Here is a 141123-nt window from a genome sequence, read left to right on the forward strand (position 1 = left end):
GCCTGAGCCTGAGCCTTATGCCATGACTGTTTTAGGTTGTTAATGGTGAAAACAGGCCTCCAACCCTGTTTATTTTCAGTTTTTGTAGTATATCCTTAAAGGATTTTGCTGTTCTAGGTTCAGGGGGTGGGGTGAGTGAATTCTAGTTTATTGAAATATGGGTATGTGGCATGGTCATAAGGTGGGATATGCATGTAAAGATGAATAGAGCATTGATAGTTTAATGTTAGAAATGATTATGTTTGAGGTTCATATTTGCCATGTGCAAATCTAAGTCATTTGATTAACTTCACAAAGAGGGAATGGGAGGGAGTATATCCATTAAGTTAAACAAAGCATAGCTTCTTCCAAGATTTCTGATCGATTTTCCACTTTTAGTGTTCTGTTGCTTTGATTGGAATGATTGAGCGGTAATTAGTATGGCCCTTTTGGTATGTTAGCTTGCCGAGCGAGCACATGACTATTTAATGCTCTTGCTCAGGTCCTGGAAGAAACAACTGGTGATTGCAAAAGATGCTAGGCGGTTGGATGTATTGTGTCATCGGATTTTTTTGAGTCATAAGGTCCTTGTCTCCACAGAAAAGTACTTGGTATTGCATGAAATTGTTGACACAGTGTTGAAGAAATTGGAGGCTGAGGTTGGTCCTATATCTGGAGCTCCAAACATGGGTCGAGGAATTGTCAGTCGACTTGCTGTTGGTGCTGAAGTTCAGAAACTTTGTGCTCAGGCAATAGGTGCTATGGAATCTATGTTCTCTGGTGCATCTCATGCTAACTCACGAATTCAGCGTATGTTTCCATACCCTTTACGGTAGACCTCACATATGCAAATGGAATTGACTAATTGTGCATGTTTTCATTTTCAGGACCTTGTATGATACCATCGAACTTCATAAAGTTTGAAGCTATAACTCAAACATCTGTCACTGTATTTTTGGATTTGGATCAATGTCCTATGCTTGCGCAAGAGGTAACTTGCTTTAATATATGGCACCGAGTGGCTGTTACTGAATCCTACCCGGCACATCTGACTGGCATAATTCTTGCACCATCAAAAACATTACTTGTCACTGAACTTGCACCGGCTACAAGCTATATCTTTAAGGTTGTTGCTTTCAAGAACTCCAACGAGTTGGGATCATGGGAAGTCAGAATGAAAACAAGCTGTCAGAAGGAAGATCCAAGGGGTTCAGTGCCAGGTGTTGCTGGACTGGAACGAAGTAATGGGAGCCCAAAGACAAACAGTGATGGTCAGTCTGATCCTTCCTCAGAGGGTGTGGACTCAAACAATAATACTGCGGTGTATGCTGATCTAAACAAATCACCTGAAAGTGATTTTGAATATTGTGAGAATCCTGAGATCCTTGATTCAGATAAAGCATCTCATCACCCTGGTGAACGCATTGATAACTTGCAGAATATACAGATGGTTGCAGCTAGGGTAACAGAAGTCACTGAGCTGGAAGAAGCTCCTGGGCTCTCAGCGTCAGCTTTGGATGAGGAACCCAATCCAAGTATTCAAACAGCGCTGCTCAGGGAGTCCTCAAACTCAGTGGAGCACAATCAAAGAAGCGTAGTTCCTAGATCACAAGATGCATCAAATGCACCAGCTGGAAATGAGTTGGTGATCTTTCCACCTCGATACTCTGGCTCAGTGCCGCCCACTGCACCAAGAGGTTTGGAAAATGCCATGGAGAATGGTGCAAGGGGTTTCAAAGGAAAACCTGGTGATAACATTGTTCAAAATGGCTCTTCAAAGCCTGAAAGGGAACCGGGCAATTCGTCAAATAAAAGAACATCGGGTAAATTGGATGACATTGGTCACAAGGATGGGTGCCCGGAAGCATCTTATGAGTACTGTGTAAAGGTGCTCAGGTGGCTGGAGTGTGAGAGCTATATTGAGACAAACTTTAGGGTGAAGTTTTTGACATGGTTTAGCTTGCGAGCCACCCCTTATGAGAGGAAGATAGTTAGTGTCTACGTGGATACTCTTATTGATGACCCTGTCAGTCTTTCTGGCCAGCTTGTCGACAGCTTCTCGGAGACAATATACAGCAAAAAGCGGTCTTCCATGCCCTCTGGTTTCTGCATGGACCTTTGGCATTAAAGAGCTGGAAACTCCTACCATTCTCTTTGTAGGGAGCATATTTGGTCCCATTCTTTCATATCAGATCGTTGCATTGATTCTTCATTGGAAATTCATTGTAGTAGTTAAACTTATACAATCTTCATTGAAACTTCCTTCGCTATGACAGTAGGTTTAATTTACTGGTCAGCTCTCTTTACTTTTGCTCCATAGTTTATGGTACTATCATCTGTATCGTCCATGTTATTCTTAGAGCATCATGAGCTGTGAATTCGGTCAGCTTATGGCATTATAAGTTGTGGCGTGCGGGTGTAACCGTATGTGTTGCTAGCTACCCGAAGAAGGATGATCGTCAGCCTGAATCAGGAACACACCCGCCTGTGTGGGATGAAGCAGGCTTCGTATCGACGATGACGAATCCGAGCTAACCATGTGTTCAGTAGAATGATTGTGCTGTATCATGGGTGAATGCAAAGTGTTGCTAACTTTTGTGGGGAATGGGAGGAATGATACTTAAGATAATATTGGTTCTGCCTTAATATTTGTTGAGGGCTCTAGTTTTTTTCATTCTACTACTGTGTTTTGTTTTTCTGGTGGTGCCGTTTGAGCAGTTCTGTTGATGCGTTGCACCGATTTGAATTCCTTTGCAGCATGCAGTGACACTGTTACATGCCCAGTATATCTTTCCTTGCATGCAAGCATAGGAAGGCCATATTGTTTTGTTGACCATGAGCTGAAACTGGCAAGGCAGGCCTTCCTTTTCAGCTCAGCAAAGTATGGAGGAAAATACATGTGGTAGATTGAAACGGCAGACTGACTCTGCTCTTTTCAGCTCAGCAAAGGATGGAGAACAAAACATGTGGTAGATTGAAACGGTAGCGTCAGTTGCTCTTTCAGATGTGTGATTGTGACGCTTTTAGGACAAATGATTCATGATATCGTATTTTTTCAATCCATCTCGCAAGTGCTCGAGTTTCTTTTCAAACTCTAGAATGAGATATCTGATCATCATATTCTAGGTGTACATAACACAGGTTCGATCCAGGGTTCAGGCATACCATGCAGGAGGCAGGCAACCGATTTCGCTGCCTTATTATCGTCTAATCCGTTCGTCTCAAGGCTGAGGACAGTAGATCAATCAAACATCAAAACGAAGAAACAGAAATGCTTCGCAGGGACGAGCTGACTGAAGCTTGAAGCTATGGCTAGGCCGCCGCCGGAGAGGGAGACGCGGAGGAGGGTTTGTGGACGACGAAGGACATGCACTGGCACTGGCGCGAGCTGTCGAAGGCGATGAGGCGGATGTAGGCGTCCGGGTACTCCTTCCTGCACTCTTCCACCTCCCGGAGCACCTGGGACGCGTCGGTGCAGCCGAAGACGGGCAGCTTCCACAGCGTCCAGTACCGGCCGTCGTAGTATCCCGGCATCTGGCTGTTGCTCCGGTGGATCCGCCCGGCCTGCTCAGGCAGATGCAAATTAAGCAGTGCAACGATGAAATGGAATTCTGATGATCAAAGACAGCATGTGTATCTGCAGGTACCTTGTCGAACTCCAGGCAGGGAACCCATTCTTTGGACATGATGAAGTCGACCTCCTTGGCGATGGAGTCCTCCGTCAGGGGAGGCAGGTACGACAGCGCCTCGTACCTCGTGTTCGTGAAAGGGTTCCATGTCTAACACATCGTCTCGGTCATGCAAATGATCAAATATCAGTCACTGCTGCAACTACATGCATGATCAATCATCAATCCACGATGCAGACATGCCGGCAATTGAAAGGGTCTTTTCCAACAACCCGACTGATTCTCTTCTCAAAGGTCTCTCTTGCTTGCAGAGCTAGAAAATTTTGCTCAAGGAGGGCGACAAGGAGAGGCTTGATCCGGCTCTTGATCTCCTCGTGGCGTGCTGCAACAATCTCCAGACATCTTCGATGATGCTTTCTGATGTAATTGATCTGTGATGTGAGCAGCATGTGGGCTGTTGGTCTTTGTTTCTATTTTTTTACTCATGTTTTTGTGCCTTTTATTTTTCTTTCGGATGGTTTGCTGTATGATATTTGTACTCTGTTATTTTGCTTTCAATAGAAACAGAGATATTTCTTCTGTCAAAAAAAAAAAAAAGTTCAGTTTGGTCACCTTCATGCAGAAGTTCTGAAGCCATAGGATGCGGTTCTTGCCCTGCAAGAGCCTACATGCAGCCGCCTCCGGGGAAACTTCGCCGGCGGCTCCGGACGCGGCCCGGCGATGCCGGCGCCGGCGACCAAGCTGGCTGTCGTGTTGACGAACATGTTCTTGACAGAGAAAAAGAGACGAGCAGGGAGCGGTAGCAGCAGGCGAAGCTGGAGTGCTGATGCCACCTTTAAACAAGAGAGCAGTTTACCCATTGGTCGAGAGAAACAGTGGCATTTTTTTTTTTTAAGGATCAAGAGCACTTCTCTTCATTAAACATAGGAACTACAATCAGACTGCAAACACTGCAGCAAGAAAGAAGGGAGCTGGGAGGCCCACGATGAAGCTGTCCTATGCTGCGCTGCATGCTGAGCACAGAGATGAGCAGCCCAGTTAGCAGAACGCTTTACAAACATTAACGAAAATGAGGAGAAGATCAAGCTAAGCTCTTGGATATCTGCAAGGATCGGCGCGATCTCAGAACGGTTATAATTCTTGTTGTTCCACATATCGACCAGAACTTTGGAGTCAGTCTCGAGGATAACAGTAGCCCGAGCAGAGACAGAAAGCAGAAGGAGCCCCTCCCTGCATGCTTCCGCTTCCGCCACCAACGTTGAGAAAACAGCAGGAAGCCACCGAGAATAACCCCGCACACACCGACCTGCATCATCACGAACCACAACCCCTACTGCCCCACTGGAATCAATGGCATTAAAGGAAGCGTCAGTGTTGATTTTCAGGTAACCTACAGGCGGTGGGCACCACTCGGCAGTGTTCACATGTCGGCGAATTTCAGTTGACTGACAGGCAACATGGGACATGTTCATTGTAGTGTCTAGCGCGCATCTAACAGCTTTAAGAACAGGGATGGAGGACTTCCCATGACACCGATCATTCCTCGAGCACCAGATGGACCACATTCCGCACAAGATGATACATGTTGAATCCCTGCTACATATATTTGTGTTCAGGAGATCAGTCACCCAAGATACAGGGTGGAGATCAGGAAGCTTGACCTTGGTCATCACACGCAGCTGAGTCCAGAACACTTGCGCATGGCCGCATTCTGTCAAGGCATGAAAGGTAGTTTCAGCTTGAGCCCCGCACACTTCACAGTTGCTGAGTTGCTCAATATGTCTTCGGTGTAAATTTGCATGGGATGGGATGAGGTCGTTAATGACTCTCCACCAAAAAACACGCACTTTGGGTGGCACCTTCAGGCTCCATAGAATCTTCCACACTGGGTTAACATCAGCCACTGAAGATGATGCATGATGGTAATTTGCTCCATAGAAACAGTGGCAATTCTATGCGTCTGTAGTGTACGATGGGACCAGAGCAATGGTAATTTGCTCCTTTGGTGTCATCGCTGACATTTTTTTTCTTTCACTTTCCACTAGCGTGCTTGTTCAGAAGGCTTCCAACGGAAAAGGTTTAAGCACCCACGGTTTGCCAATTGCTATCGGCAAACATCTCCATTTGAAAAAATACAGAAAATGTTTGGCCTTGTCACTTGTTTATGGCTGTGATTGTTTTTGGCAATTGTTTGGAACCACTGGTGTTCACTGAACATAGAGCATGACATGAGTAATTCAGAAGAAAACATAGATGCGCACTAAAACAAATTTTGCGTACTTATATATGGGAAATTGTAACATGGCTGCTAACTCCTTAAATATCCTCATTGTTGATACAACTTTTTGTAAATTCCCAAGCTAAAGATTTTTGGCACTTCAGGTTCTGGTCATGGAATGATTCAGAGCTCTTGATCGAAGGCGTAGTGTTCTGTCATGGATGACAAATCACTCGCAGTAAGTAGAAGTGCACAACGCTACCGGATGAGAGCTGGAATTTTTTCTTAATTTACAGGTTGATTAATATCCGCGTCACATATTTCCAAAATGGCCTGACATAGTCCCCAAATTGCCGTGCTAAGGCACTATTTACAGAAGATTTATAGAACCACTGCAGGTTCCAGTGAAAGACACGATTAGATCCACCTCTGGTCCTTACGATGTTATATTGCAAATGATGCTCCCTTCACATTTCCATCGTTCAGAATGTCAACCAGATCATCATCCAAAGGCAAATCCTGCAATCACAGTAGAAAAGCATAAGCCCTAGTTGAAATCAAATACCAATGCCTGCGCCACAAACTTCACCATATTCCAGCTGCTGTCTAGGTGATGAGAACACCTAGTCACCTACTGAACATATGTTCATGCCTTCAACCAATAGTAGTGTGTTGGTGCATCTACGAGTTATCCTAGTGATTCTAAAAAAAGAGTAGAGAAAAAAAATGGTTTGACATCGAAAGATCACCACTTTAGTTTGTACAATCGAACTGCACTGCAAGCACATCGTTTACTTGTATTATTATATACCATTCCATCCACCTTAGTGTCTCAGGCTGTCAATTAGTAAATGTTTCAAGTTCCATAGGAGAAGAGGGTCTGATTAGCTTTACCTTTTCACTGGCTGAACGCTGGTGGACTTGAGCTGTGGAAGAAGAATCTTCCGACGTCGACGGTGTGACGAGGGCGTGCAGCCGGATCAGCTCAGGCAGCACGACGGTCTCCAGGTCCGGCCGGTCCCTGCGCCGCATCTCGCAGCACTTGAGCGCGAGCTCGGCGAACTCCCGGGCCTCCTGCACCGGCCAGCCGGTCACGTTGCTGTCCAGGAGCTGCGCGAACGTGCCTTCCTCCAGCGCGTCGGAGACGGTGTACGCGAGCCCCATGGCGTCCCTGGCGGTGATCATCTGGAGGTAGATGACGCCGAGCGCGTACACGTCGGACTTGGTGCAGACCAGCCCCGTCTTCTGGTACTCCGGGTCGATGTAGCAGAAGGTGCCTGCGGCGGCGGTCTCCCGGTACTGCGTCGTCATGGCGTCATCCAGCGACCGCGGGATGATGCGGGCGAGGCCGACGTCGCCGATCTTGGAGACGAAGTCGGCGTCGAGGAGGATGTTGCCAGGCTTGAGGTCGCGGTGCACGAACGCCTCGGGCTTCATCTTGTGCAGGTAGAGCAGGCCGCTGCCGATCTCCAAGGCGATCTTGAAGCGGAGCCGCCATGGCAGTGGCGGCGTGCCGGACCGGCAGAAGAGGCGGTCCTCCAGGCTGCCGTTCGGCATGTACTCGTACACCAGGCAGCCGTACTCCGGGCACGCGCCCACCAGGTGCACCATGTTCGGGTGCCGAATGTTATTCAGCAGCTCAACCTGACGATAAAAACTTTCCTGAATTATTCATCACAATTTCTTCAGAAATGTGAGTTGAAAGGGCTTTGAAATAGAACGTATACACCCTTTACATCACTGATGAATGCATTTTGTAAAGAACATCATAAAATATTATGATACCAAAATGACAAAAAATATCAGACAAGATTATGTAGCTGGGACTTTGGAAAGTAGGAACGCTAGTGGCAAACAGAATACACATTTGTCAAACAAAATCAGCTGTGAGCTTACCTCCTGTTGGAACTGCTTCAACCCCTGGGTTACATTAGAACGGAGGATCTTAATTGCCACAAGAGTACTGTCAAGTGTGGCTTTGTAGACCGGTCCATAGCCTCCTTCCCCGACCTTCAGCTCGTCCGAGAAACGGTCGGTTGCACTCGCGATATCATCCGGGGTGTATATTCTGCACTCGAGTCTAGTAGGGAGACACTCTAGCATCCTTTTCGTCTCGATCGGCCTTGGCAAGGCTTTACACTTGAGTTCAAGCTTGTAGATATCTTCTGGAGCAGATCCGCGTTTACTATCATTTCTAGGTGAGTAAAATTTTGGTGGCAAGCGTCTCAAGATCGGGTGAATGAAATCTTGGGAATCATGATTTTTAAACTCCTCTATGATCCCTTCTCTATGTTGAGTATCGGAAGATAAAGTGTCAAGTGTCAAGACTTTTTGCTTTGGGACATCGTCACCTGGTTCTGCCTCCGGTCTGTTTCTGTAGGGGATGTTGGTATATGAACTTTCAGGGTTTCTTGCCATCTCCTTGTGTTCCTGTTCAACATGTGCACATAAATTTTGTTGTCACAAGTTATGTCCCAATAGGTAACTGTCAACTGTGGTCCTAATAGAATGCTTCAGATTTACTTCAAGTTTGACATTGGAGACACAATCAGTTTTACAATTTAAATCAAAATCATGAAGCAAGCACATATCAATAATACCTCTGTGTAATTCCATGGAAGCATATCGCCGTTGTTTTGCTTCCGCTCAATCCTAAAGAGCCTTAGTTCAGCTTCATCATCTTCCTGAAAGTTATATGCTGTCGATAAGCCTTGCGTATATATGTGACAGTAATACTTCTGCAAGTGAATAAGACTTGAGAAACAACAAATAGCATGTGAAAATTATCAAAGCATACTGTTAGATGGTGACAAGTTGATGCAGTGTATTCTCCACTCGTGGTTGGTGATAACGGATCGTAGCCATTGTATCCAGGACGAAGTGTGCTATCATCAAAACTTGATTCATCAAAGCCCAAGTATTTTCTATGCGGAGCATGACGTGCATGCTCATTGTCCTTATTTGGCAAAAGCAATATATCTCTATAGCACCCAGGATATTCTGGATACAAATAATTTCCATGTTTATCAATATCACTTAAGAATTCACTTGGGCATGAAGATGCTGTTTGTAAGTGTGAATAATTGGCATGTCCTTGTTGATCTGGTGACATGAGGCTCCCATCTTCTGTTGATTCATCAGAAATGGCATCAATGGGCATAGCAGCATGTACTGGCATAGGCCTGAGCAGAGTTCAAATAGTGTGAAAAAAATAGAAAATAGCAGTATGTACAAAAAAAAATGCAGAAGAATTGCAACGTTGAACAGAACAAATAGTCTGAATAATTTACGAGTGTAGATTTAAATAAAGCTATCATATATGGACTTATTACAGATAGATGTGGCAGTGAAAACACACACTTGTCGATAGTAGTGAAAACGTGCACTGTGTTTACATGTGGTTGAAAATCTGCAATAATATGAGAGCTTGCATACAGCTAACAGATATGATCATTTCTGAGATAGGGATTTTCACACTCACCTTGAAGGATTATGTCCTTCATTGTGTAACTTGGGTGTTGGTTCACCTGCAAATCACATATGCACTTCATGAGCGTTCATGAAACAATCTACCAGAGATCAATATTATACATCCTAAGGCATAAGGGTGTCCGAGAAACACATACTTTTTACACCTGGCAATCGGTTCCCAGGTAGATCAGGTTTCAAATCTTCTTTGCCTGTATCATTTACATTTGTATGAGTGGCAGGCCTGAAAGAAGACAGCTTTCCTTTTGCTATCACATATACTGAACAGAAGTTCGGTGCGGATTTTGTAACAGATGTTGGTGCATCCAATTTCCTTATTGTTCTGCAATAGATAAAACAAATGATAAAATTCATCGAAGTATGGCAATATTGTGTGAAGCAAACAAACCATCAAATAATTTCAGAAAATGGAATTGTGCATAAAACTTGTTTAAAATTTGACACCGCACCTTGTAAAAGCATTCCTGGATGCTGCTCCCAGTACTAACTTGTCGATATTGTTGCTCACAACAAAATCTACAATAGCTTTCGACACATCTGTTCCGTCGAGAATAATTTCCCTGCATTGCAACTGTAGATATTAAAGTAAGTCAGAGAAAAAGGGGCGGCAGTGTGGCACTCAGTTGCTACATTTATCTAGATATCAACAGTAATTATCTGTCTCATCTCCCTGACAGAAAGAACATTAATTTTTGCGGTATTTTTCAAGCAGTTAATCGACATCTGCATTTACTTTCGTACCTCCACCATTCAATAAAACGATCGAAATCGTGTTTTCCACTAAAAGAAAAGGTAGGAGATGATGCATACCCCTCTCCTACTGCAGAAACATTGAAACGGAAGCAGCAGTTCTTTAGTCTGAAGATCTATCTGAGCATGAAAAGCAGCCGCGACATCTTCCTGCACGTGTGAGATGGAGAACTGCTTCCCGCCTGCGAATTCGCAATATTTAGCAACACAATGCAACACATCATCTGGTGGAACCAAATCAAGATTGCATTTTAAACATTTGGTCGACCAAAAAATTTAGGAGTAAACGGCACATTGCACACATCAATGTGGCATCCATCTCCCGCAAAATTAAATCAACATTAAATCGCATTACGCCGGAGATTTAATCAAGAAGTTATTAATTGATTGATTAGTTACCGGGGGTGTGGAGGGAGGTGGGCTTGCGGCGGACGTGGAGGAGGAAGAAGGAGCGGGCGCGGGAGAGGATGTGGTCGGCGGCCCACTTGAGCGCGTACTGGCTGCCCCTGTCTCCATCAACCGCCACGGCCGCCTTCCCCGCGCCGCGCTCCCTCGACGACAGCGGGGTGCAGAGCCTCACGGCGGCGTCGGCGGCGTCCTTGCGCTCGTCCCTCTTCCTCGCCGGCGACACGATGGGGTGGGTCTGGAACGTGGGGTACGACATCTCCGAGACGCGGCGGCTGCGGTGGGTGAGGAGGAGGACGAGGAGGAGGAGGGCATGGCGTCAATGGCGCCAATCAATGGCGTGGTGGTGGTGGGATAAGAGAGGAGGCGCGAAAACTGAGGACGCCGCGAGTTTGGCGGGGAACCTGCTGCATCTGCATGCCACTCCCTTCTCCTTATTTGTCCTTGAAATGCCAACCCAAAGCTTTGGAAGGCCCAAAAATCTTATTATTTTTCGGAGTAGCAGTATTCTCCAAAAAAACAGTAATAAAATATTAATATCGTAGCATCGCTTTGGACCATTCCTTCTTGTCACGTTTTCTTCTTTTCTTTAGTCGCGGTCTATGGCTCACTCGGACAAAAAAATTACCTTTCCTAGTATAAATTCTCTGCCGTTGAATCTTGTAATCGGATGACCCGGTATCATCTTCAACCTCCGAATAGCCCCTACCTCCCGCCGTCTGCGCTCACCTGCTCCCCCACCTCTCGCCCTCCTCCGACCGTCCCCGACATCGTCCCCGTCGCTGAGTCCACCTCTGCCGCCCCCGCCGCGCTAACTCATCGACTCAGACGCCCCTGCCTCGACCTTGCCCACTGGTTATCTCCTGCAGCCCACGGCTGGCGTCTCCCACCGCCTCGCCACCCCACCATCTCTCCTGCCACCACCGCCTGGCCTACCTCCCTCCTTCGAACCCCTTTTCTAAGCCCGTCAAACATAAAAGCTCCGGCAACCCCGGCAACCCTAACGTCGGCACGTTCACATGGTCGAGTGAGAGAATCACACGATTCGAGTGAGAAATCACCCGATCAAGTGCTAGCAATCCCTTTTTTATTTTGTCTCTCGATCAACGCGAGCATGATCAGAGAAAGTGAGAAAGACTGGAATGTAACTTCGCATGCTTTGTCTCGGTCGTTAATTCTTTTTATTTGATACTAACCTATTTGTTAATTTTTTATTTATCTTATGATTTATTTTTATATATGTCCCTAATATGAATCTCAACACAAATGTTTTAGTGAAATTTTCAACCATCAATGTAAGCATGACCAAAGGAAATAAGAAAGATAGAGAATACAATTTCACATATTTTATCTCGACCATCTATCATTTTTATCTAATATTTATTTATCTATTGATTCTCTCGTATATTTTATGATTTTTTTCTTATGTATCTCTTCAATATAAATTTTAACGCAAATGCTTTATTAAATTTTTCATTTTCTCATAAAGATCGATCGATCAACTCCTACACCCGTGCGCCTTCCATGTCACTTCAGAGAAAGCGGCAATACCCACCGTGGGAGCTTGATTCCGCTGTTGTCTCGCAATTGGAAGTGAGAAGCCCTAGGTAAAAGTTCAAATCAACAAATATAATGGGAGAAAATATAGTGTTCCATGTCGCAACAGGAAAAAACTCAACAAATAAGCACCATATACGAGGATATAAGTTCATGGAGTTCAGATGAGCTGAGCTAAGGCCAATACTAATGCATTTTCATTTTTGCCATTTGCTAGTGTGCTGGAGCCCACATTTCATAGGCTTGTAGCTTTGCAAACCTTGCCTATGGCATGGACTCACCGTATGCAAGATTTTGCAAGCAGATGTGGCAATATATGCAAGCACGAGAGTGAACCAAACAGGCAACACTAGCCGAATGGCCTGAAAAAACTACTTTTTTTACCAACACAATTGCTAAAGAAAACTTAAAAACATCAAATAAAACAAAAGATTGCTGAAAAAAATCTTTTTCCCTCTCTTCCCACACACGCGCATACATACATGTTGCTTTTTCATTTAAGTTTGTAGGCCTGTTGATGCAATATATAGAATAGCATCTGATATCAACTCCGGGGAACTGAAAATCAAAATCCCATTTGGACTGATTGGCATCTGCCTGGCAACTACAGTTGTTAGTACGTTGCTGGCAAACGGTGTCTCTCCGTCCGATGCAGTGCTCAGTTTTTGTCAATCAATCCTGTAACTAGAGATTGTTTCGTAGAATATGTGAATAGAATCCTAACCATATTGGCACCTACTCACGAGTTATTGTAATCTCAGGATCTGCTGTGATCCTTTTCTGGTACTATAAGTTGTATCTCCTCTATATATATTAGCAACTGCATGTGTAGAATAAATTTAAAACATAATAATCTTATAAAATAAAAGAATATAACATAATAAAAGAGATAATACAACAAAAACAACCTTTATAGTAGATGGCAGTGGAGGCAACGTGTGGCTAGTGACACACACTCTCCATAAAGCCAAGGCTATAGACGAAGTGCGGTAAGCGCCACCCACTCTAAAGAAACCCAACACCGTATATGAAGTGCGGGAGGTGACACACTCTTTAGAGAAACTCGACGGTGAATATACGAAAGGTAAATATTAGACATCTATATATGAAAGACAAATAATGAGAGATTGAATGTATTTTCGAAATATATAGAAGATAAATATTTGATGTTTATGTATATGAGAAGCTAAGTTAAAAATGTACCTTGATATATGTGCGATGAGTGATTGAAAAAGTTGTTATTTTGATTTATTGATTTGTGGGATTACATAAGCATGTATATGTATTGCAATTATGATCATGACTAACTAAAATTGTAAAGAAAATAAAGTTGACAGTTTTGTCTCTGAGTCTATGAAAATTGTATACGCCGGACAGTTTGGTGCTAGACAATTTATACACACTGGACGGTCTAGTGCTGGACAATTTGTACACGCCGGATGATCCGGCACTCAGGAAGACTTCATACCGAAGCATTTCAACTCGGAAGCATAAGTTGAAGTACACGCCAGATGGTCCGGTGATGGGCAGCAGTACACGCTAGACTATTTTTTCTAGAGAGGTTGCAAAGCTGGTCCGGTGAAGATGTACACGTCGGATGGTTCGACGACAGTGTGAAGTGAATGCTGGACTAATATTTCTAGAAAAGATGCAAAATGACTGAACTGAGGAGTTGAACACGTCGGATGATCTAGCGCTTAGAGGTGTGAATGCTGGATCATCCCGCGTACATGATTTTTCTGTGTTGTGTTTTCAATTGGTGATTTTGATTTTGGCTAATCTATAATGGTGTTAGATATGCATGTTTGCTTGTTCTATATTGTGTAGGTGATGGATGTAACTTGGCGACCGACGGTGAGATGATCGAGGCTAAGCGAGGTGATTGGTGTCGGACGATCGAGGAGACCAGGCGGAGTCGAGGGTGATCCTAACTGTGCACGTGGAAGTCAAGCAAAATGTTTGAAGGTGGATAAAGACGGTATGTTGATAAAGTCAAGAGAAGGGGATGCTGGTGCAAGTGACAAGGCAACCTAAGGAATCGGAAGCGGGAGAGACTTGCCGACGGTCAAGATCGCAAGACGGAGTACACACGTCGACATCAGAGCGCTTGTGTAAGGTGTAAGCAAGTGGTGTTAAGTCACGCTTTGAGAAGCATGCAAGATGGTTTAGACCTTAAAACCGTGGAAGGATGAAGTGCACGTGGTATCATCGTGAAGGTTGCATCGAGGCAAAGGTAAGTTATAAAGAAGCCACGACCGTTCGATGGACGGAGCGAAAAATGAACTGAAATACCCCAGTGGTAGGTAGGAGACCATTAGAAGAAAAGGGTGTTTTGGGACAAGGAAATTTAAGGGTTAAGCTACCTCTCTATACCTATAAATAGAGGTGTATATCTATGAGGATAGATTGAGCCAGCCACATGAATTTTGTAGGATCGAGAATGGCGATTAGAGGGGGGTGAATAGGCGTCTTAACAAATTTCTTGCAAAATTGATGGCCTTCTCCTATTTGAATCACCCGACGCACCTCAAAACTCAAGCGGAAGCAAAAATCGTGAGAAATTTTAACAATAGTAAATCGAGGTAACATGACTCCACGGATGGTATATAAACCTTATGTTCTATTTAAGATCAATCCATATGTCTTAGCATTCGAAAGATCACAAGTAGTAAAGAAACAAGAAAAGATGAACATCAAGAAACGAAACTCTCTAAGTTAATTATCTAGAGGCAAGGGAATTCAAGACCCTATCACATTAGTGTGTGTATGTGAATTTTATGCCTCTAGCAATAAGAAGAATGACCTCACAAGGTGCTAAAATTTCAGCCCAAAAACAAAAACGAAAAACAAAATCGGAAAGAAAAAGCTTACACATAAGGCAAGGGAACTAAGAGAGGAAAACTAGAAGGAGAAAAATTTAAGCATATGAAACAATAAACTTTATTTCTCAAAGAGTTTAGCCCTATTTTAGGTAGATTACAAAGATTTTCCTTTCAAAATTCTCACCTATTACATAGGCTAAGCACTTATCCTCCTCTCCACTAAAACCCTAGCACTATACTCTCATATGGGTGACACAAGAGGCTCAAATGGCTAGTTCAACCTTTCTCATAACCCTACCTCTCTATTTATAAGCCTAAAAAATTTGACCCTTAAGTTTCATAGCTTCTTCCTAAAATACGCTTATTTTGTAGTACACTTCTACCTACCACTGGGGTAATTTAGTCCATTTTCTTCTCAATTTATCGGACGTCCGTGACGCCTTTACGACTTAGCTTCACATCGACTCAAGCTTCATGATCGTACCACGTACTCCTCCAGTCCTCTCATGGTTTTGAGGCCAAACTGTAAAATCTTAACATGCTTCTTAAAGCGTGACTAGCCGCCATTTGCTTCCGCCTGAAGCTAGCGCTCCGATGATGATGCGTGTTATCCGTCTTGCGATCTTAACCACCGGCAAGTCTCTCCCACTCCTGATCCCTCGGGCCACCTTGTCACTTGCACCAGCATCCCTTTCGCTTGATTTTGTCAACACGCCATTTTCATCTTCCGTTTCATGTTTTGCTTGACCTTCATGTGTACAGCTAGGATAAACCCTTGACTCCGCTCGGCCCTCATTGATCATCCGAAATCAAGCACCCGCTTAGCCCCGATCATCCGTCGTCGACCGTTAAGTTTCATCCATCACTTGCACACCTTGAAATAAGAAAACATATTTCTTCACACTCTAAAATATCTCCATGTTAGCATTTAAATAAAAAAACTTCAACTCAGAGCACATCCTGCAGAAAATGTGAACACCGGATGTTTCGACGTGTTCTACTCCAGAACATCGGACCATCCGTTGAGTGTAACACTATCTATTCAAGAAAAACTTTGCTCTCTGCAAAAAAGGTCCAGCGAAAGCTTCTGGTGATCTCATGTCACATCACAGAACAATCTGGTGTGTGCCAATCCATCGAACCACCTTTCTGCAACCTCTCTGCAACAAAAGGTCTCGGTGTTCACAATCTCAGCATCGAACTATCCGGCATACATAATCAAACTTGACACCAAAAATTTCCTCTCTGTAGAAAATACTCTGACGCTCTCAAAGTCCATCAACAGACCATCCAGTGTTTGCTTTCATTTCTGCTTTAGTACTAAAAATGCTCCGGTGATACCCTCTGGTGTAGTCACCACACTCACCAGACCTTCTGGTGCATTGATCTCCAATTTCGCCCGAAAAATTGCTCCCTGTAAGAAATAGTCCAGCGATACACTATCCACACCAGAACATCCGATGTTCACACCGTAACTTCTGGTGTGTGTAATTTTTCTGCGTACAGAGAAGAATTCACCAATACCAAATACCGCCAACTCGAGTTAGACATGAACAAGAACAATCATCCACAAACATATGCTAACTAAGTTCAAGATACATCAATTGTTGCCAATACCTCATCACATGCAAACCAAAACACTTCTCCACTTGATTTCTCAAGTTTATATGCTAGGATTTTAGAGGAAAGGAGAGATGATATCTTAGCATTTGTAATAGGTGAGAGCTTTTTATGAGAAAAATACCTTATAATCTGCCTAAAAGAGGGCTAACCTTTGCAACAAATGAAGTGTTTGTTTCTTCTGATGTTGTTGCGAGTTTTCTATTAGCTCATTTGCTTTGTTGCGAGTTTTTTTTCTTTTTAGTTGTGATTTTTGTTTTGGTTTTTGAGCTGAAATTTTCTCATCTCGGAAAGTTGTTCTTCTTATTGTTTGAGGCATAAAATTCACATATAAATGTATACAAGTGAGTCTTAAATTATGTTGCCTATAAATCATGAACTTGAAGAATCTCTTGTTCCGGTGATCTTTTTGTTGAATCAAAGGTTTCTTTCTTCAAGTTGCTATCTTTTGTGGTGACGACTTGTGGAATAAGTATCAATGAAACCTAGGGTTCGTGTACATCTATGAGAGCCATGATCTTCCTTAGAAATTTTCATAACAACTTGTTTCTCTCTGGTTCTTGCTTTCGCTCTTAGTTTTGAGGTGCGTTGGGTAACTAAAATAGGAGAAGACCATCAATTTGGGAAGAAATTTATGAAGCGCCTATTCATCCTCATGTAGTTTCCATTCTTAGTCCTATAATTGGTACCAAAGCTGGTTTGATAACTTGTTGACCTTTACCGGTTTTGTGATCCGTAGGCGACAACGAAGAGACATGTGAAGATCTAAGGGTGGAAACGGATTGGATACAAATAGACTAGTCCACATTGCTATCCATATTTTAAAATAAATACTAATACAAATCCAAATATTCTCGAATGTGAATACGAATTAGATAGTTTGAATCCGAAGCCGCATTCGAATATATACTCGATGGGGTTATATGCAAATATTCTACACCTTTAACAACAAGAATTTTTATTTTGGTACGCAAAAAATTCGTTCACATTTGCAATTACTTGAATTACACAAAATTTAGAAATTTCATTCAAAATTCATGTTGGAATTTTAAAATTTTGGTCAAATTTGACTAAAATTTGATTTGACTAGAATATATAAATTTCATTCACCTCTGAAATTTCTAAAATATTAGTGCCATAACCTTAAGAGTATGCCACTTTTGTGTGGCAACAACAGTGCCATAACCTTAACTAATAACTCAGTTCAACACTCTAGAACTAAACATTTAGATGTGGGATTTTACTTCTTAAGAGATCAAAATGAGAAGAGAAATATTAACTTGAGATACATAGATACTCAACACCAGTTAGCCGATATATTTATCAAGCCTCTAAATGCAGCCAAATTTGCCCATCTGAGGGGGGTGGGGAGAGCTTGGAGTGTGTCATCCATATGATATTGTGTGAGGAGGAGTTGCCATTGTACATACTATTTCTTGTTTTTGTTGCATTTGGATTGCATTGCATTGTGTAAGATAATCATAGTAGTTGAACTTTGATTTGTATGTCTTTAACAATTTTCAATTGTTAGACTTGAATTTAGACTAATTTGAGTAGTTGTGTGGTGTAAGCTTTTAAACTTAGGCTCATCTTGATGCTTTGACATGAAATATTTCAAGCAATCTATATTTTTTAAAGATGCAATTTAGCAGTTTTATGAATCATGTAGACTATGAAATACTACAGTCTTGATCACCATGTTCGTAGTTACTTTGACTTAGTTAATACTTGTGTTAAGGCTAGTTTGCTAAATATCTTGCTCTAGACTTCTTGATTCAAGACTGTGGATTAAGGAATATTGCACTATATTTTCTATTTTTGTTAAACGTTTAGCTCATGATAGAACCTTAGGAGAATATGTGTTTCTTGTCTCACAAAGACACTACTTGACTTGATCTTATAAAAACTTGATAATATATGCAATTTAAATAATATTAAGCAATCAAGTTTCTTAAACTCAAATGAGATACAATACGGTTGTTTTGAAATCTTGAGGTGTTTGCCATATCGAGTCGTGCGACATTTCACTTGGATAAGAGACAACTTGAGGTTAAAAAGAATAATAAAGAAATGTGTCTAAATACTCAATTTTGTTTTAATTATTTGATCTAACTAAGTCTTTGTTTCATATGTGAGCGTTTGTAAAGTCTACTATCATGAATACTTGTATGTCTAGTTCAAGATTAAAGTTTGTTTGTTCTTAATGCTTATATTGCCTCAGTATTAGTGGATACTTGTGGTGGTCACTTTTAACATGATTCGGCTATGTGAACTTAAATGCGTCAATAATTTTTCAGGATTAGCTTGTAAAGCTTCATGATCTTATGTCACTGTCTCTTTTTAAGCCTCTATACGATTGTGAACTCCGAATTCTACTTTTCATAGCCCTTTGATATTTCTAGCTTTTGTAAATATTTTATAGTATACTTGTAAAAACTTATTAGGTTTGCATGTTCATGCATTACATGATATGATTGTCCTTGATGTTTGCATTATCAAAAGGCAAGAAAATATGCACTAAGCTTTTGAAAAACATATGCACAAAGAACAATCTTGCATAATGAAAAATGTGCATTCATTAAGGGAGAGTTTTTGTTTTTGGCTTTTCTTTGCTTCATTTTGAGCTTAAGCAATTTTTCCTATGCCAAATGATATATTTTATTTTTTCTTGAGTTTTTAGTCACTTAGATGAGCTCCTCTTGGTGAATTTTTTTAAATCAAAACTTTTTTTACTTTGAGAGTTGCCAACGCACTCATCAAGGGAGAGATTAAGAAACTAAGTTGAAATATGCTTTAGTTTATATGTGATGAGTGATTGACATGGTTGTTATTTTGGTTTGTTGATTTGTGAGATTGCATAAGCATGTATATGTGTTGCAATTATGATTATGGCTAACCAAAGTTGCAAAAAAAAAAAATAGAGTTGAAAGTATTATCTCTGAGTCCAGAAAAATTGCATATGCTGGATGGTCCGGTGCTCAGGAAGACCTCACGTCAGAGCATTTTAACTCAGAAGCATAAGTTGAAGTACACACCGGATGATCCGACAATGGGTAGCAGTACACGTTGGACTATTTTATTAGAGATGTTGCAAAGCTGGTCCAGTGAAGATGTACATATCGGATGATCCGATGATGGTGTGAAGTGAATACCGGACTATTATTTCTAGAGAAGATGCAAGATGGCCGAACTGAGAAGTTAAACACGACAGATGATCCAACACTCAAAGGTGTGAATACCAGATCGGATCTGTCACAACTCATGCATTATATATGGATCAGTTAGGCAGGCATATTAAGATTTGCTTTTATATATATAAGCAAATCATTGCGTTAACTAATCCCTCAACGAACTGCGCGTCCGGCCGGCCAAATTAGAAAAGTTAGCAACCATGCAATGCAAGTCACTTTATTTTAAAAACGTAAACGAAGGAGTTGATGAGCACCAACCTAAATTACTACATGTTTGCATTATTGCCCTTCACTTGGATCAAATTTAATCAAATCCACCAACCACACACAGGAAATAGTTAAACAACTGAAAACGAGTGGCTGCATGCATGCATGTGTCGTTCACTTGTTCTCCTTTGGTCGTTCACTGATGCTGACCGGTGGTTCAATCGATCAGGTAAAAAAGGTTAGGCCTTTTCTGGCAGCTAGTAGATAGTTTTGCCTTTCTTTCTATCTGCAAGCAAAGTCAAAGTATCAAACCACAGGTGCACATCATGCAATGTAAATAAATATATGCAAACAAATATTACTACTTTGTCTTCCAACACAATCTTTTATGCATCCACAGTTCATTACTTAAGTGAACAAAAAGAATAAAGATGTTCTATATAGTCAACCTTTGTGTTCTCCTTTTTCTACATAAGCACCCAAACTTCTGGGTTTGAATATGCCTGCCTATCTGATCATCCGAGAAAGTCCTGGTACATCATCATCTTTTACTTGGCCTTTGGCTCCATGCCTCCATGCAATGCCCATGCACCTATAGTAATAGTTTTATCAATCTATCTGCCTTGGAATTCAACTCAATCATCAGCTGCTTTTGAGAATTCAGATTGTCCATGAGAGAGAGAAAACAGAGATTGCTAGGTGATAACTGAAGGACCTTGACTGCCCGTGATTTCTTTGATTCGTTCGCAGGCTGCCATCCGTCGTCAAGGTTCGGCGTTGAAGATGATGCATACATGCAGCACCTAGCTACGTTGCTTCAACTGAATGTAATCTTATAATGTTGACACGATAGCATCCAGCGTGTGCACGTACTCGCCAAATCTTTCAGTGCTTCTTGACTATTTTCTCCTTCCTGCCCGGCCGTGTGATGACGAATGGATGATGCAATGCATGCATGCATGCACCGACTCTGTTTTCATATGATGGATTTTTTTTTGGGGTGAGGTATGTATGATGGAATCTTTTAATATTCCTAACGGCAGGGTGTGTTCTTGAAGAGTTTTTATGGAATTTGATTTGACATTGCAGCGGCTTGTGTTAAGCTGTCTGAATACTTGCTTGTTCGTTAAAATGGAATGCTGATGCAGAGTCTTATTCGGTTATCTTCCATTGCAGCCGGTCGAGCCATCGAGGCCATGCATGGGATCGGATTGGAGATGTTACCGGCTTGTTTGTTACGGTTTTTTCTGATCTAATTTTTTTTAAAGTGATTTTATAGGAAAGTGATTATGTGACTAAAAGTTATTTTCTAATGATTTTTTAGAATAAATTCTACGGAAAAGTGATTCTGTGAAGAAAATGAATTAGTAGAAGCTGATTTTTTCAGTTCCTAACGTCTAAATTTATTTCAGAGAATCACTACTACAAAATCACTCTAAGGGTTAAAGACTGCAAACTACTCTTTGGTCTTATTGATTTTACTCTAATAATTGATCTAAAAGCTCTGTCTCAAACAAATCCTATACATTAGAAACATCCTGTAATTTGGCTTCCCTTCTCACTTGCAACTCTACTTTGTGCCCTCGTCAATTCAAAGTCCAGTTTCGCCTAACACTGTTGCATGCAAACTCTAACTAATCAAGCTTGTTGTAAACGTGGACTGTATATGTCTACTTTTTGACGCATGCGAGAGAGAGAACATATATAGTCCACGTTTAGAACAAACATATATGCCTGCTCGGAGACTTCGTTTTGGATTCCAAGTTTCCAACCGAAGCATCCGACTGGTCACAAGTTGTGCTGTCGAGGCTTAGCTTGTCTCTCTCAGAGAAGAGGAGGAATGGAGACTCGATCCACCGGTTACTACCTTACTGACATCTGACAGCAACGTCGCAACGAACTGACCTACAACACGCACAAGTTCATATGTATACTTTTATTTTCTAGCCAAATCAAAGGACTTTATAGCTTAATTTTTTCCCCTGTTTCTAGGTGATTGATTTTCTCTCTCTCTCGTTTCAATCACGTGACATGTGTGTGTGACTTTTGATCCCAAAATAATCCCTTGGCTTACTTCTTCAGAACACCTGTTTATGTCCCTCCGTGACATGCGAGCTGATAGGAGAATAGCAGGAAATCTAACAACAATTTATTCCTCGGCGTATTTCGCAAAATTTCTCTTCTGCTCGCGTGCACTCCGAGTGAACAAGTGTTGCGTAGGGTCTATATAAATTTTTTTCTCAAAACTTCTAAGGCAATTTTTTTTGTTAATTTTTTCTCAAAACTTTTGAACTTAACTTTCTCGTGCAAATTTTTTTCTTAATTTTTTTTGAACTAAACTTTTCTTATTTATTTTTTTTCTAAAAATAGAAAAATAGGGAGAGAAAAGTTTCCAAAAAAGAAAAAAATGAGAGGCTGTCAGAAGGTTCGTGAGGAGGCGTGCTGACGCGCTCGCGCTAAATAGCAGGGCTCGGCATTTCGACTCCCCGGCTGGGCGGGCTTATAAGCAAGGGTGCGGATGCGCTGCAGTTGTTGGATCAGGATCCAACGGCCAGGATTAATCGAACGTCGTCAACACCTTAATCCGAGCCATCCATCTGGTGTAGAACACGGGTGTCCCTGTTTCGCCAGTGGACAGGGCTCGGACCAGACAACAACAGAGCGAGACTTGGGACCCGCCGGACACAACCAGGAGAAGAGAAACTCAACGCGGGGAAAGGAACAGCAGGGAGGAGTTAGCGACGGATTAAAGTTTCCCTGAAATTTTGAGAATTTTGAAAGAAATAAAATATCTAATTTTAAATTTTTCTTTCACAGATATATGGAACTCACAAGGCATATGATGAAATTTTGATGAAAATTCATGAATTTCGATCTTCTCGCTGGTGAATAAAAATAATTATAAAATAAAATTGAAATCCCTGTTAGCAACTAAGTACTCAACATAAACAGAGTTAGTGCCCGTCGTACTAACAGCAGGTGTCCCTGTCCTCCGCTTGTGAAGACACCGCCAAGCTGCCATGCCAAGCCAACGAGCCTTTCCATCCACCAACTCACTCTGCATCTTTCTTCTTCTCTCCTCCTACATGCATGCACACACCTCCGATTCCTACCCCCATCGCCTCATGCTCCAATCCCCTCTCTCTCTTCTGTTTCTCCACAGACATTCGTATGCTATAAATGCATCGTATCATGCCATATTCATGAGAGACTTTAGGCGCGTGTTTGAGCTTCTCGCCAGGGAAGAGAGCCGGCTAAATTTGGCAATGAATTAACCAGCAGCCAGCCATTACTGAGTGCAGTTATTCCTTCAGTTGACCGTTTCCATTTTGCGAGGAGATAGAGAGAAGAGCAGACAAGCCCAGCGTGCCGGTTCTTGGCATTTGGGAGTCGATTATTGATCCTGGTTGGCTGCATCGCGGCGAGGTGGCTCGGATTAATGGCTTCCATTTGATCGAGATAGTCATGAGGGATTGATCTATGCGTTGCGTTTGCGCCGGCGGAGCTCGCGAAGGAGGAGTGGTTGGTTGGTTCTTGCAATGAGCGACGTCTCCGGCAGCTTCGTGGTGGCCGTGGCCGTGGCCGCCATGTCGCTGGCCGTGGCGGCGGCTGCGTCGGCGGCGGCGCATGACTACGGGGAGGCGCTGCACAAGAGCCTGCTCTACTTCGAGGCGCAGCGGTCGGGGCGGCTGCCGTACAACCAGCGCGTGCGGTGGCGCGGCCACTCGGGCCTCACCGACGGCCTTGAGCAGGGCGTGGACCTGGTGGGCGGGTACTACGACGCCGGCGACCACGTCAAGTTCGGCCTCCCAATGGCGTTCACCGTTACCATGCTGTCGTGGGGCGTCATCGAGTACGGCGGCGGCGTCGCGGCAACTGGGGAGCTCGCGCACGCGCTGCAGGCCATCAAGTGGGGCACCGACTACTTCATCAAGGCGCACACGAGCCCGAACGAGCTCTGGACGCAGGTCGGCGACGGCGACTCGGACCACTACTGCTGGCAGCGGCCGGAGGACATGACCACGTCGCGGCGCGCGTACAAGGTGGACGCCGAGAACCCGGGGTCGGAGGTCGCCGCCGAGACCGCCGCGGCCATGGCGGCCGCCTCCGTCGTGTTCCGGCGCGCCGGCGACGCGCACTACGCGCACCTGCTCCTCCACCACGCGCAGCAGCTGTTCGAGTTCGCGGACACGTACCGGGGCCGCTACGACGCGAGCGTGGAGTCGGTGAGGAGCTACTACCCGTCATCGAGCGGGTACCAGGACGAGCTCCTGTGGGCGGCGCTCTGGCTGCACCGCGCCACCGGCCGCCGCGACTACCTCGACTACGCGCTCGCCAACGCCGATGCCTTCGGCGGCACCGGATGGGCCGTCTCCGAGTTCAGCTGGGACATCAAGTACTCCGGACTCCAGGTCCTCGCATCCGAGGTACGCACTGCATCTGTACTACATTAATCGAGCTGGGATATGCCTTCTAACTTCGGCTCGTTCGAAACACGGGAATTTTTTTCTCAAATCCTACATTAATCGAACCGTTTCCTGCGAAACTCCTTCAAACTTGATGTGGAATTCGCGCGTTCCAAATATATCTTTCCATACCTTTCCTGATTGTGCCATCATCTTGTTCTCTTGTCACATTGCTTTTTTTTCCTCTTGTCATTGTTAAAATCGAACAATTTTTTTCCACCGTTGATCGGGGTGTAGATTGATGACATTCATGGCATGAAATCTGAATCAACGGTAGGTAGATAGTGTGCATGGTGAGTTAACATTCTCTTGTGGTTGTCCCAATCTGATGTGGATAGATGTTTAACTGCAGAGTACCACCAGTTCTAAACTAGCATGAAGGGCAAGCCTGTTTGGTGCACCCTTTCCTTTTGCTTAGTCTAGCTTACAAGCATAGCCCTGCCTTGCTTGTGTTTGAATTTGATGGATGCACCACATCCAACAACTCCATCTTGTAGAGGAATGCATAGAGCCGTATATGCTTTTCGAGAATACGCAGGACAACTGCATATACATATGCGCTGATTTGGCGCATCTTTTTTTCTTCTGAATTTGAGGCAAATCGCATAACACCCACAAAAACCATGTACATTGGCAAATCTAGTTGTTTAAGTAGATGATGGTACTTAACAGAGCTAATTATCGAGTCTCACTTGTTTATGGAGCAAGCTGGTCTTTCCTCTACCTGTTCTTTTGTCCACTGCTAACCATTTCTAACATTTTTCTCTCATGTGCTCTAGGTATGTAGCATTATTCTTCAAGAAACAGTCTGTTTTCCTAACCCTGTATATTATTTATAAGGTGTAGTAGACTGATGACATTATTGGGGTCTTGTAGAAATGGACTGCCTTCCTAATCCTAACTCCATTGACCACAGTTACCTCCAATGCTTAGAAAACAAGGCAGCGTGCCCATTTCTTTATGCATCCACAAGCCTTTCTCGTCTGCCACCATTCTTGGAATGTGCTGTTCTGAAGCAAGCAAATCAACTAACCCTGAGGATTCTAGCCATCTTGCTGGTGCAGTTGGAGAAGAGGAGTCAGTGTCATTTTAGAATTTGTTATAGAAAGCGTTATACAATTTGAGGACAACTGTTAAAAGTATTTGAGAGCATGAGACAGCTCTTCCTCATGAAGGCAAGTAGACAGCACTAGAGCCATTTTTAAGGTGAACAGAATCATACCCAAGGGGCATGCATTCAACCAACAGTAGTTACATGTTTGGGAAAAGTTGAAGTGGTTGGGTCTCAACCAGAGCCCTGACAGATTGAACCTAGGAAGGATCATTTGGCCAGGATTCTAATTTTTCTCAATTATGTACCTTTAACTTTGTCTAGTTACATATGAGCCTCTACAACTAGTTATTGTCGACAGTAAAATTTGGCCCATAACCATATAGAGAAGGTTTGTGTCATATATAGACACATCCACATGGCTGGCCAATGGGCAATTGGGCATGCAGTAGTTACTAATCTTTCTCCTGAAGTCAACAGCACTATAGAGTTTGGTGCAATTTTTGGCTAATATGAACTGACAATGAAACAAAACAATGCTATTTTTTTATGTGTTTCAGTCTAAGAAAAATTCATGACGCTTGATGTCTCACTGATAAAGAGAGGCCGGCTTGTGCATTGTACTTACTGCAAGTGGCATGCATTTTCTTGAATCACATAATCTTCGGATCGCATGCGAAATATTGCAACTAATCGAAATTCCTTAAAAAAAATCAATAACGCAAAATATGTTCGGTTTTTTTGGAAGGTGCAACATTGACTTTTTTCCCGAGAAGATTCTTCAAACGTTCAGAACTCATGACTTAACCCCTTTTGAAGTTTGTGGAATATGATTATATGAACAGTTTGAATAAGGTTTAATTCATCATCTACTACGTGATAATTAATTTGAGATGTGTATTTGACAGCTGCTTTTTTTTTCTTGAAATGAAATGAACAGCTTCTGGTTGAGGAGAAGCAGCAGCTACTGCGTCTGAGCGACGAGCAGCGCGCGGTGGTGGAGCAGTTGCGGTCCAATGCGGAGTACTACGTGTGCTCGTGCATGAACCGGAACCCCGGCGGCGCCGAGCACAACGCCGGCCGCACCCCGGCGGGGCTGCTCTTCATCCGCCCCTGGAATAACCTCCAGTACGTCTCCAGCGCCGCCTTCCTCCTCACTGTCTACTCCGACGTGCTCGCCGCCCTGGGTCAGCCCCTCCGCTGCGGCGGCATCGACGCCGGCGGCGAGGGCGGCTTCGCGGACGCCGGCGACGTGCTGGCGTTCGCCAAGTCCCAGGCCGACTACATCCTGGGCACCAATCCGATGCGGACCAGCTACCTCGTCGGCTACGGCGCGGCATACCCGCGGCAGGTCCACCACCGTGCGGCGTCGAGCGCGTCGTACCGGCACAACCGGGACTTCATCGGGTGCCTGCAGGGGTTCGACTCGTGGTACAGCGCGCGACGGGAGAACCCGCACGACCTCGTCGGCGCCGTCGTGGGGGGCCCCAACGCCGAGGACGTCTTCAACGACCACCGCGGCGCGTACATGCAGACGGAGGCCTGTACGTACAACACCGCGCCCATGGTCGGGGTCTTCTCCAAGTTCATGCAGCTCGAGGGGCAGCAGCCACGGCGGCCGTCGTCGTCGGCGACTTTGGCGCCAGAGGCGGATCTTTGATAGACGAATTCATTCCTTAAAAAAAACCTTCGATGAGACGGTGGAAAAATAAACATTGATGAAAGAAAATAGAAAAAAAAATGATCCTGGAGTGTTGATTAGGATGGATGTATGTATACATGATTCTTTTTGTTGATTCATAGAGTATTTGTTTCATGTTTTGCACATAGAAAGGAATCGAAAGGAAGAAAAATAAACTTTTAATTGAAGCAGCGATGTCGGGCTCATCTCGGTAAGCTAGTAGTTGCAGCAGATGTTAAAAACTGTGTGGTATCTAATTTAGCTTTCACCTTGTAATTGCATACGTGTTATATATATATGAAATTAATTTAGTATTATCGGTGTATAGAATAAGGAAGTCCCCTGCCAGAGGCAGTCCGCTTAAGGAAATGTCAGCTGATGGTAGATATTTTTTCAAAGACTGTGACCCTATTACGCGATTAGGCAAGGATCTCGTGACCAGCCTCCTGGTCGCGGAGGTATGTCTTACTGGTCACAGGGTAGATATTTTATCTTAACCTATCAAATCGCATTAAATATTATCTACTCAATTATTTTTCTTCTCTAAGCACCTCTCCAGCGAACAAAGTCTTGGTCGGCACAGATAGGCAGTGTCTCATCCCATAGCATTAAATGTTACGGGATGGTGTTACAGACAGGTGTGATGTCGCACGGTAGATGGGGCGACGTCACAGGCTGGCATGCGGTGTGGGGCGACGGGACAAAGCAGGCTTGTCGATCAGTGTAGGGTCTGCATACCTACCCTAGCTAGGGGTAATTGTTTTCATCAGAGTTAGACCGGTCACGTTATTGGCATAGTTTATTTGTATGTACATCACTCCTGCTATATAAATAGAGGAGGAATGGACTTGTAAGAAGAGAGGAACAAATATGTAAACAATTTCATATTATACATAAAAGAATACACATGTTATAGGGTTGTTATCACATGGGATGCCTCAACCTGGATAATCATATTGTTCTTGAGTTCATACACACACCGAACACGTCAATCACGCACCCATCGTCCGATATACCCTAGAAGTATTGTTAGGGATTAACTCTCGACAGTTGACGCGCCAGATAGAGGGTGCATTTTCGCGTTTTGGTAAGTGTTGATGACTTGATTGGGCTACCTATGACCGGATCTATGGCAACCGTTGAGTCCCACTCCGAGGACTCCGGTCGCCATGAGGTGTTTGTCATGGGGTACGACCGAGATGAGCCCGGTATGCTCCAAGCATGAGACACCAAATCGGAGTGGCACCGAACAGGGAGGCTCTCCGATACAACCCCAACAACTACAACATCGTCCAGAGGAACTCCCGCATAGAGCGCAATCTGTGGTAGTGTCACCTAGGACATCACACCATGTGGGCACTGGGGCTCCCCTCCTCGTGATATGTCACTGCTCCACGCTCAGTAGCTTGACTACGAGGCTATGACACCAGCACATAATCTGCAGACCGTGCAAATGCTTCTCAGCCACCCACCGGTAGCAGTACCGGAGGGTTCACCAATAGCCACCTGGCTGCGCGACCTCGCCCTCCTGGTCGAGATCGCCCAACGCCAAATCATGGCGGCAAACGCCACGTCCGTCGCAAGGATTGGTGAATGTCACGATCACCAAGACTCACAACAAGCCTCGCGGCAGGAAAGATCTCGTGCTCCCTCCAAGGCAGGAAATGTTTGGAGACCCCTGTCACCTTGGGATAGCCAACTCATTGACCTGCGTGACTCTCTTCATCAATGTGACCTCTGTGGCATGATCCAAGGTCAGAGGGCTGACAGAGAGCAGGGAGATCACGCTCGGCATGAGCTGGAAAAGGACAAGCAGCCCTACCACTCACCTTTCCCTCGTAGGGAGACATTAGATTCCTTCAACCTATCGTCCGGGCTACGAGACCGTCATCTCTCTCCCCGAGAACGTTCCGCCTCCCATCAGCGAGTGACCACCCCCTGTTATGGGATGAGGTGCAATGCCATATCCTCCTAGGCGAGAGGGGCGCTGGCCAGACAAGTTCTGGCCGATCCTAGCAGAAAAATATGATGGCTCAACCAATCCCAAGGAGTTTTTGCATATCTATATCACCATGGTGCAGGCTGCAGGTGGCCACGGGAAAGTCATAGCCAACTATTTCTCGACCGCCTAGACTGACTTAGCCCGGTCTTAGCTTATGAACCTCCCAGATGGTCAATTCACTCCTAGGAGGACTTGTGCGACCAGTTTGTTGCCAACTTTCAGGGGACCTATGCCTGACCAGGTGTCGAGGATGACCTATATCAGGTAAGGCAGCGACAGGGTGAGTCGTTACGAGACTTCATCCGGTGTTTCATCGAACGTCGGAATACCATTCCAAGGATAACGGGTGAGAGACCATAAGATGGTTGAAAAGCTGGTCACCAAGGAAGTCTGAAGCACTACCGAGCTCTTCGAGCTCGCCGATAAGTGCGCGTAGGCCGCTGAGGCCCAAGTGCGTCAGATCGACGCAAAGCCATAGCTGCCATCTGAACACCCGCCTCTTCCTAGGAGGGCAGCCGGAAGGAGAAAAAAAAAGAACAAACGCAAGCTAGGACCACCCAATGTCATGGCAGTCGAGCAGACTGGCCAACCGCGCTGGCACTTCGAGAAAAAGGATGGAAGGAAGGGCCGAGGCTACTGCCTGATACGACGTACCGACACCCACGATCTGACCGAATGCAAGGTCATGCGGAGCATCATCGACAAGGAACTTGGGGAGCGTGGGCCTAGTCACAATGACAATAGTGAGGATGAGGTTGACCCCGACCAGTCGGTGTTGGGTTTCTAACAGGCCAATTACATGGTCCACCATATCTTCAGGAGCACCGTAACATATTCCTTGAACAAGGAGTACAAGTCGGTGGTCCGTGAGGTGTGGGCCACCACTCTAGACCCAAGCCCGCGCCTGAAGTGGTCGGAGGTACCCTTGACTTTTAGCCAGGCTGACCACCCAGCGCAGGTCAAACGCCTTGGTCGCTACCCCATCGTGGTCGAGCCAACGGTGCACAACATCAGTCTGGGTCCCGTACTGGTCGATGGAGGGGGCTCCATCAACCTCCTCTTCGCCGACGCGTTGGACGCCCTGTAGATTCTAAGGAGCATGTTGAAGCACTCTCCTCCCATCTTCGGAATCACCCTAGCTCCTCAGCAAAACCATTGGCGCAAATTGAGTTGGCCGTCACTTTCATCTCGTCGAGTAACTTCAAGACCGAAAAAGTCATGTTCGATATGACAGACTTCGAGACTACTTACAATGCGATCCTGGGGCGACCAGCGATGGCCTAATTCATGGCCATTGCCCACTACACTTACCAGGTCATCAAGATTCATGGTCCGACGGGAGCCATCATTGTGACAAGAGGAGTCTCTACATGGTTGAGCTGACTCCCGAGTCGCAACCTGAGAACACCAGACCCAATGGTCGCTCGGTGAAGGTCCACGTTGTCGCTAGTCCAGACGATCGGCTCAAGGTCGTTTGCCTCGATGACTCTGACCCATCCAGGACAGTCTAGATTGGGGCCAGCCTGGACCCTAAATAGGAATTCATGCTCATCACTTTCGTCCAGACACATGCAGACGTCTTTTTGTGGAAGTAGTTCGATATGCCTAGAGTCCCTAGGGACATGATCGAGCACAAGTTATCGGTACGGCCTAACGCGCGACCAATAAAACAAAAGGTGCATCGGTTTGCACCCGACCGAAAAGAAGTACTTCGTGAGGAGATCGACAAGCTCCTAGAAACAGGCTTCATTCAAGAGGTGTAATACCCAGAGTGGCTGGCTAACCTAGTCATGGTCCAAAAACACAATGGTAAGTGGAGGATGTGCGTCGACTTCACCGACCTCAACAAGGCATGCCCGAAGGATCTCTCCCCTCTACCCCGAATCGACCAACTTGTTGACTCAACCACTGACAGCAATCTTCTAAGATTCTTATATGCCCATTCGGGGTACCACCAGATTAGCATGTATAGAGAAGATGAGGAGAAGATTGCTTTTGTAATGCCTTTTGGGGTCTTTTGCTATGTAAAAATACCTTTTGGTTTAAAAAGTGTTAGTTCCACTTACTAGTATTGTATTTAGCTCATTCTTTGACCACAACTCGGTAGAAACGTCGAGGCATATGTTGATGATGTGGTCATCAAGAGTAGGACCAAGGAACCTTCAAGAAACGTTCGACAACCTTCGAAAGTACCTCATGAAGCAGAACCCCGTGAAGTCCATGTTTGGAGTCCCATAAGGGAAATTGCTCGGGTTCCTCGTATCTAGTCGAGGAATTAAGGCAAACCCCAACAAGATCAAAGCCATCGACCAGATGAGAACCCTAACCAGGTTAAAGAAAATCCATAAACTAATAGGGTGTATGGTGACTTTGAGCAGGTTCATCTTGAGGCTAAGGGAGAAGGGGATGTCGCTCTTTAAGCTCCTAAAGAAAAGCGACCATTCTGGATCTCAAAAGATACATTTCGTCCCCTCCTGTACCAACCGCTCCTTGACCAGACGAGGAGCTCTTGCTCTATGCTGCAGGTACCCCACAGGTCATGAGTGCAGCCCTGGTTGTTAAATGAGAAGTTCTTTTAGCGACCAGTGTACTTCGTCAGTAAGGTCTTACACGACGCAAAGGCTCAGTATCCATATGTTCAGAAGCTACTGTATGCCATGTTGATGGCCTCTCGCAAGCTTATACACTACTTCTAGGCTCATAAAATCAACGAAATCTTCTCACTGCCAATTAAAGAAATTCTCCATAATAGGGATGCAGCAGGAAGAACAGCAAAGTGGACAGTAGAGCTCGGGGAGTTCGGTATTTAGTTCACACCCCGAACGGCTATCAAGTCTCAAGCACTGGTCAATTTTGTTGCTGAGTGGTCATCCTTTGAGCCTGAGTGGGAACAGTGACCAAAGGTAGATGGGCACTGGACCATGCACTTTGATGGGTCATTTACATTGTCGGGAGCGGGGGTTGGAGTGGTCCTGACCTCATCGATCGGTGACATCCTTAGGTATGTAGTACAATTATGTTTCCTAGCCACTAACAATATTACGGAATACGAGAGCCTCCTGTCCGGAATGCGAGCTGCTTCTACGCTTGGGATAAAACGCCTATTAGCGATAGGGGACTCGCTACTAGTCATGAACCAAGTGCAAAAGGAATTTCAGTTCTCTGATGCGACAATGATGGTATACCTCTTCAAAGTGAGAAACATGGAGTGATGCTTTATCGACTTTGAGGTCAGACATGTCCCCCACAAGGACAACTTCCTAGCCGATGAGCTGGTTTGTCTAGCTTCTTCTCGCGAAACTGTCCCAGTCAGAGTCTTTGAAGAAAGACTCATACGACCATCCAATGCGGTCTTGGGCCAAGGTGAAGGGGAGCACCAGAGGCAGCACCATTTGAGGCAACCCCTCCTTTGGTATCGTCGACCTCGGGTGGCCATCATGTGGTTGTCCTGCTTGATTCGGGTACGACCTGGATGTATCAGATCTTGGACTATCTTCAGAATCGAGCAGTCCTTAACGATGATGCATCAACAGAAAAGGTCACGTGACGAGCCCGCAGATACTCCCTGGTAAAGGGATGCCTTTAACGCTGAGGGAGTAACGACCTTTTACTGAAATGCATCACTTAGGAAGAGGGGAGCACATTGCTCTTTGATATCCACAGAGACATATATGGTAGTCACGCTTCATACCGCACTCTAGTTGGAAAAGTGTTCTGACAAGGATTTTATTGGCCAACGGCCCTCCAAGATGCTTGCGAGCTGGTGAAATGGTGCGAGTCATGTCAGACCAGATGCAAACCATACCACTATCTTAGCTTTTCGCTGTTTGGGGGCTCAATATCGTGGGACTGTTCCTTAAAGCCCCTAATGGTTTTGAATTCTTATTTGTGGCTGTCGTTAAATACACTAAGTAGATCAAAGCTGAGCTCATCACGAAGATCGCCACCACATCAGCGATCAAGTTCATATGTGGGTTGGTAGTACGGTTCGACAGTTCGAATTGCATAGTTATGAACAACGGGGCTCAGTTCACCATTAGCGCTTTCTGAGACTACTACGAAGAGATCGAGACCAAATTATGCTTCACGTTGGTGGCACGCCCCCAGAGCAATGGGCAGGTCGAAAGGGCAAATGAGATGATACTACAATGCGTCAAAATCCGAGTCTTTGATCGGCTTCAGAGCTACTCAAGACGTTAGGTGGACGAACTCCCCACAATGCTCTGGTCGCTACAAATGACCCCCAGCAGAGACACTGCCGAGACTGAAAGTGCCTAGAGGGGGGTGAATAGGCTTTTCTAAAAATTAAAACTAAAACAGCGGATTAAATCTGCCGGATACTCCGGTGAAGGTCGGATACTTCGGTCTGGTCCGGAGTCTCCGGTCTAGTCCGGAGTCTCCAGTCTATACAAAAATTCTAGAACAACTACGAATTAAAGCAAATAGCTAGAATCTAAGGTTGAAGCTAGGTCTACTGGATATCACAGAGTTAGAATAACACTTAACACTAGCAAGATGATCACTAGAGCAATTTGTATGATGAATCACAAATTTCACACAATAAAATAAATTGCACGAACGAACACAAGAGATTATCCCGGAGTTCGGCCACCTCACAAAGAAGTGCCTATGTCTCCGTTGAGGAGCTCACAAAGAGCCGGGTCTTTTCCAACCCTATCCTCTTCTAGCGACCACCAAGATCAAGCTAGAAATTCTTACTCAATTCGAAGATGTTTACAAACTTCCCGTGGCACTCCACAAGTTTGGGTGCTCTACGGGCGACGCCTTACCGTCTAGAAGCACAAAGCTTCAAGAGAAATGATCGCAGCGAATGCTCGATGAAGAACTCAATGCTCAAGTGGCTTGAACCCTCTCCAAACACAAACTCTCTAAATTTTTGCAAACTTTGCACTAGAGGTGGTTGGAGGGTCTTTGAATACTCTTAAAGTTCTCAAGAGGTCTAAAGTTCACCAGCAACAGCAATCACTAAATGCCATGGGGTGTGGGAGCATTTATAGCCCTCTCTCAAAAACTAGCCGTTACTGTTTTGTCAGAACTAACTGGAGTATCCGGTGAACACCGGAGTATCCGGCCCTAAATCCAAAAACGGCGTCAGATCGGTCACAGAACGTGTCAGAACTAGCCGTTACAGTTCTGTTAAATTACCGGAGTCTCCGGTGAACACCGGAGTCTCCGGTCCTGACAGGGCTTTCAAAAACATTAAGTCCAGAGACTAATCGGACCCTCCGGCCTCTCCAAGTACCGGAGTATCCGGTGCACACCGGAGACTCCGATCTTTTTTATCAAAAAGATTAAAAGCTAACCGAGACTCTCTGCCGGAGTCTCTCTCGGAGACTCCGGTTAAAACTTAATTTCTTACCGGAGTATCCGGTGAACACCGAAGACTCCGGTCCTTTTCAATTAAAATAAACACCTAACCGAGACTCTCTGGCGGAGTCTCCCTCGGAGACTCTGGTCTGTTAACCCATAAATTTACCGGAGTATTCGGTGTACACCGGAGACTCCGGTCTTTTTCCAATAAAAATAAACCGTAACCGAGACTCTCTGCCGGAGTCTCTCTCGGAGACTCTGGACTAAATACTGAGTACCGGAGTATCCGGTGAACACCGGAGTATCCGGACTCAGTGAATTTTTTGCAGAATTAACTCGGTGTCCGTGGGTGATTGTGTCTCTCAACTAGTTGGTTCTAAAGGATATCTTGAGCATTGAGACACTAACCAAGCAATCAAATGCAACCCTCTTAATAGAGCGGCTATCCTAGACTCAATTTCAAAGATAAAAGAATTTAAATCCTATTGAGTACTCTTCGTTGATTCTCCATTTGTTTCGACGGGCGTCAAACGTCACTTATCTTTTCAACTAATGCTTAAACCTGTTCATAACTTAGATAAGCATGTTAGTTCCTTAATCATTTTATCATCAATAAGCCAAAACCCACTTAGGGGGCCTAGATGCACTTTCAGAGACTCTGTTCTTTCTAGTCTATGGCACTGAAACAATGCTCCCCTCCGAGATCACCCTCTAGTCTCCTCGGGTGGCCGACTACTCGGATGGCGACCAGGTGGCTCGATGGGAGGATAATATAAAACTGATCAAAGAGTTCCACGATCATGATCTAATTCAAGCAGCTCGATACCAACAGAGCCTCAAGCGCTACCACAACCGTCGGGTGTGGGAGTGGACACTAGTTGTAGGCAACCTAGTCCTAAGAAAAGTTCAGAATAAGACGGGTCGGAATAAGCTCCCTCCAAAGTGGGAGGGACCCTACACAGTGGTCAAGGTTACTCGACCTGGTGCAGTCAAGCTATCCATGGAGGACAGCCATGAAATGCACAATTCATGAAACATCGACCAGTTGCACAAGTTCTATGTATAAGACTGCTCGAGAGCGAGTACGTGTTTTTTATTTTGCAAGATGTTCTGGGACGAGCGTGGAATAAGAGCTTGTAAGTTTTTCCAATTCAATAACTAGACTCTTTGTTTTGCAGGATTTCCCAGATGAGAGCGGTCTCTCGACAGATTGTGAGTGTTTTCGATTCAAGAGCATAATCACCTGAACGGTAGCTTTCCCGCCAACTAGGTGGTCGGGAGCTAGAGCAGTTTAGATATAGTCATTTTTCACTACTTTCCCGCACTGCTAGTTACTTTGCATGTTCATTTTTACGGTGAGTACCAAACCGTTGAGAAGGGATTCAAGTTGCCACTCACGCAGTTTCAAGGATATGGGCGGCCGGGGGTAACGACCTTAAAGCCATAAGTCCAAACTCGGGTCAAGCGCTGGTTGCCACTGAAGGACTTGTCGTGCCAAGGGTTATCCTAGTCGCCAGAAACCTAACTAGCGAGAGGTACGGAAGCCTTGCCCCCACCCCTAATTGTAACGGGCACTCAGAACCTACTCGCCACCACATAGAAATTTTACATAAAAGCATATCCTTACATTACAAAATAACTACTCGAGTATTACTCAGGGGTTGTTTCTAACATTTTCATTCAGTATCCCTAAGATCCGAAGATGCCCCTCAGCGGGTCAAACCAAACATTCCAAAGGAGGGAGCAAGCCACATACAAAAATGAGTCTACGAGAAAGCTGAGCTCCTCCGTAGTCCTCTGAATCCCGCCAAAGCCGACAACAACTACCGAAGCACGGTCCAGGTCGGGGATATGGTCACGAACATAGATAAGGGCAAGATAGGCACCGGTAACTCCAACCTCGAAAAAGTGGTCACCAAAAGTTTTGCGCAACCTCCACTCAAGATCATCAGCCTCCTCAGAGGCTGCTAAAAACCAATCGATGTGACCAGTCACAGTGTCTCCAGGAGTTGGGTGAACCTGAACGTCGGCGGACCGCAACAGCGAGTCGAAGGTTGTAAAAGCCTGGCTGAGGCAGTCGTAGAAGTATTCTTGTCACTAATATCTCTCTCTCTCTCTAGTCATTCGCTCTAGGTCTCTCCGCGCCGCGAGCAGCTCCCCCTAACAAGCTAACCAAGCAAACAGGTCGTGAACCTCACAGGGGTCAGCCAACTGGTTGAGCCTCGCTTGGCTGGCCTAGGACTACACGTGACTGAGTGAAGGTAAGACCAATGCACCTCGAAGGTCACTCTGCAAGATCTCTCGCTCGACCGTGAACCCAAGCTCGCACTCGGCCACCACTTCCTGACTACACTGGTCAATGAAGTGATGAGTAAACGTGGTCGGGGGCTCAGAGCGAGCAGGTTGCTTGGACGTCTCTGACCGCACTCCATCTACAGGTGTGGTAGAGGGCTCAAAGCTGGCAGGTGGTTCGGTCAATTCAGGGACCCTATGACCACAACAGTGACACATGCTCATCAGAGAAGTTGAAAGCCGCATTCATACAAGATACATGCGCAAATTACAATTCAAGGTTTACTCCTCTTCACCAGCTTCCTCGAAGGTCTCCACCCGAAGATGGACCCCACGTAATCTGCCAGCCCTTGGCACTCCTCTTCCAACCTCTCCGCTCCTATGGGGCCTGCTATCGCGATCCCCTCCTGGACGATCTCAAGGTTGAAGGCGGGGTCGCGACTGCGGTAGCACTTGAGGACGTACGCCACAGCAGCCTTCGCCGCATTGTCCACGTCCTTCGATGTCCTCTCCGCCAGAATGCCCGAGAGCTGGGCAAACCTTTCCATCAGGACGCGGATGGCGAAGGCCCAACCCTCAATAGTACTTTCTTCCTTCGGGTTGGGGGGGGGAGGGAGGGTCTAGCCCAACGCTCATCAGGGGCCTTCGAATATCCCTAAAGGCTTCCTCAAGAATACCATGAGTCCTTCGTTCCTTCTCCTTAAGCTCAGCATGTTCAGTAGTGAGCATGTCTTTTTCTCATTGGAGCTTGGTGTTTCCCTGTTGAAGTAGAAGTCGGGTTTTCTTCTACTCGGCCACCCACTTCTCCAACTCGGTGCACTGGTTGTCTATTGTCTCCTGCTCGGTAATTAGCTGGAGGATGGAGGCGGGGAAGTGGTCAACTAGGGAGAGCATGTCAGAGGCTGAAACAGGCTCCACGACCAGCTCTATGCACTCAGAAGTCACAACCAATGCTCCTGGCATCGAAACTACACCTGGCTGGGGGTCGGGAATGCCATGCTATGGCACCGGTGGATTAGGGATGACTAGGGCCGAAGGCGGGGTTAAGTGAAAGTGTTTTAGGCCTCCTATGTCAGTTTTGGATAATTGATGATAAACGATTGAGGGACTAATGAGTTTATTGAGGTTATGTATAGGTTTTAGTCCCATCGATAAAGTTAAAAGGTGTTGGCATCCCGTAAAAAGAAAAGAAAAGCGGCATGTAGTTACTCATAGGTTTAAATTCATTTTATTTTCAAATTTGAGTTGAGGAATATTGTATTATCAAGAGAGATGCGTGTTGATTGTCTTGAATGTGTCTCAGTGCTCAAAGTACCCTTTTAGACCTAAAAGTTGAGAGACGCAATTACTCACGAACACCATGATAGCTGCAAAAATTGTCTAAACCCGGAGTCTCCAGGTTATCCCTGATACTCCGGATTTTGGACAGTAGCCCAGAGTCTACGAGTTAGACTCCAAGTCGGACTCTCGGTTTGGGCTTGAGTGCCTAACCCGGAGTCTCCAGGTCAACCCGGATACTCCAAGTCAGTACAAAAAGTACTATAATAGCTAGTTTGGGGGGCTGGGTTTAAATACTCCTTTCACCCCCCCCCCCCTTCATTTGCTGCTGATCTAACTCGAGACAAACTCATTCATAGCTATTTAATAGCCCCTTTAACTCTTCTAGTGCTTTAAATCTTGCTAGATTTTTAGAGCTAAGTTGGGAGAGTTTGGAGCTCCTAGATGGTTAGGTATCGCTCGGAGAGCACCCAAGATTGTAGAGTGCCCCGAGAAGTTTGTGAAGGTTATTCTCGCCTCCGTATGGGAAGAGGAACTCTTGAGTAAGCCCAAGCTTGATCTTCATGGTCGCTTGGTGAGAACAAGGGTTGAAAGAGACTCGACTCTTTGTAAGAACCTCAACGGAGATGTAGGGTCGTTTGATCCAAACTTTGTGAAATAAATTCTTGTCTCCTTTACATTCTTGTATGTTTTCTTGTTCTAGTTGTTTTTTTTGGGGGGGGGGGGGTTGCCTCGATCTACTTGTTTGTGAGGTTGTAATTGTAGGTTGTTGGTTAAAAGAAGCTTTTACATCAATTAGAACATGTGGTAATCTTTATATCCAACTAGACTTGCTTAGTTTTGCTCCGTTTTTAATTTTCTATACAAGCCAGACTATCCAGGTTAGATTGGAGTCTCCGGATCGAACCAGAGTGTCCGTATTATGTTAATCCGCTATGAAGTTTTAATTTTCAGGAAATGCTTATCACCCCTCCCCCCCCCCCCCCCGTCTAGGTGACATCACGTACATTCATTAAGGACCTGCAGCGATCATGGGTCACAAAGTTAAGGAAGAGCTCGAAGGATCCACTCATAACCGAAGAACTTATCACGTCAGCGAAGGGGTAAGCATAAGTCTCATCCTCGTAAAGCCACTGGGCGGGGAATCCAAGGCACTATGGATCAGTGTCCCACGAATGTATTTAGATGTTCCCACGAAAACAGAGTCTTCTGCTAGTCTCTTCCCCCATGTGCAGACACTTGGCTGACGGCAACCTAATCGCCCCCGGTCTGGTCGGGGTAAGGCTAGTTGGATCAAGGCTGGTCGGGTCGAGGTTGGTCAGAGTTAGGCTGGTCGGGGCAATGCTGGTCAATCCTCTATTGACAGGTGCAGCTCCTAAAACCACCGCCCGCGGTCGATACCTAGCTCCGAGCAGTCTAGTCGCCTCCGTGGCCAGCTGGGTCGACTTCATGACCGAGTTGATGGCTGGCTAGAGCGGTGCTGGGCACGGAGAGGACATACAGGCAGCAAGATCAACTTCCCAGGTGATCTTCGTGACCTCGTCTATGATCAGGCGTAAGGTATCGACCTCAGGAAGACCCTACGGTGACGCAAACCGTGAAACTCTGACCTAGGAGAAGGCTTGGAGCTGAAAATTTCGGGAAAAGGCCAAATATACCAATCTGACCTGAGTCCTCTCCAACGAATGGAGGTCACATAGTGGTGGAGCATCTTGCAGAGGGCCATCGACGCCCATATTTATAGGATGGTTGCGGTATCTCAATCACCGTGGGGCTTGGCCAGTTCAAAATTCGAAAAGCCACGTAGGAGAAGCAAAAATTCCCTTAGGTCTAGCGGCCATCATTGTCTCTCCCACATTCCACTTTTTCTCTCTCTCCCATGATCTCTCTCTCTCTCTCTCTCTGTTTTTAACATCCCCTCGGGATGCAGTTTTCTAGGCCCACCACGAGAAAAGACTGTGTCAACGACCACTACTGACTTAAACTCTTGTTCACCTGAGGCCCAAGTGGTGCGGCCAGGTTCGACCACAACCACATGGAGAACTGCACAACCGATCACATCCATAGGGGAGCTTAGGGGCTACTGTCGGTGTATAGAATAAGAGGGTCCCCCGCTAGAGGGAGTCCGCCAAGGGAGTGTCAGCTAGCGGCCCTATCGCGTGACTAGGGAAGACTCGCAACTAGCCCTTGGCCACGGAGGTAAGCTCTGCGACTAGCTTCACTGGTCATATGGTAGATATTTCATCTTAACCTATCAAGTCACATTAAATACTATCTACTCAGGTGTTTTCCTTCCCCAGGCACCCCCTCCAGCAAACGAAGTCTTGACCGACGTAGATGGGTAGTGTCATGTTCTGTAGCATTAAATGCTATGGGATGGCGTTATAGACAAGCGTAGCGCCGCACGGCAGACAGGATGACGTTGCAGGCAGGCATGTGACGTGGGGTGACAGGACAGGGCAGGTTGGTCGACCAGTGTGGGGTCTGCATACCTACCCTAGCTAGGGGTAATTGGTTTCATCAGGGTTAGACCGATCACGTTGTTGGCATGATCTGTTTTTATTTACACCACTCCTGCTATATAAATAAGTTATGACTGAGCTTGTAAGAAGAGAGGAATATATCTGTAAACAGTTTCAGACTATCTATAAAAGAATACGTAGGACGTATGGTTGTTATCTCAAGGGAGACCTGAATCTGAATAACCTTAGTGTTCTTGAGTTCATACACACAGACCAAACACGTCGATCATGCACTCATTGTCTAGTATACCCTAGAAGTATTATCAGAGATTAACTCTCCACAAGTATATAGTAATCAGAAAAAGTATGAAAGATAAATAATAGAAGATTAAATATAGATTTGAATCTCTCTCTTTCCTTGCAAATGGAAAGCCAACAGTCAGTACCAAGCTCTCTTTGTAGTGAGATACATGAAAGGTAAATATTGTACGTCTAGATATGTAAGATAAATAATATAAGATTAAATGTATTTTTAAAAAGAGAAAAATGATCTAACTTTACACGATAACTATTTGATTAATTTAGATAAATGATGAAGATCGCCGGAATCAATCACAATTAATAAATTATAAAAGGAGCGGAGCCAACCCTTTTTATCGGAGTCAGCCGACCCCAACAGAATTCTATAATTCCTTAACAAATTACTTTTAATCATCGTAATTTAATGGAGTTGATCCTGCGTTTAACAGAGCTGACCTGGTGATGTTCTCGACTGACTTCACCCCTAAAGGAGCATAGATACAAGTCGAGAAAAGTCTCCTTTCAAAGAAAAATTGAATCAGCGATGTAAAACAGAAATCACTTTGTATTTTATCGGTTTACGATTAATTTTATGACGCGAAATTTATCTTGTGATTATTAGTGGGAACGGAGGGGTTGACTGGATCAAGCGGGAAAGGCTGACAGGTAGGCCGTAAGGAACTGCAACCGGGCCCCGCATGCCAGAAATCACGGCCCAGTAGACATGGGCCGGTCCGCTGAAGAGCTGGATCTCGAGGCCCTTGCCCTGCGTGCTGCGGAACGTTGCTCGACAGTTGTTCGAGGGAATGCCGTGGCCGCTGCCCCTGCCCCGGCCTTCGCCGCCGACGCCGAAGGTGTTCGAAGAAATGCGTCTCCGTGAGCACTGGCGCGCGCGCACACGAGGTGAACCGCTTCCGGATGAGATGCGCGTCGACGTTCGTCGGCTTGACGCCGCGTCGGCGCGCGCGCGCGCGGGGGGTGTGTTCAGGGTAACGACTTCCTCTGTTGCCGACGTGTGCCTGGCGCGGGACGTCGGTGCGGCGGCTCGTGCGGTGCGCGCCGACATGCGGACTGAGGACTGCGGTCAAGGAAAGCTGACGTGGGAAATGGTGGCTCGTTTGGTTGCTGCCGACCACTGGCTGGCGTCTGACGGCTGGCCTCACCTGAGCGTTGACGTCAAGTCGTCGTTGGGAAGGACGTGCAGCACGTGCTTGCGCGTGACGACCCTTAGGGTCTCCGAAGTCGTCGCGCACCTCCTGGTCAGGTACGAAATTGCCGTGCACTGCACAAATATTCGCTCTGCTATACTGGTAGGCTCCATGCCTCCATGTGATGTGAGCACCTGGTCTCGTTGCCGGTCTCGTTTTCTTTGCCCATCGAAGTTGTTGGTATAGAATGAAGGGTTGAAGGTTCAATGCTTATCACCAGGATATTAAACGAGGAAATTGTCGAATACTATATAGTGTATCTTTGCTTGCCACTTTTGTAAGATTCGTTATGATCTTCTTGTTAGTATGTTGTACCAGGTCATTAGGTTGATAGCATGCAGTGATTAGTATATGCACCACAAGATACAAACAAGAGGTATTTAGCGGCACACTGAAGCTATGTCAGCATCAACTGTCTCCTGAATCAATTTTTCTAGTTTGCAATGGAATCGGTTTTGCTTAGTCTCGGGTCACTTCTATTCCTGAGAAACACTGGATTAGTACATATTCTGAAACGCCCGGCCCGAGCCCTGGGGGCCGGGGTCCACCATGTGTGATACGTCAACTTTAGGCGCATTTCGTGTTGGTAATCACGAGAGACAGAATTTCACTATTGCAAAGAAAAGAGCCTGATCAATTATAAGAGTTGCAAGAATGCTGTACCTGTCTCCTTTCTATTGGTGGAGCATAATTAAGTAGCATAACAAGAGCTGTTTTAATTGGATAATAACTGACATAGTTCCTTGTACGTTGACTTTCTTGCCCCACAATTGCGGTTTAGGACAACCTAGTAAGATATGCATGCATAAATACCTGTTAGTGCCTTAGTCCCATGGATATGCTTTGTACATATGCATATATAGTCTCTATCTCTCTTGGCTAGAAGGCCTCTCTTTATGTTCAGTGCTCCTGAACAGGAAGCATGAAGATATGTGCTACAATTCTCCTATTCTACATCTTGCAGTATACCAGTCGCCAGCCTGATAACCGAGGTGTGTTGCCCCTGATTATGCAACTCTTTTAAACACTTGTAGTGCTCATGTGTATGTGTACATTCCAAAGGTGTGAGTACATGGTTGATAGCTTGAATGCCTAATGCAAAGCTAATATTATGTCAAAAAGGAACAAACAATTTGACTAAAGCATGTTCAGATATTCTTCTATATGATTATGAACAATCCTTGTAGACGCTAACAAGTTTTTGAATCTTGATGATGGTGTGTTTGGCAGAGTACTTTTAACAAGTTTTTTGTTTCCATGTTTCATAAGCATTGATTGTGTCATCCCGGAGAACTCTTCTTACCAAGATCTCACTTCAAGCATAATATATGTCTCGGACCATGGTTTCATCAGCTCGAGAGAAAACCACAACATCACCTCAGAGTACATCAAGCCATCACTTGCAATGCGCAATTATAATGTCTGGTTCTTTCCTGATCGTAAGCGGAATTGCTGCACCTTGAGATCCTTGGTTGCCGTAAACAAGTTCGTGCATACTTCTACTATGAAAACTATGATGGCCTGAACAAGCTTCCTGTCTTTGATCTGTATCTGGGAGCAAACTATTGGCATGAAGTAAAGTTCAGTGGTGCAAGTGTGGTTAATTGGATGGACATCATAGTTGTGCTCCTCTTGGTTACCTTCAAGCTGTTTGGTGGACAAAGGGATGGGATCTCCATTTATTTCTGGGCTGGATTTGAGGCCACTGAAGACTACTCTTTACCCATAGGCAAATGCTAGTCAATCTCTTGTCCTGATCAATTCCAATCGGTTTAACATGGGGACGACCGACAATTCGATAATCAGGTGATTTTTGAATTTAGACCAATATAATCATCATTTTGGTTTATTAAACTAGAATTGTGATGATGCAAACTTTCAGAGTGCCTGGGTAGCTTGTTAAATTGTTGAAAATAAATAGGAAAACGAAAAGTAAACATCTTTATGGATGAATAAAGCCGCTCATTTTAGGCATATTTCGCATGAATTATGTGTCTGCAAACTGTTCTTTTTGACAAAAAGGATGGTTGTTTTTCGCACTACCTTTTATACAGTTTTAATTAAATGAATGAACTGTATTGCAAAAATATATTTGACTGGTCCTATTCCGAATTCTCTTGGGCAACTTCCATGACTAATGTTTCTGTGAGTTTACTACATATCTGCTCCAGTTTCAGAATATTGACAGAACAATTTCTCCTATGCCATGATTTTTCTTTATAGGGATCTCCCCAGCAATGATCCAAGTGGACCAATTCCTTACAGTCTTCTTCAAAAATCCCAAAAAGGGACTCTATCACTAAGGTCTGTTTTATACATTCATGTTACCAAATTATAGAGTGAACTGGTATTATTTGTTTAAAGAAAAGCATTCAAAATAATAAAATAAGTGTTCAAACTGCTTGGAGGATGTGGTTATATTTTAATTCTGTTCCTCAATTTTGTACTGTCCATTTAATATGGAAGCAGAAGGTATGCCTATCAGGTATCAATTGTAATAGTCAGACAAATTAGGACCCTATCATAACTTCGGTAGTAAACAAAATTCTGCTTTTGTTTTTGAATTTTTCATCTGCGCTAGGAAGGCAAGGAAGAATTTCAGTTTGCATTTTACTCCCTCCCAGTGTGTTCTTATGGGATCACTTTTTCCCTGTAGTTTTTTTTGGGGGGGGGGGGGGGTTGTTAAAAGGCACATCTGAGAACAGTGTTAGTACTACTTTTGCCTAGTTAATATTTAGATCTGATTGATAACTGAATATATAGAGCACTCTTTTTATTGGGAGTATTGTGGAAGCATATGTTAGTGTGAATTGTCCTGTACATTTTGATACTACCAGTGTTGGCAATAATTCAAATTTATGTGGTGACAGTACTGCCTGCTGATCAGGTCAAAAGAAATTTAAGGGGCCACTTATCGCTGCAGTAATCATTCCAATAGTTTCCATCATTGCACTATTTGCCATCTTAATTCTTGTGCTGCGACGAATACTCAAGAAAAAAGGTAATAAAGTTAGGAGGAAATAATGGTTTCAGTCTAGTGCACCGCACACTGGTAGTATTTGTTGCCTTGGAATACTTTTTCCATTTGTATGCAGCTAAGAAAAGGAATACTGGTCCTAAATATTAAACAACATTACTTGAGAACCGAGAATTCTCTTACAGAGAACTGAAGCATATTACAAAGAACTTTAGCCAAGAGATTGGTAAAGGCGGGTTTGGAGCTGTCTACCTTGGTTACTTGGAGAATGGAAACCGGTCTGAGTTATCTTCACAGGGTGGTAAAGAGTTTCTGGCTGAGGTAAAAGGAAGTCAATTTGAAGAAATTTGATGTCTCAGAATTCCATTAATATTCTCCCCATGAAATATACTGACAGATTCCAGTGAATTTTCCATGCATCCGTTTTTTTCTTTGTCTAACCATTTGTTTCTGAATTCTGATGAACAAGTGGTTCCAATTTAATTTTTTTTGGTTTTGTAGATAAAAGTACACTTAGTGATCATTCTTAATATATGACATGCTTTTGTTTTCTGATGCTGCAGGCTCAACGCTTGACAAGGATATATCATAAGAACTTGGTTTCCTTGATTGCCTATTGCAAGGACAAAAATCATCTAGCTCTTGTCTACGAGTACATGCCCAAAGGGAACCTGCAGGATCATCTGAGAGGTTATTCATCTTAGCTATTCAAATATAGATGCTTATATCAGCTAATCGTAGCTTTAGGTGTCCTAGATTAGAAATAAGCTCTGTGCTTATCTCGGCATTCAAATTACAGAGGAATGCTACAGTTCTCAAAGAAGCAGTTCGTAGATCCTAAAGCAGCTGCAGCTACTCAGTGCATAGATGCATACTTATTTTAGAAAGTATCAAGTCCATGAATTTCTCAACATCTTCTTTTGACATCTCTAAACTGATTTTTCCCTCAAAAAACATCTCTAAATTGATTGTGTTCAATTTCTGTGGACAGGCATAGACACTTCTACTACTAAACCACTCACTTGGGAGCAACGTCTTCAAATCGCCCTTGATGCTGCTCAAGATAAGAACAGAACCATCTAGCTTATGAGATTGCCTGTATACCTGTATGTTGTTACAAAACTTTAGTACTTACTTTATCGCAGGTCTGGAATAGTGGAATATCTATACCCGGCCCGTGAATTCTCTTGAGAACAACATTACTTGAGAACAATACCTATACCCGGCCTGTGAATTCTCTTGAGAACAACATTACTTGAGAACCGAGAATTCTCTTACAGAGAACTGAAGCATATTACAAAGAACTTTAGCCAAGAGATTGGCAAAGGTGGGTTTGGAGCTGTCTACCTTGGTTACTTGGAGAATGGAAACCCAGTTGCTGTGAAAGTGCGGTCTGAGTCATCTTCACAGGGTGGTAAAGAGTTTCTGGCTGAGGTAAAATGAAATCAATTTGAAGAAGTTTGATGTCTCAGAATTCCATTAATATTCTCCCCATGAAATATACTGACAGATTCCAGTAAATTTTCCGTGCATCCTTTTTTTTTCTTGTCTAACCATTTGTTTCTGAATTCTGATGAACTAGTGGTTCCAAGATTTTTTTTATGGTTTTGTAGATAAAAGTACACTTAGTGATCATTCTTAACATATGTCCTGCTTTTGTTTTCTGATGCTGCAGGCTCAACACTTGACAAGGATACATCATAAGAACTTGCTTTCCTTGATTGGCTATTGCAAGGACAAAAATCATCTAGCTCTTTTCTACGAGTGCATGCCTGAAGGGAACCTGCAGGATCACCTGAGAGGTTATTCATCTTAGCTATTCAAATATAGATGCTTATATCAGCTAATCGTAGCTTTAGATAATTAGATGTCCTAGATTAGAAATAAGCTCTGTGCTTATCTTGACATTCAAATTACAGAGGAATGCTACAGCTCTCAAAGAAGCAGTTCGTAGATCTTAAAGCAGCTGCAGCTACTCAGTGCGTAGATGCATACTTATTTTAGAAAGTATCAAGTCTGGGTCCGGCAGACCCTCGGTTGGTCCACCATAATAAGAATTTATATCAGAACCTTATTGCATGAATTTCTCGACATCTTCTTTTAACTTCTCTAAACTGATTGTGTTCAATTTCTGTGGACGCGCCTAGACACTTCTACTACTAAACCACTCACTTGGGAGCAAGGTCTTCAAATCGCCCTTGATGCTGCTCAAGGTAAGAACGGAACCATCTAGCTTTATGAGATTGCCTGTATAGCTGTATGTTGTTACATAACTTTAGTACTTCCTTTATTGCAGGTCTGGAATATCTGCACGTCTCGTGTAAGCCCGCATTGATTCACAGAGATGTGAAGAGTAGGAGCATCCTCTTGACCTCAAATCTTGGGACTAAGATTGCTGATTTTGGTCTGACCAAGGCTTTCAGTGACTCAAAAACACATATCACCACTGAACCAGCTGGTACAATGGGCTACTTAGATCCCGAGTACGTCTTGTACAGTTTCTTGCCCTACATTCACCACTTCCAGCTTCGAGGGGGAAACATTACTCGGTTGCATTGTCTTTTAGGAATGAAAGATTTTTTAACATGTCTACCGAGTAGTAGCTAAACTATTCCTCTGCATCCTGTGGATCTTGTGTAGGTATTACCGCAGTTACCAGATTAGTGAGAAGAGCGATGTGCACAGCTTGGTGTCGTTCTCCTGGAGCTCATCACAGGTCATCCCCTGTGGTCCCGATAAACGAGAGCGTGAGCATCCACATTGGCGAGGGACGGAGATCCCCTGACTTCATAGCGGTGACTTCACTCCGTTGTGAGCCGTTGGATTGGAAATGAGTGGATCAAAACTAGTGCTACAGTAATGCTATAGCGCCGCGTCTGTGAAGCCTGGGGATCCGGATCCATTGGTGAGTGGGTGCACCGAAACCTCGACCACGGTAACGTCGAGAGCATCATAGATTCAAGGATGGGAGGTGACTACGACATCAACTCTGTCTAGAAAGTCGTCGACTTGGCGCTGCACTGCAAGCGAGAAGTCTCCAGGGAACTGGCACAGATCGAGGAGAGCATAGAGCTCGAGGCCCGGTGTGACAGGAAGCGAAACTCGGCTTTGGCCGGTGATGATCTGAGCTATGTCAGCTAGAGAAGTGCATTTGAGGTAGAAGGAAACGTCGGGAGATACCCAAAGGTGGTGTGGTGTGTACACAATGCTTATCTCGGCTGTCGTCTGAACATTTCACCGCATGGATCTTGAAGCAAAGCAAAACAGTGAAGAAACAGTTGCACTGGACATTTCCGAATCTCAAAGCAGCGGCAGACGGCACAGTTAAGCATTGTGTGCACAACATATTGTGGAGTTGCATTTTCCGAGAGATATCAAGGGCCGCTCCTGGTCCTGCAATGAGATAGGTTTCATCTTACTGCTGAAGACCTGAAGTACTAGAGGCTACTCAGGTATGAGCACTCTTCACTTTCCATTCCTATGGAACTTGCGTCGTGTATCTTTGCAAATTCTCAAATTTCTGGCCGTTGCTTAGACGAAGTGCTGAGAAACTAGTATAAAATGGTGTTGAAATGGGTTACAACCATGCATCGGGTTATCCTCTGGCTGAAACCTGAAACTGGCACTTCAATTTGTTCAATGTTTCCTTGCTGATGTTGCTTGACCTCAACTTTTGGTCGATATGGTGATGATGCAACGATAGTCATGTCCAGATTTTTTGAACTTACGTAAGTTTTCCCAATAAATTATAGGTGGTTCTCCTGTGATTTGCTTGGTATAGTACACAATCAGGTTAAATGTCAAACCGTTGAGTAAGCTGTTAACCAACTCATTCCTTGCACGTAACTGCAGACATTTTACAACTGAAGGAGTCCTGCGTCTGCAACTAATCGATACGTGCTATACTGGGCCTTTCACTTATTTATTAAATTTTTTTTTACACAACGATATGAACACGCATTTCATCTAGAGACGAAGAGTGTATAAAAAAGTTAAGATTCATGTCGTAAAAAATGTTACGCCGTCGTACATGTACATGAGAGAAGCACAGAGATCAATCCGAATTACAAGTTTGATTTTGACTACAGAGTTTTAAAAATACTACGCATAAATATATGTGCATGCTTGACGCGTGTGTACAAGCAAGTGTGCGTACGTGTTGGAGAAACTGTCAGCTAGATCTACCAACCATGGCAGTCGTTGAACTCGTGTGGTCAAGGAAACACGTCGGCACACTGTGCCGAACGACCACGATATTCTATCTTGCATGCTCTGATCAGGTGCTCGATTTTAATGTGCACGAAATGAGGATGGAGACGTAGGGTTAAAGGTTGGTCTAATTGGACAATTAGGTAGGCTCAGTAGTGTGATTTAGCGTTGTTATCAGCTAATGTTTTCGAAAGTAGCTACTTACTTATCTGAAACAAACAAAAAAGAAGGGGAAAAAAACATAATGCTTCTCCTATGCGATGTGTTCTGGGGAAGACAAAACAGACAGACAAATATATGAAAAATTAATTCCAATTTGGGTCTATCGTGAATTCGTGGTGTGATGTTAACCAGTCTCGATCAGTTCGTATCTCATCAAGACATTGCAACTCAATTTATGTACCTTTCTGTGCTTTTTATCATAGATGCATCTATATGTAGTTGTTATGAGACACTATTTCAAGAAGTTGATTCGGTTTACTTTTCTAAAAACTAAAGAAAACAAGGACGTTAGGTAGCTGGTCAACACAATTTATACGCACATATTTTTCTAATTACTTTCACAATATATGATATTTTAGGGATTGTAATAAAAAAATTAAACTTGGCCACTAAAATGTCAAAGGAATTTTCTATTGATCACGTGAAAATTGATTCGTCATGGAATTTATTTTCGTGGTACAGTACTTCTCTAATTTTCTACTAACTTTCTTGTAAAAGCATGAAGGTCAAATTTGATAGTATACAAATGCACAAAACGTCAAACGAAACTTCAACGTTCTTGACTTGAATAAATGCCTAAAAAGGAGGAAAATTGTATCAATGGCGACTAAAAACATGTTCCGAGTTCAAATGCACATTATTCCTAGATAAATTCTTTCGTGGTTCTTTAATTAGTACAAAACCCACTTTATCTCTGTATTGTTCTCAGCATGGACATGCAGACTAAAAAAATGAGCATTGTGGGGAGGACATATCGTGGGATTTCATTAAGAGGATGTCGCGTTTCGAACTTGGATCGGCTCAGTGATACTGTATTCGACTGACCGTTAGCACTGTGAGAAGCTTGCAGCATGAACATGCAAATTAAAAATTGGCTTTCTTTTCAACAATGAGGGTATGAAGGTTTTTAGGGATAAAATAAAAATATATAATTATTAGATTTGCCTTTGATTTTATGAGATAAAGCCTCCTAAAATCAACACATACCATAAGGTTAATTATTTTCTCAACGAGCTTTCAGAAATAAAACAATATATGTAGTCAACATCTTTCTGTTTGTATGTCTAAAGTTTAATAAAAAGAAGATAAAAAGTAGCGCACCTACATTACAATGGATGCAAGAAACCGCCCATTTGCTGGCATATTCTCTTCTACATAGCTCTACAGTACCCCATCCACATTTGCTGACATCCTTCTGATTCTTTCCACACAATAAGTCACTTTCTTTTTCTCTTTTAACCTTTTTTATCTTTACAATATACAAATTGAGACTAAAGGTGGGTTAGGGATCTAGGGGTTACTGAAAGTGCCCTGGCCTGCAGTTATCTTGTCTCTCGTGCTAAATAATGTAAATATGTTTTTTTAACGGAAAATAATGTAAATATGTGATCCACAAGTTCAGATTAGGGAAACAAGTCTCTTGGCCTTCTGTCCTTGCGACAAATCTGCGTGAAAGCCAAGAGACTGATCGAGTAAATAGTGGAAGATGGCTTTGGTTCGTATGAATTTCATAGAAATTAGTATAAATTATGTAGGACTCCTAAGAAATTTTTGTGTTCTAAACAGTACTTTTTCTTTTTTAAGACAACTTCCTGTATTGTTCCCTCCTTTATTTGTGCATCTGGTGCATATTAATGTAGCAGTGCATTACGAAGATGTTTGATAGAGCTCTAGCTTCAAGATTCATAAAAATTTTAGAGTTTATAGGATAAAAATATATGATTTAAATATCTATTTTAAATTAATATAGTTTAACCAAATATAATCAAATTATCTATAGCTTCAACTCTAAAAGTTTATAGAGCTGGAAATGATCGGCTTCTAAAATTCTTATAGCTGAAGGCCAAACCGGTTGATCAGCTCTCAATACATTGTCTTTTCATGACGACTTGATATTCCATCTATAGTGGTTGAGACTGTGAACATTCAAGAAATGTTTGATTTCCGGTTGCATATATACTCCGTGTCGAGGTAAAATACTTTTTCGCTCCTGATTGGGAGCTTTGCTAAAATACATTTAACCTTTCTTCATGTAAAAAGCATCGAGGCTAAATAAAATCCATGCAACCTACAAGATCGCGAATTTCACATTAACAGAAAGTCGTGGAATTTTACCTGAGAAACAAGCTTGAACGTTCCACAATTATAATTCCATGTAGAGAAGATGTAAAAATAAATAGAAACACGGTGAAGTCTTCGCTATTTGCTACTGGTTCTTTTATCATATCACCGTAAGTCCGTAACGTCACTTTCAATAAAATATTTTTCCTACCATCTAAGTCTATTTATTTAGGCTTCTATTTTTAGATTTTTTTTAAAAAAAAACTATGTTTTTAGCTGGTCTAAAAGTTATTTTTAAAAATAAGTTACTGTCTTCTATAATAAATATTTAGCTTCTCATAAAAGCGTTTTTCAGTTTTGATTTATTTTTTTAAAACAGACTTTTAATTTATCTATAAACTACTTCTCTCCGACCTTATTTATTCTGACTTCAAACTTTTAGTTTCTGACAGCGGTAAAAACAGAAAAAAAAAAAAAGCCCGAGAGGGGATTGCAAAATATACCATACCACATAATTTTAATTCTTAAGGGGACCCCATTACCTAATAAAAGAACACTAAAAAATCACCACTCTCTTGCCAATCAATCCCCTTCTTTCTCTACTCTCTAGTCTCCCTCTCCTCCGAGAAATGCTCCCAAATCATTCAAAACCAGCTGCTGCTCGTCAAGCCTTCGTCCACCTCCACCTCTTTTCCGGTTGCTTGTGCCGGCCTCCGGCGACCCACGTCTAGGCTCTAGCTCCAAGAAACACTCCTCACGGTAGAAGAAACCAAAGAAGGTTCTCCTCCTCTCCGTTGGGGTGTTGCCATGGCCAGATAGCTCGCCTTTGGCCGTGTCATCATCCCCTTAATTTCGCGAGCTCCCCGAGCTGTTGGCCAGGTGCGTGGGCCACGTCGTGATCTTCGTCTTCGTCTTCTTCTCCGCCCTGAGAGGGGAGAGAGAGACGTGGAGGGAGACGGGAAGTCAGGGAGTAAGGCGAGGAGGACGTCTCACCTCGTCCCTTTCTGCGTCCTCCGTTCATTGAGCTCTCTCCGACACCTACCCGCCCGCCCGCCCGCCCCCGAGGACGACGCAGCGGTACGTCTCGTACCCTCCCCCTTGGCGATTCTTGGGCGATCTGCGGTTGTGCGCCGATTGTTTTTTTGGGGTATTTTGTTGTGATTTATTTCGAGGAATTCTTTGGTCGTGCAGTAGACTTGTAGGTTTTAGCATCCGATTGAACCGTTTCTTGCCTCTTTTCTGAGGCTATCCCTCAAATTTGTGAGTTGAGTTTTTGGATGTGGATGCGTTGGGTAGTTTAGTCGATGGGTTTTGGCAATTGGTTGTGGTTGGGATTGGTTTTGGTTTTGGTTAGTTTCTGCATCGAGATTGATGAATTTGTCAATCCCAGTTTTTTTTTTTTTTGTTTATGGTGTGGATTAACTCACTACTGCATCTGATTCGTCATGCCATGAGTGGTAGGGACGGGCATGGATTTGGATCCACTCTAGTTCAACTTAATCAACTAACTTAGTCATTTTGACTAGTTAAACTAGAGTGGATCCACCGATCGCTCCACGCCCATCCCTAACGAGTGGTTTTTAGATTTTTGTTTTTAAATTTTTCGGTACTGTGTCCTTTATTTGCAGAATTTGATTGATTGGTTAGTTATGATAATGAGATAGCTTGTGTTTTTGGTGGTGATAAACAGTGGAAATGAAATGTTTGGAAACGTAGCCAGACCATTATGGTCCATACTTTTCCACGTTCTGAAAGAGAATAAATGTGATTGGCATCCTTTGGTACTACAAACTTGACCGAGGTGTTTAATGACTTGCAGTTGATCATTACTTGATCAAATGAAATGCTAGATAATTTCTCCAGTGAGGACAACTAATTGGAACAGTATCTATTTAATTAGGCTGATCTGGAAAGGTGCTGCAATACTGCATCAAATCTCTTGTTGTTTAGCTTCCAATGCCATTGGTTTTTTCTAATTATATTCCAGAAAAAAAATATTAAAAATTGCAATAGCCCCTAATTACGTTAGATGTAAATGTAGTAATATTATTTCCAAGTGACAAACCGAAATACTTCTTGCATATTAATGGTCAACGTTTTTAAAGTTTGGTTGTGCGCATAATAGGATGATTGACGGCATCTATTTTAGCCTTGAGGTAGTTTTTCATATCCTTGTAGGCTTATGATGATATTTTTCGAGTAGTGATGGAAATGCAAAGTTTGTGGCTTTATTGCTTGTGAGAACTCCATCGGATGTGCTAAATTGGAGGGCTGAGAGGTTAAATTGACTTGCTGCTTAATTCTGTGCAGGCTGTTATCAGAAGATACAATCTGTAGTGTCAACGTCTACCTTGGCAGTGGTTCAGCATGGGTTCGGCGAATTTGGTGATGAAGAAGGTGGCAAAGCCCGGCTCCTTTGACCCGGAGATACAATTTGATCAAAGTTGGATGGAGGATGTTACATGCCCAATTTGTCTGGATTTCCCTCACAATGCAGTCTTATTGAGGTGCACCTCTTATGAGAAGGGTTGTAGACCGTTCATATGTGACACTGACCAGACTCGTTCAAACTGTCTCGAGAGGTTTAAAGGTGCTCATGGACTACCAGCCAATGTGAAAGTCTCGTCTCTTACTGTGGCTCCCATTGATAGCATTCATATCATTTCATCTCATGTAAGTAACCGCCCAGCTTGCCCATTGTGTAGAGGAGATGTGATTGGGTGGTTTGTTATTGACAAGGCTCGCTTGCATCTTAACCAAAAGAAAAGATGCTGTGAAGAGAGTTGCTGCTCATATGTTGGTAACTTCCATGAGCTTCAGAAGCACACCCAACAAAAACATCCAAATTCACGCCCTTCGGAAATTGATCCTGCTCGCCGGGTTGATTGGGATAATTTGCAGCAGTCCACTGAGATAATAGATGTCTTGAGCACAATACATGCACAGGTTCCTAATAGTATAGTTTTGGGAGATTATGTTATCGAATACGGGGATGATGAAACTGGAGATGACTATGAAGTTTTCCACAGGGTTAGGGGAAACTGGTGGACATCCTGTCTTTTTTGCAAGGCATTCTGTAGATCTCCAGGAGGCCGAAGAAGAGCAAGAACAAGGGAAAGGAGTAATGGGAGCAGCAACAGCAATAGATCTAGTCATGAAAGTTTTACTTTTGAAGTGCCCACAAGATCTGTTGACATAAGAGAACTCAGATTTGATGAAATTGATGACGAGTATATAGTCACAGGGGCCATGCCTAGAGTTGCAGCATCCAGGAGAATGGCCAGTCATTACAGGTTTGTGTGCTTATGTTGCTATTTCCTGCTTCTGTTGTTACTTAGCGATGTGAACCTCAATTGCTTAACCTAAGCACTAAGCACGTCATTAGGCAGCGGAATCGTTTAACTGACCTTGATTAGGAGAAGCCATAAGTTGCTTATGTGATGACCCGTGCCTGCTTGATGCAAGCGTGACGTCGTAGTTGTCGGTGTAGTCGTACTCGGTGTTGATGTAGAGCGTGAGATGTCGCTGGTGTAGCCGCCGGCGATGGGTCGAGGTGGTACTCAATCTTCGGTCACCGGAGCACCACGATTAGATCGGGTATGTTAAGGTTTACATGAGCCTAAATGATATGGTGATCGATTGGCCGCCGGCTCCCCCTTTTTATATGTGGCACTAGGTGATCTGGACCGAAACCAGAATTCGGTTAAGCCCACCTATCACAGGCGCATTAGTGGGGCCATTATCCCCTAATTTTGGCCAGGTTAGTTAGGGCCGGAAATCACAACCAACAAGCGATTATATGGTTTAGATCACAAAAATATGCAGACACAAAACATAGAAACATCAAGACAGATATAGTTCTCTTTTGTATTCTCCATGTTGCACACGCGGCTGTATAATGCTATGTTCATTGCTGTCTTTGGGAGTTTGGAGAGGCTGCATGGCCTATATACGAGTCCAGTGATCCCTTGAATTCTCACACGCATTTATTGGTCAGTTCACAGCTCTATGCCGCTATTACACCTTACTCCTGTTGATCACAATGTGCACGGTGAAATGTGAACTGTTGGCATACACCTCTTTCTGGATAACTGTAGAACCTGAGATAATCAACAGTTAGTTTTGTTTTCAGCTCTTGAGAAATGTCTTGAGCATACTCTTTGAAAGTGAGCAAAAGTAACACAAATACAAGTGTAGAACACTTATTAACACTACAGTCTACAGCTATAACAAATTATTTTTTTATGCACTCTCTGTCTCTAATAAGCATTCTATCGTTGCTCTATCCAGAGAACCCAGTTTTGGACACCGTCGTTCGCACTCCTAGGATCAACTGGCAAAAAAACGAAAGGAAAGCCACATTGATATCGGCTGCAGAAACAATCAGCATCGGCGTACCTATGCTCATTTCTATGTTTTCTTTTTCTTTTTGGAGAAAAAATGCTCTCGACCATCCTGGAAGGTGCCGTCCCAGCCTGAATTTCTTGTGCAGATAAGATAGTAGGAAACCTTTTCTCTGTTGTTGATTCACAGCAGATATCATCATTTAGGTTCTTTGGTGTAAATATTTAGCTCCTACCTTATAGCAATGTTGATTAAGCTTTCTGTTCGGGAAAGCCTTGTATCCCGAAATGCTGCAATGTAACACAGCAACTTCTACAGGAAATGCCCGTGAATTTGTCAACTGTTTAGTTCTCCATGCTTTCTCATTCCCTAGTGAATACTGTTGGAAATTATTGGAATGTGACGAATGCGAATGGCTCGTTTTGTCAAATCGGGTGTTGGATTACTGATAAGGTTATGGATGCTTTGCTTCTGCTGCTGGACTTGTAGAAGAGCTTCCGTGTTGGAAGGTGACGAAAAGACTGCTAAGATCTGGTTGCTGCTGCTGGGCTCCCGAGCAGATTTCGTGCTGAATTGCCTTATCTTTGCTGGGGCTTACCAAGAGCTTTCGTGCTATGCTGAACTGGTAATGTCTTTCTGATTGCTTCCATGGTGTGCCCACTTGATTCTGGTTGACTACACTCATCCAATGGCTTGAAGATGCCTGGCTTGCTAGGATGGGCAGCCGATGCCTTAGGGTTGATTCTCTCTACAGCAGTCGTTTAACTATAATCGCCTTTGTTACGCACAATTGTGCCTATCCTTTATTAGAGAAAGAAGAAAGAAGCGCTCTGGTTTCTACCGGTTACCGGACTCCTGGTCTAAGCTATATCTCGAATTCATCGAAATATTAACACTAATATTCATACAAGATGAGTGCAATTACGATTGCCCTAAAAAAGATCGAGTGCAATTACATTGCTTGAGGGAAATAAATGCAGAATCCAAGAAGAAAACGAAACGACGGGCAGAAAAAGGACTAGAAACCAGCCTGTGTGGTGATTTACATACGGTCAGCACAAAGAACTGGTGGTCTGCCGACTGCCCCAGCATAAGGAGGCATACGAACGTTCATACCCTGAGTGTCAGGTCATCATCAACGTGAGACTTCAACATTCGATAAATGTAAGAAAACAGGGCAGCCCGACCAGGGAAGCCACCAGTCAAAAAGGGAATAGCAGAGACCGTACACAAATTGCTGCTAGATGAAATTATTGTGCTTCCATGTTTGGTAAACAAGATGAATAGTTCTATCAATACCGCTATAAATACAAAGTACTGAAAGGAAAATTGAACACAAACAGTGAGGCAGTGTTACAGATTCTCCGGAAAGGAGCAAGTGATGGATCAAAATCAGAACAACACAACATCATTTCACGTCACCAAGGGCGGTGTCACAGGCCCGCCATCGAAACGCGCCGTGTGCGTGTTGCGCCAGGAGTGCACCGTGTGCGTGTTGCGCCAGGAATTCCATTTATATAACGCCGGGCCCTTTGGTTTCTCTAGAGTGCAGGAAACATCTGGTGAGAACTGAGATTAGCCTATGGATGATAATTATTGTATCTTAGTGGACCAAACAAACAACAGCACTGGTAACTTATTCCTACTTCATGAGGCGAGGCAACTCCGAGACATTGCATAAGTAAACCAGGTTCGATCCACTTTGGGGTAGGCATCTCGTTCCAAGCATACACAATACCCTGATAAGAGAGTATCTGCCCCAATTTCTGAGGCCGCACTTGCGAAAATTTTAGGCTTCAGTCGCTTCTAGAAAGCTGGAGGCTTGGGCGGGGCGGCTTCCCCTCTTCAAACCAAGGAGCTTGTCAGAGAAAGCTCATATATTTCAGTTAGCGTCCACTCTTCTCCAGTTTGTCCTCCAAGAACTATTGCCTTTGTCCCTCCCACGACACAAGTGCTGTGCCCCCAGGCAAACCGTGGAGGGCGCCCTGGAACATTCAGAATCCTCCAGGTAGGCTTCTCTTCAGTTGGATCCAGGTGGAAAAGCTGTGAAGCAGAGTGAAGACCTGCCACAGACCCGCCAAATATCACAATTCTCCCTCCAGGAAGGCTCACGGCAACATGATCAAGGCGAGGAGGTGGGCCAACTCCAGCAGGATTACCAGCTCCTGGCATCCCACTGCCAGTGATGCACCGCCAGCATGGCTTACCTTCACTTAAATCCGATGTGAATACATCATTAGACCTGAGTCGTAGAGGACCACTTTTAGCAAGACCACCAAACATCAGAATTTTCCTTCCATCATAGACAGAGAGTGAGTGCCCCAATCTAGAAGGTGGAGTCCAAGATGCAGGTATCTCCCTCCAAACAGGCTTTTCCATTGTTACATCTAGAAGGTAAGTATCGCAGAGTAGCACACCAGAGTCGGCACAGCCACCGGAAACCACCAGCTTTGTTCCATCCAATGTGCAAGAGCTATGCCATGACCGTGGAACTGGTGGTGCAAGGCCAGGAATCTCACACCAAGTTGGATGCTGTGCATCCAGATCCAAAATGAACACATCATTGAGTAGCCCCTGCCCCCCACAGCCACCAAACAAAACCAATCGTGATCCATTTAGGCATGATAGGGTATGGCCCCAGCGACCAGGAGGAGCTGAGCTCACATTGATGTGCCTCCATTCTGGCTTGCTGGCATTCAAATCCAGCACAAATGTATCATTCATTGGCTGCATGTTGACACCTTCTCCACCAAAAAGGACAACACGGTTCCCTACAGCACAAGCACTGAAGTTGCAGCGAGATGGCTCCACTGCACCCCCAACTGTCAATTTCCTCCAGGCAACAGCTTCCAGGGTGGTCAACTCTCGTGCTAGCCGTCCCCATGCCAAACTTCTTGATCCAGCCACAATCTCAAGGGCCCTAGTAGCCGCACTGCCCCATGCATTCTGACAAACCATCCTCCAAAGGTCTTCATTCTTTGTGATGTGATACAGTCGCTTACAAACAGAGTTTACAGATGCTATATCTCTGGGCGACAGTCTTGACAAGATCTTCTGGCACAGCACCTCCTCACTCAGTAGGAAGAGATTGGAATGTTCCCAGGAGTTACCCTTGCCCACTGAAGTTGGTTGGGGAGTGTTATCTGGTGCAATCCATGTCGATCTTGCAAGTTCCTTTGTTACAGAGTCTGGCGATGGCCCCAAATCAACATTAGAATCATTGAAGAACTGAATGCCCATATAGTGTGTTATTGTTTCATCATCGCCGTAAATGGGTGTTAATTGCAGCCTCGCCATGTATGGAGAACCATCTTTTCTAAAATTCAACAGATCACCCTGGAACTCTATCCCTTTCTCTAAACATATCCGAATCCCAGTAACTACTGCAGCATCAACAAGGGGATGTCTCCTCTGGGCAAATGGTCCTCTGCATTGTAAAAACCGGCTGCCCAAGAAGTAGCATAACAATAGTAAAGAAGACATACAAGTGAACATTGTAAAAGTAAAATAACTAAAATAGCATGTTAAATTTTCAGGTTCATTCAAAAGCAAAAGAAAGAGATATTTTTTCCCTGCCATTGCAATTTTGCACAATCCCTTATTTGCCACCGTCAGTGACATAGGTGGGCCCCACATGTCATTGACACATGAATGGCAAATAAGGGATTGCAATTTTTTTCAATGGCAAATGAGGGATTGCAATTTTTTTCCAATGGCAAATAAGGAATTGTCCCAAGAAAGAAAATGTTATACTGTATTAGGTCAACCGAACTAGAAAACATGAAATTTAACTTTTTTCACTAGCAGTTGAGTAATACTCCCTTTGATCCCAAATATAAGTCCATTAGGACATCGACACGGTCTCCAATATGGCACCTTGACTAATAATATCTATAAATATATATTAATTCAAATAGAAAGAGTTATATATCATGAAAGTATTTTTCATGACAAATCTACTAACATCAACCTTATGTTGTCAATCTATATGATTTTTTAGTTATCGATGGTCAAAGCTAAAAAAAATTGACTTGGAACAAACCTAAATGGACTTATATTTGAGATCGGAGGTAGTAGCATTCTGCACGTATTTAATATTTAATTTTGTGAGCATAATTTGAGACAATATCAACAAAGAAAGTTATGTTATTCAGGAGTTCCCAAGGTGTTTTCCCAGTGATACTAAAGACTACATTTAGTGTGCCTTAGCTGGTTGAACCCACATGAATCATGGTACTGAAGGCCAGCGTTAATAATCCCATTTTCTAGTCATCTACCGTTAATTCTCAACTATGATTTGCATACAAAAACGAACAAATGTCAGAATAGCCAACATATGTGTCTACAGATAATTTGTAAGTACACACCTTATTTAATCCATTAACTAAAGCCTGTTCTTCCTTTCCTCTACAACTTTTCATGTCAATCCAAACCCAGGTCCACATATATCCATCAAACCTCCTTAAGGCATTTCGTATTTGGTTGCTGAAGAAACTCAATTACTAGTACCACTGGTAAATAAATTGTGGTGGCCACCTTGTCAGATATGACTTTGTCGAAGGTCTCAGGGCAGGATCCTAGTTTTGCTAAATACCTTAGATACTAGCAGTGTAGTAGTATATAACGTCAGGAGCAAAAAGTTTTATATTCATCACGAGCATTATGTATAGTGCCAACAATCCTTAGCATCATGCCAAACATTAACAAATATTCCTAAAAAGTTACTGATAAAGTTCTAATTCAATAGCCAGTTGATGAAATTCTATTGCTGCAAGACTGAACTTAAAAAAACATATGTGAAATGGAACTGTTCGCAACAGGACCGTTCAAGTAACTGTAACCATAATCAAAATTTTCCAGTCTTGGCACAAATCCTCAATCTACAGGTTAACTGCACCTGTTATCTACTCAACTAGTCACCACTAGTCGCTATACAATCTTCTTTTATCTGACAAACTCCATCAATTTTGAGGTACTAGTTTCACCATATGTGCTGAAAAGCTGTATTTCCAAATTAAGACCACTACCAACTTATGAAGTAAAAAATTAGTTCCAAGCAAACTTAAATTGAAGTAAAGTGAAAATAGGCAAACCTAGATTACTTCTCGGAAAAGCATCCCTAAAAACTTATACTCAGAGAAAATAGCCCTTTTCCTAATTATAAGTTTGCTGTTTTGACTTAATTTTGCCTAACAAAATATTTCACGAACCAGCTTCAGTATATGTTTCGATCGACACCAATGAAGAAAAACAAACCAACTCTCTCAAGGGATAGCTTGGCTCATATGAAACATCGTCGCATAGCTGTGCAAAATTATACTGAGCCTAAACAAATTTCTCCTTACTGATTATCCCAGGATAACAATTCAAACCTTAGACAATGGAGAATTTTCATCTTAATTCCCACTTCTAGCAAAAAGAAAATTTGGTGAAATAAACCTTTAGAATTGATTTGGGGGCAATTAACATTTCAAACTAACTCTTTCTCCAAGGAGAACCTAAAACCAGCACGTCATATAGAAACAAAAACATCTTTACATTAGATTGCAAATCAAACACCACCAAGACTCTGGTTGCTACAGTTTTCATGTCAATAGAGCCCTTCATGATGCTAAAATTGGCACACACAAAAAACTAATACCTGAATGCATATCGACATTGCAAACCAGTTAAATTAGCTCCTACCACTCTTCCAGCCAGCCAATTCCAATCCATAGATTATCTATGGACTATGAAATATTTTTCAGGTCACCAGAAAACAACAAAAAAGAAACACACTAAAAAACTTTCCGAGGTCGACAACCTATCCAGCCTAAGCACCTCCTCTACCAGGCTAGCAATGAATGAAGTCAATTAATCCCATCTGCACCTAACCAGCACAGAACCAACAAGCTCGAATTGAAACATTTTGGGTGTCGAATCGAAATGAAGCAGGCGGGCCAGGTAGTTACCAGTTCCTCCCGAGCACCTCCTCCGCGCGGTACCCGGTGGCGTCCTCGAAGCCGCGGTTGACGTAGATGATGGGGAAATCGGGCTCCAGCGCGTCGGAGACCACCATCCCGCACGCGCCCAGCACGCCTTCGATGGCCAGAGAGAACCCCGGGGACACATCCCCAGGCCCCGCCTGGACCGCCTCTTCCTCCTCCTCCTCCTCGTCGGAGTCGCTGTCCCACTCCATCGCCGGGAAACCCTAGCCCATGCCGGGCCGAACGCTGGGGCGGTGCGGGTCTCGCCGCTAGGGTTAGCTGATCGGAGCGCGATGCGGAGGGCTCGAGGCCCGGGCCGATTTATACTGCGGCGGTTGCTGCTGATTTGCTCGGCTTATCGGTGGATTGATTAATCGGGGAGGAGGACGACACGACGACGACGATGCGAGTGGACGCTGGCTGAGGGAGACGGAGGGGCACGTCGGGTTATCCTGGCCGTCGGATCTTCGGTGCGGGTGGACGGACGGTTCAAACCTTTTTCTGGTTCACAGTGTGTGTAATCTTTTACCTCCATGTAATCTTAGCGTGGACTTACCAAATAATTCGTACAATACAATGATAATAAAAAACATTTTGATTTGATTATGGATTCCAGCTTTAAAATCAAAAGTAAAAAACAAATGATCACAATGAAAAAAATTGATTTTTAGGTTATTTTGTGCTCTAAAGAAGCTGGCCTCCTCAAAACCAGAGTGTTAGAGCATCTTCAACCGAGCTCTCTTCCTACCCTCTATTCTATATTTTAGGAAAAAACGATGAAAATTGGTCTCTAACCGACCCCCTATCCAACTCCCTTTATTTGAGGAGCTCTCAAATCTTCTCCCTCACCCCCTACATCTAGGGGCTCCTCATCCAACCCCTCATTCGGCCCCTCACCCGCGCCGCCGCGCCCGTGCACAGCCCCTCCCGCACCGCCGCACTACCCCACGCCTGCCCGCCCGCGCTTCCCCACACCCGCTCGCCCGCCCACGCTGCGTCGTCGCCCCCTCACCTGCCCGCCCGTGACGTGGAGGTGTGGAGAGAGGGATCTCGAGGAGAGGGAGGTCAGGGAGAGAGAAGGAGCGGGGAGAGAGAGGGAGCTCTGACCGGCGTCGGAAGAGAGGCTCTGGAGAGAGAGGGAGAGAGGAGAGAGTTACCAGATATTAATAAAATAGAGGTGATTCGAATATAGGGGGTCAAATATGAGGGACTGGTTGGAACGCGCTGAGAAGTAGGGAATGAAATCTGGATAAGGAGTCCCTGAATAAGAGGAATAGGGGGTTAAATATGAGTAGTCGGTTGAAGATGCACTTAGACTAGATTTTTATGGTTGTGGGAAAGAAGCATGGACAAACGGCACATGACTTTGAGGACGACGTCCGGCCAGACCTCGGCCGGTAGAGTGGCTTGGAAAAGTCGCGTTCCAGGGGACCAGATCTACACAAAATTCACATGACGTTACGCACATATATGGCTTAACAGCCTACTTTGAGATTTGTAAAAAAAATAGATGAAAATATTATAAAAAAATGATAGGATGAATAAATATCAAGTTAAGAGGTGAACGAATAAGATAAACCGTATATGCATAAATATATTAAGTTTTACATTTCTTCTAATCTGATGTGAACCCCAAACAACATAAGTTGTAGAGCAGTGTAAGAAGAGATGCTCGATAGTTTCAGTAACATTAAGCCATCGCTCACAAAAAGACAATAACAATATATAAGTAACATAAAAAAAGTATACGGTATTGATAAAATAGAAAAATATATGGAACCTATATTGTAAAAATAGATAATATATTACTATATTTATAAATATAGCATGCATATTTAATATCTTATTTATTAAAAATAGATTTTCGGTATACAGAGAAAAAAAAGAGAAGCCCAACTGCATCAGATGCCGAATACACACAGAGCCTCCCGCCATTGGCGCCGGCGCCCAGGGGATAGCGGCTCGCCTCGCTCGACGTCTTGAGCTACCCCTCGAGCTATACGTTCACCACCGTGAAATCCAAGCACCGATCGATATCTGCACACATGTTCTGGTCTCTGTGCCCGTAGATAACCTGATCGCCATGCATGGTGTGTTGGCCCAGCTCACAAAATCACACGCACTAACACCCACACGGTGTTTGGTACACGATGGAAAAGCAAGACAAAAGCTAACAGTCGAGCACTACGAAGAGGAACACACGCACACAGAAGTTTTACGGCACCGCACACCATTTTCACTTTTCTTCTCCACTCTTAAACAAACTAATTACACGCTTAAATAATCACACTCGCTAGTTCAGCCTCGTTTGGCCGCACGACTCGGCCAAGCTAAACCACCTCCCTGCATGCAAGCCACAACCACCAGCATGCAGAGCACTATTGACCAACACAATATGCAGTGAACTATCTGATCCACTCTTCAAGTTATAACTCCACATTTCACTTGACTTAGCCACACATCCAAGCCAAGATGCACCTGCATGCAACCACTTACATGCAGATCATGGCCTTCTCTAACCAAACCAATTTACACATGCACATACTGACCTGCTCTCTTACACACGCACATGACTGACAACAACTCACATAAGCACGTAAACAACAAGATTAACCCATCATGGTGCCTGAAGCAAGCAGGTGTCGCCCGCCATCACGCCATGCATGGTGACGCACGTGCACGCAGCGCGCGGTGGATCCCTCGATCGCTTGCTAGCTGCCATGGATGGATGGATCGAGGGAGGAGAGGAGAGGATCGAGAGAAGTATGCTCGTGCGCTCGGCCGCGAGAAGCAGCTAGCGATAAGGAACCTGCAGCGGTGGGTGGCCGCCGGGTGGCGCGGCTTCTCCATCACACAACGAATAGGAAAAAAATGCTCGCACGTTTTGGCTTGTCATTTTGGCTTGAATACTATGTATAGATCTTGTTCGGCATATAAGATGCTGAAAACATCCGAGTCTCTCCTTTTTCAATGCACGACACGTCGAAAATCTGTTTTTAATGAATGAAGTACCAAATACGCATTATATATTTATAAATGCGATAATATATTATCTATTTTTACAATATATGCTCTGTATATTATCTATTTTATCCATACTAAAAAAATATAGAAATTACTGAGCATAAACTTAGCAGTACTCCGCACTAACGATATATCTAGTTGATGGTACCTTTTGCATGAGGCGAGATGGAGCATGATATAAGCTAAGGATGTGTTTAGTTGCTTGAATTTTTCTTAGCCTGACTTGTACTACGATAAAACAACATATTAGTGATAGGTAATGATCGTCATTAGTGATGGTTACCATATCCGTCACTCTTATTATGTCATTAATGATAAACTATTAACAGTGACAGGTCATAGTTGAGACATATCCCTAAAGTGTATCTCCTATGTCTTGAGAATGTCTGTTGCCCGTCATTAGTGATAGGTGTATTTACCACCCGTTACCAATGATCGAGTCCCAATAACAGATAGCTTTCCAACCCGTCTCAGAGACTAGGTCATTAGTGAATGGTGTAGTTACCGCTAGTCACTAATGATCGAGTCTTAGTGACGAGTAGCTTTCCAATCCGTCTTAGGGACTCAGTCATTAGTGACAGATGGTAACTACAACCCGTCATTATTAACCAAATTATCAGTGATGAGTCTATTTACCACCTGTCACTAATGACCCAGATAGTAGTGATGGGTCAATTTAGCACCCATCACTAATAACTAAGTCCCAATGAGTGTTACTAAATTGTTATGTCCTAATAAATGTTACTATGAGTCTAACAATTAGGAAGAAAAAGTAAATAGATTACGTACTATGCTTGGGCTCAATTCTAGCGACCGTGGGGTCGTCACCGGGGACGACGTTGGTGGGCAAACGTGCTGGAGAGTAGTGGACGCCTGGAGCATGAGGCGGTGGAAGAGTCGTCGGGATCCATCCAAGGCTGCCATGGCCATGGCCCCTGCCGCTACCTTGATCCATCGCCCTAACCCTAATGGGTAGAAGGGGGCGGCGACGTTGGGCTGTGGTGGAGGTGGGAGGATGGCGGCAACGTCGGGCGGTATGGTGCTAACAGCGACAACGTTGGGAGGAGGAGGTGAGCGGACGTGAGCGGAGATGAGAGTGGTTGAGAGAGAGAGAAAATTGAATGGATAAGAGTGATCGAGCAGCAGATGGTTGGCGCAAAAATTAGTAATGGGAGATAAGAACACCCATCACTAATAAATTAGTAATTATTGACAGGTAAGAACTACGACACGTCACTAATTACTTTAATATTAGTGACAAGTTTCATAGCAACCTGTCACTAATGAGTAGGCTACATTTAGTGATGTGTGCCTCATCTAACTGTCACTAATAACTACATTATTAGTGATGGTCTTTAATGTTACCCGTCACTACTATCTTTAGTGACGAGTTGTTCCCTCACTGTCACTAATGAATCCTCATTAGTAATGGGTCTTAACCGGGTCCCAGCTTGGGCCACACATTATTAACGGGTCTACACTGGATCCGTCACTAATAATGCATTAGTGACATATACTGATGAGCCATCACTAATAATGTGTCTACTTTGATGGTTTCTTACGTAGTGTCGATAGAAACGTATAATCTTATGAAAAAATTGTTTGATTGGCTATATTCACTATTCCCGTCTGCATGAACGGATACAAATATACGGTCTCATCCTGGCTAAGCAGATGCAGGATTTGCATCCGCTCATACAGGCGAGCTCACTTATCAGTATCACAAAATTATCTTCATGCGAGTAACCAATCATAATCTCAACTTTTACATCCACTCATACGACCTCGTATTTAATCAACCAAACAAAAAATCAATTCAAACTATCCAGACATATACGACCAACAAAATATTTTTTTAAACATCTATAACTCCACTCAACCTGCTTATATATTATAGCTTACAAAACCTAGTTAAAACAACCAAACCCACCATAAGAGTATCCTGCATGGCTGACGGCTTCCCATCCACATCGTTCACCTTTAGTTTCGTTTCGGTTAGACATTCCCATCTTCTCGTTTCGAGAGTGCTCCACTTTTTCTTTTCAGCTGCAGATCGATGAGAAAAACCTACTCTAGTTGCAGTCATGTACCCATCGAAACGTCAAGTGCCAGTGCGTCTCTCTTGATTCTTCTACATCCGGCTCGGCCGCCGGCGGCCGTCGCCGTGGTCGCCGACGGCTCGAGGAAAAAGCGAAAGGGGAAGAGGAGAAAGGGTGGCACCGGCTTGGCCAGTTGGAGCAAACTGAACCGGCCATGCGTGCGCGCCATGGGCTTGCTGCTTTCGAGTACGTATCGTGTGCTTCTTCCGTTCAAGCTGTGTGCAAAGCAAGCGGATGCCACGTCACCTACGAAACATCGCATATGGTGATCATGATCCTTTCCGCGCGTAGATCCCTGTGACGTGTCAGCATCCGATTGGCGTAGGGTACAACCATTTGGCCGTGTCGCGTATGTGCATCGACATGCAACTCAAGTAGAAGGTATTTGTGAAACGGCGCTGGACAAGACATCCCCTTGTCGTCGGTTCTACAGTGTTTGCTGCACTCGCTGAACGGTTCTACACTGCCCCATCCTGCATTGTCAGCATCATGCGGAGAAGAAAATTAGTAATGTTAGTATCTTCCACTGGCAGTGCTAGCTCAGCATCCATTTCAAGCTCTCAATCAACCAACACGAACAGAGAGGTTTGGACCTAACTAGCAATATGAGTAGAGTGGTCAGTCAGATTAATGGACATAGCTTTTGCCTAGAAAACGCCAAAGGTTTTGCTGGTTCAGGTGCTCTGCGCTATAGCCTTTCCTTGGTTCACATCTCGCTCTCTCTTGCTGAGGTGTTTGGTTGGATGAATGGTATGATTGTGAATTCGTATCACAAAAACGAAATGAATCGAATCGGTGATACTTCAATTCTTACTCTCAACCTAAACTTCACCGTCTTATTTGTTGATTCCGACCAGCTGATTAGCAAAAAATACGAAGAAAAAGGAAAAAAGGACTCAACTTGGATAATCTTTTCTGGTCACAAGAAATCTGACATTCAGGGATCGGGGTGAATCCAGTCAGTATTATTTACAAGTTCACAGCACTGACAGAAGCTAAACACATGCTAATTTATAAGCTTGGATATCCTTGGATTACTTCATAGAAGGTACTGCTGAAGCTTTACATACCGGACACCAGTTCTTCTGTCTAAGCCACTGATGGATGCAGCACACATGATACTGATGTTCACATGGCAACCGGCCAACTTCTTCACCGTCCATGTAATCCTCCTGGAAGAACCAGTCATTTCAATTTTAGTAAGGATTAACCGATCAAGTATCCCTGTCATACTAATTTGCACCTTTCTCTTTAGTGTCAACACACGATTAGTTGGTGTAGGTGGAGAGGAAGAAAGTTTCAGATGACAGCTTTATTGAGCACTGAACACAAGTTTCTGAACAATATAGATTTCAGGGTACAACTGTTCCCAATTATATTATAAATAAACATCATAAAGTGATAATAGTAGGACACTGGAAAATTAAGCATAAACATTATTAAAATTGTCAGGGACCCAGTAAACAGAGTACTAGTTCATTGTTATAAGACTGTAGGGTAAATAGGAATACCTAATGTTGATTGTTCAACACCAACAGCCATAACCTTTCTGCTCGGTGCCCAAAAAATCAAGAATGATCTAAAACCACAGACCGCAAAGGTTATTTGCTTATTACACATCAACAGTTTGCCGATTGTCAGTTTCGTGTTCCTTCTTCCTATTACTTTTCACAGATGAACAATATTGCCGGAATGGCACAAATCAAGTAGTGCTATCAGTTCCTGACAAAAGAAACTACAACCCAATGTTGAATGTTTTTTCCATTTTGTTTTATAATTTATACCCGTGAAAATAATAGACCCCTTAGGTAACCATATACCTGGCATATGCTGCATTTGATGTCATCTACGATTGATTTGTTTCCTGCAGCAGCACCTGGTCTATATCTATCTCTTCTGAGGCATTTCACGAATTGCTCTTCAGAAAGGGCAGTGCTTACAGATCCTATTCTCTCTTCTAATGCCAATAACTCCTATTCAAAATAAGGAGATGACCTTGTATAAGTATAAACCAGGAGTCCATCATAATGACCAAAACAACTCAAACCATAACAAGGGTTTCAAATGCAGAGTGATGAAAGGTTCCACAAAGAAAAGCATTTGTCTAACAGAAACCTTTAGCCTTTAGGTGCAATCAAACATGATGAAGATGATACCTCATATGACATATTGTCAATATCCATCCGCATGTCTCTATGCTGATCAAGGGTGGCAAAAGCACCAAGGAATAAATTAGTTTCCAGCACCATCAATTGCTGCCAAAATTTTATCCAATATTTCAGCAAAAAGAAAGATGAAAAGAAGTTTTTAGGGAAAGAAAATGCAACCAACAAACCTCATAAGTCAGCTCTGCTTCTTGTTCAATCCTCTCCAGCGCTTGTAAAACCTACATACAATAAACCTGTTTCATTCTGAAAACTTTTACGGTTTTACAACCGCATTAGTTAAAGTTGAGGTCATCTATCAGAAAGATTGCTATCATTGGTACATATTAATCCTACATAAGACATATCTACAAGAAAAATGGGATCATCATAAAAGAACATTTTAGAAAAGGACCTCTGCAATTCCTTCCATGGTCATGCGTCTTTGACTACCTCTCTCCCTCAAGGGACCATGAGAAATTTGCGGAGGACTTTCTTCAAAAAGAGAACCTGATCTTCTCCTTGCAGTCTGAGTATTTGAGCCATGACGACTAGATGAGTAAAGTTCATGAGGCAATTCCACTGAGAATGGTCTTATTGAGCTCTCTGGAGAGATTTCTGTGAAAGAAAAGTGTGACTGATCTGATTGTTGATTCCTTGTGGATGAGTCATGCAGAGAAAGCATGCCATCCTCTCTTTCCTCAGACACCCTGAACCTAGTATCCTGAGGAGAAGATCGTCTAGTCCTTACTGAAACTGCCAAATCCTGACTATTTCTGCTGCTGCTTCGTATTATTTGTTGAGAAAGTGATAGGTCCCTCGTTCTAATTTGAGAACCAGTGTCGCGAAGATATGTAGGTGAATGACCTAAATTGGATGGTCCACTTAAGCTCCTTGATCTGGAAGAGCTTTCCCCATCAGAAGCCCTCTTTCTCATAGCCTCGAACCTTCTATTATGAACAGAATCTGATGGGCAACCTGACGGCTGAACATCAGGTACTGAAGCAGAAGCAATGTTTTTAAGACCATGCCTCTGTACTCTACTAACATGACCATAAGATGGCTTCACACCAATGGCAGAATTACAAGGTATAGTAGGGCGATTAGGAAAAGACGACGAGCAGGCTCCTGGAGTACCCAATTTCACTTCTTTATCCTTTTGTTTATGTGTCCTAGAACTTAGTGAAGCACTCCTGGCGAAAGACTCAACTCTATGTACAGAAATACCTGAAGAACCAGCAGAAAGCGAAACTAGGGGATCAGGTGCTAACAGTTGACTTTCTTCAGTAGCAAAATCTTCTGTCTCAGTTTGCGGAGCGTCTGAAATATCATCCTCTGCAACAATTTTCTTGCTACCCTCCAGATGCTTGACCTCAGGCTTTCTTCTACCACTACTTTCAGCAATGTCAACACCTACGAACATTGACTGCCTTCGCTTTTCTTCAAACTTTCCAAGTGGAAACTTGGAAGAGCTTGCAGGCATAGCTTTTGAGCTTGATGATTTAAACGGGTCATGTAAATATCTTGGTCTCTCATGATTATCAGCTGTCCCGGTTTTCATATAATTGAGTCTCACACTGCTTCCCGGTCCATCACTGTTGTGATTGGTCGTCTCTTCGGGGCTTCGATTTCTCCAAGGGATTCTGGAACCCCTTCTGAGAAATCCAATTTCTGTTTTGGATCTCCTATTTGAATATTCCTCCATATTATTAGGCAGAAAAAATACCGCAAGAAACGTTCTGCAGTATCTTATAGTTCTGCAACACAATTTGGTAAGTGTCAGTAGACAACAAAACATGCAGAATGGATATAGAGAAATAAATGGACAAGGAAACTTAGTAAATGCAACTGGATGTTTTTAGAATGGATTCGTTTCAGTTCAGATGATAACTACTCATGATCTAACATTAGCATCGATAATCCCACTATGCCCAAGGTTTTGTCATACCATCCCCATCATCATAATAACAAACTCAGGATACTATGAATGTCAACGTATAGAGACAAATATGGATAACTGTATAATGAACAGCCCAGCTCCAAACTTCAATAGGATGGGCTGCATTCAATTTATTTTTTTCTTACAGAAGAACGTATTCAAGTACGGACATCCCTAATAGTTACTCTGAAGTCTTAATCATAATTCAGTCCCAAATGGTTGATGGAACATACACCTCTGCAAAAATGTTGTGCTCAAAAGATGAACAAGGGAAGTGCATTTTTAGAGTCAAATTGGCCCTTGCCATTGAATAATCCCAGAAAAAACACTATTCAAGAACTCAGTTTTGACCTAGTAAGATTGTGATGTCGATAATCTTAAATACGGAATCAAAAGGGACCAGGTCCTAGGTGCTGGTGGTACCACTACGAACTCACAATCCAGAAGAACAAAGCAGATAGGACCCCACATCAGCAACCAAACCAGCAAGAAGTTGAGACACATAAGCAGACGGCTAAATTCTGTAAAAAACGAGTACGCTCGCCACAATTTTTTTTTCCAACTTTCAGGATAACCTTAATGCCCAAACAATACTTTCCAGATAAGCCAAAAAAAAAGGATCGGGGACCACTCCACATATCATGGCATGATCATTGAGAAGGTGCGATGACACCATTCGTCTATCCACATACTCCTACCAGATACCATATACGGAGTAATAGTATATTTTTCCACTGTAACCTCCTAACAGGAAAAACAAACTGCCCATGGCTAATGGACGGATTTTTAACTGTCAGTAACCCAGACTCCACAGATTGTCCGCGCACCAGGAGGCAACAAAACATCGCTGGAGTTCGTAAACGAAAACCGCAACGCCATCAAACTTTTCGGGCGCAAAAAGAGTCTCTTGCTCGTAAGTACCAAGTCAATTGCTTCTGAATCATTCCAAGAAAACTGTGTCAAATATTTACCAAATTTTCTTCCATTTCTGAGCCCGAAACCCACGATAATGCCACTAACTGATCGCTCTAAATCCGATAAAAAAAAACTAAAGTAAGGTCGAATCAGACCGGTTGCCCGAACTCCAGCAGACAACAAACAAACGCCTCCTTGAATCAAAGAAGAAAATAAATAAAGAAATGAAAACAGCAGATTACATGGCATCACCTTCGGATCCAAAACGCCTCAGCTTTCACTCCCAAACATCCAAGAAACGACCGAGGAGGGAGCGCACCTTGGCCTCCGCAGGCAGCCGCGCCGTGCCTCGTACGCGACGCCGTATCGGATGCCCGAGCCGGGAGGAGACGCCGACTCGCCGAGGAGGAGGAGAAGCGAAGCAAGCGGGGGTGGGTTGCTGGCTTGGATTCCTCCTTGGATGGATCCGAGGCGATTTATCACGGGCCAGGAGGAGGCACCTTAACGGGCAGATGTTCGACGACCCGGCCCGTTTGGATGGAGCCTGCGTGCCCGGGTAGTGCTATCGAAGTGGGATGCTACGTCTACACGTCTAGGGGTACACCGGTGCAGTGCACGCACCGGGCGTGTTTGTTTCAATTTTGGAGTGTGGCTTTCAATTTTTATAATTTAAAGTTAAAATAAATAGATAATTTTTTATAGCTTTTTATAATCTGTTTGTTGGATTGTGAGAATCTGATAAGCTGGGTTCTCCCAATTTTTTATAGATGGTAAAAATCTATTTTACTAAATTGTGCATAAAAGTTTTTAAAATTTACAATTAAAAACTTTTTACAATTCAATTTTTTACAGTCTAACTTTTTATAATACATAATCTACAAACTGTTTTTTAAATTCCTAGCTAAAACAAATATGCCTTAAGGTGCATAATAATTATGGAGTGTGCCCCCGGTGCACTTAACAAATAACACGAGAAACCATATCGGCTGCCGTGGTTGACATGGGAGTGTGTTTTGAGCCGTATAATGGAAAATACACCGATAATGTGGTAATCTTGCAGTTAGTGAATCAAGCGGATCCATTAACAACTCAATTCGTGGACTGAAATGAAAAAAGAGGAAGTATTGTCTTCTTTCCTATATCTTAATTTATCTATCGTACTTTGAGTTTAGGAAAATTTGACGTCAATGTAGGATTTCTCGCTCTCGTGACAATATGGCGATTTTGAGATAGAAAATAGTAAAAGTTGAGTTTGTTCAATCTTTATTTTATTTTATTTTATAAATGAACTGGAGGGCTGTCTATTTATATTGATGTAGTAGCACAGTAGCAAAATTTGCAGGAGAGTCAAAAACAACAGATTTCATTTTTTTCATGCAAATACTCTAGGTGAGACTAGAGAGAGACAGACAATAGTTATTTAGTAGTTCTGTGGTTGTGCCAACAAGTCAATAACGATGATGTGTTTGGGAATCAAGCCTTTACGAGTCTTGGGTGACTTAGTGGAGTTGGTTATACCTCTACATACTATGGATCAAACCTAAGGTTTGATCTTTATGTATTCCATTAGGATCAAATTTTCTTTCAGTGGTAAGTAATATATTCGTCGACAGCGAGATAGTTGTGATTACTTTATCGATCTCCAAACTCCGCATCTTTGGTCTCCAGTAAGTGTTGTGTAAGTGTGTGCGTACGTATGCATGTTGTACCGGGGTTTCTAAAGAAACAAAAATGATGTGTTTGATTAAGGTTAGTTTGTGCGCATGCCTTGCTGTCTGTTAGGTCATGGATGCTTAATCAGTGACCTCTTTAGACTAATTAGTCGCTCCACTGAACTAGCACTATCCCGCCATTAATTCGCAGAGGTTTGTCAAAGCGAAACGGGTAGAATTTTATACGAGGGCAACTGAAGTGGCGACAGAATCAAATGGTTCGGCTGCCTACTAACGAAAGATCACCTGAAAGACCAGGTTCAGGGGATCATGTCTGGACTTTGGGGTTTGGACACAACTTTTTTCTCATAATCCATGTACTCTTACTAGCTTTTGTTTGAGAATGCCTTAGATGTCTCGTGCCAAAGGACCTTTGAAATAAACCTATAGAAATCGTCGAATGTTTGCAATGACACCCAGTTCTCCTGCACGTTTCCAGGAGGGAAGATGATATGAGTAACAAAGGAGGTTTGTAGGAGTGGTTAGCACGATGACATCGATCTGATGTGATCAGGACTGGTAATGGGGAGATTGGGATAAGATGATAGGATTTCTTTTTGGCTGCAGGTTTAGGTGCTGGCAGGCCACTGAATCACTGATACTGACTTGAATCAAGACAGCAATGCGCGTCCTGTCCGGCTGTGGGGTCTTCATAGGTTGAAGACGAGAGGGTAGCATTGGCCTTCGCAGCTAGGTCGCTACAAGTGGTGGTTGTGCTAGCTGCCTCTAAAAATTAGGTCAAGTTCATTAGGATTGAGATCACAGGTCAGGCAAGAATGACTTTGGCAACCCTGGTGCTGAAACGGGGATTGATTTTAGAGGGCCACTTCTGTGTTTTGTCGTTTCAGTCTGTCTGTGCATCTCATCCTAACAAGATACAGAGCAAGGTTCATTTCATTTTTTTACTAAGATATAGTAATCTATAAGCAAAAAAGAACGAGGGGAAGAGCCATGGTTTATTATAAACAGAAGCTGGTGATAATGGCAATGGCAGTGAAGATGATGATCGCAATCCCAAAGGCCTCTGGAATAAAGATGCCTCACTAGTCACTTTCATTAGTTCATCACCACGACTACTTTATAAACTTGAAAGCAATAGCAAGGCTTCTTATGCGTTCGGGGAATAAAAAACAAGGTTGCTTATGAAATGGATGATGAGGCACAGGTGAAGTACAGTGAGAGCCAATGTATTCATGAAGCGGTTTTTAGGTTATTGGAAGGTACCAAAAAAAATACTATCAATACCTAACACTAGCCAAAAAGTTTAGGTACCTCTCCAATAATAGGGAAAAAAGCTCATTCATAACCCAAACACCAATTCAACTGAATAACCATCGAAAACAAACCAGGTCAAAGTGTCAGAGATAAAGTGCAGTGGATGGGCAGTACCAGCCTACCAGGGCATGTAGCCTAACCCCATAGAACCAGACCAAATGGATTGGGTACTGCCGTATTGGTCACGTCACGCGCTCTCAGGAGTCAGAATTGACATGTCTCCCTCCACTGACGGCTCATGAGATCAGAAGACAAGACATAGGCTGGAAAAGATAAAGGAGTTTACCAAAATGTTCCCCTCAAGTCACAGCAATGCATGCCAGTGTCATATTTCTTCTCCTTTTCTTTTCTGGAGAAAGCACCGTTGTGTTATACATCTCATCCGGTTTGGGACCATCTGCTCTCCGGAGCGTCTTTCTATGGACACCTGCTACTGACAGGGACATGGATCTTCTTTTCCATCCACTGGCCCCATCGGCATCAAATAGTCATTGCTGACATTAGTGACATTGAGGAGGCTATGATTACCAACAAGCAAAGATGGTTTATTTGCCAACAAACAAATGCACCGATTGATAATCACACCATTACATTGGACCGAAGAGGCCCTTGTATACATACATGTACATATACTTTGTTGTTCATCGCCATTAAGGCATCCACCATCATTGTTAACTTGCACAAATACATGACATATGAGCACAACACAAGTTCTTTGTTTGAAAACCAGGGCACAGGCAGTTTCATGCTTCCATGTACTGAAGTCAGGAATTTAGGCCCATCTGCTTCCTCGTCTTACTGATAAATAGATCTCTGGATTTGATCATGCCTGGTAGACAACCACTGAGTGTCAGGAACGGCAACTGAGCCAACCCTTCGTTCCTTCCAAGAGAGACAAGTGCCAATGGATAACCGGTGTTATAAGTTGCCAATTTGCTGTTAGGTGAACCCTTGATCAGTAAATTCAGGTTCTTTGCCACTAGCAATGCATGCTTCTGGGCGAGGTACCCTTGTTTAATTTCCTGAACATTGTTGGACGTTAGTGTTAATAACTTTACAGTGTTTTTCCAATAAGTTACCACTTCCAACATTAAAAATTTATGATACCCCATGGACTTTTTTTTTTGAACTTTGTATGCTCCATGGACAATACTAAAATGAAGGAGCATGACTTGTAATGAACATTGAACAGTATCCATTATCCACAAGATGGGCATTTTTTTACCAACGGGTACATGATTAAGGAACACCATTAAAAGCAGGGTAATGAAAGCTTTCATATCTCCTCACAGGGAAAAAAAAAACTATAACACCAACTACCAAGTTTTAGGTGACAGTGGACTAATCATCTTATAAGATAGTGGAAGGACATGAGTGTAAATGGAATAATTTAGATGATTTTCTAATACCGGTGGCCTCCAGTGAACAATATCATCCAAGGGTCATGACTCATGATTGTTACGTGATGGTTAGATTATGACATAAGTGGATGTGAAGTGATCAATTCCCAAAATCACAGAAGATTCAAAGAAAATGGTTCAGGTAACATGTAAAGCAGTGTGTCATCAGAAGGCAAAAGAAGTGAATTGCTGAAACCTACATATTCGATCTTTACAAAGTTTCGGTAGTATCTCATGTAGGTCAAACATTAGTTACTCTACGCAAATCAATTCATGCTGGTTGGGAAAATGAGAATAGCCAGCATTGACATGCACTCATCAAGAATGTTCACTCTGCACAAATTTGGGTAGTATTTCAGTTTAGGCCAATGATTTGCTATTCTATGCAAATTCAATTCATGCTAGTTGGAAAAATGAGAATAATCAACCTGAAGAAAACAAAACAGTGACAAGCAGAAGGAGCATAATAAGTTCGAAGTGTAGGCTTACAGGAATATCAGTGATGTCACCAATTGCAAAAATGTTGTTATGACCTTTCACCCTTAGATCCTTTTCCACCATTACTCTCCCCTTGCTGTCCAAAGATTCGTTTAGGATGGTATCGTGTAGCCATGACGAACTAAGTGGCTTACCGATACATACAAAGTGGCAATCAGCTGTTATTGTTTCTCCACCTGAGGTTTTGTACAACTTTTCTGTGTCTGATAATGAACCTAAGTCAATTGATTGCTGCAGAAGCACATCTACTTTCTTTGAAGCCAGCCAATCAAGACACTTTTTGGAAGCCTTATTTCCAATGAATTCAAGTAATCGTGGTCCTCTATGGATAAGGGTCACCTTCTTCTCCGGGTAGTCTACCGCGATCTCTCCAGCAAGTTCAACACCAGTTGGACCACCCCCAATTATCAACACAGATTCTGATGATTCTATCTTGCCATTATCTGTAACAAGCATAAAAAACAAAGCATAAGTAGGATAGGGAAGGCCACATAGCATCCCTGTTATTTTTCCATTGTGTGTTTTGACTCCAATTACCTCTTTGGAATTCTTTTATCCTCTCAGCTCTGCTGCCAGGAGAAGTCAAAGCATGTCCAGTCGCTATGATGAGATAATCATATGCAAGAGATTGGCCGTCAGCAGTCAGAACAGCATGTTCAGTGATATTGACTGCAGAAGATGTCACAATAGTTGCATCGGTGAGGTAGTCTTTGTGATAGATCAAAGATCTCTCAGCAGAAGATGGTTCAACCATCGATCTCAGTTCAGCCCAGGGGATCTCCAGGTACTCTTTCCTGTCATTAGAAGGAATAGTATTTATGAAGGGGCGTATCAATTATGAACTAGCTGATAATACATCAGGGTATGAAGCTAATTTATCAGTGCATAAGAGATAATTCATTGTACTCCTAAAATTAAATTCAAAGCAGGACGATTTACGCCTATGAACAAATACTCAAGAGCATCCCCATTTCATTCCCATGGATTCACTAGATCCAGTCAGATCACACCCTGATACTAGAATGACCCGTGGGAGCACAGCCACTCCAGGACGCGCACAGTAGCGCAACACAATCAGATAGTCCAAGGAAGCAGGCTCGCTTCAGCCGCACCGGAGCGACAAGGCCGGCGCCTTGGCATTTGCGCAAACATGCGGTCGGCGTGGAAAGGAGAACACAAAGGGGAGGGGCAGGGCAGAGGCTTACGGATCGAGGAGGACGACGTCGGCCTGGCCCTGCATCGTCTTGGCGAGGAGGGAGCCGGCGGCGCCGCCGCCGACCACCACCACCCTCGCCTTCCCCGCCGCCTCCATCGCTTCTCGCGCCGGCGCCGCTCCGCCCCACCAATCGCCGGTCCGCTGTCTTCCTGTCTCCTCGCTCGCGCCAACCAGCTGACAGCTCTCGATGGACGAGGATCCCAGACGTAGGGCGCCGGCGCTGACGCGTGGGTCTGAATTCACAGACCTCAGATCCTCCGCACCCAGCTAACTTCGGGCAGTTCACGTTGCTTATGAATGATTCCGGTTACGTTTTAATTATTACCATTTTTTTTAAAAAACGTTTTTTCTTAATACTATATAAAATACAAGCTAATTCTTGCGTCATCTTTTTTTAAATTTAAATAATTTAAGTTATATTTTTTTATTTATAAAATCCTCTAAAATTTAAATAATTTATTGATTTGCACTATTCATCTAGTTATCTATCATTTTCGTCTCGTTACCCGTTACAGATACATTACCCGTTTCACTAATAAAAATAAATAAATAAATTAGGTGTGAAATTAGCCGATAACCTCTTTCTCCTTTTTTAATCCTATATAAAATCAAACTATGATATCACTTTCAACATAATCATTTAGTAGTGCTCTTATGATATTCACATCTACATACTTTAAGTTAGTGCTTGATGTTACCGTATCAAATGTTTATATTTTTGTTGTAACGCACGAATACTTAGCTAGTAATTGTAACATCCATGTCAGAGTATTGAGTAAGTGGACATTCTAGCTAACGGGCCCTACGAGGGATATGACGACCGATGGGGGATATTTTCTAAACCCTGTCCTATCGTGCGACCAGATCCAAGCTCGAACGACCAGTGCAAGACTTGTACGACCAGCCTCCTTGCGATATTATGAGATCCCGCGACCGACAAGGAGTTGGTCACGGGGCCAGTCCTTATCTAACCTATATAATCGCATTTATTGCTATTTACTCAAGTATTTTTCTTCTTCATACACCCCATCTAGTACTGTCAGAGGATTAACTCCTGTCGCAGGGATCCCGAGAGACCCTTTTTTAGAGATTCGGTCGGGGGGATGATCCTGAATAAGTTCGTCGGAGAAATAAATGAAGGTGGAAGTAAATGCAACGGGCGGTGGTGGGGGATGAAGACCTAGTGCAAGAAAAAGTAAATGTACCGGAATTTAGACAGGTTCGGGCCGCACGGAGGCGCGATACCCTACTCCTGTATGAATGTAAATAACTGTCCTGAGGAAGTCCCTTAAGGATGTTTCTGGTTACAAGAATATTTGTCTAACTAAGAGCTCGAGGCTCCTTGTTCTTGGGCAGGGACTGTGCCTTGGGTTGGTCTATGGTTCGGCTCTTGGTGCTTCTGTGTTCTCTTGTTCGCTTGTTCGATTGGTTGGGCTCTTCGTCCTCTTTTTTGGGTTGCTCTTGGGTCAGGGGCCTTTTTTTCTTCTCTTTTCTTCTGTGTGCCGACCCTTTTATGCACTCGCCGGTCGAGACATGCCCCGAACGGGAAGGAGGGGGGCACAAGTTTCGAGGCACCGCGACTGAGAAAGTCGTCATCATTTCTTCTGGGGGAAGTGACCGGAGGGTGGAAAATGCGTCGCACGCCTGGTCACCTATCACCATAAATGCCCTGGCAACGGGCGCCGTAGAGAGGGCCCACCAGGCAGCCGCAGAGCAGCCCGGCGTGCCTGCCCTGTCTTGTTCCTCTGCCACAGCAGGGCGTCAGACGGAACGCCTTGATCCTGGCGATGTTACCCCGAGACACACCGGAGGATACGGGACGGGACCCGTGCAATTAATAGTCCCACGCCTCTCTGCCAAAACATGGCAGGAACTGACACCGCGGCGGGAGCAGTTGGGGATGTCAGGCCACGCACGCCCATTAAATGCGGCCTCGGACCTCTGACCGGTTGACACCCCATCGGTGGGCCCCTCGGGGGCCTTTCTGGGTCGTCGGGGCACCGAGTGCTCGGGGGTACTGTTCACCTCCCCGAGCACTCTCTCCCGAGAATGCCTATCCTTGTCCTCAGGGTACCGGGTGATTGGGGGTACTGTTCACCTCCCCGAGCACCCTCTCCCGAGCACTCTTGCACGAACCTTCGGGGAACCGAGTGCCCGGGGGCTGCCCCGAGCACTCTCTCCTGAGCACTTTTGCACAGATCTTTCGGGGAACAGAGAGCTCGGGGGCTGCCACGTGCAGCCCCGAGCACTCTCTCCCGAGCACTTTCACACTGACCCTCGAGGAACCGAGCGCTCGGGGGTTGCCGCATGCAGTCCCCGAGCACTCTCTCCCGGAACTTAGCTCTTCTGATCGTCGGGGGACTAGGGTGCTCGGGGGTGACCGGGCACCTCCCCGAGCACTTTCTTCCTGGTACTTAGACTCTGCGGATCATCGGAGAACTGGGGTGCTCGGGGACCATGGACTGTGGCCCCGAGCACCTTCTCCCGGGACTTTGAACTTTCCTCACCCCGCAGGAGGGACCTCGCGGGATGGCAACACGTGGCGGATGGCTGGCCTGGCCTCGAGACTCAGGGACCCCCGGTTCCTGATACACCGACAAGTACACAAAAGTTATAGTGAGCGCGGTTGGGCACTGCCGCGTCCTATAGCATTAAATGCTACATATGGGGTCGTGTAGGTCGACGCAGCACCGCACGGCTGATGAGACAGAGTCTGCAGAACGAACAGGCAAGTGGACGGTTTTATAGGTAGACTTGCGGGATGTAGTGACAGGACGGCTTGATAGACGATCTTACGACACACAACGATGGGACAGGCCGGGCGGCTAGGGAGGTAGGTGTGGAGGCGTTCCACGGTTGGGGCAAACACTTAAAGCTCTCAAGGTAAATTTGGCTTACGTGATTCTCTAGGATATAATCAAAAAGTAGAATATCTAACCATACATGAGTCTGCTAATCGGGACCACTTGTAAGTTCTTCCTCTCTCTAGTATATAAAGAGAGGATGATCTAATTTGTAAAAGAGAATAAATAACCGATTCACAATCACTAATAACAAAATATACATGACATATAATTATTATCCTTCGAAAGATCTGAACTTGAATAACTCCAATGTTTTTAAGTTCAACCCACACGTAACACTTTCTACATCAGCAGTCCATATATGTGACTGCTCGCAGGTGCGAGAAAAAAAGTTATTTGATGTTGATTTATATTTGCCATCGCTAAACCCTTGCTTTCGTCTTGCTTAAGAGGAGGACAGCTCAGTCCTTACTCATATAATTAAGGAGGTGAGGGCTTTGCTCACCAGCGAGGTGTTAAAAGATAGATCATATCAAAACCAGGCTAGTCATGAGTTAACGTATCAAGCATGTATTTATGGTATGATCATGATCCGAGTAGAGTAGTTGATAATGGTATATCTTGTCTAATTCATGACGAATGTTTGAACTCTGATATTGATTAATATATTCCATTTCTCCTGAAAAAAACTTTGCTTTTTTAACGAAAAAGCTAAATCCATGCTGATTGTAGGGCTGTCAACGAACTGAGCTTGAGCGAGTCCATCGCCTTAAGCTTGAACTTGATAGAAATACGAGCCAAGTTTAATCTGAACCAAAGATCTAGCTGAGCCTATAATCAGACTTGAGCTTGGCTTGTTAGGATTTCGAGCCGAGCTCGAATCGAGTGTAGAACGAGTCGAGTTCGAATAGCTCGCGAGTCTCGAGTTTTTTATAGCTCTATCTATGAGCTACATATGTATGTAGTCACGTGTGTTGAGATCGGACGATTGGACTTTGAGTTGGATGGTGTGGTTAAAAAAAAAGTTGGCTAACTGAATGGACATCGGTTTTACCTCGGCGAAAAGTAATTGAAGTTAGCTGAGCTTTTAATGAGCTATTTGAACTTTAACTCGATAGACTTACGAGCTTGTAATTAGATTTAAGCTTGATTTGTTAAGGTGTCGATTCAAACTCAAATAGAGTCTATACCAAATCAATATCTTTTTGACCGTGCTAGCTGACACTGCTGTGCCCGTCAAAACTTGCCAGAGATCAACCGAATTTACCGCAGCCTGGTTACCTCCCGGCCGTACAATTCTTGGCAAGGTTGGGATTAGGGAAGAGCATGCGGCCATGTACGACTGCCCGGTTTTCTCTCCTCTCCCTGTTTTCAAAACAAAATACCAATACAGGTCGTAGGCACCAGTGTCAAAGTTGCTGGCCTCCTCCTCTACCTCCTCCCTGGCCTCCTCCAACTCATCTCCCTGCATTTCTAGGCCATTTGCGGGGGGCTTCAAATGGCCCTCTGTCCCCTCCCTTCCTCCTAGTGCCGTGCCATGCAAATCCAAGCGCCAGATCCTCATCTTCACCTCTGCAACATGAAGGTCAAGCTTGAGGTAATCATCTCTTACGATCACTCTGCGTTGTTGATCTTATTTTCCCGTGACATTCGGCTCGGTTTGGAACAAGAAAATTTCTTTTTTTACAAAAAAATTAGGCAACAAGGAAATTTCGTATAATGCATGGATTGCATAGTTTTTTTTTTTAGAAATTTGGGTCTATTATTTTCATGCAATGCACATTACGAGGAGCGATGTTATCTTTGATATGGTAAAAAATAGTTTTATTTTATCTGCATGCCTTATAGATATGTTTTGTGTTAAAGTTGACATATTGGAGATCAAGTCAAAAATTGTTTGTGTCCTTGTCTTTACAATATCAGGAACGGAGGCTAGCTGAGTGCATATTTGAAAAAAATATATACGTGTGCAACTATACATATTGGATGTCTTAACCTTTTGTTGGTGTAGATGTCGGAACTTGTACTTTTATTATTAGAAAACGTTAGCACTAAAAATGCAAATTTTGATTTTGCTGGACTCTTGATCGTGCGTTATCTCTTTTTATGATTATATATAATTAGGATTTTAAGAGAAATTTAATCTCCAAAACAGCATGTCTTACAACTGTTTGTAGATTCCGAAGCAAGCCATGGCCACACCGTCGCGGTCGCTGCCGCGGAGCGCGAGCGGCAGCGCCGATGCGCAGTCGCCGTTCAGCTCCAACCCCGCCCACCACCCCGTCTCCACGCCCATCACTCCCGCCGCCGCTTCGTCGTCCTTCGGATGCATGGCGGCCACGCCTACCGACTCGCCGCCGGCCACCCCCAAGGAGAAGCCCAAACCGGCGCCGTCGGCGGCGGCGTACTACGCGTCGCTGTGGTCTCCAAGGAGGCTCATGCAGCGGGCCGCCCGCGCCTTCCACAGCAGCAGGTCGCGCCGCATGAGGAAGGACGCCGGCGAAGAACCGACCTCGGTCACCAGCAAGGTCTCCGACGCGCCGAGCGTGGTGTCGTCCTTGGAAGCAGAGCTCGCCGTCGATGCCAATGGTGGCGGCGCAGCCAATGTGCAGGAGGAGCACCACCACCTTGAGGTTGTCCCGGAGAAGATCATACACGAGGCGAACCATCAGGCGCCGCCAGTCATGAAGGAGGTGGAGGAGGAGTGTGTGAAGACGGCGCCGGCAGAGGAGAAGGATACCGCCGCCATTGAGGAGGAGGAGCCCAAGAAAGGAGCGGCGCCGGCGCCGAAGGCCGTCGCGGTCGCCGACGGCGTGGCGGACAAGTTCATGATAGTGGTGAAGGAGGCGATCAAAAAGCACGTGGAGCACGCGGCGGATCAGGACGAGAAGGAGGAGGCGATGAGGACGTTCCAGGGGAGCCGGGTGAAGACGGCGATGGAGGCGCGGCCGGAGTCGGAGCAGCCGCGGCGCCGGGAGGTGGCGCGGAGCAACGACGTGATCGAGGAGGCGCGCAGCAAGCTGCTGGAGAAACGGCAGTTCGGCAGGGTCAGGGCTCTCGTCGGCGCGTTCGAGACCGTCATGGACGCCAAGCATGACGCCGCAGCACCACCACCGCAAGTCGGCCTAAACCAATCCACAACAAAAACACATGCTCCCTGTTTCGTGTGTCGTACTTTGCCTTAATTATTTTTCCCGGCCGGCCGCCGCATGCACGTCGCTAATTATTCTCCATCACTACTAATTCTCCATATGATTATATATATTTTTAAGGAGTGTTTTGTAAGGAGGGAGACCGATGTTGCATTTTGCTAAAAATTCTCCATATGATTATATATATTTCATTGGTTTCTTCCTCGAAAACATTTATGTTTTGCTAAAATTTTCCGTAATGTCTAATTATATTGTGAATGTTTTTTAACCAAATCATTCAATTTCTGGCAATTGGATTAAATCCAACATTTACCTCCACTCCTTCCTACATGGTCAATTTGACAATCTGTTCCACATAGACACCACCACCCCCGCCGCCTTTGTCTCCAACCTCCTGATCCTAGTCCCGCTCGCCATCATCTCCATTCTCCAGATTCCCATCCGGCGAGCTGCTCCCGTTGCCAACGAGATGCCTCCACCGTCGCTGTCGTGCTCCCATCCCAACAGTGTTGTTGGACTATGTTGATATAATAACTGAGTGTGTTTTCAGCTGAATATTATTGAAAAATACACCAATAGCCGACGAGTGAGATCTCAATCACTTTTTCTCTATTTTCCCTTCTTGCAACCCTAACTCCAACCACAAGCCTAACGTCATGGACTCCTACTTTCTCTCATTGGCACCAGCAAGGTTTACTAAGGGTGTGTTTGTTTCCTGAAAAGGATTTCGTAGAGTTACATCGTATAAGTAAGTTAAGGGAAAGTAAATTGGATGGAGCTATTTGTTGAAAGAGGAGAGTGTTTGATTGATTGTATATGTCTGGATAGACTGGACTGAATTTATGTATAGTTGACTGATTTTGAGACCGTATGAGCAAATATAAGAGTTGAGATTGTGATTAGTTACTCAAATGAAGATGATTTTATGAACTGATAATTGAGCATATCTTCATAAGGGGTTACAGAGCCTGCATCCACTGAGTCAGACTACAGAGTGAAACTCGAATCTCTCGAGCCAGAATAACGACGTATATTTGCACTTACCGGGTCAAGCTACAACCATGGATGTAGACAACCAAACAAGCTTCTTTTCAAAATTCTATGCATCTACGAAATCAAGATCGGAGAGATACGAGAAACCAAACACACCCTAGAGCTTCTTTCTTCCTTTTTCACTCCTCCCCTCATGACACTTCCTACAGTACCATATCCTCATACTTCCCAATATTACATAGAAGATCCTCCGAAAAAGAGATCACATGGAAGATACTCCTTTACACTAAAGATGACCAAATGGGCCAATCGGGCCAGCCCGGCACGGGCCCAACTCGGCACGGCCCAAAATCGGCACAGCCCGATTGGCACATTTACTGTTACGGGCCGTGCCGTGCCGGCCCGTGTGCCGAGTCGTCGGCCCACGGCACGGCCCAACTGTCACCGTGCCGTGCCCGGCTGGCCCACGGCACGGTCGGCACGATGGGCCCGGCCAGCACGGTGGAGGCACGACAGGCCCGTTTGGCACGACGGGCCCGACCGGCACGGTGGAGGCATGATGGGCTAGGTCGGCACGGGAAGGCACAACAGGCCCGGTCGGCACGGTGGAGGCACGTTGGGCCTGTCAACACTAAAAAAAATAGGAAAAAATAAAAAATAATAGCTAAAAAAATCCAAAAAAACAATAAAAAATATAGAAAATAAATACATAACATCTTTATTGATTGGTTGCCTCGTTAAAAACCTTTCTACTAGAAGGAAAAAAGAGTACAACCTATGATTATGCTCCAAAAATTACATGATTTCATTAGAAACCCCAGAATTTTGCTTGCAATTTTTAATATGCTTCCTCAAGTGTCCCGTTCCATTTGGAGATCTGGCACCTATTTCTATGCTGCATATATTACACTTAGCAAATCTTACCTGTTCCCCGTTAATTTCTCTGAAGACCTTTTCAAAATGTTGCCACACCCATGACCATGCACGCGAGTTCTCGGCGTCTTGATCCATAAATTGAAATATGAAATTGGTTTCTTGATGTGAAGTGACTACTGGCTACTTGGCTAGCAAATAGGAAAAGAGAGATGGGTGGGCACGGTGGGCAATGAGGATACATGGAGTTTGAGATGGAGTAGATGGTATTTATAGGCCACGATGAGAGAAGAGGTAGGTGGGGGTGGGGCCGCGGGGGGTATTTTAAAAAAATAAACAAAAAACATGAATAAAATAAAAAAAAACTTAGAAATAATAGGGGCACATGGTTAATTCTAAAAATGAGCTTTATTGATAGGTTGCCTCATTAAAAATCTTTCTAGCAAAGGAAAAAAGAGTACAACCTAGCTCAGAAAATTTGAAATTACACGTTCTCATCAGCATCTAGATACAAATTTTGGAATAATTCTTCAAGCTCAGTATTTTCTGCAGTGTGTTGCATTCGTGCTTCAGCTTGTTCCCAATCCTTTACTATGGTGAGTATTTCAACCATCTCACTTGACAGATTTGTTCTTCTCTCTTCGATTATCCTTCCTGTAAGACTGAAGGCAGCCTCAGAAGAAACTGTAGATACAGGAACCGTCAACAAATCTCGCGCTAACAGTGAAAGCACTGGATAATTCGTCTTGTGCTCATGCCACCATTGCAGTATGTTGAAGTTTTCTTGTTCGTGGCTGATAACGTCACTGTCGATAAAGGTAGTTAGCTCCCCTCCAGATATTGAAATTCCGGTGCCCATAGACGATCGTGACTAAGAGTCTGAACTTCTTGATGAAGAACCTGCACCAAATATTTTCCTCCACGTTGTCGTCTTCTTACTTATTGTGGGTGCTAGTGGAGGTCGTTGCAGGCGAACTCTGCCATACTTTGTTTCATATTTACTATAAACTTCGAATAACTTAGAACGAACATTAGTATAATAATTAGAATAATTATGGCCAAGAGCATCACCTAGAATTGCAAGAACTCTACAGAAAGCTGCAATTTTAGCTCTAGGATCTAAAATAAAGGCAAAGGCGTATAACAAATGAATTTCTTTCCAATACTTTAAGAATTTAGATTTCATAGGAACTACACAATCTCTTAGAAGATTGTCATTTTCATAGTTGTTTAAATGAGTAGCAATTTCAACAATATTATGCACTACTAAACAAGATGTTGGATAATAAACTCCTGATAAACTCACAGTTGAATCATAAAATAATTCAAAAAACTCCAGTATCCTTTCAGCAACATACCAATGCGCTTCCGTGAGTAAAGTTTGACCCCCATGCTGATGGTAATGTGTATTTTACCATATTCATACTAGTTGTCTGTCTAGAAACATGCGTGAACCTAAGATTATGAGCTTGCTTAATATAATCTTCAAATGCAGCAGACTCACCGATATTGAGTGGTAGATCCGCTCTTGCAATGAAGCGACATAGCTCTTTTCGAGCATTGGCAGAGTCGTACTCCCAATGATGAACAGAGCCATCGGGGTTGTACTGCAACACCGTCTACTTCATGGCTGCTTCACTCTTTCGCTTGCAACTTATGGCGTGCCTCTTCAAGTGCCCCGTTCCACCCGAGGGCTTTGCAGATAATTCATTTTTACAAATATAACACCTAGCATACCTGACACTTACCCCATCTTCCTCTTTGTAGATCCTTTCAAAGTCTTGCCAAACTTCGGAAGTACCGGCTCTTGATCTTTTAGACCCGCTGCTTGCTAATGTGTGCGCACTTGTAGAGCCTGACGATGGAACTGCTGCTGCATCACCTAGATCTGGATGTGAACCAACCGGAGGTTCACCGTCGGGTCCATCATCACCTGCAGCACTGGTATCAAAGGGGCCGTAGTCCCCTGTGAGTCATTGGAGAAAAAAAATCATGATCTATGGATGTATCATGATCACCGGCATCCATGATCAATGTCGAATGACACTACAGAAATTGCAAATATTCAGAGTTAAAAATAATCAAGTAATAAAACTAATAATAAAATAAGACTCAACAACGATGAAAAAAAATCACCAAGATTTCTTCAACTTCAAGATAGCAAGTCAGCAGGATGACGATTTTGAAATTGCTCGGATTTTTTTCAACAATTCAAACTAATTTTGCCAAATTATCGCTAATTCTCACGAACTTTGAGACAAGAATGAGAGGAGAAAACAAGAGAGAAAATGGTGTTGCTGGTGTGGAATGGAAGGGCAAGGTGCTCCTCTATTTATAGGTGAAAAATGGTGATTTTTGCAATTTTTTTCGAATTTTTTGGAGCTCAAACGGTCACAAAATGGCTATAAAATTCAAAAATATCGGGTTAATGGGTTAAACGGGCCGGAAACGGCCCGTTTAACCCATTAACCCGCGTGCCCCCACGTGCCGGCCGGGCCGTGCCCCCCGCGGTGGGCCGTGCCGTGCCGTGCCGTGGGCCGCCGCGTGCCGAGCCGGCACGGTGGGCCGTGCCGTGATGGGCCGCCGCGTTCCCGGGCCGTGCCCGTGCCGGCCAGACTCGACCGGGCCGTGCCGCGCGCTCAGCCTAGGCACGGCCTGTGGCCTCGTGCCGTGCCGGCACGGCCCATCTCGGCTCGGGCCGGGCCGTGCCTGGGCCGTACCTACAGTTCCGTGCCTCGAGCCAGCCCAGTAGGCACGACCCATTTAGACATCTTTACTTTATACTATGAATTTGATGTGCTGAAACTATTTAAGTACCGGTTAGCTCGGATTAAGATTATTCAAATATGACATTGTTGTTTTGTCAGCAATTTCAAATATAATAACTTTGCTAGGGAGTCTCTAAGATGGCCCGAGAAATAACGTTTGTACAAACGTAGGCTGTATCAAAAGTTGTAGTGGAAAAGTTGTAGATGGATGGTGGGGGCACACCCAAGACTGAAAAAGAAGTTCTTAAAGACCTGTTTGGGTGGGCTGAATTCGAGGCAAAAAAACTGAAATCCTGGCCCGCCACATTAGATGGGCTAGGAATCCCTAAGATGGCCTTGGAATTTGACTCGTCTTGGGCCGCCCATTGCTGTTTATGGGCTGGGCTTCATCCCTCCATCGTGGGCCACTGACCGCCTCAACCTCACGTATTCTCTCTCGGCAACCTCTCTTCGTCGTTGCGAGAGAGCCGAGCCAAATCCGCACCTCGACCCGATCTGCACGATTCCTCTCTCGCTCCCCTCAAATTCACCGCCGCCTCCGTGCCCTAACTCCAACCCCGCCCCGCCCATGGCGGCCACCGCAGCCTCCTCGGCGGCCGCCGCCGCCGCCGCCGCCGCGGCGAACTCCGATGACGACGGCAACTACGAGGAGTACATCCCGGTCGCTAAGCGCAGGGCCATGGAGGCCGAGCGCCTCCGCCAGCTCCGCCTCTCCAAGCCCGCGCCGCCCTCCGCCCCCTCCCTCCCGCTTCCTCCGCCTCCTCCGCTGCCGACCGCGCCGCCCTCCGCCCCCGACGCCGCCGCCAAGCCCAGCCTCCTCGTCAAGGCCACGCAGCTCAAGCGCGCGGCGCCGGAGGTGACCCCCACGGAGCAGCTCATCCAACAGGAGAAGGAGATGATCGAGAACCTCTCCGATAAGAAGTCCCTCATGTCCGTCCGGGAGCTCGCCAAGGGCATCATCTACTCCGAACCACTCCAGACGGGGTGGAAACCGCCCCTCCGCCTCCGCCGCATGCCCCAGGCCAAGGCCGACGAGATCCGACGGAAGTGGCACATCCTCGTCGACGGCGACGACATCCCGCCGCCAGCGCGCGACTTCCGTGATCTCCGTCTCCCCGATCCCATCCTCCGAAAGCTGCGCGAGAGGGGCATCGTCCAGCCCACTCCCATCCAGGTGCAGGGGATGCCGGTTGCGCTCTCAGGGCGTGACATGATCGGCATCGCGTTCACGGGGTCAGGGAAGACTCTCGTGTTCGTGCTGCCCTGCATCATGGTGGCGCTGCAGGAGGAAACCGTGATGCCAATTGTGCCTGGGGAGGGACCGTTCGGGATGATCATCTGCCCGTCCCGGGAGCTGGCGAAGCAGACCTACGATGTGATTGAGCAATTCCTTGTTCCGCTCAAGGAGGCTGGGTACCCAGAGATAAGGCATTTGCTTTGCATTGGCGGTGTGGACATGAGGACACAACTGGATGTGGTGAAGAAGGGTGTACACATTGTGGTGGCAACGCCTGGTCGGCTCAAGGATTTGCTTGCCAAGAAGAAGATGAATCTTGATAATTGCAGGTGAGTGTTGGATTTTTCAACAGAAATATGTTTCAATAGCTTCTACTTAATATAACTGTTGGATATCTTCATTGTCTCTGCTTAGCATTGAGAGGATGTGAAAAATTTGAACATAAATACTCTGTTATAACTACTACTAACTGATATTTAAAGTTTAAGTAGGATTTTCTTTTCATGAACACTGTCTCATAAGTAGAATATACACCTACTCTCAAAGTGTGATGTTCATGGCAGCATGCTATGCCTTAGTATAGAATGACTAATGAATCTACTGTATATTCTTGTATTAGAGCTGATAATGTCCCATATCATATCATTCCATCGCGTAATACATGGTATCATGTTGGATGCAACATAGGGGTTCAAATTGGTGAACCTAAGGGTACCTATCGACCTTCTTTAGTTCAACCAATAAAACTAGTTTTCCAAAATTGGCATGATTTTTGTTCAACTGGTGTTATTGGTTGAACTCGATGTTCTAGATGGAATAGGTCCGAACCAAAAAGGTAGGACCTGTTATTCTCCCCAACTGACCTTCTATCGCGTAGTTCTGGGCCCCAAAAGTCTGTGGAAGATGCCCCTTTAGAAAATCTATCAAGCAAACTAGGTCCTTGCTTAGTTAATATCCGTACATTAGTGCTTTCTGTTTAGATTTCGCTTGGTTAGTTTGGTTGGACTGTATAAAACATAGACTTGCCCAACCTCTGCCTCTCTGGAGGGTTCCGACCAATATCCTTGTATGCTTTTTGAGTTACTTAATGTCCCTTTCATGATTTATGCAGGTATTTAACCTTAGATGAAGCTGATAGGTTGGTTGATTTGGGATTTGAGGATGACATTAGAGAGGTTTTTGACCATTTCAAGGCACAAAGGCAAACCCTTCTGTTTTCTGCTACTATGCCCAAGAAGATTCAAATCTTCGCAAAGAGTGCCCTTGTGAAACCAGTTATTGTCAATGTGGGAAGAGCTGGAGCGGCAAATCTTGATGTTATTCAGGAAGTTGAGTATGTCAAGGAAGATGCCAGAATTATATATCTTCTTGAATGCCTCCAAAAGACTCCACCTCCTGTTCTTATCTTCTGTGAAAACAAAGCTGATGTTGACTACATTCATGAGTATCTTCTTCTAAAGGGGGTGGAAGCTGTTGCAGTCCATGGAGGAAAAGATCAAGAGGAAAGAGAGTATGCAATCGAGTCCTTCAAGACAGGAAGGAAGGATGTTTTGGTGGCTACTGATGTTGCGTCGAAGGGTCTTGATTTCCCTGATATCCAGCATGTCATTAACTATGATATGCCTGCCGAAATAGAGAACTATGTCCATAGAATTGGTCGAACTGGTCGGTGTGGGAAAACTGGCATAGCAACAACCTTCATTAACAAGAACCAAACAGAGACTACGCTTCTTGATCTTAAACACTTGCTTAAGGAGGCAAAGCAAAGAATACCACCAGTGTTGGCGGAGCTCAATGATCCGTTGGAGGATGAGGAAATAATTGCCAAGGAGAGTGGTGTTAAGGGATGTGCATATTGTGGTGGGCTTGGCCATCGTGTTAGTGACTGTCCAAAGCTGGAGCACCAGAAGTCCATGGCAATCGCAGGCTCTAGAAGAGACCACTTTGGCGGTGATGGCTACCGTGGAGAAATATGATTCCTCTAGTTTCATATTTGTGGTTAGTTATCAGGAGCTGAGATGCTGCAGCTGCAGTTCAACCAGGTTAGATACAACACCCGGCCAAAGCTCTCCTCCCAACTCACCGTTCTACTTCTCGTCATTGAAGCAAGTCAAATAGTTTGCGTCATCAAGCTTGCCGTATGAACTTCTTTTCACATTGTTTTCAAGTGGTGATGGCCTGTAATATATTGCTCATACTCGCTGTACAATGTGATCTGAAGACAATGTCTGACTCTGAGTGGTATAGTCTTTTGGATGAGTTTCAGCAAGTGGGATGTGATAGACAATATTTCCGAATCTTATGTATACTGTATTCTATCTTGTATCTGTTATGGTAAGTGATGAGGGCACTTATGAATATAACTTGTATGCTGGGTGGGTTGTACCTTATATTGGCCAGTAAAGTAGTAATACTTATGCTGTGCTAGTAGTTACCGGTATGTATCATCTACCATGTATCACTGGCGTCCGGTCCAAACACAGCATATACCAGCATAGGCATGCAGTCCGTGTCCGTATTCCGCTGAACTGATGTTACTGCATGAAATGGGGACTGCATCTCTGTGAAAGTGCATGCTCTGCTCATGCTGATGCTAGATGGCTGTACTGTATCGTAGTAGTAGTGCTCATGTACCTACAGGTTACATGGATGTACGAGCCCCTGCAACAGGGCGAGCTTGTGCAACTCGTGCATACTAGATCACAGTGGCGTGTACCTAGTTTTAAAAAACCGATGGTAACCGAGAAAAATCATGATAGCCGATCTTTTCGGTTCGGTTCGATTAAAAAACCGAACGGTAACTGAATTTAAATTAAAAAATTCGAAAAAATAATAAATAAAAAAAATTAAAAAAATCTTTAAATAAACAAGACACAATTCTAAGACCTTTTGTGAATTTTTTTTTCAAAAATAATGTCGTTTGTATCATATTATATAGGGAGGAAGTTTGAAAAACTGAAAAAAATTGAAGCGTGGGGCTCAGTTATTAACTCATGTTAAGAAAAAGTTTAACATGTAAACACATATTTTTCTTGTGTAAAACGTATCTTAAGAGGATCTTTAAAATTGATTTCACTTTATTTAGAGTTTGATTAATTTCTCTATAATTTTTACAAAGTTCACAAGCATAAAGTGAATATGTTAATAAATAGCACTGTAATTAACTTTTTCATGTCTACTGTTATTTTTTCTACGTAAATCATAGTATAAATAAACTAATAAAAGTGGTTTCACTAATTTTTGAGGTGTAATGGATCAGTTATGAATTAATCTAGTCGCAACACATTTACACAATCCTGCATGTTACAATAACTAATTCATGAGTTCATGTATTTTAAAAAGACATAGGATCATGTAAGGAGACTAACAAAATTAGTTTCATAATTTTTGGATTAGCAAAGAGTAAAGTATGCATTTAACTTGGTTTAACGAATACAATTTCTCACAGAAAATTTTGAACTTTTTAATGAGTATAACTACTTTTATCATGTAGATCATGTTACAAGAAAACCAACAAAATTTATTTCACTTGATTTAAAGCTTAGATGAATTAGTTATTAATTTTACCAGATTGAGATAATTTTTATGTTTTTTGTTGAACTTCACTGAAAATTGAGAAAACCGAGCGGTTACCGATAATGCGGAAAATTCGAGAAAATCGCTCGATAAATTGCAAAAAACGCTCGGTAACTAGTCCACCGAACGGCTAAAATCGCGATTTTTTCTCCAAATTTCAAATTTTGCCAAATAAATTTTGTCCAAATTTTTTTAATTTTCGACTGATTACTGCGGTAACCGCGAATTTTTGGTTATCGTCCTAATGGCACAGTGACCCGTCACCCTAATGGCACGCACATTTGATCAATTTTAGTACCGTTTTGCTGATTGCTTTTTCTTTCTTGGATGGTTAGGTCATGCTATCGACGGCTTGCTTGGGCAGATAGAGATCAGACTTAATGATTGCCAAAATCAGTCCAAATTCCCTGCAAATCCCAAAGGAGCAGTGGGCTTAGCCTTCACCTAACAAAAGAAGCTATAGATGTTAACCCACACCAAGCTATTTCATGGAACGATGGAACATCAGTACTACTCCTCCATCTACATGTCATATCCCTCTGAAGAAGTTGAGGAAGAAGTGGGACTTGGAGAATGGAGACAGTGTTCCAGGCTTTCAGGCTTTGCGTCTAGGGCACAGTGACCCGTCACCCTCTATCAATCGCAACGGAACAAGCAATGGCTATGCAACCAACTGGTCTAGCCGTCTAGGAACAGAAGCTGAACAAGTAACAGAAGGGTTCAGAACGACAGGATCGATGTCATCAGCTTATTTCCTTGTTCTTGTTATATAGACTGTCACGAGCGTCCTGCTCTTGTCAAAATAAGCAACGATTAGACTTTAGAGGGTGTCCAATTGAAACTCTGTCTGGTTTTTGCAGAAATTTCGTATGGAACACTTCAACTCCTATTACTAGGCCTGAGGCTGAGAACCTCTAATTTGGACAGAAATGCTCATTTTTCTTTCTTTCTTCCAAGTCGAAAGAGAACATCAAGTTCATCCATTCACTGAGTGAACCTAAGGCACACTTGAACCACAAAATCCCTTCCTGAATTCTCACTCACACATCAACATAACTACAGGCATGAAAAACAAAAAATCTCTGAAAAATAAGATCAAATCGATTAGAAGAGCAGACGTATCAATCCGATGTTGTTTGGTAGAATCATGGAGCAACAAATCCTTGCCCTGTTCGGGTGGCTGCATGGGTCTTGTACGACCCGGACATGGACATACCTTTGAAGCTTTGCATTGAATGAAGCATAACTCAGCATGTACTGGAGGTGATGGCATGTAGTAAGGGCAGCGTGACAGTACCGAGCTCTACTGTCGCGTCTCTGCAGGGGCCTTTTGAGCGAGAGCACCATCTACTATCTCCTGGGTAAAAGGAGGGGCATTGCTGGGAGAGGGAGAAATAGAACGTTGCACCCCTGGCAACTGGCGTTGCATTGGTCTGGTCCACGGTTTTTTCACCGGTAACTAATTAAACAAATTTAAATAAAATTTAAACAAAATATCGATAAATATGATATATTATTTCTATCAGGATCTATCGGTATGCCCAGGTAAACTGAATATATCGGATATATTAGACCTTTTTTTTTCTGGGGTCTTGGTCTAGTCCTCCGGCAAGGATGATGATCATTCTTAAAAAAATACATGATTTGCATGACATGCCATGGCGACCGTGGAGTCGCCAATTCATTTCACAGCTCTATTAGAAGTAATTATGAGTGCACAATCTACATGTTTATCAGATTGTCGCAACCTTTATGAAGGGAAAAAAAGGTTTGCTGTTTGGAATTATCTTCGTGGAAATTTCGAACAAACCGCGTTGTTGTTTACTTGTTTTTGCATTGGTCGGCACTCCTTTTCCTACGGAATTCCTGCATTCGTAGCAGAGGCTTACTACTCTCTTTTCCTACAAAATTCCGATGCTCCGACCGTAAATTACTACCACCTGATCGTGACCAAACAGAAAGTATACATTGATGCCCTCAACATAGAAACAAAGAGAGTCACCCAACATCTTCGTGCAGGGAAAAAGAAATGACACATCGGAACACAAGTATGTGATCGGCTGATGGATATCACTGAGACACTGATGAGCAGAGGCAAAAGAAGGTAGTGTAGTGAACTGCAATGCCCTCTCCATCTCACCTCCCTCAATGCCTCAATGGTGTACTGCAGCCTTTCTCGATGTAGACCTCTCCCCCATCAACTCATCAGCTCTGCCCACTGCTCTTTCCTCCTTCCTAGACCTCTCAATGTTCTTTGCAACAGGGGATTGAAGAAGGATCATCAATGTCGTTTGGTGGCAGGGCTGCTGCACCAGAGGTATGGGCTGGGCTGCAGTTTTTTTTCATCTGCATATCTGAGGAGACTTGTGTACTGACCTCCCACTCTCTGTACATTCTTGATCTCTGCCCCGGTCATTTTTTCAGAAAAAAACAGTGCTGGGATCAGAATGTCATAAAATTGCTGCACCATCTGTATTTTTTTTCTGTATAATAGTATCTAACATGTGAGTTATATTCTGAATAATGCTGCTTGAACCGACAGAAAAGTATACCAATTACCACGTATCATTCGAACATTCAGTCCGATTTTTTTTGGATCGTGGATTCTTGAACATTCTTCCGAGCGGGTGTTTGGACGAGTGGAATTTTTAGGCAATTTTTTGGATTCAGGATAAAATCTAATCCTAATTCCAATAAGCACTTAGTCCATAAGTTACGGTGAATTCGATCGATCCTCACTATCCATCCGATTTTATCAAATAGTCATCATGTAAAATTAAACTCATTCCACCTTCTAAAAATACATTTAATATCTTATTATTTACTTTTTATACTTAGATGTCCAATATTTACATTTCATATATTTACTGTTAGGTTTTTCTATAGTGTGCATCTCATCTCGCACTCCGTCTACAACACCGAGTTTCTCAAGAGAGTGTGTCGTCTCTGCACTTCGCCTACAGCACTAGATTTTTAGAGAGGATGTGCCACCGTTCACATATCACATCCATCGCCGTTTACCACAAAGATTGTCTCCGTCACACTATATTTATACCAAAATATTATACGATAATTGTTTACAAATTGGTCATTATTTTGATGCTCCTCACAACATTGTTACGAATGAATAACTTTAGACGATACTATCCTCTCCACCTTTTTATTTAGGTTCTTGTCATTCCTTTGCCTCTAAAATTATAAGGTTATATCGTGAATATGTAAATTTCTTTTTTATATGCTATATTCTTTTTTTAAAAAAATTAAGTATGTAGTTACTAAGTACCCTCAAACACAACAGAGGAGCGCCATGATAAGCTCGCCAAAAAAATTTCAGAATTCATGTAGTGGCCACATCTGTTCCAAAGAAAATAAGCAATTTTACCGAACTTTTTAATCGACGCATTTGGAGCTCTACGAGAAATGAAGATATCAACACCGGAATTTCAGAAAGAAAAACAATTCTATCTGTAGCAAGTTGAAGAAAAAGATATAAGCTAGTTGCAACCTTGTACTCCTACCATTGCTGAACTCTCACTCTCATCGTCATCATCACTCGTCAGAAACTTCACCTCCCCTCCTCACTGGCCCCAAGTTGGACTTCACCATTTGACAGCAGCAGCAGCCTCTGCTACTCTGCACCACTGTTCCAACGTTGCAAGCATATCCCTCTCCTCTGCTCACGTAGGCTACACGTCCAGTTCCACTCCGCTCGGCGCACGCCACCACCTTTCGCTCACGCACGCACGCCATGAGGAGGCGACGGTGGGCGTGCCTCGCGCTCGTCGTGCTCCTCGCCGCCGTCCACGGCGCCGCGGGCACCGGCGTGCCAATGCCCGTGGCGCATCGCTCGGCGGCCGACGGCGGCGGCCGCGTCGTCGCCACGGCCGCCTTCAACGCTGCCGCCGGCGTGGCGCGGTGCAAGAAGCAGAGGCCCGAAGCCGGTGGCGCCGCCCCCGCGTCGTGCGCGGGGTTGCCGGGCGACGACGAGCGGGTCATGCCGACCGGCGCGAACCCCTTGCACAACAGATGACAAGGCGACGCGCGTCCACATCACAGCTAAGAGCTAAGGGTCGATCTCTCGCGCATGCCATGGTTGTCCAAGAGGAGAAGGGACCAACAAAGAAAAGGAGAAGGGGAGCAAGGTGATCGTATTAGTGCAGTCAGCCACTGATAGCCGATACAGTAAGGCCCGTTTGGAACGCGGTGATTTCGTTGGAAATTTGCAGAACAAGAAACATCGACTAGCTGGACGTGCGGTTAGTTCTTCCCGTGTTAATCCTGCGTTGCAAACGAGGCCTCATTGTTCTCGTCTTTGGTCTTCTTCTCTGTGTTTACCATGGACTAGCAGTATAATTGATTGACTGAAGCTATATGTGTAGATCTCGTAAGAAGTTTTTCTTTTATGTTTTCGTCTCCTCTGAACATGCAGCATGCATCAGTTGAGTACATTCTGAACTTTGTTTCTCCCCCAGTGACAAGCTCAAATCAGACTCCTTCTCATCTTCTGTCCGCTTCAGGGGTTCTGATTCCATGAGAGGAAGGTTCCTCGTGAGTGCTATTTTTTGTTCAGAATGGCAACATGAATTCCTCAAAAACAAGAAGGATGGCCAGATGAGGAGCAGCGGAAGGATAAGACGTCATTTATGGAGGATTTTTTGGGATAAGTTGCCTTATGTTCTTACTGATTTGCAGACAGGAGCCTTGCATGTGTTGCTCGGCCCAAAATGCTCAGTGTTCAGACGTTCACTCATGCCCAAAAGTTAGCCACTGAAATGAACTCCCACTGTCGCCATGGAACAACTACCTTCTCCATTTTAGCAGTAAAGCAGTAACATATGTCCTTTCGCTTTAAAAAAATGCAGTAAAATAGTAGTATGTTTTACAATCATTGTCTGCCAATTCTTGATTACTAATGCTTGTGACATAAAATGTGTAATCTTTTCTCCATTTTGGCAAGAAGAAAAGGTAACATATACAAATTAGAACCAAAAAAGCAGAATATTCTTTATAAAAGGGAACATGTCAATCCAAAATTGAACACAGAAACAAATTAGAGAAATGTCAATCTTATCATTTATGGTCGTGTATCATCAACCATATATTGGTCAGTTTGAATCCGCTCCGAACAGCTTGTATTGTACTAATTAATTAACCTTGTGCATGTATCTAACTAAATAGTAGTAAATACCATCATCATCACCAGCCCATTTCATCTAAAAAATAGAGAAAATAAAACGCTGCTTTGAATTCCATGCGTGCATGGTCGTCATTTAATATAACTCGACCGCTTGATCATGAGTTATTCAGTTACGCCGTGTCGCCGGCGGTGGCGATGGCGAGCTGCTTGTCGCAGCAAGAGGGGCAGACGACACTGATCGCCGCCGCGGTGCTTAGCCTCGTGGCCGACGCCGACGCCGATGCCGAAGCCCGGAGCTCGGCGAGGTCGCGCCTGAGGCGCGCGTTCTCGTCGGTGAGGCGGTCGCACCAGCGGCGCAGCAGGTCGCAGTCCACCTCCGTCTGCTTCAGCTTAGTCCTCGCCCTCCTGTTCTGGAACCACACCTCCACCTGCCGCGCGCTCAGCCCAACCCGCCGCGCCAAGTCGTGCTTCTCAGCCTGATTAATCGAAAGAAGATTAGTTCTGATAGAATCAAACCGATCAAAAAACGAACAAATTTTGCATGCAAAGTTGCAAACACGTGCAAATGAAGAATTATCGTAAGATAAACCATGCAGCATGTATGCATGCATTTCTCGATTGAAAGAACGAAACGAGTGTGTGTATGTGTGCATACATGAGACAGGATGTTGTGGGCGCGGAAGCTGTCCTCGAGCAGCGTAGCCTGCAGGCTGGTGAGCCGGAGCTTCTTCCTCCCGCCGCTGCCGCCGTCGCCCGGGCTCCGGCTATCGCCGTCCTCGGCCTGGAATGTCCTGGTCTTCTTGTTCTGCCTAGCACCACCACCACCACCACCACCACCACCACCACCAGTCTCTCTCTTCCTCCTGCTCGCCGGCGCCGTCGGCTCTCGGTGACGACGACCGTGTTCCTGCGGGGAGAACACCTCGCCGAACAACTGCACCGTCTGCCTCCGCGGCGGCGGCCGGCTCCCTCCGATCCCGAGGGACAGGTGCGTGTCGAACTCCTCCACGGAGTACTCCTCCATACTGCCAACCGTGGTGAGGCTGGACATGGCGATCGATCACTGAGTTGGTGACGATCGCGAAGGCTTGATGAGCTGAGCAGCGTCTCAATGAAGCTGGATTTTATAGGTGGCCGAGGCCAACCCGATGGACACGGTCGCGCGCGGTTTCGTGTGCGGGTTAACCAAGACAATAAGTTGCTAATTAACGCGACTAATTACTAGTATTAGTACACGTACGTTGATCCGTGGTTGGACTTGGGAAGCTAAATAAGAACAGGAAACAGCTGGTTTTTTTTTCTTTCTAAAACGTAACCTGCAGAAAAATTGGCTGTTATATTAACAGGCAGTTTTCTATTATATTAACTGATAGAAAAGCTACCTATTATATTAAATAGCAAGATCCTCGTGTCGCCTCCTCTAGCGACTCAGAGGCAACCACGTCGCCCCGCTCCTCCAACCCTAAAAGGGTTCTTGGCACGGCAACCGTCGCGGCTCCCTTTCTCCTCTCCCCTCCACTTCTCTTCTCGTCGGTTTTCTTTATCTTGCTCCTCTTCGGTGCAGCCGCACAGTGGTGTTTGGCGGCGTCATTGGTGCCCGGATCTGCGCTCTGAAGCCTAAATTCGTGCACTGTTGCCCGGGTCTCAAAGGCCGGTCTTTGATCCAGCGGCGCCCGACTGCAGGCTCTGTGTGGCGGCACCCAACAATTGATGCTTCGTTGGTGGCGCCCGGTGTCGAGTCTTCATGATGGCCGCATACGTGCGGTGGTGATGCGTGGCAGCAACTGGCAGCTGGAGGTGGCGTCGGTTGGTTGGTCTGCGCGTCGGTAGGCACCGGTGGCCGGTCCTCGCTCCCGGATCCGCCCTCTATCGCTTAGATCTGCGCGTCGGTGGGCCGAGATGGGTGATCTTCACGCCCGTGCTAGCGACAACTGTGTGCGGTGTCTAGACGGGCGGTTGTGTGATGTGCGGCGGTAGTTGTGCAGTTACGAGGTTGGGGTTGAGGTGCGCCGCCGAGTTGAGGTGCTGTGGTAGCTTGGTGGGCAATTCCCTACTGGGCAGACACTGTCGTTGTGCTTCTGTCTCCGCTGCGTCTGTCGATGATGTTCTTTGAGGTCGTCCGCCGCTGCGTGCTCGCTGTCGTGCTCTGTTGTGGTCCTTCTGCTACTGGAGACCTAAGGCTCTGTTATCGTCCGTCCCCATGCTCTGGTCCTGTTGTGGTCCTACTGTTGGTGGTGGCCTGCTGTAGTGGTCCTGCTTTTGTTGTTGCCCTCCGATCGCCCGTCGCCCGTCGTCGTGTTATTGTTGTGAAGCTTGGCTGCTGCTCCTCCTCTGTTGGCTGGCGGAGCCATTCACTTTGTCACCGCTTGTCACCATGTTGATGTCATGAAGCATGGGTGTTTCTGCCCCTGCCGGCCACCGTTGTGTGTGGTTGAGTTGATGATGCCTGTCCTCTTTGATGTTGTGCCAGTGGATCTTCCTGTTGGCAGCGCCGAGGTGATGTCCTACGCAGGTGCGATCGCGCCGTGCTCCTCAGTGCCATGTCGGCTCCTCCCCTTACTGGATTGTCTTTCATTCTCTCCGGTCCAGCCCACGGGGAACCTCATGGCGTGTGGAGGGCTTAGGGGTGGCGTATGCTCGCGGTGTCTAAGGGCGTTGGTTGGGGTGTGGGTGCATCGGGCGAAAGCCTTTCCCGGATTTTGGCCTGGGCTGACGATGACGACACTCGTTGGCACCGCTTTCCTCTACGGAGGCATGGTTGGAGGTGCCCCGCCTCCCTTCCCCTCGCCGTGGGATCTCTTAGGTAAAATCTTGTATGTGTCTAGATGGAGGACAATGACGTTTGAGCATCATTTCCTCCCTAGATGCGTTGTCTTGCAGGATCCCACACCGTGTTCTGGTGTCCGCTGGCACTCACAGTTGTCGTCTGCCAGTTCTCTAGGGCTGCAATGGCGTCGAAGCTGTTGTGTCGAGACGTCCGACAAGCTCGACAACGATGACACGTTGTAGCTCTCTTTCTTGATGTTGTTATGTGGTGGCCGTGGGTGCGGACGTAGGACATTGTGTCATAGGTTGATATCTGTGTTGGGAAGTCGGAGTTGCTTGGCCGTTTAAGTGCAACAAGCTTAGCAACGATGACCTAATTGTGGACTTCAATTGGTTGTTCTGGTGTGCAGTGGTATTCGATTTTTGTTGTCCGAGCGCTCTAGTCGTTGTGTTTTTCATCGATTGACCCTTAATCAACCGTGCAGATGTTAAGATTTTCGAGCTTAGTTTCTCTTATAAATTAAATTAGCTCTATTCTTTTGTAATAATATCGACATCACTAGTACTGTTCTTTTGGGAAGAAAAAACAAAAGAGTAGGATAGAAACAGCTGCCCCTACTAGGGCAATTGCAAGTTCGTTTCTCTTTCTTCGTCGTCAAGATCAAATGCTACTACGAATAGTCGAGCGCTAATGCTAGCTGGTTCGTGTGTGTTGGGAAACCGACGACAAAGCGTCAAGCAGCTTTATTTTGTGGACTAATAAAACCCAACTTATATTTTTGGACGTAGGGAGTACCGCACGTGGTGTACTTCAAACTGTCAAAGGCAACGAGTGGTTAGCTAGCTTTTCCAATCGTCAGGGCAAACGTAAGTACGAGGTGAAGGACAAATTAATCAAAATCTACTACACTTAGGCCAGGCATGTGATTCTAGACTAAGGCGCTCTCGTAAAGAGAATTAACAAGATTATCGAGTGATTGGTTAATGTGTGTGCCATGTTGACACGATATGATGGATCGGTCGATTGACTTGACCAACACGCAACTCGATCGATCGATCGATCGCCGGCCGTACTAGTGTGCGTTGGTAGGTAGCTGGGTTTACTCGAATGCATGCAGGAGTGTTCTACGAGCTGACGTGGCATGCATGCAGGTGGCTTGTAGTACGTGTGAGCAAGCGCTGGTTGGTTGACAGTTTGACACGCGCCTGGGATTCCCAACACGTCAGCGAGGAAAACTGATCTCCTGCTGGCCGCTAAGAGCCGTCAGGTCAAAGGGCATGTGTGAACGTGCCACCGATCTACAGTATTTGAAGGAGCAGTGACACGTAACTTGGCTGCTATATATCGTTGCACGGCAAGCGAGACGGGAAAGGTACCATGCATACATGCACGTATGTACTTCTTCGTTTCAAAATACTTGTCACGGATGATTTTACTGTTTAAACTTTGATAAAGTAAAATAAAAACAGTATTGTTAGGTTCATCATATAATGAACTTTATAAATATTACGCTGTTAGAGCTATTTATATATATATTTGATTAAAATATATTATCAAAGTTTGAATAGTAGAATTAATAATTATTTTAAAACGGAGGGAATATATGCACGCAAGATATTGGTAGGATAGAAACTGCATGAAGTTCTGGTCAATTTCGCCCGTGTAAATGTATGTACAAGATTCATATATATATCATTAGACATAGATACTTGAGTCATCACCTACTCCTTCATTAAGAATGCATGCATCTGAACGGCATTGCGGGCCTAGCCTGACCGAGCCGCCACAAATCCATGTCAAAGAGACGGATGGAGATCGATCGACGATATGCCCCGTTCCAGTGGCCGACGTTCACCCGGTGAGTATGCTCTCTTCTTCCTCCTCCTCTTGTAATAGGAAAATAGGCTACATGTATATGCTGCCACGTGAACTACAACGGGTCACAACCAACCGTCTTAATCATGTAGAAAGAAATCATTAGCCTCACGCACTTTGATAATACTATATATGGTCGTTTCCCCGATCATATGCCGACACGCTTGCATGGACCGTGCGACTTAGCACGCCGGCCGGCCTCGGAACGGAGTCGACCCGCGCATGCGTGCGTGACCTCACGTGTGCGGAAACTGTCGCACGAGGAGTACAAGTCAATGTCCGCGACACACCGCCGTTTCCGCTGACACGGCCAGCATCTCTCGATGATCACGTATTCGATATTACACATACATACCTACGTCGTTGGTAGAACTAATTAAGACTCCGTATGATTAGACCGCATGTGTATTATAGCATGTTTATTAGAGTTCAGGTGTATGAAATCTCCAGGGAATTCAGATCATGGTGTAAATATATGTGAACATACGATAGTCCTTGTGATAAAGGTTCTATAAGGATGTCTCTCCTGCTAGGTTTAGACTGACGGTGGTGATGGGCGCACGTAGGGGTATGGTTGGGTAGTGAGGTGGTAGGGACGCCACTAGCAGTGGGTGACATATGACTATCAGATGAGCCAATACTAAGTGAGTCGGGGAGCTCGAATGAAGTGTTAGTACAGTGTGAGAGTAGAGTAGATTGGTAGGGACATCACTAGAGATGGAGGAGATAAATGGTAGACAAATGTGTTACTGCTAGTTGCACGTGGTGGAGAAGATGAACATGATCATGAACGTGATAGATAAAAGAGAAGTTTCGTTGGATTTAGATCAAAACCGATGAGCTTTGTCACTGAAAGGAAGCGTAGGTTAATTACGCTAAGGAAATCGTCAAAGCATGCATTATACGGACCGAGAGGAGAATATTAGATTATTAAGAAAACCTAATCGATCAGCATAGCAAGTAAACTTGATAGGTAGTCGATTTGATCCTAGTACTACCAGTCAACTATATTATCTAGGATGCAAACGTCAGTGAGTAGGTAGATATACGTATCGAAGCTGTGGACCCCGGCTCCTGTCATCCCTAGCCTTCTCCTGAGACTCAAATGAACTCACACTGGTCCAGCATCGTACAGTATTAGGGGGGCTTGACTTCTCGTACGGCCTATCTAGTGCATGCTGCTGTTGAATTTGAGGTTGTTTGGTTTTTTTTATTTTAACAGGTTAAATTAAAATTTAGTTAGAGGTTAGAGGTTAAACTAGACTAATACTAAATTTTAGTCATGGTGTTTGTTTTAAGGCAAAGCTAAAATTTAGCTGACTAAAAATTTTGATGGACGATTTGACCACTCAAAATTTACCAGAAACACTATAGAAAAGTTGACCGATCAAATTTTTTCAAGACATAATCAAATTTTAGTCTTAAATAAATCAAACAGAGACCAAATTTTCAAACCACCACCAAAATTTGGTTTAGCTCTTTGACCCATAACCAAGCAGCCCCTTGGAGCAGAAGCAACCTGGACTATTCAAACACGTGCTCATGGGTATTATGCCACATGATGCATATGTTCCCACGGTTGATCAAAATTTGCATACATGTACAAGTATAGTCTTCAAAAATAAACCAAGGGGTGTATCATGTCAAGATGGTACAAAATCGCTTGCGGCCGGCACACATGATTAACACCTCTCATTGAGTCCTAGTGAGAGTCCGTATATATATAATCTCTCTGATATATGTGAATCGGCAATTCGGGAATTATATATGTCGTATGTGTTTTTTTTTCGATTACAAGGTCATGCACACGCACAAACACCACACTCCACTATAAGAAAATAATCTTTTGCCACGAAACATATAGCAACAATATATTACTGATATTGCCACGATTAGAAATTCTATGGCAATAAGTTGACTAAATTGTTATGAATTTCTAGTGTTGTCATATTTTCAATTTTCGTTGCAAGAGTTTGCTATATATTGCAACAGAAAAATATATCGTTGTATTAAGTTGATTATTTTGCCACAATTTGAAATTGTTGTGATAGTTTTTGTTTTTTGGCAATATATCATTTTTATTGCCACACTTTGTTTTGTTGCGGTAATAAGAACTTTTATAAAGCAATGATATATTAATATGGCATACTTCATAAATTGATTACAATATAGATTTGTTATGGCCATGAGTGAAGAATCGTTGCAGTATAAAAGAACTATTGCCACAATTTATAACCATACCCACATTTTCTATGCATTCCATCTTTTAAGAGAGATGTCAAAATATTATTATCTGCATTCTATACATAAATAATAGTTTTAGTGTGGTGGTAAAATATTCTGTGCACAACTACAAGGTCTTAGGTTAGACTCTTGTTTATAGCAACGAAACCAACCATAAAATTATCATAATTTTAATTTACAATGATTTTATTACCATAAACTAATATAATTGCAATAGTGACTTTATTGCCATGATTTTATTTTTATTGCCACACTAATAGGCATTGTAAATGCAGCCTATTGCCATGTTGATTTTGTGGTAACAAGCAATTATTACAACAAAACAAAAAATATTGCAAAAACTTTAGAGCACGCTACTACTTGCAACGGCTGACAACGATTTTGAAGTTGTTGTGATATGTACATATTGCAACGATTTTGATCCTATTGAGATGATTTTTTGCCATGGCAAAAACTTAATTTCCTCTGAGAGTGCTCACCTATCACAAACCTATAAATAAAATCATTAAAAACACTCGTTTACGTGTAAATCGTAGTCACCAAGATTTAAATCTTGATAAGTGAAATTGTACACTTACCACTATACCACACTAAGAGATGGTTGGCATATCCTAGGTGTTTTGTGTGCATGTGCCACGGTCAATGTCGGAGCTCAGAAGCAGCCGCCTAGCTAATACTAACAACAAGCTTCCAAGCGTATGATTAGTGAATCGCATGTGGTTGCAGGAAATTAAAGGACGTCTTGGCAATCTTGCATCAGAGATTGTGGAATGGAAAATATAACAATTGACCAATTGATAGCGGTGTGGTAGTAACTTGTGTAGAGCAATTTTTTGACTAAGGTTAAGCCTCTCTCCCCCGTCGCCGTTTCATTCACTGCTTCAGTCAAGGAAGACGACATCTCCTAATAACTAGTTCGATCGAGTGTAGACGAGTCCCAGCAAATGCATGCAGATGATTCAAATGTTGCCAGGAAAAGTAAAAATATTTTTTAGCCTAAAGTATAGATATTATTATCGATTCCTTGAACTCGTCAAGATCTCCTGACAATGACATAACATAACATTCGTGAATGGCCATCACGAATATCATTATTGAGATTTTTTGACACACCAGGAGCAGCAGTGCAATCAAGCATATCTTTTGTTGAACAGCGCAGCCAAGCATAGAGGGGAAATTTTAAGAAAAAAGATGGATCAATCGATCGATGTGAAAGGAATTGAGATTGAAACGAGAATCGAAGCGCCGTATGAGCCGTATGTTAGGCTATGTTTAGCAGAGCTTTATTAACTATTAGCTCTATCTAAGATCTTGAGTTTGTATATTAAGACATGACGGTTTAAGTCTATATGTTATATTAAAATCTTTACTATAAAAAATACGTAGTGGTTCCTGTTCTGCTCGTATGTGTTTTGTTTTCGGTATTTCCGATGCCCGTGTTTCGCTCCGCTCCCCCGTGTGGACCCACATCCCACGCCCACGCTCCTACGTGCTCTTGCGTGAGCTCGCCTACCGCGCACGCTCTCGCGGCTGCTCCCGTGTGGGCCTGTTTGCCGCGCGCGCTCCCGCTCACACTCCCGGGCGCTCCCGTGCGGGCTTACTTCCCGCGCGCTGCCGTGTTACAGTGCGAAGCATATGCACGTGACTAATAGAAATAAAATAACTCACTTAAATATTTTTAATGTATCTATAGCTCTAATTTTATAAATTCTTAAAACTAAAAATACCCGCTTCCAGAATTATTAGTTCCAGAACTTAGCCTGCATGCCCGGCCTGTCGCGAAATAGGAACTCGGCAAGGGGAGGCCGAGTCCATCTCACCTGCCCAGCTTCGCCTGAATTCGATGCGTGGCTTGGCGCGAAAGGACGAGCGTACAGAGCCGCGCCACACGTGTACGGGCTCTCGCGCGGTCGTGAGCGCGCGCGCAAGCGTGTGAGACGCCTCGGCGACGTTCTTCCCAGCTACCACCGTGGAAAAAGAAAACCCAAAGGTGTAGGAAACCGAGTCGGCAAGCTCAAGATAGTCATTCGCGTTACTCGTGCTGACAGCTCCATTCAACCATGTTTTATTATTCAAAATAATTAACCAGATCGGCAAGATTAAGTTAGGTTTGGTTTCTACTAAACCGAATCGATCTTAGCCATCATATCCATACTAAGTACTCGCTTGGTTCGAAAACCAAACCTTGGATTGATTGTTTAGTGGAGTTGGTTGTAAATCTATATATTCATTAAGGATTAAATTTCAGATTTTCTTCTTACGTATGTTTTAATAAGATGGAATTTTTTTCAGTCATATGCGATGTATCCGTTGACAGCAAGACATCTATGATGACTTTGTCAATCTTTAAGCTCTACATCTCTGATTTTCAGTAGGCGTTATATGAGTGCATGCATGTGGTGATATGAGTATGTACGTATGTCTACGTGTTGTTGTAAGGAACCGTCGAAATTGTATTCAAATTAATCAATTTGGACGATCGTCCATTAAGATGAGAACTAGCACATACTCGTTTCTTGACATGGCACGTACTAACCCACGTCTCATAGCAATAATCGTATCCACAAATGGTTAAGGCGAATCTAGACCTAGTACATGTTTTATACTAAAATCGAAATACACACCTTTACAACAAGCTTCATCATATCAGGACGTAATAAAGAGCGAATAATATAAATATATTAAAAGTCTTTAAGCCATTACAAGTTCAACATTTTAAAGTAATACTTGCTAGAATTAAAGGATGAGAGTTATTTAAACAAGTTCAGCTCTCAACGTAACATCAATAAATGCTAGAAGAAATAAAATACAATAAGTCATATCCTAGCATGTTAACATTACTACGCAACGGAATAACATCCATAAACAATAAATGATGTGGCGTCATTTGTCCTAAGTCACCACCGCGTCACCACGAGTAGCCCATCACTATTCTTCCCCGTCGCCGGCATTGGTGGGCATGAAGTAGCCATACACTAATTCATTCTCATCTGCAAAAATTCAACGATAACAACATGAGTACGAAGTTACTCACAAGACTTACTCATAGTGGGTACATATAATAATATGACTCTAAAGATTATACATTTGAAATAAATAGCAAGGAGTCGACCATAAGATTAAATAAATTTATATGTAAAAATAACTTATTGACTCACAAGTATGAGCATCTAACATATCTCAAAACCTTTGCTATCGTATCATGAGAACATAAGTATAAATATAACCAACTCAAGAACTTGCTATTCTCAACATAGACATACTCGAGTCACTTCTCAACATACCATATACAACCTAACTTCGAAATTTTACGATTGATGCAGATAGATATAAACATGCTCATAACTGAGAGCGCGACAATTCGAATTAATCTTACACCCTACAGGGTTCATCTTTATCCACATGACTCAGGTCCATCCACTTAGCTCCCAAGAATATTTCTCATACCCAGAACTATTCACATGCATTTGTCCCTATAGCACTGGGGTTAACGTGAGCATATCCCAGACACCTCCGTCTCCCCACCATATTGCTTTTCCTCAATCGTTTTACCCGTCATAGGGCCACAAGTCAAGTGTTAGCATTGCGTATGATAATCTGCTTATTTGTATATTTATTGAATATGTGAAAAATACGAAAAATACTTGCCAACAACAAATAATAGTCGGTGCTTAATCGATGCAAGCGGTATATGGTATCTAGGTTCCTCTCCCGACCTGCCTCTAACACTGCTCACATCGCATCATTTTCACCAACTATTTATCCCAACATCTTTTTCATTGTGGATAGTAAATAAGCCCTATATCTCGCGAACGATGGAACGCTTCATCGCTCGACTTCTACCGGTGATCTAAGCTTGCTAAGCACATTGGGTTCTTTAAGTTTGACAATTTCATAATGACACACCGGGTTACAATGGATCAAGAGATAATATCAATGTAGGACAATGCAACAATTAAGATCTACCATAAATTCCGACATCGACTCGCTAAATATACATGAGATACATATAGTGACAATTTATCAAAATTAGATATCACAAGATTCAAAGTAAAAGTAAAGTATGCATAGATGATTGCCTTGGTTTTTTGATGCTTCACTCACGTACACTTCTGGTTCGGTATCAGTCTCAACGTCTTGAAGCATCAACATGTCACTCTCTGACCAATGGAACAACGCATTGAATAAAGAAAATAATGAGCTAAGAGATATGCTTTATGATGCATGATCAGGAACGAGATGCAATATATCATGTCATAAAAATATTTGCAAAAGAATGCTTGATCGATTGGACTAGAAAATGTTTAAACATCGCATGAGACAACTTAAGCTTACTGGGTTCTGAGTAGCTGACAATCATATCGGGTGGGGTGATGATCAGACTGTGGGGGTCGGATAGAGAAGAAAATGGTACTAAGTAGCTATGGCAATTAGACCAGACTCTTGGCAGTCAGACTCCTGGCTATGGAGTCTGAACTTGATTCTAATCGGCCAAGTCCCAACCCGACGGTTGGACCGCTGGGCCTGTCCAGCAGCACCTCGGTGAGGTCCCTGGTGAAGGTTCCGACGATGCTTTCGACTAAGGGTGGTATCAAAACACTTTATAAGGCTATGAGAGTTCATATTTGGTGGTTTGTGCAACATGTACGGGGCCAAACTCGAGGACCCCACGAATGACGTCTATGGCTAAGGGTTGAACTTGGGTCTAAGGTAATGAGGATCAATTTGAGCTCAGGGATAATGGAAAAATGGTCGAGGATGTCTCACCTTCGTGTGGAGAAGCTTCCTAGAGGGTTGACTAACTCTATGGAGGATTCGATTTGGAGATTGAACTCCAAAGTGAAATTCAGCCTTGAGGTGGAAGAAGACATGTGGGAAGCTTCTCCGGTGAAGATTACGGTGAGGAGAAGCTTGGGGAGGCTTAGGGAAGCTTGGAGAAGCCTTCTTCGTCAATCTCTAGGTATCGCGGTGGTTGAGGTGGTACTTCTCTCTCTCTCTCTCTTGATTTTGAGTGGAGTGGAAAGTGAGTGAGTGAGCTGGTCGGGGGGGGGGGGGTCTTTGAGTGGCGTTCTGAGTCTTGGCGGTCAGACTGTGGGTAGGCCCGATCAAACCGTATGCTGAGCCCACGTGTAATAAGTTCTTTCTTCTTTCCTTTTTTTTTACTATTTCTTTTCCCCTACCTTTTCCAAATGGTTTTGTACCATCTAAACTACTTCAAAAGTGATTCCCACTCATAAGTATATGGTGAAAAATGCAAGTTGCTTAATGACATACTATTTCAAAGAGTTTTGAACACTAAAAACAAAACCAAAAATATAAACATAATACCATGATGCATTTGCATGCTTGATGACTAGGTTATAATTTTTAGGGTGTGACAGTTATACTGGGCTTCTTAGAAAAGAGTACTCGCTCAAACCTATCGCGAGTTAGCTTAACACTGAACTTACCATTTCTTGGATCAGGAGCATGATCTTTTTTATTTTTCAATATTTACAAAAATACACAATCATTTCAAAATATACACATCTAGGCTATCATCACTCGTTTGGAGGGAGACAGCAAGGTGTCACACACATATACATGTTTTTGGACTTTTGTTGTTGCATGCTTTTGAAGTTTTGTGACCTGACTTTTGCTTTTGGACTAAAAATCCAACCTTATACCGTGTATGTGAAAAGATGTCGCATATTGAATAGTTGACACCTTTTCAGTGGGCCCAACAGAGCCCTGCCACACTTCTAACGGTGACACCTTTACTGTCGTCTATTGTTTGGACGATATGTTGACGTGGACATCACGTCAGCCAAGGTATTTAATTTCTGACCGTTGTGCTGTGAGCTCCATAATGTGTCATCCGTTGGATGGATGACACCTTGTTGTCACTCTTCAATAGCCGACGGTAGACTAGATATGCAATATTTTGAAATAACCGTGTATTTTTACAAATATTGAAAAATAAAAATAAAAAATTATCAGGAGCATCATACTCATGCTGAAGGAGGACCAAAATAACCAGGCCGGGCTTCAGACTAGTGAAGTTACTCTCGGGTCAAATTTGTGTGCCTAACGTGGCCAGGGCCCACCCCAGTCTTATACGGACCGAAATCAAAATACCGTATGGGAATCGGAGTCCCTTATATAGCTACCGATCCAGCCTCCCAAGGACTCTGGGCTGGGTGCAGGAAAGTCTACTGCATCGGCCATCGGGAAAGGGCCGGAACAGCCCACCCATCTGGAGAGCCATTCCAGCTCCAACGGCGATGAGTGCTGGGTGCTGGTCAAGACCGACACTAAGGTCTGTTTGTTTTCCCGAATGCCCTCAGCTGCCAGTATATTTTATCCAGGTTGAGTTGAGCTAGATTGAGGAGATATAGTAGGATCTGTTTAGTTGGCTGTATATGTCCAGTCTGATTGAGAAGAGATTGTGTTTGGTTGCCCGTATAAGTATATGTTGTAATACAAAGGAACTCACTTTTTACCTAAATAACCTAAGGTTGAAAATATTTTTATAAATTAGTAGATCACATGATAAGAATATTAGTGATTTTTTATGATTTTTGAAGAATTTTAATTAAATATTAACTTAGGTTTTTTGAATCAAACTAATTAAAATAGGTTGCTAGTGAGCTCTAGTTCGCTCATGAAAATATTTAGAATTTTTGAACCACTCTTGTACCCTTAAATAAAATCGAGAGTTAAATAAAAAAATTCATATGTACAGTAAATTTACACCGTTCCAAACAGATCTGGCGGATACGGCAGAATCCCGCGTACGCGCGGAGCCAGGCTGGGGTGATGCGCCGGCACGGACGGATGCAAGCGCGAGCGAGCAGTCCAGCCAACCAAACATGCATCTCACACCTGCGACTGTATGCATCGGTACTTGCACAAGCGGAGCAGAGGAACCAAACACGCTCTAAGCTGCTCATGCCCACCATCTCTTTTGCGGGCCGCTTCTATGGCGTCGTCTCCTCCGACGGCGTCACGACGGTGGACACGACCAGCCAGCCGCCGCGGCTGGCGGTGGCCAGAAAATTCAGCAGGATGGCGGACACCGTGCGCCTGGTGTACAATGGCGGGAACCTGATGCTGGCGCACCGTATGACATGCCGAGTCCGTGGTGCCGATGGCAAGTATAAGAGGACGTAGATAAGGTGCACCGGGTCAATTTGGACGCCGGAAAGACGACTCCTGCCGGCCGCCTCGACCTCTCCCGGCCATCGGCCTCCACCGTGCGCTCTCCGCGTCCCCTCAGATGTTCCCGGCCATCGACGCCAACACCGTCAACCCGGGCTTCAACTTGGATGAGAGGACCGGCAGTGCGCAGATCGGTGGCCTATCGTCTCGCAGATGGAAGCATTGAACCCTCCACCAACTGTGCTGCCGGAGTCGGAGTGCCTTGGCACGTACCTGGAGTATTGCTGATTGTCTAGCCCTTTGTGTAGGAGGCTAGCTAAGCCAGTTTAGCAAGTGGCAACTCAAGTATGTAGAACAGCAAATGATCAATGATATGTTCAAGCCCAGAGAGAATAGCAACATCCATTGACCAAATCCCTTTGTGTTGACATACACCCACTGTAGTTCTGGATCCTGGATCTGCGCCAAATGTAGAACTAGTGACATTCTGATATGATTTGATTTGGTTGCAGAGACGCTCACAGCATCTTAATAGCTGATGGACCCCATTCAGGTGTGAGACGTCAAAAGACAACAAGGGGCACAAAGCAAATGTAGGGAGATTGCTACGTACGGCAGTGTTACAACTTTGTTCAAATCGTTTGACAGTTTTACATGCACTTACTGCTACAAAATCTTTAGCATGATTCTTGAATCAACAGCACAGAAAGCTACATTACAAAGCTTAAAAAAGGAAAGTTCACCTTGGATCATACTGTGACAACACAAATAGGTAGGCCAGGAGCATGAACAAAATCAAGATGAAATTCGGGGCAAGACAGATTCCGCGGAACAGGAGCGCATCTACTTCGAGCATCAGATACAACAGCCAGGACAATAGTGTGCTTGCTTCTACAAGAGCAACTAGGAGTTTTGATCGTTGGCAGTCTCTTTCTCTTTCTCTTCACCCGATCCATCTCCGGTCATTCCATCCAGGAAGCGCACGATGACAACTGTGATGTTATCAGAACTTCCCCTTTGGCAAGCTTCTTGGAGAAGTCTCTTTGCTGCTTGCTCGGGGTCATGTATAGGCTTCACCATGGCAACAGCTTCCTGGGAAATATTTGAATGAAAGATATGCCAGTAGCAGAATATCCGAAGTCTCAACAAAATATTTCAGTCATGTTTGAAGGTACCTCATTAGTGACAACATCCCAGAGTCCATCGCTAGCAAGGATTAGGAATTCAAGGGAGCTGTCGACCACCTCCTCCTGTAAGTAGGAGCAAGGAAATCTTTAGAGGGGCTACAGCGTTATTACATGCATAAACACCTGTGATGATACAAGATACTTTTGCAAGCACATAACTCATGATATATCTCTTGGGACAAGCCTTGATATTTTTTTGAAACACCATTCAAATACTCAATAACAAAACAAAACAAAACAAAACAAAATGAAGAAGTCAAACCTTGATTTCTGGATCAGCAACAACATATTGCTTCAAGAGTTTATCACCAAATGCTCGAGAAACAGCAAGAACACCACCAACACGCCAAGTCCCTACAAAGTTTTCAAGAGTCAAACAGTATAAATAGTAGTAACCAATAAATATTAAAACAAGAGAGTTTCAGAGGAACCATGTTAAGTACCAGCCCACATCACAAAGCCCCCGGCTTCCTCAATTCGTTGTCTCTCATCTGACTGATCAGGCTTGTGATCCCTTGAAACCGCAATAGCTGCAGGTCAAGATGGGGAAAACATCATAAGTGTCTAATATAAGTGGAGTGCAATTAACTTGGAATCCTGTTATGCAGTTAATGTCAAATATCGATATGCCTATGGGGGAAAGCTCGACCAGGAAAAGACACAGCATATAATAGTTTGAAAGTTTCTGATGGAAGTGAAAGTACAGGAAATAGGACACTGTAACATGTTATATGTTACAAACACAATAGACTTACCCTCCCCTCCCTTACAAACAACTGCTCTAGAATCTCCAACGTTTGCAACAAGCAACCGATCACCTACAATAATAGCTGTCGAAGCAGTTGAGCCAGCATCTCGAGTCTGACTACTATCAGCTTTCAGAAATTCTGAATCTGTGTGGTTGTATGTTTCAGCTGCAGAGAAACAATAAACGGATATCATGATCCCCCTCTCGCTGTGTGGAAGTATTCAGCCCACAAGAATTGATACATGCATACCGATAGCAGACTTGGTATCAGTGATGAATTTTGGATGTTTGATTAAATTGCTGAAAAGGTGCTGCTTGACATATTCAGCTGCTCGAGCTCCACCATGACCTAAAGAAAGAAAAAACTATACTAATTCACTATACAAATTACGACTCAAAATATCAACTTGATCAAAGAGTGCTGACACTATGGAGACCAAAAGAATCGATACTACTTTTAAAGTCACTAGGCAACACTTACCATCATATACGCCAAACAATCCAACTTTCTCTCCATCAATTTCATATATTCTTGCCTCATAAAAATCCTCCATTGATGCTCTTTTCCCAGGAGAACTTGCAAATCCATAACTGAACCGGCCATTTTCACTGTCATTGCAAAGGGAAATGTTCTGTTAGCGAACTGTGAATTCAAACTTAGGGAATTGAGTACAAAGCATTTCCAGTGAAATAAAATACACCATCTACTACATTTACTGCTGGCAGTATTACAGGCTATTATATAAGGAGGAATCCAGTACAAAGAATTTCCTATGACATTAAGAAATCTATTTACATGTTAGGAAATTTGCGAGCTCTACTGTGTGAAAAGGCAAGATTGGTGAAAAATTTCAACATCTTTTTTCCTTGAGAAATCTATTTAGGTATAGGGAAAATTGCGTGCTCTACTATGTGAAAAGACAAGATTGGTGAAAATTTTCAACATCTCTTTTCCCACCAAGTTCATCAAAATAACAAAACCTTTTCTTTCTGTTTCAGTTTAGAATATCACTTAACACATTACTGTAACTTGTTATCTTACACAGTAAAGTATCTTAAATATAAAACAGCATAACTTGTTGACAATATGCCACAAAAAAAGAGACAAACTTGTAGACACCGGTGAGGAAGTTAGTGGGACTTAGATCAGGCACCGGTGAGGAAGGTTAACTGGCTAGCGAAACATGAAAATGCTTCTACACAGACTGGATCAGACCAAAATCTTAACAGATCCTGATGGTTTAGTATCAGTACTGCAAGCTCTTCATCATTATTTCACTTAGTAGTAAATACATGCTACCAAAAGATCAGTTACGCACAGTAAGCAGAAAAAAGCATTCGTCCAATCATCAAAAGAAAGAATAGAATCCTTGCAGCCAGAGCCCAAAGAAGAACTCCTGATCCTAAAGCACCAACTCACAACCTTTCCATCTTCATCAACATCACTAAACCAGTTAACACAAATCAGCACTAGAAATTGGACAGATCCAATTGATAGGCTGGCGCTTCTGCTCATGTCTGCTGTCAAATTTTCCTGGGATTCAAAACGAGATCACCTAAGAAATAAACACAGACTACAAGTACTACTCATCGCTGCAACCATGGATCTTCCCTCCAAGGCACCAGAACATCGTAAAAAGCTAAAATAAATTCACGCCGAAGTCAACCAAAGAAAAAAAAAATGAAAATCAAATTGCACCGAATAAACGGATTAGAACCAAGGAGACAAGATCACCTGAGGTGGCCTCCGCTGTCCGGAGACCCGTCACCGGCGAGCCCCATGCGTGCCCTCTCCGTGTCCTCCCGGCACCAACAGGACGCCCGCCTCGCGAGCAAGAAGAAGACCAAGAACAACAGCAACGACGCGAGGTGCGCAGCAGTTAGAGGCCCCGACGACCTCTCACGCATGAAAAGAGGAGGGAGACAGGCAGGAGGAAGAAGGGGAAGAAATGGATGGACAGCAGGACAGGTCGCGACGCGAGAGGAGAGAGGAGAGGGGGGGGGGGGGGAGTGTTGGGGAAGGGAAGGAGAGGGGAGGCTTTGAGGAAAGGGAGGGGAGGAGTCGGGAGTGGATGAGAATGATCGGCGGATGGCTGACGTGGCGGGTATCGCGACGAGACCTGGTCAACGTCCCCCGATTCAGTTCAGTGTCTCCCTTGCTTTTGCGTGTATCCCAGAGCAGAGCAGGACACCTCTCCTTCTTCTCTCTTCCGCTCGCTGTATTTATAGGCTCAGTTACACTTTGACATTGTGGTGTTGTTGTTCCTAAGTCAAGGTCTTTATATTTAGTAAACTAACATCTTAATTTTATCACAAATTTATTTTACCTTACTATCACTCTCCATTATGTTCATACTATGATTGCTTGTTGAAGAACATAACTCAAACTTGAGCTTACCATAACAATATATTTCATCTTACCTTAAAAAAAAACAATATATTTCATCTGTTTTGGAATTATTGTCATCTTTTTCTCTATTTAACGTAGATTCTGCTTGACAGGCAATCACTCTCTTTTTTCTTTGCTATTCCAATGAAACAAAGTTTGTTTAGGTTAGGAGTTCATGCTCCATTATCTACATGGTTAGGTGCGTCTTTCTCTGTCATCCTCCTAACACCGCAAACTTGATCTACACGGTTCAAGCTCAGTGCGGTGTAGTATAGCGCGTACCCTCCTGTACTATTTCACTTTAGTGTATTATTTTGTAGATCAATAGTTTCATCAGTATTTCTTACCGTTGTCAGAGGTTGTGGTTCCACTATTAGAGATCTACCGACTACGTCTTACTCCGTCGCCTAGCTGACATCACAACCTCGAGCTACTGGGTTCAAGCCCGGTGCAGTTACGCCTACATCCCATCCTACCGATAATGTTGGTGGCCGTATAGATTGACGTGGTTTCTCTTTTTCATTGGATCCGCCTTGGTCATTTGTCATTGAATACACGATTCGGGCTCGTATAATGCTTAACGTGATAATTTTTGGACTTGAGAGAAAAATGAGGCTTTTCTATTGGCCAATTACTAAGATAATAGAGGACAAATATATTAACTTATAAACGAGTCATTGCAGTTGGGTCTTACCGGTCGCGCCAATCTCCAAATTGATACTTGTTGGGAGAAATACCCTAGCTCACAAGCATGACCAAGAAGTCACCGGCTGGAGCCACTTCAGAGCCCTAAGACTCCGAGGTCCTCACTAGGATTAAACCTCTGGAGATCATAAGGGCTCATTAGCCCACTCCTTCTCCAAGTAGCAGAGGTAGCTAGCCTCTGGAGAAAATATCAGTAAAGAAAGGACACCCCTGCAGTCATCTGATACGAAATGATCGACAATTAATGCCATTGTAAGCGGAGGCTATCCTGATACACAGGACAGTGCGACGTCATGTCGCAAATGATGACCAACTCAGCATCACACCCTTACTATTGCTTGCACTATTGTATTTGCTATAATAGATAATATCCTCTAGGTAGAGATAAAATTATTTTTATCAGAGCTCAGACTGTGTAAGTTTGATCGATCCTAGACTCTGCAGTATGACAGTAACTTATGCTGTTATTTCTATAGAGATATATTTGTACGTTTATATTGAATAACACTACAAATACTGACCACTGATCACTAAATTAGGAGAGAAATTTTTTGATGATCAATATATTTAATGTTCTTTTTCTCTAAACTTAAGCTATCCGTATAAGTATGTTATCACCGTACTGGTTCGTAAAAGATATTCTCCTCCGTCAACAGTACTCTTAAAATCTTAACTATCCATACACGGTATCACTGCAGCGTGATTCGCGATGTATCTGGCTAATGAATCTGCCGGACAGACGAGCAACGCGTTTTTCTTTTAAAAAAATAAAAAGAAAATGAACTACGCGTTCCTCCGGAGAAATAAAAACGAACGACGCGCCTGTACCTAGGTCTATTTTATTTTGTTTCGTGCGTGTCGATGCCTGGACGGCGAGGTCTCCGTCTCACTGGTAATTTATTCCGTTGCGGAATTTCTATAGCTCACTAAGAACGAGACCTCACTGTGAGTCAGAGATGATGGAGGGCACATGTGACGCTTCCTTGCAAGATCCATCAACCGACCTCGTTGGATCTCGCTCCCGGTTACGTGTAATCCTCGAGGATGGCACCTGGCACGGACACGTCTCGCGTTGTACGAGGCCGTGATGACTACACCTCCGTCCAGAGAGGTTGCGGCCATGATGACTTCGTTCACGCCTATTTCTACTATGGTAATCATGAGACATCTTTCACCATCCGCGAACACAGATTAAAAGGGCTATACAGGATACCTAGGTTAAAATATCGTCCTAGCTCTCAAGAGTTTAGCTACAGCATCTAAGTTGAGATAAGAATAAATTATTGACTTCGGAGAGCCACAACAGTAACCTTCAAACTCTGCTGTAACGATTATATTAAAGTTGCGCCCGTCGAAACCTCGGCGACAGCTTTCAACCGCTGCCTTTATTGAAGTTCCCTTCGTCGAATAAGACTAAGTATAGTTATAAGAGTATATCTAGCCCTAACAATCATGTAAAGAATAACCTGCGCAACACAGTGGTGGATCCAAAAGGTAGTCTATGTGGGTCTGAGATTACCTTATGATCTGACCTAATTTTGATTTAGTATATGGTCTAGCCAACGATTCATCTAAAGAAAAATGAAAAAAAAGGAAAAGTCTAATCTGATGTCTACCCAACGTTGTGGCACTGGATCCGCCACTGGCGCAATGTACGTGCTCTTTTCCTCATCTTTTTTTTTCCATCGGATTTTTGGATGAAGTTTATAGCGAGACATACGTGGCGACAATAAGTATGAGCCTTTTACTAGCTATACTTGTTCGTCCTGCTATTCCATCAGAACTTATAGCTAAGAGATTACCGTTAGGTGAAAGACCTAAACCTACAAAGAAGCCTATTTAAAAATATTTGTACCTCACCAAAAATTGAAGAGAAAGATTTACCTATCATCTTTCACTTATATAAAGGATCTAAGAGATCAAAGGCTAGGAGATGGATTCCTCTCATCTCTACTTCTTTTTACCTAGAATGAACCTCTTTAGTTACTATTCATGACAATGGTTCCAACAGCCATGATTAGAACTTGCAAACCTTCCACTCCGAATGTCTGCTCTTCGTTGTTTGAGCACTTAAATTAACCTTAACCTTAGTCAAGTAAACCATCAACTTCATTGCACACATTGGTGACTTTCTAGGAGTAGATTCAATTTGCTTTCCCTTTATGAAGATATTATTTCCATAAATGTGGAACATGGAAGTACTTCTTCCCTGATCGCTATCATATTATTCATCATGTGAATTTTATGCTATGCTGTTCAATTTTGCATCGTATGATTTGACACTTCACTGAACAACATTATTGTTCTTATTTTCCAGATGCTGTGTGTTTCCCCTGATTTATATATTTGTATCATATGTTCATCACATGCTTATTTTCCTTTTCATGGTCATCTTGAGATGTGAAGATGGCAGTAATACTGTGACCTTATTGTAGATGGTAGGACTGTTGAATTGCAGTCTGGTTGAAAAACAGTTTGGTGTTCGTTTCGGATTGTGTGTAAAATGTACTAAATCATAGGAAAGGATAGCTACATGGAATAGGGTTAATAGAGATTTCTGCACATTCTGTTTTGTGTATGGGTGGGCAAAGATATTGTCGGTGACTGTTTTATTAAATTTGGTTAACTTGTCATTGAAAAAGGTTGCTGTGGAACTCGTTTTCTAATGATTTGATCATTCTGTTTTTACTTCAGAATCCCAAGCCACTGGAGTCAAGTACTCTAGTCTAGTGTACAATTTTTTTTGCTATATTTCAGTGATCTTAAAGTTTGCTTCACTTGACAGCAGATCACACCTATGATCCTTTACATTTGTAGTTTTCAATGTCATACTGTTGTATTGTGATGGAGAAAATTGTAAAAACTTGCATGATGATATGGGAATGTGCCTTGGTGGGCGTGGGTAATAATGTGGATTTTCCTTTGGAATATAACACTTGGAACTCATTTATTTAGTTGGAAGTTTTGAGTTTCATTAATTGCATAGGTATTTCTTAGCATTTTTTATTCTGCCTTTCTCATCACCTGCTTGCTGCCTGTGTACTGTACAGAAGCTTTTAGCGTTTGACCCATGGAGTTCATGTTATCGGGTAACCCATTGTCTCATCAGCATTTTATCTATACAACTAGTAACACATAGCAGATGTGCAGAACTATATAGCTTGTATGAAGTATGAAGTCATGTCTGATTAAATTTGTTTAATTTGACGGATGAAAAATGTAATATCTCCTCTTTATTGCAGCTGCCAAACACTCTTTCTGACGTAGTGACGAACCATCACTTTAGAAAGCAGTAGGATGAGAGTCATCTTGTTTTACCAGGCTGTCATGCCGCAATCCACTCGTTTACTTGGATTTTCATGTTTGCTCTTCCCGGTAGCAATAGATATGAAGGTTCTCTGTTTGGCTCCCTTAGATCGCTACTAAAAAAAAACTTTCTTTGATTTTGCAGTTACTGGAACATCCGGTGTTCTGTCTAATTCAGCTGAACTTAGCTGCATGTTTGCCATTCGTGGATTGTGGTCGTGGCGCTGTGGTCCATCAGTACCCCATCAGTGTTTCTGCCCCAGTTCTCTGGATGTAAATTTGTGCGTGGGCTGTGTATGGGTCAAACATCTAATAAGCCTCAAAGAATGACGGACCACAAACTAACTGAACTGGGCCGTAAATGATCCAAATTATCAACGATTCGTAGTGGAATGGGGAATTTTTTTTCATTTTTTCCCCAAAATTTTCAACATTACATGCCCGTTTCAAAAACAATGAAATCTATCCTACCGTCACCCGTTCAACGGGCGACTGTCGGAGAGTGAACTCCTGTCGCAGGGATCCCGAGAGACCCCTTTTTAGAGATTCGGCCGGAGGGTTGATCCTGGAAAAGCTTGTGTGGGAAATAATCGGGAACGGAAATAAATGCGATGGCTGGTGGGAGACGATCACCCTAATGCAAGGAAAAGTGGGTACGCCGGGTTTTAGACAGGTTCAGGCCGCACGGAGCCGTAACACCCTACTCCTGTATGAGCGCTATATTTATCCTTGAAGGGGATTCTTCAAGGAGATATCTGGTTCTAAGGGGAGAACTGTTTACAAAGAGCTTGAGGCTCTTCCGTTCTAGCTTAACTTGAGCTGGTTCGAGTGTCTGTTGATCTATCTTTGGCCTGGTTCGCCGGAGATTGTTGGTTGTCTGGTCTCTTGGTCGTCTTGTGGTCGGGGGCTCTTCCTCTCTCCTCTTCCCTTTAGTGTTCTCCATCCTTTCCTTTTATAGGCGCGCCGACCTCAACATATCCTGAATGGGAAAGAGGGGACGTGAATGCCAAGGTGCCACGGAGAAAGGCGTAATCATTTCATCTTGGCGAAGTGACAGGGGCGGTGGAGAGATGCGGCGCGCATTCGACCACCAGCCGCTGCGGGAGCCTCGGGGCGCCATGAAAGGGGCCCACCGGGCAGCCTCAGAGGTGCCCGGTGCGCCCACCCTGTCTTGTTCTTCTGCCAGGGCAGGGTGGCAGGCCGAGCGCTTCGATTTTGGCAACGTTATCCCGAGGCACCTGGATGAAACGGAACGGGACCCGTGCATTTAATGGACCCACGCCCCCCTGCCAGTGTATGACAGGGTCTGACACTGGGGCGTGGGCAGTTGAGAATATCAGGATGTCAGACCGCGCGTGCCTATTAAATGCGGCATTGGGCCTTTGACTGGATGACACCCTGACGACGGGACCCTTCGGGTCGTTGAATGATCTTGCGCGAACCTTCGGGGAACCGAGTCCTCGGGGGCTGCCACGTGCTGCCCCGAGCACTCTCTCCCGAGCACTTCGGTGGGACCTTCAGGGCACCGAGTCCTCGGGGGCTGCCACGTGCAGCCCCGAGCACTCTCTCCCGAGCACTTCGGTGGGACCTTCGGGGCACCGAGTCCTCGGGGGCTGCCACGTGCAGCCCCGAGCACTCTCTCTCGAGCACTTCGGTGGGACCTTCGGGGCACCGAGTCCTCGAGGGCTGCCACGTGCAGCCCCGAGCACTCTCTCCCGAGCACTTTGATGGGACCTTCGGGGCACCGAGTCCTCGGGAGCTGCCACGTGCAGCCCCGAGCACTCTCTCCCGAGCACTTTGGTGGGACCTTCGGGGCACCGAGTCCTCGGGGGTTGCCACGTGCAGCCCTGAGCACTCTCTCCCGAGCACTTTGATGGGACCTTCGGGGCACCGAGTCCTCGGGAGCTGCCACGTGCAGCCCCGAGCACTCTCTCCCGAGCACTTTCTTCTTGGTATTTGGGCTCTGCGGATCATCGGGGAACTAGGGTGCTCGGGAACCAGAAGCGGCGGCCCCGAGCACCTTCTCCCGGGACTTAGCTTCTACCTACCTTGCAGGGTGGTGATATGTGGTGGATGGCCGGCCTGGCCTCGGGACTTAGGGACCCCTGGTTCTAAATACACCGACAGTAGCCCCCGGGCCCGTTGGTAGCCGATGGGACGGAGACTGCGAATGGGCCCTTCATCGTGACCGAGGCTAAGGCTGGCGCGGACGCCATGTGGCAAGCTTTCGAGGGGTGGCCCTTGCGGACCTAGACCTCAAGTATGTTCCAACCGGAAAATGAGTGGACGCGTGTCCACACAATTTCCGAAGGGTATGATATCCATCCGGGCGGCACGCGCGGTTGCCGCGCAGATCGAGGAAAATACGCCTGGCAATCGCTGACATCGCGCGATCGGCGGGAGATTCGCCTGACAGTTGCGCCGATCGAGGCAACGCTTCACCGAGCGAACCGTTCAGGCGGCAGTTTTCGAATTTTGAGATATAAAAGGGGGAACGGATCGGTCCGTTCCCCTTTTTACGCTCTCTTGCACTTGCCTTCTTCGTGCTCCGAAGCCCTCAGGAAACTCCCAGGCGACCGGGGCATTCTCCCTTCTCTCTCTTTTCACCACCAAAAAACATCCCCCATCTTGCCGAGATGACGAGAGTTGGAGGAGGACGACGGGACAAAACTTCGGACAGCATCTTGCCGGAGTCTCGTCTGAGGAACGAGGAGGCGACGGATAAGATTAGGAAGCTGCTGGTGCCGGAGGGTCAGGAGGGTGCTGTGGCGGTGAGGCCGGCGACTCTGACGCCGGCGACGACTGTCCCTGGGCGGACCGTCCTCTTCACCTCCTTCGTGGCGGAGGGGCTAGTGCCGCCGTTCTCCGCCTTCTTTTTGCAAGTGCTGGAGACGTACGGCATTCAACTGGTGCATCTAAGCCCCAATTCTGTCGTGGCGTTGGCGGTCTTCGCGCATCTCTGCGAAATGTTCGTGGGGGTGATGCCGTCGGCGACGCTGCTTCGCCACTTCTTCGTCCTTCGGCCGGTGGGGAAGAAGAGGGGGCACTCCACGGCGGACGTCGCGGGGTGCTGCAACCTTCGGCTCCGGGAAGGCCTGGGGGACCATTACATTCCCCAGGTGATGCGCAGCAAGTGGGAGGAATGGCGACGGGACTGGTTCTTCGTCGACATCGACCCCCACGAGCGCCTCGAATTGCCAGAGAAGGCGGCGGAACCTCGGCGATCAACGTGGGAGGCGCCGCCACCAGAAGATGCGAGACTGAAGCCGGTGCTGGAGCGCATTCTGGAACTGCGCGAGGGCGGGCTGACCTCAGTCATGGTGGTGGCGGATTTTCTGCGTCGTCGGTTGGCGCCTCTGCGAGAACGGGCCCGGCCGAGCTGGTTCTACACCGGGCCGGAGGACATCACCAGGACCCAGATTGGCGCGAGCTGGGATCTGGGGGCGGCGGAACTGCGGGGGATGACAAGGGTGATCACCGGAACGGAGGATATGAGCCGGGTGGAACTCCCGTGGCCGGAGATGGCGCTCTGTGCCAACCCCAGCCGGGTGGCCATTATGGCGGGGCTGCCGGAGTTCGATGCCTAGGGGCCCGTGGACCGGCCAAGAAGCCGGAGTCCTGAGGCCTCCGAACTCCCCGGGCTGGAGGAACTACTTGGCGATGAGGTCGCTGGTAGCTCGGCGCAGGCTGGTGAAGGGGTCGCCGCAAGCGGCAGCCGCCGTACCAGAGAGGAGGGCGCCACTGAAGTTGTTGAGGAGTTGGCGCCGGGAGATCGGGGAAAGCGTCCCCGGGCCTTGATCCTAGTGCCGGATTCTCCACCGTCGCCGACGGCAGCGGCGGCATTTCCGGTGCTGGAGCCGCGCCTGGTGCGGATGGGGCCTGCATCGGCACCCGCGACCCGCACGGCGGAGACCGAGACCCGTGCGGCGGCACCCGTGGCCCGCACGACGGCGCCCGTACCCCGCGCAGCGGCTCAGCCGAGCCCCCAACGGAAGAAGCGGCGGGAGGAGTCAGGACCGACAGCGCCGGACCCGGACATCAGGCTCCCAGCGGCCAAATGGCGGTATCGGTGAGTCTTCTTGCTTGCTTTTCCATGGGCATTTCCGGCCTGAACTGAGTTTTGACAACTTTCACTCGTCTCCCGTAGGCCGGCTGCAGGCGCTGCTGTGACGGAGAGAGAGCAGGCGCCGGGGCCAGAGCCGAGCCTGCCCGCTGCAACAGCGGAGGCCGGCATAGGAACGACGGAGATGCCAATTGACGTGGCGGCCCCTGGGAGAGAGGCGGAGGCGGCGGCTGAGAGAAGGGCGCCGGCGGAACCTACCCCGGGCGCGGAGAGCCCGGGGCGGATAATGGTGGAGGTGAATGTTCTGCCGGGGCCGGCGGACAGGGCGGCCGATGCGGGAATGCGGCCCCCGGTCAGGCAGAGCCCGGGGTGGATGGCGGCGCAAGGCCCGGCGGAGAGCTTGGCCCCCCTGGAGGCATCCTGCGGAGAAGCCTGGGCCCCCCCAGTGCCCGACCGGCCTGTCGATCCCTTCCTGGCCGCCATTAAAGGCGTCCAAGTAGCAGTCGGGCAGCTGGGCGCAGTGGTGAGGGCCAAGGAGGGGGAGCTCGAAGCCGAGTGCGCCCGCCTGGCACTGGAGAAGGCGCAGCTGGCGGGCGCCCAGGAGGAGACCCGTGCGGCAGCCGCGCGGGAGCAGAAACTCCTAGAAGACATCCGCGCGGAAGCCGCGCGGGAACGAGAAACTCTGAAGACCGCGCGGGCAGAGGCCGCGCGGGAACGAGAAGACGCCGCCCGCTTGGCCGAGGCGTCGAGGCAGCAAGCTGCCGAGGCCCTTGCCAGGATGGGGCAGGTGCAGGAGAGGGAGGTGGCTGTCGCAGCCCGGGAGCAGGCCGCGGAGGAGCGGCAAGCCGAGCTGGCCCGCCGGGAGGGTGCGGCCGAGAAGACGCGCGCCGATCTCCAGCGCTGGGAAGACGATCTCCAGAAGATCAGAGAAGAAATCAAGCGCTGGGAGGAGGACGTCTCCGTCCGGGAAGTGGACAACGAGCTATCGGCGTCGGATCTTGGTGCCAGAGAGGATTCAGTGGCCCAGCAGGAGGATGTGTTGGCCCGGCGGGAGAATGAGTTGAGTCGCCGAGAAGGCGAACTGAGTCGCCGAGAGGGCGAAGCTGCTGCTGTGACGGCCGCCGCGGCTACCAGGGCGGAGGAGAATGCGAAGCACGAGGCGGAACTGGCCGAGCGCGAACACGCTTTGTCCGAGATGGTGGCCAAGACGAAGCAGGCTGCCGTCCCCACCGTGGCTGGCGGTGCTCCCGGTCCGGCCGGGGACCAGGGACTCGAGGCACAGCTGCGGGCCGCCAGGGAGAAAATCGAGACTGCCTTTGTCTCGCGGGTCAACCTCGAGCATATGCTGGAGGACATACTCCGGCGGATGCGACGGGCCGTGGAGAAGGGTGGTCTTGGACGGCTTGTCGACGACAAGAAGGGCGACGGCCCCCCACGACAAGTGTTGGGGCTGCAGCAGGTCTGCGAGCGCCTCGAGACCCTGCCCTGGGCAGTCCAGGAACTTGCTGCCCGGGAGGGACGTGGCTTGGCACGTGCCGTGGCCGAGCACGTCCTGGCCTGCTACCGAAGCAGGGACCCGAACTTCCCACTGGAGCCGGCGCGGGAGGGAGTGGTCGAGGCTGAGGGGGAGGTCGCCCGGGCAGCGGTCCGGAGCACCGCCGCTGAGGTGGCGGCCGGCTTCAGGCGAGAGGTGCCGCCGCTGCCAGCCCCCGGGGATGACTCAGAGGATTCAGCCGACGCTTCTGCCGCCGACTAGATCTTTTGTAGCCTCTTTTCTTTTGTTTGTAGATGTAGGAGTGAACCCTTAGAAAATGCCTTGGAAGTATCCTGTGAATATTAAATGGCTGTTTTTCCCTGGGCTCGCAACTCCAGTTTCTCTGTGTGTTCGATGCTTCTTCCGATGTTTTACTTCGAAGTCCCGGGGAGTACTCAGTCGGGCCGTTCCCGACCTTCCCGTCCCCGAGGATGAAGTTGTCTTTGATCGCTGTTACTGGCACAGTCGGCCGGACAGCTGTCGGCCTTCAAGCTCGCACGAATCCGTATTGCCTAAGTTAAGAACAAAGACAGAGACTTCCTTGTCCGGGATATGGATTGATCCCGCGCGGAACACGCCGTGCCTGATGAACACTTTTTCACTTTGCGACCACTCAGTTAGTAGAAGGGAGACGCGTGCGGGCGAGAATGTGACCAAGAGTCCTCGCGGTCCGGTGGTGCCCGGGCTTTAAACGGGCCAGGCCGAGCACTGACAGCCCGCCCCCGAGACCTGAGCTCCGGACTACCCGAGTAGCTCGAGCGATAGGATTACCCAGGGCACCCGAGGACTCGGTAGTGCTCGGGGTCCTTAAAAGCGGACCGAACACCACGACCACCACGAAGGGCTTCGGTCAGACGTTATCGCGAGCACGCTACTCTTTTCTGCAAACCGTTCTGTCGTTCTGGGAAAAAATAGTCACGCGGCAGGGTTTTGCGTGCGAGGAGGCCACCTCGCCGAACAGATTAAACCGCGAGGGCCCCCGAGAGTGACTCGAGGACATAAATTTACTTAAAGCAGACTTGTCTGAATATAACCACTCACCGGACAGCTGTCGGCCTTCCAGCTCATCGATCCAGGAGGGATGTGCTTCCGAGCTCGGGTGCCCGGGGACTCGATTCTTTCAACGGAGTGCCCGAGTGCCCAGAGGCATACGAGGCTCCTAGGGTCGGGTGATCTCGACCACCCGAGCCTAAGTGATAGGACCACCCGAGGACCCTTGGGGCCGACCAAAGGCCGGGGCATTAAAGCCCTCGCGGCCGAGCTGCTTGCGATCGCCAGCCTGTGACTTAAGAGAAAAAATAGGATTTCTTTGTCTGGTGCGCTCTGCCAGTGCGGTACTTGTTATAGACTGCTCTCGTTTTCGACCTGAGACCTCTCGAACACCCAAACCGGCGGACAAGAGCGGGCAGAGGCATAACCCAGAGGTCCTATGGTTTGGTGGCGCCCGGGTATGACAGACCAGACCGAGCACCGACAGCCCGCTCCGGGGGCCCGAGCTCCGGACTACTCGAGCAGCTCGAGCGATGGGATTACCCGGAGCACCCCGAAACTCGGTAGTGCCCGGGGGCCTGTCATGACACCGAACACCACAGCCTACCATGGCGGACGTAAGTCAGTGGCGACTGCTCGCATTCATACCGATCGGGATTCTTTTGTCAGCGGGGAAAAAAAAAGAGCGAACTTTTTCTCGCATAACCGAGCTCCTCACCAGACAGATTAAACATACGGAATCCAGAAAAAGTATTTTGACATAGCGATTGCTTATTGAAAAACTTAATGTGCAATATTTACAAGGTTGGGCGACAACGACTTACCCCACGGGGCGAAGCCTTCATACTGCTCGGGCAGGGAGAAGCCCCCGGCCTTACTAACCTGAACCGTGAACACGACAATCTACGGGTAGAAGCGTCGAAGATGCTCGATGTTCCACGGATTCGGGAGTGGCTGTCCTTCCTCCGTCGCCAACCTGAAAGAACCTGCCCGGGGGACCGCGATCACGGTGAAGGGACCTTCCCACACAGGGGACAACTTATTCATTCCTTCGCGCGACTGGATGCGTCGGAGAACTAGGTCCCCCACCTCGAGAGACCGGGCCCGGACATGGCGCAGATGATAACACCGCAGACTCTGCTGGTACCGAGTCGCTCGGACAGCAGCAAGCCGTCGGCGCTCTTCCAGGTAGTCCACGTCGTCGCGCCTTTGATGCTCCTGCTCACCCTCAGAGTATGCATGCACTCGAGGGGAGCCCAGAGTGAGCTCGGAGGGGAGGACTGCTTCGGCGCCGTAGACGAGGAAGAACGGAGTCTCCCCGGTGGCGCGGCTTGGCGTAGTCCGATTGGCCCATAGCACGGCTGGCAGCTCGTCTACCCATCCCTTTCCGTGCTTAGCGAGTACGTTATAGGTCCGGGTTTTGAGGCCCTTCAGTATCTCCGCATTAGCGCGCTCGACCTGCCCGTTACTCCGAGGATGAGCGACGGAAGCGAAGCAAAGCTTGATGCCGAGATCTTCGCAATAGTCCCCGAACAAGGCACTAGTGAATTGGGTGCCGTTGTCGGTGATGATTCGATTGGAGACACCGAAGCGGCTGGTGATGCCGCGGATAAACTGGAGCGCCGTGTTTTTGGTCACCTTGACGACTGGGACCGCCTCCGGCCACTTAGTGAATTTGTCGATAGCGACATATAGGTATGCATAGCCCCCGACTGCTCGGGGGAACGGACCCAGAATGTCCAAACCCCAGACCGCGAAAGGCCATGACAGGGGAATGGTATGGAGAGCCTGAGCTGGCTGGTGAATCTGCTTTGCATGGAACTGGCATGCCCTGCAGCGCCGAACCAGCTTGGAAGCATCCTGGAGAGCTGAAGGCCAGTAGAAACCTTGCCGGAAGGCTTTCCCGACCAGCGTGCGGAACGATGAATGGCCACCGCACTCGCCCTCGTGGACCTCAGCGAGAAGATCGCCGCCTTCTGCCCGAGAGATGCATTTCAGGAGGACACCTCCTGCGCTACGTCGGTAGAGATCCCCATCTACTATGGCATAGCGTTTGGACTGCCGAGCAACCCTTTCGGCAGACGCCTCATCCCCAGGTAGGAACTTTTCTTTCAAGTACCCTCGGATGTCAGACATCCACGAGGCATCTTGAGAACATTCGGCGAGCACGGCGCACTCGCCGGACGGCGGCGCCCTGACAGGGCTTCCCACTGAGGGTACCGCCGGGGTCCCCTGAATTGAGTTCGAGGTTTCCCCTTCATCCTGTTCGGCAGGCAGGACGGAAGGCCGTGCGAGTCTTTCTTCAAAGACCCCGGCAGGGGCGCGCGCACGTGAGGAGGCCAGGCGAGAGAGCTCGTCGGCCGGAGCATTGTCGCGGCGAGGGATATGCCGTAATTCGAGGCCGTCGAAGCGTCTCTCGAGCTTTCTGACTGCATCCACGTACGCTGCCATTTGAGGATCCGTGCACTGGTACTCCTTGGAAACCTGGTTGACGACCAGCTGGGAGTCCCCTTTGACCAGGAGGCGACGAATCCCAAGCCCCACCGCAGCCCGGAGGCCGGCGATGAGACCTTCATACTCCGCCATGTTGTTGGATGCGCGGAACTGCAACTGTACGACGTACCGGAGCTCTTCACCTGTTGGGGAGGTGAGAACCACTCCGGCCCCTGCGCCTTTCAGCGAGAGGGAGCCATCGAAGTGCATAACCCAGTACCCGGGCGCGTCGTGCCCAGGATAGGCAGAGATCTCTTCTGGGATGATGCAGGGGACGGGCGTCCATTCTGCCAAGAAGTCGGAGAGTGCCTGGCTTTTGATTGCCTGGCGACAGACGAAGTGTAGGTCGAACTCCGCCAACTCAACCGCCCATTTGACAATGCGCCCGGTGCCCTTCCGGTTCCGGAGAATGGGTCCCAATGGATAAGTGGTAACCACCGAGATCTTGTGCGCCTGGAAGTAGTGGCGCAGCTTCCGGGAGGCGACGAGCACGGCATAGAGTAGCTTCTGCGCCTGTGGATACCTTGTCTTGGCCTCCCGGAGGACCTCGCTGACGAAGTACACCGGTCGCTGTACCCGGCGGGCCCGGATGGTGGCCCCACCCGGGGGGCTGCCACAGCCCACAGGGTCGGTGGTATGGTCGGGGCTAGCCGGGCACTCGGGCTCGATTCCTTGGCTAGGAAGAGCAGTGTGTTCGGGCTCGACCCCTTGCCCAGGGGGAGCCGCGAGGATAAGTGAACGGTCGGGGGCCTCTGGGAGCTGGGACCCAGCAACCGGCCCCGAACATTCGTCGCGCTCCACCACCAGCACTATGCTCACGACCTGTGGAGTGGCCGAAACATAAAGTAGTAGGGGCTCACCTTGGGAGGGGGCCACCAAAACGGGTGGCGAGGTAAGGTACTTTTTTAAGTCGCGGAAGGCCTGCTCGGCTTCCGACGTCCAGTCAAAACGACCGGATTTCTTCAAAAACTTGAAGAGGGGGAGCCCTCGCTCCCCGAGCTTGGAGATGAAGCGCCCGAGGGCGGCCATGCAGCCGGCGAGGCGCTGGACCTCCTTGAGTCGAACCGGGGGTCGCATCTGCTCGATGGCCCGGATCTTCTCCGGATTGACCTCGATTCCTCGGCCAGAGACCAAGAAACCAAGGAGCTTGCCCGCCGGCACCCCGAAGACACATTTCTCCGGGTTGAGCTTGAGGCGGGTAGAGCGGAGACTATTGAAAGTCTCGGCAAGGTCCTTGAGCAGGGTGGCGCGATCTCGGGTTTTGACCACGAGATCGTCGATGTAAGCCTCGACGTTGCGGCCAACCTGCGAGTTAAGAGTGATACGAATGACGCGCTGGAAGGATGATCCAGCGTTGCGCAGGCCAAAAGGCATTGACAAGTAGCAATAAGTCCCCACCGGGGTAGTAAAAGCAGTTTTTTCCTCGTCCCCTACGGCCATGCGAATCTGGTGATACCCAGAGTTTGCATCTAGGAAGCACAAAAGATCACATCCCGCAGTTGAATCTACGATTTGATCAATGCGAGGTAAGGGGAAGGGATCTTTAGGACAAGCCTTGTTAAGGTCGGTGTAGTCCACGCACATGCGAAGCTTGCCGTTGGCCTTCGGGACGATGACTGGGTTTGCTAGCCAGTCGGGGTGGAGGACTTCTCGGATGAATCCGGCGTCGAGGAGCTTGCGGACCTGCTCGCGGATAAACTCCTGGCGCTCTGGCGCCTGCCGCCGGACCTTCTGCTTCACTGGGCGGGCGTCCGGACGCACAGCCAAGTGATGCTCGATCACCTCCCTAGGGATCCCGGGCATGTCGGACGGTTGCCAGGCAAACACGTCCACGTTAGCCCGGAGGAAGGCGACGAGCGCGCTTTCCTATTTGCTGCCCAGGTTGCTGCCGATACGGACAACCTGGGTAGCATCTTCGCCCACCTCGACCTCCTTCGTTGGAACAGAGGTGTCGGCGGCGAGTTGGGGTCTAGATGAAGAGGGTCCCGGGCCCCCTGAAGAGCCATCAACCTCGGCCTGCGCTGAGACCAGAGCCATGTATGATTGTTCGGCGCAGGAGACAGCGCTGCCGGAGTCGACGATCACGGAGATAGAGCCTGCGGGGCCGGGCATCTTAACCGTAAGGTATGCATAATGCACGGCCATCATAAACTTGGCGAGCGCCGGGCGCCCGAGGATGGCGTTGTAGGGGAGAGGGAGCTCCGCAACATCGAAGAGGACGCACTCCGTGCGGAAGTTGTCCTGGCTCCCGAATGTGACAGGCAACTCGACCTGCCCGAGGGGCAGGGAGTGCCCGGGAGTTACTCCACAGAAGGGGAGGGACGGCTTTAGGCGTCGGGAAGATACTTGCAGCTTCTCAAAAGCCTCTTTGGAAAGGAGGTTGAGGCCGGCACCACCGTCGATCAGCACTCTGCCGACCTTAACATTGCAGATAGTGGGAGACACTACCAGAGGTAGCCGTCCCACGGCTGCAGTACTGACGGGGTGATCAGCCATGCTGAACGTGATCGGAGCATCCGACCACCTCAGGGGTCTTGTGGCCTCCTCGCTCGGGGTTGCCGAGCACACTTCGCGCCGCATGACCTTGATGCCACGGCGCGAGCAGGGTGTGTAAGCGCCCCCATCGATGAAGGCGACCGCATGCTCGGGCTCCTGGAAGCCGAGCTCGGCGTTGTTGGGGACGACCTCGGTATCGCCTCCTCCGCGGGACTCGTCACGCTCCCTCTGGCGCTGCTCCACGAGTCCTTTGACCGTACGACACTCCGTGAGGTCGTGCCATCTGGTCAGGTGTATGGGACACCATTTACCTGGCTCGGGCCCCGCGGGAGCGGGGGCCCTTGCTGGAATAGGAGCTCGGCCAGGGGCCGGGGCTCTTGCTGGAGCTGGCGCCCTAGCCGGTGCCGGGGCCCTCGCGGGCACAGAGGCCCGAGGAGGAGCCCGAGCAGGGCCCTGACGGGGCGCCGATCGACACCCGGCTGACGCTCTTGCCGGTGATCGGGCTCTTGCGGTACCCTGTGAGCGGGGACTTGGGCTGGCTCGATGGGAGCTGCCTCGCGCTTCCTTCTCTTTTTCTTTTCCCGCTTATCAAAGCGGGAAGAACTTGGCTGATCGGGAGCGGGGCGAGGAGCATGCCACGCCCTGGCCTCCGTAGCCTTGGCGCACTTATCGGCCAGTGCGAAAAGTTCCGCAGGGGTCTCGATCTCGTGCGTACCTAGCTTCTCGAGCATCCGCTCGTCACGGACGCCCTGCCGGAAAGCAACAATAACAGCATGGGGGCCACTCGCGGAATAGTGTTGCGAACCTGGCTGAAACGCTGTATAAATCGCCGTAGCGTCTCCCCTTTCTGCTGTTGGACGGTGTGGAGGTCGCACTCCAAACCGGGACGTGCGAACGTGCCCTGAAAGTTGGCCACGAATTGGTGGCACAGGTCATCCCAGGAGCTGATGGATCCTGGGGGTAAGTTCATAAGCCAAGAGCGGGCGGAACCCCTCAAGGCAACATGAAAATAGTTTACCATCACCTTTTCGCTGCCTCCGGCCGCTTGGACGGCCGTCGTGTAGATCTGGAGGAACTCGACGGGGTCGATGGACCCGTCGTACTTCTCCGGCAGCTCGGGGCGGAACTTGGAAGGCCACCTCACCCGGCGGAGCTCGGTGGTGAAGGCACGGCAACCGGTGCCGTACCCCGCAGCACGAGCGGGGGTTCTCGGTGGCGAGAAGCGGCGAGCCGGGGATCCCCGGTGGTCGTGGGCCGGGAGAGAGGAAGCCTGGTCCTCTGCCCCAACCCCCTGCCGGGTCTCCCGCTGACGTTCGAGAGTGACTCGGGCATCTTCGTGGCCCCTCCGCTCGTCAAGGTGCAAACGAAGGTCCCGGGCTCCGGACATGGCCAGGGGGACGGCTCTCCGCCTGGAGACCCCTCGGCCCGTGCAGGTGTTGCCCGCTGAGGAGCCGGCTCTGGCGGCACCGTGCTGAGAAGTGGCGCGAGGACTCCCGGCCTGCACCTGGCGACGAGCAGTGCCGACCAAAGCGACGACATCTTGCATCCACCGGCCTTCCGGAGTGTTTGGCGTGGCCTGAATGGGCGGGTGTCTGAGGAGAGCTTGTGCCGCAAGCAACGCGCTCCCTGGGCTGGCCTCACTGAAAGCGAGCCTGCGCCGAGGCGGCACCCGACGTGGTCCAGAGGCAGACCTGGCGGCCGGGGTCCCGACCACCTGCTGGGGGTCGGAAAGTACGTCGGCAGCGGCGGCGGCGCTGATGGGCCCAGCGCCTTGATCCCCTTGGGCGGGAAAAACCGCACGCGTGGATGGCGGCTACCGCGGGTACGCAGCAGCGACGGGGCTTTCTTCGTGGGGCAGCGTTCCGTTACTGGAAGTGGAGCCGGAACGCTGGAGACGGTGCCCACCGGCCATCTTTTCCTGTGGAGAAAAAAGTGAAACAAACAATCCAGGGATATTCCTCCCTACCTGGCGCGCCCGCTGTCGGAGAGTGAACTCCTGTCGCAGGGATCCCGAGAGACCCCTTTTTAGAGATTCGGCCGGGGGGTTGATCCTGGAAAAGCTTGTGTGGGAAATAATCGGGAACGGAAATAAATGTGATGGCTGGTGGGAGACGATCACCCTAATGCAAGGAAAAGTGGGTACGCCGGGTTTTAGACAGGTTCGGGCCGCACGGAGGCGTAACACCCTACTCCTGTATGAGCGCTATATTTATCCTTGAAGGGGATTCTTCAAGGAGATATCTGGTTCTAAGGGGAGAACTGTTTACAAAGAGCTTGAGGCTCTTCCGTTCTAGCTTAACTTGAGCTGGTTCGAGTGTCTGTTGATCTATCTTTGGCCTGGTTCGCCGGAGATTGTTGGTTGTCTGGTCTCTTGGTCGTCTTGTGGTCGGGGGCTCTTCCTCTCTCCTCTTCCCTTTAGTGTTCTCCATCCTTTCCTTTTATAGGCGCGCCGACCTCAACATATCCTGAATGGGAAAGAGGGGACGTGAATGCCAAGGTGCCACGGAGAAAGGCGTAATCATTTCATCTTGGCGAAGTGACAGGGGCGGTGGAGAGATGCGGCGCGCATTCGACCACCAGCCGCTGCGGGAGCCTCGGGGCGCCATGAAAGGGGCCCACCGGGCAGCCTCAGAGGTGCCCGGTGCGCCCACCCTGTCTTGTTCTTCTGCCAGGGCAGGGTGGCAGGTCGAGCGCTTCGATTTTGGCAACGTTATCCCGAGGCACCTGGATGAAACGGAACGGGACCCGTGCATTTAATGGACCCACGCCCCCCTGCTAGTGTATGGCAGGGTCTGACACTGGGGCGTGGGCAGTTGAGAATATCAGGATGTCAGGATGTCAGACCGCGCGTGCCTATTAAATGCGGCATTGGGCCTTTGACTGGATGACACCCTGACGACGGGACCCTTCGGGTCGTTGAATGATCTTGCGCGAACCTTCGGGGAACCGAGTCCTCGGGGGCTGCCACGTGCTGCCCCGAGCACTCTCTCCCGAGCACTTCGGTGGGACCTTCGGGGCACCGAGTCCTCGGGGGCTGCCACGTGCAGCCCCGAGCACTCTCTCCCGAGCACTTCGGTGGGACCTTCGGGGCACCGAGTCCTCGGGGGCTGCCACGTGCAGCCCCGAGCACTCTCTCCCGAGCACTTCGGTGGGACCTTCGGGGCACCGAGTCCTCGAGGGCTGCCACGTGCAGCCCCGAGCACTCTCTCCCGAGCACTTTGATGGGACCTTCGGGGCACCGAGTCCTCGGGAGCTGCCACGTGCAGCCCCGAGCACTCTCTCCCGAGCACTTTGGTGGGACCTTCGGGGCACCGAGTCCTCGGGGGCTGCCACGTGCAGCCCCGAGCACTCTCTCCCGAGCACTTTGATGGGACCTTCGGGGCACCGAGTCCTCGGGAGCTGCCACGTGCAGCCCCGAGCACTCTCTCCCGAGCACTTTCTTCTTGGTATTTGGGCTCTGCGGATCATCGGGGAACTAGGGTGCTCGGGAACCAGAAGCGGCGGCCCCGAGCACCTTCTCCCGGGACTTAGCTTCTACCTACCTTGCAGGGTGGTGATATGTGGTGGATGGCCGGCCTGGCCTCGGGACTTAGGGACCCCTGGTTCTAAATACACCGACAGCGACAATAAGATCTCGCTCGTTAAACGGACGATACCTTGTAGGCCCCGGCTGACAGCGCAATTAAAAATTAGTGAGAACAAGATCTCGTCCGTTCAACGGGCGACACATTCGTATAATTAGTTTTTTTAATAGAATTTATATTCGGTAAATTGAAAATATTGCACATTAATTTTCTCAAACTTTTTTATTTAGTTGGTGTAAAAGTGTGTGAATTTTTTTTAAGTAATGACGTTGTGAGAATACAAATTTAATTTATCGAATAATAGTAGTTATGAAGCACAAATATCATATAACCCGGCATGAAGTTTACATACGCTGATAAACATTATATGGGACATGGAGTTTTCATCATTGCGCGAATGGACCATAGTCATAAAGAGATGACAATAAACATTGGCATGCATGGTACAGCTAAAAACTAACTTAATAGCGTGCTGCTGCTAAACCTAACAAGCCTTAGGGAATGGAAATAGATCGAGATACAATAGATGCTCTCTACTGAATGCACATAGTATATTTGTCATTTCTTAGGGCATCGACCACCGCCTTAGCGCGACGGGTCCTCTCCCACTTCCTTTCCCTCTCTACTTCGCGTGCTTGAGCCGCGGCGCGCTCCTTCGCGGTGTTCCTGGTGCGCTTCTCCTCCTGTCGCTTCATCCGTAATTTCTCCTACTGTCGCTCGTACTCGCGGCGTTGGTAAGCTTCTCTCCTCCACCGTATCTCCATGTCCATCCGCCATTTCTGGTCCTCATTTTGCTCCATGTTAAATCATTGCATGAAGTCATAGATAGTTAGAGTAGACTGGACAAAAGAAATAAGAGAGAAGATTAGTTAGAGAGTGCATAAAATCATGTGGAAAGTGCTACATGAGTGATCTATATCGTTATACCGGTGGGTACTCATACGGTTCATGTCGAGGCTTGTCGTATCGGAAGTTGATCATATGAAGAAGCGTAGGCTATATGTGTAGGATATGTCCTGAGACTCACGAAGCCTACAAGGGTCGTCACAGAAGCACATCGGTGGTTTGACCCACTGGGGATGAAAATCCCCCAATGTTTCTTGGGTGGGCTTGGTGGAGCTGAGGAAGACATTGCAGTTGAAAGAGCTGAGGAAGGAGTGGTCTATCCATGGATGAGGGTGGGGTTATTTATAATGGATGGGGGCTGGTGCATGAATTGAGTGCACGGCCTCGGTTGGGGGCTGGAGCATAGGATTCCTTGTGAAAGCTGAAAAGTTATGATATTGATGCTTAGCAGAGATTCCCTGAGGAAGTTGTTGCTTGGTGTGGTCATTTCATTATGCAAAAGTTTAGCAAGTAATTATTATTGCCTCTGCATGTAAGACAGGGAATCCAATGAAATTATTGTGCTTAGAAAAAAACGTATTAGTAGAATGATAAATCCCGACTATTTTATTGAAGAAAGTAAAGTACAGTATGTATAAGGGTCATCATAAGCATTTATTGCATGTCAGTAGCTACAGTACGTAAGGCAATATACCTGTCATGTAATGTTTTATTATATTTGCAATTGTTATAGTAGTAAGATTTTTTGATGCGAAAGCTTTTTATTTTGAAAATTGCAAGTGAACAATTTGAAATAGGATATGGCCGCACAATGGTCTTCCTTAGTATGGATCGAGAACACAGTTAATAAAAACATGATTGATAATAAAGATCTCATATTAACATCCAATATGATATAATAGACATAATATATAAATATTAGCATAGAGTACACGTAAAACAGTAACATGAAGTACTACTATATAACACCTAAAACTAATAATGATATAGAATCCTACAGGTTGCATCCTCTCTTAGAGATAACGCCCCTAATCGTATCTGTCCTGAGGACCCTGCGCCTCATCGCTCGTACGTGATCACTGAGTACGTTAGACAGTCCGGTGGAACGACCGACCACTCAGGTCAGTTAGCGGGTAGTGAAGTGATGTAGTAGTCCTATGAGAGCTGAGTACGTACAAGCACGTACATTGTCCCAAAATGAAATCAGATCAATTACGCATTTGCTTTATTCCAAGTACTACTCTGTTGCAAAGCAAATTAAATGCAAAAAAACTATAAACAATTTTTTCCCCTTGCAAGTTCCACTCATAACAGGAAACGCTGCAAAGCAGGAGCTGAGAACAAAGCGTTAATCTCTTCGTTCCATCACAAATTACTCCTTCAGAATACCTTTTACCCATCAGAAGCAAAACCCTAGCGACTGCAGTCTGCAATTCGTTCTACCAGACACCATCCAAAAATAGTTTTCCCAATTCCTCCTATTTGAACACAAGCAACTAAGTCTGGGGGAAACAAGAACAGAACAATTTTCCCTATGCTCCTATACCATCATTATTTACAAGTAGATTTCCCCAATTCCTACAATCCATTACGGGTCAGTAGCAGATAGAGATGGATAGTTGACCCTACACCTAGGCACCATCTCAAAACAATACCTAGTTCTAGAGTTTAGGGTTTACACGATTCACCCCTACCCCACGAGATAAAAAAACATAGTGCGTCGCATCGAGAGCAAACCTAGGTATCGACAACTAGATCTAGATTAGGAGCTACGAACCCATGAATCCGTAAGGAGTAGGAGGCAAAACACCCACTCACCTTTGGCCTCGAAGACATGGACCTCCTCGAACGCGAGAAGCAGATGCCGCGTCGTTGATGCAACCCACCGCGGCGGTGGTGGAGGCGACGCAAGTGGGACGCCCGTGACGACCGGAGAAGGCTGGCCATTGTATTAGCCTCCCGCATCCATAGATCTCGATACCACAAGTATGACAACCTGCGGCAACGATGGTGGCTTACGGAGGCCGCTCGCGGCAGCCGGTGAAGCCCATCAATAACCAGCATATCGCCCCCATCGGGACCATATCTACCAAGGAGGAGAGCGCCAAGCTAGGGTTCAGAGGTGCGGAGTCGAGGAGACGATGAATTGGGGAAGGAAGTCAGAAGAGAGGCGCGAGGGGCAAAGGCGGTGGCGGGTGATACGATATGTAGGCGTTTCTGGACAAGCGCAGAGGCGGCGCCATGTTGTTGGGCTTTTCTGATGAGCCCTCTCGTCCTTGTCTGTGACGAGTTTGCCCTTAAAGGTCTCTCACTTATATTAAAAAATATTTTTATAATACCACAAATTAAATAAAATTAGTAAATATATTTTATAAAAAATGGTGATTAAAATTATATGATAATCAAAACGACATGTATTTATGATAATGATAATCAAAACGACATGTATTTATGATACCGCCCAGCTAAGAGAAGTCATAATCATGTCAAGGGCACGTTTGAGCATCCGATTCCACCCCTTTCGCACACGCCACGACTTCCGCATGGAACAAGAGCAAATACCATCCTACCTACCTGCTTCTGCATGCACATCACCTTCATGATCTCTAAATCACAAATACCCAGCCACCCAAGAAGTGAACCCTGAATAAAAGCTCCATCAAAGTTCATATTGAGTACATCTTGCTCCGGTTACTCCCACCTGCGCACTGCAAGTTCCACAAACTTCATTGTTTGCAGGCCAATTCATATACCTCTTTCTTTCTCCTCTGACTTGTCTCTCCGTCCACCAGTACACATCAAAATGATTACCTTTAATTGCAATCAAAGTGAAAACTTCGGCCGTGTTTGTTTGTTGCTTCTGTTACCAGCAGAAATCAGAAACCAGAACAAATAAAGTTCTAAAAAATGGCTTCTAACTGAAGTAAAATGAACTAAAACTGTAAAACTGAGAAACTCATTGAGATAGAAGCTCGTTGAGATATATTTTTCTGAGAAGTTATGTGCTGAGAAGCTAAAAATTTATTATAGAAGTCAACAATCTATTTTAAAAACAACTTTTCAAACAAACCAAAAACACAACTTTTCAGAAAAACTCAAAAACATAAGCTCAAACACGGCCTTAGTTTTGTACGAATGACTTCTTTCACTGTTACATGGACGCAAAACATCTTTGATCTTCATAGTCCAAATTATTTATTTTCTGTCTTCACAGAGAGTTTTGAAGAAAAAAAAGGCAGGGACTCGAAAAGTAGCACAATCTCAGCACATGCAAATATATTAAAGCATACGATGCAGACATACGGAAGTTCATAACACACGACCAAATAAAAAGGAAGTTACAGACACCAATACTCCATGACACCACACGAAGCACAAGGACACAGCAACCACAGGTTCAGACTCGGACACACGAAATACGCAAAACACACTTACAAGTAGCACCGAAATGCAGCGGGAAAGCAGAGTAGGCTCTCACTCTTCCTCTTCATCGGACTCGGCGCTCTGGAGCCACTCCACGAATGGCTTGGAGTTCTTCAGGACCTGGGAGTTCTTGCCAGCAGCCACAGCCGCATTGTACCACTCGACAATGGTTTCTTCCTCCAGGATATCTCCATCGTAGAGGGCTTTCAGGACGACAGGGACCTCCTTCAGCGCCTCAGCGCTGCACTTGCTGCCAAACGCCTCGATGGCCTGGACCAGCAGGACCTGGGCACCCTCATCGGGCACAGCAGCAGCAAGGTACTTCTTGTTCTTCAGGACCTCCTTCGCAAATCCCTTGCCCACACCGTCAAACAGTGCCTCGAAGAGGGCATTCATCATGTCCTGGGGAGGCAGGGTTGAGGAGGACAGCAAACCCTTGAGCTGAGAAGGTGTGGCAGCACTTCCCAAGCTAGCCTTGATGTCTCCAACCAGTTCATCATAAGGACTGGCCTTGGTGATGGTTTGTGGGTCATCAACGATATCTTGACCTTTTGCAGATCCATTAGCAGTGCCTTCTTTTTGGTCTGCCTGTTTCTTCTTCTCTGACTCATCAGTGGAAAGCATCACCATTTCAGCAGTTGCTGCGCTCAGTTGCTCCTGTATACGTTTTTTGGCAGCCTCCAATGAGGTGTCAGTCTGCCACTGCACGTCGTCGTCATCCTCAACTGCAGCTGCATTGTCACCGTCCCGACTGCGAGTTGGTGACGTCGAATGATCCTCGTCAGAGCCACCAGCAGCAGAAGCCTTCTTCTTCAACGCACCTTTCACAGTGGATTCCTTGGAAGATGCACCTT

At 45.7% G+C, this 141123-nt stretch overlaps 12 protein-coding genes and 2 pseudogenes across 15 annotated transcripts in view; 6 read left to right on the forward strand and 8 right to left on the reverse strand.

The window, feature by feature from the left end:
* The window catches only part of LOC133922658 (VIN3-like protein 2), a 5756-nt gene extending 3106 nt beyond the window's left edge, over positions 1 to 2650 (forward strand). Inside the window, exons 3-4 of the mRNA XM_062368072.1 lie at positions 482 to 789; positions 867 to 2650. Coding sequence (XP_062224056.1) covers positions 482 to 789; positions 867 to 2107 — 1549 coding nt within the window. The 3' untranslated portion in view covers positions 2108 to 2650. The remainder of the gene's footprint in view (positions 1 to 481; positions 790 to 866) is intronic.
* Positions 2651 to 3251: 601 nt separating this feature from the next.
* On the reverse strand, positions 3252 to 4556 carry LOC133922659 (ribulose bisphosphate carboxylase small subunit, chloroplastic 3-like; annotated as a pseudogene).
* A 1535-nt stretch (positions 4557 to 6091) lies between these two features.
* LOC133922657 (U-box domain-containing protein 35-like) lies at positions 6092 to 10911 on the reverse strand. The gene is made up of 10 exons (XM_062368071.1): positions 10465 to 10911; positions 10126 to 10247; positions 9765 to 9886; positions 9453 to 9637; positions 9308 to 9353; positions 8624 to 9008; positions 8427 to 8510; positions 7723 to 8256; positions 6721 to 7470; positions 6092 to 6345 (listed from the first exon to the last, which is right to left on the reverse strand). Exons 1-10 carry the CDS (start codon positions 10727 to 10729, stop codon positions 6271 to 6273), a joined length of 2568 nt encoding a protein of 855 aa, XP_062224055.1. The 5' UTR covers positions 10730 to 10911; the 3' UTR covers positions 6092 to 6270.
* Positions 10912 to 22869: 11958 nt separating this feature from the next.
* Positions 22870 to 27184, forward strand: LOC133922661 (endoglucanase 5-like). Its single transcript, XM_062368073.1, has 2 exons — positions 22870 to 24294; positions 26325 to 27184. Exons 1-2 carry the CDS (start codon positions 23407 to 23409, stop codon positions 27042 to 27044), a joined length of 1608 nt encoding a protein of 535 aa, XP_062224057.1. The 5' UTR covers positions 22870 to 23406; the 3' UTR covers positions 27045 to 27184.
* A 14908-nt stretch (positions 27185 to 42092) lies between these two features.
* LOC133923257 (probable LRR receptor-like serine/threonine-protein kinase At1g51880) lies at positions 42093 to 48056 on the forward strand (annotated as a pseudogene).
* Positions 47832 to 56104, forward strand: LOC133922663 (uncharacterized). 3 transcript variants are annotated; one of them, XM_062368077.1, is made up of 3 exons: positions 47832 to 48367; positions 53718 to 54700; positions 55698 to 56104. In XM_062368077.1, exons 2-3 carry the CDS (start codon positions 53775 to 53777, stop codon positions 55732 to 55734), a joined length of 963 nt encoding a protein of 320 aa, XP_062224061.1. In that variant the 5' UTR covers positions 47832 to 48367; positions 53718 to 53774; the 3' UTR covers positions 55735 to 56104. The 3 variants fall into 3 exon arrangements, with proteins under 3 accessions (XP_062224061.1, XP_062224059.1, XP_062224062.1); XM_062368075.1 differs by lacking the exon at positions 47832 to 48367 and adding an exon at positions 51964 to 52484; XM_062368078.1 differs by lacking the exon at positions 47832 to 48367 and adding an exon at positions 52480 to 52554.
* An 873-nt stretch (positions 56105 to 56977) lies between these two features.
* On the reverse strand, positions 56978 to 62175 carry LOC133922662 (putative adagio-like protein 2). Its single transcript, XM_062368074.1, has 2 exons — positions 61703 to 62175; positions 56978 to 59196 (listed from the first exon to the last, which is right to left on the reverse strand). Exons 1-2 carry the CDS (start codon positions 61927 to 61929, stop codon positions 57597 to 57599), a joined length of 1827 nt encoding a protein of 608 aa, XP_062224058.1. The 5' UTR covers positions 61930 to 62175; the 3' UTR covers positions 56978 to 57596.
* Positions 62176 to 67722: 5547 nt separating this feature from the next.
* Positions 67723 to 72307, reverse strand: LOC133922664 (uncharacterized). Of its 2 annotated transcripts, none has more exons than XM_062368080.1 (6): positions 72158 to 72307; positions 69400 to 70741; positions 69176 to 69226; positions 68997 to 69095; positions 68661 to 68813; positions 67723 to 68012 (listed from the first exon to the last, which is right to left on the reverse strand). In XM_062368080.1, exons 2-6 carry the CDS (start codon positions 70687 to 70689, stop codon positions 67875 to 67877), a joined length of 1731 nt encoding a protein of 576 aa, XP_062224064.1. In that variant the 5' UTR covers positions 70690 to 70741; positions 72158 to 72307; the 3' UTR covers positions 67723 to 67874. The 2 variants fall into 2 exon arrangements, with proteins under 2 accessions (XP_062224064.1, XP_062224063.1); XM_062368079.1 differs by having other exon boundaries at positions 72091 to 72300.
* Positions 72308 to 75329: 3022 nt separating this feature from the next.
* Positions 75330 to 78238, reverse strand: LOC133922665 (uncharacterized). Its single transcript, XM_062368081.1, has 4 exons — positions 77929 to 78238; positions 77261 to 77517; positions 76715 to 77166; positions 75330 to 75847 (listed from the first exon to the last, which is right to left on the reverse strand). Exons 1-4 carry the CDS (start codon positions 78033 to 78035, stop codon positions 75590 to 75592), a joined length of 1074 nt encoding a protein of 357 aa, XP_062224065.1. The 5' UTR covers positions 78036 to 78238; the 3' UTR covers positions 75330 to 75589.
* A 4697-nt stretch (positions 78239 to 82935) lies between these two features.
* LOC133923258 (uncharacterized) lies at positions 82936 to 83928 on the forward strand. Its single transcript, XM_062368667.1, has one exon. The coding sequence runs from the start codon at positions 82936 to 82938 to the stop codon at positions 83926 to 83928; it is 993 nt and encodes a 330-aa protein (XP_062224651.1).
* A 5047-nt stretch (positions 83929 to 88975) lies between these two features.
* LOC133922666 (DEAD-box ATP-dependent RNA helicase 35A) lies at positions 88976 to 92137 on the forward strand. The gene is made up of 2 exons (XM_062368082.1): positions 88976 to 90095; positions 90878 to 92137. Exons 1-2 carry the CDS (start codon positions 89098 to 89100, stop codon positions 91740 to 91742), a joined length of 1863 nt encoding a protein of 620 aa, XP_062224066.1. The 5' UTR covers positions 88976 to 89097; the 3' UTR covers positions 91743 to 92137.
* Positions 92138 to 98392: 6255 nt separating this feature from the next.
* LOC133920709 (putative homeobox-leucine zipper protein HOX26) lies at positions 98393 to 99564 on the reverse strand. The gene is made up of 2 exons (XM_062365309.1): positions 99135 to 99564; positions 98393 to 98955 (listed from the first exon to the last, which is right to left on the reverse strand). Exons 1-2 carry the CDS (start codon positions 99528 to 99530, stop codon positions 98650 to 98652), a joined length of 702 nt encoding a protein of 233 aa, XP_062221293.1. The 5' UTR covers positions 99531 to 99564; the 3' UTR covers positions 98393 to 98649.
* Positions 99565 to 113099: 13535 nt separating this feature from the next.
* LOC133922667 (probable protein phosphatase 2C 10) lies at positions 113100 to 116626 on the reverse strand. Its single transcript, XM_062368083.1, has 8 exons — positions 116176 to 116626; positions 114922 to 115049; positions 114691 to 114789; positions 114448 to 114606; positions 114136 to 114222; positions 113955 to 114046; positions 113681 to 113755; positions 113100 to 113597 (listed from the first exon to the last, which is right to left on the reverse strand). Exons 1-8 carry the CDS (start codon positions 116346 to 116348, stop codon positions 113409 to 113411), a joined length of 1002 nt encoding a protein of 333 aa, XP_062224067.1. The 5' UTR covers positions 116349 to 116626; the 3' UTR covers positions 113100 to 113408.
* A 23471-nt stretch (positions 116627 to 140097) lies between these two features.
* LOC133922668 (eukaryotic translation initiation factor 5) overlaps positions 140098 to 141123 on the reverse strand; it is a 3777-nt gene continuing 2751 nt past the window's right edge. The window contains exon 2 of the mRNA XM_062368085.1: positions 140098 to 141123. This exon is cut by the window's right edge and continues 858 nt beyond it. Coding sequence (XP_062224069.1) covers positions 140321 to 141123 — 803 coding nt within the window. The 3' untranslated portion in view covers positions 140098 to 140320.

This window comes from Phragmites australis, chromosome 6 (genome assembly GCF_958298935.1).
Source record: "Phragmites australis chromosome 6, lpPhrAust1.1, whole genome shotgun sequence".
Classification (NCBI taxonomy): Eukaryota; Viridiplantae; Streptophyta; class Magnoliopsida; order Poales; family Poaceae; genus Phragmites; species Phragmites australis.

What these genes read in the sequence shown, in the direction of transcription:
- LOC133922657 (XM_062368071.1), bottom strand. Translation starts at nt 10,729, where the DNA reads ATGTCGTACCCCACGTTCCAGACCCACCCCATCGTGTCGCCGGCGAGG. An exon ending in CAACTTGTCACCATCTAACA is followed by an intron (nt 8,511 to 8,623) that starts GTATGCTTTGAT and finishes TATAACTTTCAG; the next exon opens with GAAGATGATGAAGCTGAACT. An exon ending in TGAAGCAGTTCCAACAGGAG is followed by an intron (nt 7,471 to 7,722) that starts GTAAGCTCACAG and finishes TTTTATCGTCAG; the next exon opens with GTTGAGCTGCTGAATAACAT.
- LOC133922661 (XM_062368073.1), top strand. Translation starts at nt 23,407, where the DNA reads ATGAGCGACGTCTCCGGCAGCTTCGTGGTGGCCGTGGCCGTGGCCGCC. An exon ending in TCCAGGTCCTCGCATCCGAG is followed by an intron (nt 24,295 to 26,324) that starts GTACGCACTGCA and finishes TGAAATGAACAG; the next exon opens with CTTCTGGTTGAGGAGAAGCA.
- LOC133922663 (XM_062368077.1), top strand. Translation starts at nt 53,775, where the DNA reads ATGGGTTCGGCGAATTTGGTGATGAAGAAGGTGGCAAAGCCCGGCTCC. An exon ending in AGAATGGCCAGTCATTACAG is followed by an intron (nt 54,701 to 55,697) that starts GTTTGTGTGCTT and finishes TGCTCTATCCAG; the next exon opens with AGAACCCAGTTTTGGACACC.
- LOC133922662 (XM_062368074.1), bottom strand. Translation starts at nt 61,929, where the DNA reads ATGGAGTGGGACAGCGACTCCGACGAGGAGGAGGAGGAGGAAGAGGCG. An exon ending in GAGGTGCTCGGGAGGAACTG is followed by an intron (nt 59,197 to 61,702) that starts GTAACTACCTGG and finishes CTTCTTGGGCAG; the next exon opens with CCGGTTTTTACAATGCAGAG.
- LOC133922664 (XM_062368080.1), bottom strand. Translation starts at nt 70,689, where the DNA reads ATGGAGGAATATTCAAATAGGAGATCCAAAACAGAAATTGGATTTCTC. An exon ending in AAGCAGAGCTGACTTATGAG is followed by an intron (nt 69,096 to 69,175) that starts GTTTGTTGGTTG and finishes AAATTTTGGCAG; the next exon opens with CAATTGATGGTGCTGGAAAC. An exon ending in TTGACAATATGTCATATGAG is followed by an intron (nt 68,814 to 68,996) that starts GTATCATCTTCA and finishes TATTTTGAATAG; the next exon opens with GAGTTATTGGCATTAGAAGA.
- LOC133922665 (XM_062368081.1), bottom strand. Translation starts at nt 78,035, where the DNA reads ATGGAGGCGGCGGGGAAGGCGAGGGTGGTGGTGGTCGGCGGCGGCGCC. An exon ending in GACGTCGTCCTCCTCGATCC is followed by an intron (nt 77,518 to 77,928) that starts GTAAGCCTCTGC and finishes TTCTAATGACAG; the next exon opens with GAAAGAGTACCTGGAGATCC. An exon ending in GTGACATCACTGATATTCCT is followed by an intron (nt 75,848 to 76,714) that starts GTAAGCCTACAC and finishes AACAATGTTCAG; the next exon opens with GAAATTAAACAAGGGTACCT.
- LOC133923258 (XM_062368667.1), top strand. Translation starts at nt 82,936, where the DNA reads ATGGCCACACCGTCGCGGTCGCTGCCGCGGAGCGCGAGCGGCAGCGCC.
- LOC133922666 (XM_062368082.1), top strand. Translation starts at nt 89,098, where the DNA reads ATGGCGGCCACCGCAGCCTCCTCGGCGGCCGCCGCCGCCGCCGCCGCC. An exon ending in ATGAATCTTGATAATTGCAG is followed by an intron (nt 90,096 to 90,877) that starts GTGAGTGTTGGA and finishes TGATTTATGCAG; the next exon opens with GTATTTAACCTTAGATGAAG.
- LOC133920709 (XM_062365309.1), bottom strand. Translation starts at nt 99,530, where the DNA reads ATGTCCAGCCTCACCACGGTTGGCAGTATGGAGGAGTACTCCGTGGAG. An exon ending in CCCACAACATCCTGTCTCAT is followed by an intron (nt 98,956 to 99,134) that starts GTATGCACACAT and finishes TCGATTAATCAG; the next exon opens with GCTGAGAAGCACGACTTGGC.
- LOC133922667 (XM_062368083.1), bottom strand. Translation starts at nt 116,348, where the DNA reads ATGCGTGAGAGGTCGTCGGGGCCTCTAACTGCTGCGCACCTCGCGTCG. An exon ending in GACAGCGGAGGCCACCTCAG is followed by an intron (nt 115,050 to 116,175) that starts GTGATCTTGTCT and finishes TTGCAATGACAG; the next exon opens with TGAAAATGGCCGGTTCAGTT. An exon ending in GGGCTTTGTGATGTGGGCTG is followed by an intron (nt 114,047 to 114,135) that starts GTACTTAACATG and finishes AAAACTTTGTAG; the next exon opens with GGACTTGGCGTGTTGGTGGT.